We start from the raw sequence: 120,993 nt of genomic DNA, 5'->3' as shown, positions 1-120,993 counted from the left end.
CGTTAGTATGCAAATAAGATATGTATGTATATTTGTCAGTTTCTGCTTTCTTTTGTCTCTTATGTTAAATTGGGTTTGGCTTAGCTGTATAAATAGGTTATCTTGGGCCTCAGAGAGGGGCTCACATCTGGGTGCATTAGCAAGGCGCTTTGCTAATAAACAGAGTGGTCTGACAAATTATGCAGGTCCTGAATCTGACTTTGACACTAACTATTGTATTTGTGGTCTATAGCATACTCCTACTTACAATTTTCAAACCACATATATGGTAGGCCAAATATAAATGGTTTTTAGGGTTCTGTTTCAAGGCTATTTAGTGGTGCCCCCTTCTACTATCGGTCTCACTGAAACACTGATGAAATACTTAACCTAACTTTCAACAACAAAGATGACTGATGCCAAGACAACCACGCATTGAAGGGACAAATATCTAAACATATCTAGGTACATGATTGAGCATTCATGAAAGACTTTGCATATTTGTTTACATATTGTCTGTTTTTCTGAACACAAATCCTAATAGATTCTCAGAGCATAAATACATTTAAAACAGGCTATTTAGAGAAATGTTAAAATGCATAGCAGAAATGATCATGTTCCATACCAGTCACAATTTCCACTGAAAGGTTTTTTCTTTAATACAGGTGGCAAATACTATTTCATGTTTCTGACCAATCTCATTTTTTTTTTTTTTTTTTTTTACCATTTCTGAAGATGATTATAAAACTAACAATTTTCTTCCTTAGCTCTCTAGGAGCATGGTCTTTAAAGAGAGAATTCACAAGAAATTTTACACAATGGTTCTAGGAATATACACATCACATAGCACTCTTACACTTTTTTGAATTCAGAAATAAAGGTGCATAATCAGCCTGGGGGAAGTGCTAAGGCATTTGCATCTGGTTAGCAAACTTCATGGCTGAATTTTATCTGGTAACTCTGGAATATTTTAAATTCTAGTCAAAGTTAGCACAACCTTGACCATATACCTTGACTGTCGTTGCACTCTCAGCTTGAGTGAGAATTAATAGCTTTATGTATTTTTTGTTTGTTTAGTTTACGAAAGAAGGACTTCCCATATTCATATGTGCTGATCATTATGGCACAAGCAGGAGCAACTTTAATCAACCGTGGAACAATACCTGCAGGGAAAAAAAATGTTCACCAATTATCCATAAATATCACTCATTTTCAGAATAAGACAGACCACAGGCTTCTATAACACTGTGTAGTATCACTCACTGCAGCAAGTAAAGTGGTAAAAAGTCCTATTCTTAAGGAAACATATAGGCCACAGTCTTGCAAACACTTAAGTATGTATTAGACCCAAGCAGCCCCAAGGAACCAATCCAGTGGTGCAAACACTGGCAAGTTGCACCCGTGACCATGTGAACAACTACAGGAAGCTTTTTATCTGAGCTGTCTGCAGTTTCCCCCTTTGGCCGCTAGAGCCACTGGTGGCAATGGTGGCATCCTCTGTACACTCAGAGCAGGTACAGCACTATGGACTCACCCAAGCCATCTAACAGTAGCCCCACTTCTACCTTTCTCTGTATAGTACAGTGAGTGGAGATAGGAGCTCAGGGGAAGCTCTTCCTCTGTGGACTGGAGAAGAGGCAGCTGCTAGAACCTGTATGGGGCTGTTTGGCTACTGGAGTCAGTCAGAGGGGAGCAGGTGCACTGGGAGCCAGGAGGATTTAGGACAACGGGAAGGTGGGAGTCATGAAGAAGGTGCAGAAGGAACAGATGCCTGCATTTTTGGGTGTACAATTTATATGCATTTAATATTGAAGGACTCCTTTTCTTTTTGCGAATACAGACTAACACGGCTGTTACTCTGCAACCTGCAATTGTCACACAGGCAATTGGCGTGGGTAGATGGGGTTCAAAAGTGAGAAGATAGAGCCCCTACCTGTTTTTTTTTAATTTTCACATTATTTTCTTACTCATGTGGGCTCTTAAATTGGCAATTCTACTAAGACTACTTGAGTACAAAGGTATACATGTACAGGATCAAGCCCATAGTTAAAATGTGCATTGTTTTGTGGATGATAGTTGTTCATGGGAAGTAAAGCTTCTAATCTGTTTAATCCATTTAACTCTCGTAACAGTAAGTTTAGACTTTATGTCGCTTTAGACAAAAATAACTACTATGCAAATTTTGAAATTCTAAAACCCCTTTATATGTATATATGTTAATTTATGACTTAAAGATTAGGAGAAACATTAAAGTGGTACACTTTCTTTTGGTTTGTGCTCCTGATTTGGACTGCATTTTGGATTACATTTTGATTTTCATTTGAATTGTTTAAAATGTATTGCACTGACTTTCAACATTTTCATAAAGGACACTGTAGTCGTCTTAGAAGAAAAATGTTGGTTTTATAAAACATAGGCTTTAAAAAAAAGGAGTCCAATTAATTTTTTTTTTTTATTTAAACACACTCCTGGAGTGCTTGCCATCCTACTGTGGCTGACGCATGAGAACCAGAAATAAACTTCCTACTTTGTTTACTTTTTAAAATTCATTCAAGCTTATAAAATAAAAATAAACCATATAAATGAGGGGGGAAACTGTTACTAACCTTTGTGTAACTACTGTTCTTCAAGATGCGTTGCTCATGTCAATTCCATGTTAGGTGCAAGCATGCGCCATGTGTAAAGTCGCTGGAGATTTTCCCCTCCGTGGTATCCCTTGGACCGGGTCTAGCACCCTCTGGTGCCATGTGCTCATGCGCCAGTACAAAGGGCTGACCAGCCCCACACCTTCAGTTCCTCTTGCCAGCTAACTGGCCAGGGGCAGGAGGGTGGGTCATGCAATGGACATGAGCAACACATCAAAAGAATAACAGTTATAGAAACAGTTTTTTCTTCGAGTGCTTGCTCATGCCCATTACACGTTAGATGACTCCCAAGCAGTACCTGAGGAAGTGGACTTGGAGCTCATGGACATGAGGATTGCACCACTGATCTACCAAATTTGGTGTCATCCCTAGCTTACTGGGTAATCGGGTAGTGGGAGAAGAATCATAGGACTGGAAGAAACCTTGAAAGGTCACCTAGTCCAGTCCCCTGCACTCAAGGCAGGACACTAAAGTATTATCTAGACCATCCCTGACACATTTTTGTCTAACCTGCTCTTAAAAATCTCCAATTATGGAGATTCCACAACCTCCCCAGGCAATTTATTCCAGTGCTTAACCACCATGACAGAAGTTTTTCCTAATGTCTAACCTAAACCACTGTTGCTGCAATTTAAGACCATTGCTTCTTGTCCTATCCTCGGTGGTTAAGGAGAACAAGTTTTCTCCTTCCTCCTTGTAACAATTTTTTATGTATTTGAAAACTCTTATATCATCCCCCCTCAGTCTTCTCTTCTCTGGACTACCCATACCCAATTTTTTCAATCTTCCCTCATAGGTCACGTTTTCTAGATCTTTAATAATTTTTGTAGCTCTTCTCTGGATTTCCTCCAATTTATCCATATCTTTTCTGAAATTTGGTGTTCAGAATTGGACACAATACTTCAGTTGAGGCCTAATCAGTGTGGAGTACAGCGGAAGAATTACTTCTCGTGTCTTACTTATGACACTCCAGCTAATACATCCCAGAATGATGGGGTGGGTTTTTTTTTTGTTTTTTTTTTGCAATAGTGTTACATTGTTCACTCATATTTAGCCTGTGATCCACTATGACCCCCAGATCCATTTCCACAGTACTCCTTCCTAGGCAGTAGTTTCCCATTTTATATGTGTGAAAACTGATTGTTCTGTCCTAAGTGGAGTACTTTGCACTTGTCTTTATTGAAATTCATCATATTTACTTCAGACCATTTCTCCAGGTTGTCCAGATCAGTTTGAAATTTAATCCTATCCTCCAAAGCACTTGCAACCACTCCCAGCTTGGTAGCGTCCATAAACTTTGTAAGTGTACTCTCTCTATGCCATTATCTAAATCATTGATGAAGATATTGAACAGAACCAGACCCTGAGGGAATCAGTCAATATGCCTTTCCAGCTTGACTGTGAAACACTGATAACTACTCTCTAGGAACGTAATGAGAAAGTATGTACTGACAGATCGCTGCCCTGCAGATGTCTTGGATTGGGACTTGGGCCAGAAACGCTGCTGATGAAGCCTGAGCACTCATCAAATGGGCTGTCAAGGTGGCAGGTGGTAGGACTCCTGTCTGCTTATAAAACGTGCAAATGCAGAAAATAATCTAGTATGAGATTCTCTAGGCCGAAACTGATCAGTCTTTCATTCATCTGCTACTGCCACAAAGAGCTGAGTGGATTTATGGAACAGCTTGCTTCCCTCCATGTAGAAGGCTATGACACATTAACGTCGAGCACATGGATGTGCCACTCCTCTGTATTTTTGTTTGGTTTTGGAAAGAAAACGGGCAGGAAAATAGCCTGATTACTATGAAAACTGCAAGAATGCCTTTGGGAGGAATGCTGGGGTGGGAGGGAGTTGAACCTTGTCCTTAAAGAACACCTTAAATAGGGGTTCTGATATAAAGGCCCTGATTTCTGAGACCCTCCTGGTCGAGGTAATCACTACCAAGAAGGCAACCTTCCAGGAGCTCAACAGAGCTATGCCAGCAGTTAAAAGGGAGGTCCTGAGAGTCTCAACAGGACCAGGTGTAGGTCCCATGGAGGAACAGGCTTGCGAATTTGAGAGTAAAGCCTCTCTAGACCCTTAAGGAATTGAACGGACATTTCATGTGAGAAGACTGACCTACCGCCCACCAGAAGTTGGAAGGCTGAGATTGATGCTAGATGCACCTTGATAGATTAAATGGCTAGGACTTGTTGTTTCAGATGGAGCAGGTATTCCAGCATGGACAGGAGGGGTGACTAAGTTGGTGAAAAGCCTCACTGGGAAGACCACACTGAGAAACGCTTCCCCTTGGCTAGGTAAATTGCTCTAGTAGATGGTTTTCTACTACCTAGCAAGACCTGGCAGACTTGTTCTGAACCAGCCAGGTCCACGGAATTCAACCATGGAGCTTCCACGCAGTCAGGTAGAGGGCTATGAGGTTCAGATGGAACAAACAGCCATGATCTAGCGAATTCATGCCTGGGAGGGGCGAGAGCGGCAGCGGGGTTGCTACTGACAGATCTTGTAGCATGCCAAAGCAGTGTTGGTGCAGTCATGCAGGGGCTATAAATATAACCCTTGCTTTGTCTCGCTTGACATGTAGAAGGACCTTGTGTACCAGAGGAATGGGGAGAAATGTGTAGAACAGGAGCTTTGTCCATGGGAGCAGAAAGGCATCCCAGAGAGAGCCTGGGCTGTGATTGTGCAGCAAGCAGAACTGCTGACATTTCCTGTTCTGCTTGGTTACGAACAGGTCTACATGGGGAAAAAGAAAGACAGTTACCTTTTCCATAACTGGTGTTCTTCGAGATGTGTTGCTCATGTCCATTCCATATTAGGTGTGTGTGCTCGCCACATGCATCGGTGCTGGAAGTTTTTCCAGCAGCAATATCCGTAGGGGACCGGCTCTGGCACCCTCTGGAGCGTGCCTGCATGGCGCGGTATAAAGGGGCACCGCCAGCTCCCCCCACCCTCAGTTCCTTCTTGCTGGAAACTCTAACCGTGGGGAAGGACGATGGGTTGTGAAATGGACATGAGCAACACATCTCAAAGAACACCAGCTCCAGAAAAGGTAACTGTCTTTTCTTCTTCGAGTGCTTGCTCATGTGCATTCCATATTAGGTGACTCCCAAGCAGTGCCCCTGGAAGTGAATAGGAGTTCACGGATATGTAGATTGCAACACCGCTCTGCCGAACCCAGCATCATCCCTGGCCTTCTGAGTGCTGGCATAATGAACGTGTGGACAGAGGACCACATTGCTGCTCTGCCGATGTCCTGAATAAGGATGTGCACCAGGAAGGCCGCCGAAGACGGCTCTAGTTTCATAGATATTGAGGTCAGAAGGGACCATTATGATCATCTAGTCTGACCTCCTGCACAATGCAGGCCACAGAATCTTACCCACCCACTCCTGCGAAAAACCTCTGACCTATGTCTGAGCTACTGAAGTCCTCAAATCATGGTTTAAAGACTTCAAGGTGCAGAGAATCCTCCAGCAAGTGACCTGTGCCCCATGCTACAGAGGAAGGCGAAAACCCCCCAGGGCCTCTTCCAATCTGCCCTGGAGGAAAATTCCTTCCTGACCCCAAATATGGCGATCAACTGAACCCTGAGCATGTGAGCAAGATTCACCAGCCAGATACCCAGGAAAGAATTCTCTGCAGTAACTCAGATCCTACCCCATCTAACATCCTATCACAGGCCATTGGGCCTATTTACCATGAATAGTTAAAGATCAATTAATTGCCAAAATCATGTTATCCCATCATACCATCTCCTCCATAGACATATCGACTTAATCTTGAAATCTAGTTGAGTAGGCTCTGACAATCGGTGGCAGCAGAACCCCCGCCAGGTCGTAACAGGTCCTTATGGATGAGGTGATCCAATTGGAAATCCTCTGCGAGGACACTGGAAGGCCCTTCATCCTATCTGCTGTAACAATGAAGAGCTCAGTTGATTTACGGAAAGGCTTGGTATGTTCTAAGTAAAAACTTAAGGCCCTTCGGACATCCAGCGCGTGAAGACGCCTCTCTTCGCTGGTTTTGTGCAGTTTGGGACAAAACACCAGGAGGAAGATGTCCTGGTTCATATGGAAGGTAGACACCACCTTCAGTAGGAAACTTGTCTTTGTAGAAGACTGTGTACGATGGTTCTGAGGCCCATGCTTTAATTTCAGAGACCCGTCTTGCTGACGTCACCACCAACAGGAATGCGACCTTCCATGACAGGTGGGAAAAGGAGCAGGAACCCAGCGGCTCAAAGGACAGGCCGATAAGCCTAGAGAGGACCAAGTTAAGATCTCCCTGTGGGACAGGAGCCTGTACCTGTGGGAAGAGTCTCTGGAGCCCTCTCAAGAATCTGACGGTCAAGTCATGGGAAAACACCGTCTGCCCTTGGATTGGCAGGTGAAAAGCGGACATGGCCGTGAGATGCACTGTCATGGAATACCCAACGGCTGAAGTGAAAAAACAGATTGACAGAGCCAGAAGAGTACCCAGAAGTCACCTACTACAGGATAGGCCCAACAAAGAAAATAACAGAATGCCACTAGCTGTCACCTTCAGCCCCCAACTAAAACCTCTCCAGTGCATCATCAAAGATTTACAACCTATCCTGAAAAATGATCCCTCACTCTCACAGATCTTGGGAGACAGACCAGTCCTTGCTTACAGACAGCTCCAAACCTGAAGCAAATACTCACCAGCAACCACACACCACACAACAAAAACACTCACCCAGGAACCTATCTTTGCAACAAAACCCGATGCCAACTCTGTCCACATATTTATTCAAGTGACACCATCATAGGACCTAATCACACTAGCCACGCCATCAGGGGCTCGTTCACCTGCACATCTACCAGTGGGATATGCCATCATGTGCCAGCAATGCCCCTCTGCCATGTACATTGGCCAAACCTGACAGTCTCTATGCAAAAGAATAAATGGACACAAATCTGACATCAGGAATCATAACATTCAAAAACCGGTAGGAGAACACTTCAACCTCTCTGGCCACTCAGTAAAAGATTTAAGGCTGGCAATTTTGCAACAGAAAAGCTTCAAAAACAGACTCCAAGGAGAAACTGCTGAGCTTGAATTAATATGCAAACTAGATACCATTAACTTGGGTTTGAATAGGGACTGGGAGTGGCTGAGTCATTACACATATTGAATCTATTTCCTTAAGTTAAGTATCCTCACACCTTCTTGTCAACTGTCTAAATGGGCCATCTTGATTATCACTACAAAAGTTTTTTTCTCCTGCTGATAATAGCTCATCTTAACTAATTAGCCTCTCACAGTTTGTATGGTAACTTCCAACTTATCTGTATGTGTATCTATATCTATATCTTACTATATGTTCCATTCTATGCATCCAATGAAGTGGGCTGTAGCCCACAAAAGCTTATGCTCTAATAAATTTGTTAGTCTCTAAGGTGCCACAAGTACTCCTGTTCTTTCTTCTCATGGAAGAGTCAGCCAGGCCCTGATTCCTCAAATGGAGCAGGTAGTCCAGGACAGCCTGAATGGAAGAACGCAAGGGAGAAATGCCACGTTCGGATGCCCAGTGGGAAAACCTTGTCCACTTGACCAGGTAATTTAGTCTAGCTGAGGGCTTCCTACTCCCCAGGAGGATCTGCTGGACTCCTTCCAATCAGGTCCGCTCCTGAGGTGGAGGGACTCAAGGTTGGGGTGTAGGAGCCGACTGTGGTCCTACAATAGCAGGTCCGGTCAGTTGGGCATGGACTTGGAAGTTCATAAGCATGCCAAACCAATGCTGGCGAGGCCACACCAGGGCGATCACTACAACCTGCACTTTGTCTCTCTTGATCTTTGCCAGGACCCTGCTGATGAGTGGAATCGGAGGGAATGTGTACATCAGACTCTCTGACCACGACAGGAGGAAGGCATCGAAGAGGGAGTCCTTGCTCAGACCTTGCCGAGACCAAAACCAGTGGCCTGGTAGCAAACAGGTCCACTTGGGGAGTTCCCCACTTTCTGAAGATCATGCAGGCTACCTCTGGATGGAGCAGCCACTCGTGGTAAGAGGAGAAGTCCCTGCTGAGCTGGTCCGCCAGCGTATCCTTGACACCGGGAAGGTGACAAGCTTCCAGGCGGATTTCATGGCCGATGCAGAAGTCCTATAAACGGAGTGCCTCTTGCCAGAGAGCCGATGAGCATGCTCCTCCTTGCCTGTTGATGAAGAACACTGAAGCTGTGTTGTTCGTCGGGACTCATACCACCTTGCTTGACAGGTGGAGCAGGAAGACTCCGCATGCCAGCCGGACTGCTCAGAGCTCTCTGACATTTATGTGCAACTTCGCCTCTTCTGAGGACCACATCCCCTGTGTCTGAAGGTCACTGAGATGCACACCCCAGCTGACATCCAAGGCATCCGACACCAACTCAATGGAGTGAGGGGGGTTATCGAATGAACCCCTTCCAGGACTGTCCTGTGGTCGGTCCACCATTGCAGCAAGGTAAGTATCGTCTGGGGAATGGTAACGATCTTTTCCAGGGGGTCTTGGGACTAGGAATAGACCATCCCCAGCCATTGTTACAGGGGCCGCATCCAGAGCCTGGCATGGTGGACCACATAAGTGCATGTTGCCACGTGACCCAGCAGGCGCAGACCAATCCCGGCTGTAGTCAGAGGGAACAGGGAGACTTCCTCGATGAGGTTCGTCAATGTATGGAACATTTCCAGTTGCAGAAACACCCTGGTGCAGGTCGAGTTGAGGACCGCTCTGATAATTCTATCCTCTGCACCGGCACTAATGTTGATTTTTTTGTCATTTACCAATAGGCTGAGAGTGCAGCATGTGGGTTCCATGGCACCAGCCACTGCGCCTGGGGCCATGGGACAGATTTCGGTGCTAATGATGCAGGCAGCACCACAGGTACCGGGGCCTGTCCCACAGTCAGGGAACTTCGCTCCGTGCTGGAGGTATAAGCGGAGTGGTGGGTACTGGGTGACTAGGATTGGGCGGAGCAGTGGCTCTTGTCCGACCAGTGCCAGTCACTGCATCCCAAAGCTGACCTGTCTGAGTGAGACGGGTGTCTTGGTCGGGATCTTGAGGACTAATGGCGTTTGGTGGATCTGCGTTGGAGACCTGGTGATCCACACCTCACGCTACTCGAACGGTACCGGGACATGGAATGGGACTGGAAGCTAATATGGGCCGGTTGCCGGGGGGATCTTCCTGACAAGGGCAACCTACTGCTTGGAGAGGGGCGATGATGGCCCAGTGATCTGCGATCTCTGAACAGTCCCGTGATCAGTACCAAGCCCTTGGAGACAGTTGGGCCGGGGTCTGGAGTTCTTGCCGGGCAGCACGTGCCTCAGAGGGTCTGTGCCAATCTACTGGCGAGATAGGTCTTCAGTCCCTCAATCGGTGGCCCCTGTACAGAGACCGAAGAGGGCTCCTGTGACATTATCTGATTAAAATATGACCATATAGATCATTGTTGCAACCACTGTTATATATTTGCAGCAAGTCTTGTACAAAGGTTGTCAACTGAGGTGTCTCTGAAAAGGTTATGATTTTCTGGTGATGATTATGCTGTCGGTATGTATGTATCATTTTTGTATTTGAAGTTATAAGTATTGGCTCTATACCTGGATTTCAAATGTTTGCTCCTGGGGTACCGCCCACAAGGTAGCTAGCCAGCACATCTTGAAGGGACTATTCAAATTAAGTGGCTCATTAAGAAACACTTGTTTGACAACAGACCATGGGAGACAGCCATCTACACTGAATGGACTGTCATGTAAACATGCTGTCTGGAGTGTAGGTAATGGCTTCCTGCAATGACTGAGGGAAATTGGGCATGAACATGTGACCTGCCCCTGCACTCCAAACTCCATCTTGTTACTGTAATTTTCCACAGTAAGAACAACGGGATGCCCTCCACATGGCAAAAGCTATAAAAGGCCATGGAAACATCTCCATTTTGTCTTCAATCCTGTTTTTTACCTCTGGAGGAATTTTGCTACAAACTGAAGCTCTGAACAAAGGACATTATCCATCCAAGTTGTGGATGTACTCCAGAGACTTGACTTAACCCAGCAGTTTATTCCATCACTGCTACAAGCCTGAACCAACAACTTTGCCATTACTGTATGTAATTGATTCCTTTAACCAATTTTAACTCTCACCTTTCTTTCTTTCTTTTTTTTTTTTACATGAATAAACCTTTAGATTTTAGATACTGAAGGATTGGCATCGGCGTGATTTTTGGGTAAGATCTAAGTTATATATTGACCTGGGTGTGTGGCTAGTCCTTTGGGATCAGAAGAACCTATTATTTGATGAGACTGGTTGTAAAGAACCACTCATCTTTGAATCAGTGTTTTTGGTGGTGATACAAGAACTGGAATGCCTGAGAAAACTGCCTTTATGTTTTCTTGTCAGTCAGTGTGGTGAAACAGAAGTTTACTTTTGTTGCTGGTTTGGTCTATCCTATGGGGGATTAGCGCCCAATCTTGGGGTGTATCTGCCCTATTTCCCAGCAGTTCATCCTGAATTTGGCATCTTCAGTTGTGAGGCATTGAGGCACGGTTACAGCTCCACTAGGCCTGCCTCTCTAGTCCTGGGGCGTGACGGCTTTGGGTGGGCGAGCAATGGCGGGACGTCCCTCTCGATAGGGAACGGTGCCACTGAGGTGGGGACTCATGCATAGGTCTCACCGCGGATTTTCCCTGAGACTGGAGTAGCACTGGAGTCAGTGTGGGCGGCACTGGGAGCATCAGAATCTCCTGAGCTGTTTGAAGGGCTTCGGGCGTCAACAACACTTGAAGCTGGTAGGGGCCTGCACCGTTATCCGGAGTCACAGGCGAAGTATGGGATGGGCTGCACTGCTCGACTTGAGCTGGGGCCCAACTTCCTGAAGGGTGCATTGAGCTGCACGGGTTGTGGCTCGCTCCCAGCCCTCTCCTTTCCCTTAGTGGAGGTAGGAGATCTTTTTTGGCTTCTTGACCAGAGCAGTGGAGGGGGACCGGTGCCGGCTCATGGATGGTGCCAGCGGAGCACTGTGCATGAAGGCCGCGGTGCTCAGTGTGGAGTTGGACCACTGCTCTGGTGCCAGAGTGAGTGCCTACTCCATTAGGAGTGCTTTCACACATCTATCATGCTCCTTCTTTGTCCTAGGTTTAGAGGACTTGCAGATATGGCACTTGTCATGTATGTGCCCTTCGCCTAAGCACCTTAGGCAGCTGGTATGTGGATCGCTGATGGACATAGTCCATTTGCAGCTACTGCAGGGCTTAAAGCCTGGGGACCAGGACATGCCCCGTCCGCCGACTGAGTCCCACCTGGGACTAATGAAGTGTTTGAGAATGACTACTAAGGATAACTAATAAACTACTAACTATACACAACTATATTACAGGTTTTCAAAGTTCGCAAGAACAGAGAATGAAACAGAAGGAACTGAGGGTGGGGAGAGGTGGCAGTGCCCCTTATACTGCACCATGTGGGCACCACTCCAGAGTGCACCAGAGCCAGTCCCCTACAGATACTGCTGAGGGAAAAAAATTCTGGCACCGGTGCATGTAGTGAGCACACACAGCTAATACAGAATGGACATGAGCGAGCACTCAAAGAACCACCCCCACCTCTGGAAGATGGATCTGTTTGAAGGGACCACTTGTGGTGAGAAGAGAAAGGCTTTCTGAGATGATCTGCCCAGAGTGTTCCGGGCTTCTGGAAGGTGGGAAGCTTCAAAGCGAATGGAATGTTTCACACATAAGTCCCACAGGCGAATGGCCTCTTGACACAGGGTGGAGAAGTGTGCTCTTCCCTGTCTGTTGATGTAAAATATGGCTGGCATGTTGTCCATGAGCACTCAAACGACTTTGCCTGTGATCTGGGGTAGGAACACCTGGCATGCTAAGTGGACTGCTCTGAGCTTTCTGACATTTATGTGCAAGGAGAGCTCTTCCTGAGACCATAGGCCCTGAATCTTGAGGTACTCAAGGTGAGCCCTCCAAAATTAGGGATACTGCTCGTTGTGGGGTGTCAAAGAGAATGCAGGCATGCACCGATTGGGACCTCTCCAGTGGAGGGAAGTGAGGACCAGGGAGAGAACTGTAAACACCAAGTCCAAGTGATGGCAGCTCAGTGAGTACACTGAGGTCAGCCAGCCAAGTTTGAAGAGGGGAAGCGCAGTCTTGCATGCTGTACCATGTAAGTGTACACGGCCATGTGACCTAAAAGTTTGAGGCAAAAATGGGCTGTCGTGACTGGGTGGGCCTCGATCTTGGGTATCAGAGCTGACATTTTCTGGAAGCAAGCCTCTTAGAGGAAGGCTCTGGCTTGAGTAGAATCGAGCACCACCCTCCTAAACTCTATCCTCTGGATAGGGACAAGAGTAGACTTTTGCTCGTTTATCAATAGCCCCAGGGCATGGAAGGTAGCTTGGGCCAGATTGATGCTCACTTTCACCTAGACCTTGGACTGGCCCTTGATCAGCCAGTCATCAAGGTATGAGTAGACTTGAATGCCTTGCCCTCTGAGGAAGACCACCACCACTGCCATCCATTTTGTGAAAACTCGAGGGGCTGCTGACAGGCCGAAGGGGAGTGTTAGGATATAGCTATTCAGGCCTGTCTGTAAAGGCCTATACGCCAAGAATTTAGGTGTATTCTTATCACTTAGCTAGTTATAGAGGTATAAAAGAAAGAATCAAAATCACTGCCTGCCGGTGTAAGGGCCTTCTCTTACTGTCATAGTCTGAGGCCCTGTTCTTAGGCTAAGATCTTTGGCTAAGCAGCAGAGGCAGTCATAAGCTGGGAAGCGAACGGTCACATCCTTACATTCTAAACTAGTCACATTGAAAGAAGGTGCTATTTGGCTGTTAGGAATACAATCCTGTCCTGATAATGCCTATCACCTCCAGAGAAAGGGACGTGCCTTGAAGATGTAAAAGGAAACTTAGTTTGATAGCAATAGCTGGGATGTGAAATCCTCATTTCTGTGTTGTTCTATCATTGTAGTCCCCATTTCCCTATTGTTTGTCTGTATAATCTCTGTCTGGTTCTGTGATTGTTTCTGTCTGCTGTATAATTAATTTTGCCGGGTGTAAACTAATTAAGGTGGAAGGATATAATTGGTTAAATAATCATGCTACAATATGTTAGGATTGGTTAGTTAAATTTCAATAAAATGATTGGTTAAGGTATAGCTAAGCAGACCTCAAGTTTTACTATATAGTCTGCAGTCAATCAGGAAGTAAGGGGGGAATGGGAACAGGGAATGTGGGTGGGAAAATTGGAATCATGTGTTGCTAAGGGGAGGAATGGGACACAGGTAAGGCTCTGTGGTGTCAGAGTTGGGAAGGGGGACACTAAGGAAGGAAACAGGAATCATGCTTGCTGGAAGTTCACCCCAATAAACATCGAATTGTTTGCACCTTTGGACTTTGGGTATTGTTGCTCTCTGTTCATGCGAGAAGGACCAGGGAAGTAAGCGGGTGAAATTGGTCTGGTTTATGATGAACCTGAGGAACTTTCTGTGGCCCTGGAAGATGGAGATGTGGAAATAGGTGTCTTTCAAGTTGAGGGTGGTGTACCAGTCCCCTGGATCCAGGGAGGGAATAATGGAGGCCATGCAGAACCTCAGCTTCTTGAGATAGTTGTTGAAAAGATGCAGGTCTAAGATGGGTTGAAGACCCTCTTTGGCCTTTGGGATTAGGAAATAGTGGGAGTAAAACCCTTTCTCTCTCAAGCTCTGAGGCACCTTCTCCCCAGCCCCTACCCTCAGGAGGGCTTGAACCTCCTGGATTAGAAGAGTGCTTGTGAGAAGGGTCCCTGGGGAGGGACGGGGAGGGAGAGGTGGAAGAAAACTGAAGGGTGTAACCTTCCTCCACCATACTCAGCATCCAATGATCTGAGGTGATGAAGGACCACACCGGGCTGAAGTAGGAGAATCACTTTAAAAACAGGGGGCGGAGAGGCAGGATCCAGAATGGAAATTGATAACACGCTCTTGGGCACCTTTTCAGAAGTTCTGCTTGGGGGTCTCCTGGGTATCTATTTGAGCCCGGTAGCAAGGCTGAGGTGTAAAGGAATGATTGCCTTCATTTATAATCTCTCCATTTTTTCAACAGGTCTTGGTGAGGTGGCAGAGATGAGAAGCGGGCAGGTTGTTGAGGTCTGAAATGCTTCCTCGGAAGTGCCGGGGAGTAGAGGCCCAGCGATCTGAGGGGAGCCATGGAATGTTTCAGGTGAGAGAGTTTCTAATCCATCTTTTCAGAGAAGAGGGAGATTTCCTCAAACAGACGATTCTGAATGGATTGTTGAACCTCCGGTGGCAACCCCCAGGATTGGATCCAGGAGCACCTTCTCATGACCACAGCCGCTGTCACTGTTTTGGCTGCTGTGTCAGCGGCGTCTAGGGCCACCTGGAAGGAGGTCCTGGCTATGGTCTTTCCTTCCCTCATCAGAACAAAGAATACTTGCCTGGACTCCTGGGGCAGCGAGTCCTTAAACTCTGCCATCAAGTCCCAGACATTATAGTCATACCTCCAAAGCAAGATCTGCTGGTTGGAAATGCGGAGCTGTAACCCACCAGTAGAATAAATCTTTCTACTAAACAGGTCCAGCCTCTTTGAGTCCTTTGGCTACGGGGTTGCGCCTTGCAGCCCTTGCCTGTCTCTTTCGTTGGCCGCTGTGATCACAAGGGACCCGAGGTGGGGGTATTCAGACCTCTTGGCAGGAACATACTACTTCTCTGCTCTTTTTGAAATGGGGAGTAGAGAGGAATGGGTCTGCCTCAGGGACCTGACTGGAACCATAAAGGCTTTGTTGAGGGCTAGGGCCACCTTTGATGGGACTGCTGCAGCCAAGATGTTGACCAGGCTGTGTGAGGACTCTTTAAGCACCTCCACCTCTAGCCCCAGGTTAGAAGCCATACTTTTCAATAGCTCCTGATGAGCACTGAAGTCATCCTGCAGCACTAAGCCACTCAGTCCTGACAGCTTCATCTGGGGAAGAGGAGGAGGAGACCTGCTCCAAGAAGGCACCTTCCTCCTCGTCTTCTGCACCAACCCCATCATGCAGGCCTAACTCCCGAGTGTCGGTACTGGAGTCAGGATCAGATGCTGGATAGCATGGCGGAGGGGCCCTTCTCTCAGACACCACTGACTATGAACAATTGGAAGGCAGCCCCAGTACTGGGAGGAACCCCCATGGATTCCAAAATTGCCACTGGACCTGCATAGGCCACTGCCCTCTGGGGCAGGTGCGTGCATGGGAATCCGATGGAATGTATGTTAGGTACGGGTAACAGCCCCTTGATTGGGTGCAGGACTCCACCTCTGACTTCAAGTCAGTTTGGGGAGACCACGAGGGGGTCAAACCTCTTGCTTCCGCTGGTCCGTGCTGAGGATCCAGGGATCGGTGCCAGAGCAGGGAAGTTTCGCTGATGTTGGCAGGGCCAGTTTCCCTTGGACCTGGTGCAGGGTTAGAGCTTGGGACAAAATGCTTCCTTCTACTCAATGATCTCTCCAGTGCCAGAAGTTGTCCCACCTGGGTCAGCAGTATCAGGAGAGTCATCAGGTCCTTGGCCGCTGTGAAGGCCTCCAGGGTGGATAGTACTGTGATCCTGCTTCCTGCTGATGCCACGGTGTCCCCCAGGTTTCAGTGGATGGTCCTGCATCAGCTTCAATGGCACCTGTGAGGAAGGCGGAGTCGACGGTGTCACTTGCTGAGTGGGGGTGGAGGAGTGGCCCAACACAGTTCGCAGTCTGCTGGATTCCCCTTGCTTGTTCTTCCTCGGTTCTGGGGAGCATCCCCTCTTGGACCATTGTTTCTTGTAATTCTTTCTCAGCACCGGTAAAGGAGAACTATGCTGAGAAACCCATGCTGCTGGAGGAGCACTCTGTACTGATGTCAAGGTACTTGGTGCCAAGTCTGACCAGTTTGGCACCGACGCCAATCTGAGTGCACCTTCCATCAAGATGGCCCTTAGCGTAGCCTCCCTGTCCTTTTTTTGTCCGAGGCTTGAACTCATGACAGATCTGGCAATGCTCTCGCACATAGGATTCCCCCAGATGCTTCAGACAGCTGGAGTGTGGGTTGCTCACCGGCATGGGCTTGCTGCAAGAGGCACAGGGTTTGAAGTCCAGAGACCGGGGCATGACCAATCTCAAAGGCAGACGATGCCGCTCTAAGCAAAATGAGGGAGTCTAACTGTACAGACTACTGCTAAAGAATAAAACTGAAGGTAACTAAACTTGAGAAAGAAAGGAGAAAACAACAGAACCCCTGATTGAACGCTATGCTGAGGCAAGAGAAGTTGTTCCAGAGACTGCCACAGGCGACAAGAAGGAATGGAGACAGTGCAGGACCAGCTGGGCCCCTTATATTCGCGCTTGAGCATGCAGCACCAGAGAATGCTGGAGCCAGGCTGATGGATACTATTGAGGGAAAAATCTCTGTGCACACGGCACACATGCACCTAACAGAATGGACATGAGCAAGCACTCGAAGAAGAAACATGTTTTCAGTTTTAGTAATTTCATGTGATAAAGATGAGGACTTTTAGAATTATTTTTTTATTCTGATAGCGTGCCTTTTTAAACAAACTGAAGCCAGTGGCGCTGTGAAAACTGATGTTCCAGAGTTATATGGAACATCCAATACCACCACTCCTGTCTTGTGGATTTAGTAATACAAGCCCATAATATGACTAGCCCTCCCTCAGAGCATCATGACACAAAAGCCCAACTTTCAATGATGTTATGTAATCTTCCTGATTCTGTTTTGGGCCTTCTGGCATTCATTAGCCCACGGTATTCTACAAGCCAGCAACTGTCCAGAGTGATTTACCATAGTAAACGCTATTCCCAGCTACCACCCCTCTACTCAGATGCAAACCAAGATCTCAGCAAAACTTCCTTAAACACTTATGACTGCAGACAAAAAAGGCTGTTGAAGCTGCAGCTTTGTTTCTGAAGACAGAGAATACCAAAAAGGATTAGTGAGAAAAAGCAGAACCAAAAAAAGGGGATGTTCCTAAGCATTGATGTGGAAGTAGTAGTGACTGGTAGGAGATAAATCACACTCAACCCACAATAAAATTAGGCCCCCACTGAGCCCCTAAAGAGAGTTGGATCTCCCTTGCCCCCAAGAACAGAGTTCTTAAGTGTCGCCAGGTTCCGGTCTGTCTTAGTTCTGTGTTTGCTTTACAAATTGTATTTCTCACCTGCTGGAAAAGCTATTTTCACCTGCAAAAACTACCTTTCATCCCTATCAACTGGACGTAAAACACCTTTTTGTTTTGTTTTTCACAATTCTTTAGTTGCAAAACTTGTCACGCTACTTTGCTGTCAGTGACAATTTGGGAAAATAATTACAACTACATTAATTGACATAACTGATACATGTGGTACATACTAATTGTCAGATGCTTGAAAAATAAACCACCTCTGTTCTTAGACACTGTTAGACATGTTAATTGATAATCTCTCAATTAAGAGTTGACTAGAATTGCATATTTTTATATATTTTTATTTTCATGACTGCTCCACAGCTAACAACATTCATGTGGAAGGACATGAGTATTTTTTATCTTGCCCATGACAGATTCTATAAAAACCTAGTTAATGATTAAGTCCGCTTAATTTCCTTTTTTCTTGGAAATATATGAAAGCAGTTACCAGCAAATAATCCAGTAAACCCATGCTCAGCAACAATTTTCTTCATTATTGTCCATGTTGAGGTGGACCTCTTCTGTGATACTAGATAGAGTACAACAAAATAAAGTGTTAATTAAACAGAATACAAATTAATACCACAATAGAAAAGCAATAAATACTCTTGAAAATTATAGGGATCACATCAATGAAATGCACTAGCTGTTTTTATTTTAGTCACATTTTAAATTTGTTTTACATTAATTTTGGCCATACTGATGGAGAATGAAGGAGTTGTTTTATTATTTAATAAATATCGCATGCACCTCAATTTATCTGTTAAATATTATCCTGCCTGACTGCAATGAGTTAAATCCAAGGAGGCTGCTAAGGGAGAAGCAAACCAGAAAAAAAAGTGGCAGTCGCTCCTCTGCAGATTTCCTGAGTAGGGATCTGAGCCAGAAATGCTGTTGACGAAGCCCGCACCCTGGTGGAGTGTGCAGTGATTGGGGGTGTGGGAACTGCTGCCAGGTTGTAGCACTCGTGTATGCAGGATGTGACCCATGACAAAATGTGTTGTGAGGACAAGGGTAGGCCCTTCATTCTGTCTGCTATCGCCATGAACAGCTGGACCGATTTTCTCAACGGCTTTGTTCTTTCAATGTAGAAAGCTAGCACCCTGAGAACATCTAGTGAGTGGAGTCTCTGCTCCCTGCCACTAGAATGCGGTTTAGGGTAGAATACCAGGAGAAAGATGTGTTGGTTGATGTGAAACTGTGACACAACCTTAAGAAGGAAAGCAGGATGGGGCCTGAGCAGAACCTTGTCCTTACAGAACACGATGTAGGGAGGCTCTGATGTTAGGGCTATGAGCTCCAACACCTTCCTGGTCAAGGTTATTGCTACTAGGAACGCCACCTTGTAAGAGAAGTAGAGCAGGTAGCATGTTGCTAATGGTTCAAAGGGGGGTCCCATGAGCCTAGCGAGGACCAGGTTGAGGTCCCAGACAGGGACAGGCTGACTGACGTTAGGGTATAGCCTGTCAAGCCCTTTTAAGAACCGGCTAACCATCAGGTTAGCAAACACAGAGCGGCCTTCCATGCCTGGGTGAAAGGCCGAGATAGCGGCTAGGTGCACCCTTATTGACGATAACGAAAGCCCCTGCTGCTTCAGATGTAGGCGATAGCCCAGACTGAGCGGCACTAAGGCTAGCGTCGGGGCGAATGGTGCTGCGCTGACCAGACTGAAAATCTCTTCCACTTAGCAAGATATGTGGCTCTCGTAGAGAGTTTTCTGCTGCCACGAAGGGCTTGTCTAACCTGGCCTGAACAGGAAAGTTCCACCAGGTTCAACCATGGAGCTTCCATGCTGTGAGGTGAAGCGACCCAAGGTTCAGATGTTGAAGATGTTGAAGACTACCATGATCTTGTGACAGAAGGTCCGGGCAGAGTGGCAGGGGCTTCTATGGACATGTCTAGGAGAAATGTGTACCAGTGCTGATGGGGCCAGGCTGTTGCTATCAATATGACCTGAGCTCGTTCCCTCCGGATCTTGAGGAGTACCCTGTGAACTAGCGCTCTGGGCGAAAAGGCGTATAGGAGGCAATCTCCCCAATGGAGGAGGAACACATCTGCACTGGAGCCTGGGGTACGATTTTGGAAGGAACAGAACTGCTGGCACTTCCTGTTATATCAAATGGCAAATATGTCTATCTGGGGAAAGCCCACCTCTGGAAGATTGAAATTGTAATGTCTGGGCGAAGGGACCACTTGTGGCCATGAAATGACATGCTGAGGTGGTCCGCCAGCTCGTTCTGTACTCCAAGGAGGTATGATGCCTGGAGGTGTATTGAATGTTCTACACAGAAGTCCCACAACATGAGGGCTTCCTGGCACAGGGGAGAGGAGCATGCACCCCCGTTTGTTTATATAGAACATTGCCGTGGTGTTATCCATCATGACTGATCACTCTGTTCCGTTAAGTATGCCCAGAAGGTCTGGCATGCCAGGCACACTGCTCTCAGCAATCTGACGTTGATGTGGAGAGCCAGATCCGCCTGAGACCAGAGACCTTTAGTCCTGCAGTCTCCTACCCGTGCTCCCCAGCCCAAGTCTGATGCATCCGTCACTAGCAACTGAGACAGCTGCAGACTGGCAAAGGGGATCCTTGAGCATACCTCCTGAGGGTCGAGCCACCACAGGAGGGAATAGAGGATGGGGCAAGGCAGGGCCATTATCCTGTCCAAGCTGTTCCTGGATGGGCGGTACACTGACACAAGCCACGACTGAAGAGGTCGAAGCCTGAGTCTGGCATGCTGCATCAGGTAGGTACAGGCAGCCAATATTGTCCCTATAAATTCTATCCTCTGGACAGGGGACAGAGTCGATTTCACTTTGTTTAAAAGGAGACCCAGGCTGTCAAAGGTGGCTCTAATGAATCTGACCTGAGCTTCCCCTTGGGTCTCGGAGCAGCTCTTGATCAGCCAGTCGTCAAGGTAAGGAAACACCTGTACCCGGTGCCTGCACAGAAACACAGCAACAACTGCCATGTACTTGGTGAAAACACAAGGTGCTGATGACAGGCCAGCTGGGAGGACTGTAAATTGGTAATTGGTGTTGTTCACCATGAACCTGAGGTACTTCCTGAGGGGCTGGGTGATCACGATATAAAAGTATGCATCTTTCAAGTCGAGGGCAGCATACCAGTCTGCTGGATCCAGTGAGGGAATAATGTGGAACTTGAGTTTCTTCACCAACTTGTTGAGTTCTCTGAGGTCCAGGATGGGCCTGAGGCCGCCTTGGCTTTCTGTATTAGGAAATACCAGGAGTAAAAGCCCTCGCCCCTGTGCTCCTGAGGAACTTCCTCCACCACCCCTAAAAATAGGAGCAACTACACCTCCTGGATAAGGAGCTGCTTGTGAGAAGGGTCCCTGAAGAGGGATGGGGAAAGGGGCGGAAAGGGCGGGAGGGCACAGAATTGGATAGAGTATCCCCACTCTACCGTGTGGAGCACCCATTGGTCCGAGGTGAGGGACCATGCACAGTAGAAAGGGGATAGTCAGGATGAGAAGATAAGGCGGGGTGGATCCACTGTTAGGTATGGTACACCATCCTTGACTGTGCCAGTCAAAAGGCCGGCTTGGACCCTGAAGATGGCTTGGGTTGTCCCGAGCTCTGGCCAGAAGGTTGGCGCGGCCTTCTCCTGCCGTTCTGATTTCTCCTGCTGGACCTGTCTTGGTGATTCTGCTGACCAAACTGCTGGGGCTACAGGCGGAAATGTCTCCGCTGGGTCAAAGGAGTATAGAGGCCCAGGGACCTGAGGGTGGCTCTAGAATGTTTAAGGCTGTTCAGCCTTTTGTCCATCTTCTCTAAGTCTCTCACCCTCAAAGGGCAGGTCTTGACTAGTTTGCTGTACCTCGTAGGGGAGGACAGAAACCTGGAGCCATGAGCCCCTTCTCATGACCACACCAGTAGCCATAACCCTGGTTGCCACATCAGCCCCGTCCAGTGCCGCCTGAAGGGAGGCCCTGGAGATCAGTCTCCTTTCCTCAACCAAAGTTGAAAATTCAGAGCAGGTGTCTGAGGGGAGCAACTCCATAAATTCTGCCATCGCCAAGCAGGCATTGTAGGAGTATCTGCTGACGATGACCTGTTGGTTGGATATACGGAGTTGCAGTCCCCCTGTGGAGTAAACTTTTTGCCCAAAAAGGTCTAATTTTTTGGCAGCCCTATTCTTGGGCGAAGGGCCTTGAAATCCTTGTCTTTCCTGCTGGTTAGCAGCATCCACCACCAGGGAATCAGGCTGGGGAGTTGGAATAGAGGTGCTTATTGTGCTTGGCCATAGGTGGCAGAGAGGTCGGAGTCTGCCAAAGGGTCTTGGTCATGTCCGTTTTTTATTAGTGGTAAGGTGATACGGACGGGGCCATAGGGAGCCAGGATGTCCACCATAGGGTCTGCATCATCCACAGCTTCCTCCGCCTTAATGCCCAGACCCTGGCGACCCGGCGTAGCAACTGCTGCAACACTCTGGAGTCTTCCAGAGCTGGGGCTACTGAAGTGCCCGCTAGTGCCTCATCTGGTGAGGAGGAGGAGGAGACCACCAGGGTAGGTGGTTGCTCCCTACCATCCCCACCTGAGAAATCTCTTGACCCCATGGAAAAAGCGGTAGGTTGGTCTGGTCCTGCAGGTGTGACAGGCACAGGTGTATCAGTGCCGACCTCGGGCCCCCCGTGGGTGCTGGCACCTGGTGCAGCATGAATGCCGGGGTTCCTGTGGGTGCCGTGGCAGCTGGTGTTAATGACGGAGGTGGTGCCAGTGCCATCATTGGTGCCAAGAGTGTCTTGCACCGAAGCTGCAATTGGGGCCGCTGATACCTCCGGTGCCAAAGCGGTCGGTGCCTACAATGGCACCACAAGTGCCAGTGTTAATGCCTGATGCACTGGCTCCGGTGCCAATCATGGTAGAACAACTGTTGCGGAGGCCACTGATGCTGCACCCGAGCAGGACCCCTGGCTGTGACCCTGGGCTTGATGGGAAGCCCACAGAGATCAAAAGGGTCACTGCTATGGATTTTGCCACTGAGGGGCCCACTGCATCGGGTGGGACCGCCTATGATGCTGTGAGGAGGATCTTCTGCTCCTGCTATAATTGGAGTGGTATGAGTCCAACTCCGAGTAGGATGGCCAGGGAGGCGCTGCTCCTCTTGAGTTAGAGCATAGAGAAGCAGGGGATTGACTGCACTCTCTGGATGGCGGAGCTGGAGCAGATGGGTGCTGAATGTGATGGGGTTCAGCGTGCCATTATCGCTGGCTTGCCCTTAGAATGCATGGGGGGAGGGGGTCCAGATGGAACCTGCAGTGCTGAGACACTGTCCTGTCTTGGTGGTGAGAACAGCACTGTGAGCTTCAATAGGTTCTGTGCTGCCTCAGAAGCCTCTGGGGTGGAAGGGAGTGGTAGATGCTCTGATGGGTGCGGTGAGCGAGACAGGCCTGGACTCGACTGCCTCGCTTGGGCAGGAGTCAACGTGGCCCCACTCTGAGTTCCGGAGCCATGACCCGACTGAGGTGCCACTGGTGCCTGGTCTCTGGGTTTTACCGAGTAAGATCGACCACTCTCCAACCTCTTTTTCTTCTGCGCCAGCAGTTGGGACTGGTGCCGAAGGCTGGAATGACCCTGAGAGGTTCCATGACAGTGCCTAGCTTCCTTGCCGGCATTTTTCTTTAGCGCCGGATGCTGGGTGCTACATGCTGGGATCCCCGGTGCCTGGATCCGAGTGAGATCAGACAGCTGCTGCCATAAGGAGGATTTTTGAGATGCTGCTCCCTCTCTTTAATGGTTCTCGGTTGGAACTCCTGACAGATCTTGCATCTGGTGACTCTCACCAACACACCTTAAGCAGGATGTGTGGGGGGAGGGTCACTTTTTGGCACGTGCTTCGTGCAGATCTGGCAAGTCTTAAAGCCCAGGGATTGCAGCATTCCCCAGTAACAAATGGGGAAGGAAACAGAGGTGGGACCCCCCGTAACTAAAACTTATAAAGAAACTACTAAACTAAATTAAACAAGTTAGTGGAAGCTAACTATGTACAGCGTATAAAGTACTGCTACTCCACTTGCCGAAGCAAGAGAAGAGCAAGGGGAAGTTCCAGCTATCGTCACTGGCGGTAAGAAGGAACTGAGGGGGTGCAGGGTTCTATATTGGATGCCACGAAGACATGACTCCAGGGGGAGCCCAGGCCAACCCTATGGTTGCTGCTAGGGGAAAAATCTTCTGGCTACTGTGCACGTGCACGCACACACACACACACCTGACTGGAATTGACATAAACAAGCACTCGAAGAACAACATCATCCTAGCATTTAAATGAACTGTAAACACAGGATATCTCTGTGTTCATCTCTCTTTGAAATGTATACCAAATAATCTGTGAATGGAGGAAGAACAGGCAATTGTCTTATGTTAATTTGTATTGCTAAGTACTGGTGATTGACCCACTTCAAAGACACCCTGATTACTACTGTTCCGTGAGGGACTCCGACTTGTTAAAGAAGTCCTGAAATTGTATAAAAGATCCTTGGGTCCCAATCCTTCTTATCTCAGATCTGCTTAAGCTTCATCGGGGAAGCCTGAGTCACAATATTGAGGTCCCAGTTATGCTGGTACTCCCTGAAGGTGATATCAGACATTGGACTATAACCTATGAACTAAATTCTAAAGGAACTCTTTGAAACTACAAAGGTCACAATTTTTGCTATGAATATGAACCTAAAAAATTGAACTCATGTCTGTATGTATATTGATTTAACTATACTCACTCTCTCTCTTTTTTAAAATAAATTTTAGTTTAGTTAATAAGAATTGGCTGTATGTGCGTATTTGGGAAAGATCTGAAATATTCAATAACCTGGGAGGTAACGTATCCAATCCTTTGCGATTGGTAGAACCTTTTCTTTTATTTGATGAAATAAAATTTTCAGAAATCTTGTTGTACTTAAAGTACTGCACAGGATCTTTTTAGGGGGATACGGCAAAGCGCCACATTTACTGGTAATACATGTATCAATCAATACTCTATCATATGCATATGATATATATTACACTCATGCAATCACCTACACACACAAACACACTCTGTCTTCTTGTTGTTACCAACTAGTTGCTCCCCTTAATTTCACTGGTCAGATGAGTTGGATGGGGGAGGGGTGGAACTGGGCTTCTGTCGATCCGGATCGATGCTCTGATGTTGACAAGATGAGACCCGGGGTCCTCTGCAAGACACCTCACATTTATAGCAGCTTCCCTCTCATGCAAATCTATACCAGATACAAAATCTGTGTCTGTGTCAGTAGGTCATCTGTGGCGCTTCCTTCAGGGTGTTGTCTTAATGCTGCCACATTTATTTTCAAAGAGGGTGTTTTCAAAAGAAGGTGCTCGCTTCTAACTCCCAAGGCCGTCTATATGTCTGATCTTCTTTAATGAGCCCACTTGACAGGTTCTATTGTTCTTGCATCCGGCTTCTATCCCCTCTCCAACTGTTGCAGCTGTCTGGAGGTGCTTGCCTTCCACGCCTTACTCATTCATACCTCATTCATTCAACAGGGGAATTGATTAAAAGGGGAGAGATCATGTTCTACTCCTAGCGAAAAGACATTTTTCTTCTACCTTAACTATCCTTAGGGACTATAACATTATACCAAGGCTCAATACAAAGTTTCTATATAAGGATTTGATACAAAGTTCCTATATCAAAGGACTTGATACAAAGTTATATGAAAACAGAGGTTATATATGGAAAGACTTAATACAAGGTTATATGAAGAGGCATAATACAAAGTCATATGAAAATGATACACAGTTATGCAAAGATGCTTAATGCAGAGATTTACCTACAATCTTCACCATATTGGACTTGAGTACCTGGATGGAGGCCTAAGGCTGGGTTACTTCAAGGGAACTGTATTGTTGGTTTCTGGGCAACCAGGGAGGTAATAAAGAAGCTGTTTTATACTGGTTTGGTAAATCTAAGTATTGAAAATATCCACCAGCTTTGGGAATTATCTGCCCCATTCTTTGCAATTCACCCTAATCGAGTTACCTCAGCTGGCCCCCACTGGGACCCCGGTCACAAACCCATTTTCCTAGACCCTGTATTCCTTTTGACAAACAGATATACTTTGAAGAAACAGTTTTTGTGTCACTTGAATCAGCTGCTGTCACAGGGCCCAGAGAGGAAAAAGGCTTGCAGATGACAAACAAACTTAATCAAAACAAACCAACACCCATATATGCAGCAAAAGTGCTCTTCAGAATTGAAGGAAATATGAGGCTCAGCTGAAGGTGCTTTCCAGCCCTGACTCGAAAGGGGACACGGAACACAACACACTTCTGGATGTAGTCACAGAGAACATTCAACTGCAACAGCAACCAGTCCTAGTGAAAGACTAAACTAGTGCTATTCTAGATGAGCAAAGCTAAATTTCAAACTAGATGTTAATCTAACTAGACTACTTACATGAATTTCAAAATAAGTTATTACATTCTCACTTCTGACTCAAAGTGGTGGTTGCAGTGACATTTTAATGTATACTAAATTTATAAAACATATGACCAACAAAGAAAGACACACACTGGAAAAGAATTAAAATTAAAAACCTTGGCACAATTGTCCAAAATGGAACAAGCAACCTGAAGAGAAATGCCTTAGGACAATCAAACCAACAACAAAAGTTAGTTTACTTGAGGTAATGACACCCCAGCCTAAACATTAGGACAGCCATATTTTCTGGCTTTTCTGACATTTTAAGTCTTAGCTTTGCAAGAACAAGTTAAAAATTAGTTAGACAAGTTAGATATGTTCCATTCACAAGGGCCTGATGAAATACATCCTAGAATACTCAAGGAGCTGACTGAGGAGGTATCTGAGCCACTAGTGATTATCTTTGAAAAGTCATGGAAGAGATTCCAGAGGACTGGAAAGGGGCAAATATAATGCCCACCTAAAAAAGAAAAATAAGGACAGCTCAGGGAATTACACCAGTCAGCTTAACTTCAGTACCGGGAAATATAATGGAGCAAATAATTAAGCAATCAATTTACAAACACCTAGAAAATAATAAGGTAAGTAACAGCATGGATTTGTCAAGAACAAATTGTGTCAAACCAACATAATAGCTTTCTTTGACAAGGTAACAAGCCTTGTGGATGGGGGCGGAAGTGGTAGATGTGCTATATCTTGACTTTAGTAAGACTTTTGATACGGTCTTGCATGACTTTCTCATAAATAAACTATGGAAATACAACCTAGATGGAGCTACCATAAGGTGGGTGCATAACTGGTTGGAAAACCATTCCCAGAGAGTTATGAGTGGTTCACAGTCAAGCTGGAAAGGCATATTGATTGGGGTCCCTCAGGTATCAGTTTTGGATCCAGTGCTGTTCAGTATTTTCCATCAATGATTTAGATAATGTCATAGAGAATACACTTATAAAGTTTGTGGACGATACCAAGCTGGGAGGGGTTGCAAGTGCTTTGGAGGATATGATTAAAATTCAAAATGATCTGGACAAACTGGAGAAATGGTCTGAAGTAAATAGGATGAAATTCAATAAAGACAAATGCAAAGTACTCCACTTAGGTAGAAACAACTAGTTGTACACATTCAATATGGGAAATGACTGCCTAGGAGTAGGTACTGCAGAAAGGGATCTGGGGTCATAGTGAATCACAAGCTAAATATGAGTGAACAGGGTAACTGTAATGCAAAAAAAGCAAACATCATTCTGGGATATATTAGCAGGAGTGTCATAAGCAAGACAGGAGAAGTAATTCTTCTGCACTACTCCGTGACGATTAGGCCTCTGCTGGAGTATTGTGTCCAGTTCTGGGTGTCACATTTCAGGAAAGATGTGGTTAAACTGGAGAAAGTCCAGAGAAGAGCCACAAAAATGATTAAAGATCTAGAAAACATGACCTATGAGGGAAGATTGAAAACACTGGGTTTGTTTAGTCTGAAGACAAGACAGGGGACATAACGGTTTTCAAATACATAAAAGATTGTTAGAAGGAGGAGAGAGAAAAATTATTCTCCTTAACCTCTGAGGTTAGGACAAGAGGCAATGGGCTTAAACTGCAGCAAGGGTGGTTTAGGTTGGATATTAGGAAAAACCTCCTGTTAGAGCAGCTAAGCACTGGAATAAATTGCCAAAGGAGGTTGTGGACTCTCCATCATTGGAGATTTTTAAGAGCAGGTTAGAAAGAACCTGTCAGGGATTGTCTAGAATGATAATCCTTAGTCCTACCCTGAGTGCTGGAGACTGGACTAGATGACCCCTTGAGGTCCCTTCCAGCCCTATGATTCTATAGGCAAAGTAATCAGAATTCTTTTTTTACTAGCTTGAAATTAAGAATATCCTCTCCCACAGTTTTAAAAGAAACGTCTACCATTTCCACTTTATTTTCTAGAGGAGAGAGCTTCTGTGTAACTATATGATTCTGAATTAGGCTGCTCAAATCTGTTTCATAACAGATGGATTCCTAACAAAGTAAATTCAGTCTTTGATTATCTCACAGTAAAGGCCTGATTCAGTAGCCATTAAAGTTAATGGGAGTCTTTCACTGATGATCCAGACCCCAGATGATTGACAAAAACAGATATTTATACGCTGAATGCACTGCCTTAAGTGTAACGGTGACCAAGAGTTAAAATGGGGATGGGAAAAAAGGCTTTTTGTCTTACCCATCCCTTTAAGTTATTGGAATATGCACTACTACATATTTCACCATTATGCTCCCATTTCTCATTTGTCTTTTCTTTGTAGACCCCAATAAAAAGTAAGATTTAAAAAAACCACTTGAGAACAATGTAGACTTTTTTGGATAAGTCTTTATCCAAAAAATATTTAAGGAGAGCTAGTGTTGACATTCCTATTTTCTAACAGGGTGGGTGGGGTTAGATATGCAAACAATTTTATCATATTATTCCTGTCAACTCCAAAGACTTTTTCCACAGAACATTGTTCAAGTTCAGTTTATAGAAGAAACTTAAAAAATTTTGCCTCATAAGAGTTGCATTTAATTTGGATAAATATTAGGATCCCCTGAAACCCTCTTCCACTCAGTTTGACTCCAGAATTCAGCACTCAGATACCTTTATTTAGCATTCAGCAACACTAGGCCCAACCTGGCCAGGCTCAATCATAGGGGGTGGATGCAGGGTACATCACAAAACCAAGTTACACAACCAAACTTATATACATATTTACTAAACACCTGCATTTCTTACTACATGTTATATCACGTACTTCATGCTTGGCTTGGTTGCTTTTCAGGAACTAATCCCTGTACAGCATGCTCTCTCCATATGCAGTTCACTATAACCTGACGTCTACATTCCAGGCTTATCTTGTCCATTGTCCCTAGTACCAGGGTGTTCCTGCTTAACTTAGCTAGAGTACTTGTGGCACCTTGGAGACTACCAAATTTATTTGAGCATAAGCTTTCGTGGGCTAAAGCTCTATCCCACGAAAGCTTACGCTCAAATAAATTTGTTAGTCTCTAAGGTGCCACAAGTACTCCTCGTTCTTTTTGCTGATACAGACTAGCACAGCTACCACTCTGAAACCTATCTTCGCTAGAATGACTCCAGCCTAATGCTTATTACATCCTTATCGACAACTTAATCTTCCATTCACACCCTCTGAGAAATGAAGGCTTACTCATGTCAAGTTAGACATACAACAATGTTCTACAGTTTTTATTAACTGAAACAGTATTGCCAGTAAACATCACCAGCTCATCTTTTCCCTCCTCCAAGTCATTAAAAATACATAAAATAGAACAGTTCCCATGAAGTATTCCAGAAAATATTACAGCACATGGAAAACAGAACAGGGGAAATTACAGTTTTGAAATACATCATAGGAGAAAGGATATGGGGAAGATTTAAAATCCACACAAGAAATCTATGTAACTAAACAGAATTATGTTTTAAGATTTCCCATCTTTATTACTTCCAATTAGCAAGTGCACAAGGCCAACAATGGCTCTTCTTCCCATTTAAGCCCCCCAATAAGACATAAGTGGTGCAGTCAACTTTATTTGAGCCCTCTGTGCTGGGGAGAATTTCACCTTTGAACAGTGGAATGATAGATAAAGATAGCTCTTGAGGTAATTTAAAATGTAAAGAATGTGCAGTAATCTAATTCCAAAGAACTTACAGTTTAAGGTCTCATATTCCCAAATTTCAGTTTGTTTGTGTGTTTTCACCACATCAAATGGCAAAGTTACTGTAGCTGCAATCTATTAAAGAGTAAACAGACTTTATTAATATTTCACGTAAAATGTGATAGCATCATCAAGCTTACGCCATAAAGTAAGTTGGTTATAATTTAAACATAGATTTACTATGGTCATATATATCACTTTATTTAACAAGTCCGTGAAGCAAGCCAAAATTAAATCTCATTAAATACACAAAATAGAATAGCTGCTTAGAAAACTTAGATTGTATACATTACTGACATGATATAAATTTATGCATAATGCACAAAGAGCCCAATCCCTCTCATAAAGACTTCCAGTGGAAGCAGGGATGGGAACCAAAGTGGTTTCTTCTTTTGTACTGAACCGGACAGTTGTAAAAGTTTCCTCTGCAAAACTAACATGTGGATTGCTTACTTAGGCCAGGTCTACACTACAAAGTTTTACACTACGAAGTCAGTCAGGAGTGTGATGAGACGGATCCTTGTCTGACGGAACTGTGCCAGCAAGAGCCCTTAGTATAGAGGCAGTTAACATAACAAAACTTCACTTTTGCTGGTATAGCTTATTTTGTTCAGGGGAGTTGGAATAAAAGCTATAACAAAGAACACAGTATTGCAGCAGAAGGTGCATCCACACTAGGAGTGTTTTGCTGGAATAGTATACTGGCACAGCTATATTGGCAAAGTGCTCCTAATGTAGGCCTGTTCTTAAATTCTGGTATAAGCTCTGGAAGATGCTGCTTATCTGTATATATAGCTTGCAGCAATAACAAACACAAGAAAAGTAATAGGTCTTCTATTTGTGCAAGATACACAAACAGAAGGTTAAACCACAGTATGACACTGCACCCCATATTCTTCATAGTGATATTATAATGGTATTATAGCATAATTATGATGCATTTTATGCAAGACGGGTCATGTGAGGTGTCATTAGAAAAGTTATGATTTGCTGAATAGGATTATCCTAATTGTATGAATGTATCATTTTTGTCTCTAAAGTTAGGAAATTGACTATGTATCCGTATTTCAAATCGTGCTTACTCTGGGTGACACCCACAGTTAGCTTTTCTGGTACAACAATGAAGAAGCCAGACAGTGCTGATGGCCCATCAGCAAAGGCAATGGACCCTGGAAGAACTTAACCTTCCTGTGAACATTCCAGACAACCTGTAAGCAATGGCTGCTATGACTCTACATGTAACCAGGCCAAATGATTCTGGACTCCATCTTGTGAATGCTGGTGAAAGTGCAGGCTGGAGGGCTTTGCAGCTTGTCACAGCAGCACAGTGTGAGAGGGAGCCCAGGCTAGTGGGTCAGAGGGCTCAGTGGCACCCCAGTTCCAGTATATCCTTCTTCTAGATTCCTGGTGTTTCTTGTCATTTGTTTGTCTTTCAAGCCCTAATCCTGAAACTGGATCCACTAACTTCTATTCCAGTGCATCACCGGGGGATCTGGACTTTAGATTGTAAAACCTCAGGGAAAAAGTGACTATACTGAGGTGTGTGCTTTGTCCATGATCAAACACTTTCGATTTTGCTTTACAGTACTCTATACACTACAGTTTATTTTGCAATTTCAACTATGAGGTCTCTCCACCAAAACAAAGTCTGCTATTGTACGTACCCACAGGTGGTTTGGTATTCCCTCACTTGATTATATATATTTAAAAGAGTTTTTAAACATTAGATAGCTACTAAAAGGTATTCATTTTAAAAATCCTGAACTGTTTTTCTTTTCGTTGAGTATGAACATACAGTACACATATATGCTACAGAAAATACTTCATGGCTATACTAATCACAATGCTGTGTTTATCATCTGTAAAAAAAATACTTGTGAAACAGAATTATTTTTAAAGTATGATTAAAACCCCAAGACAACAGTATTTTCACATGATTGCTGGTTACTGTAAATTGTCCAAATAAACTGAAGTCAACCATGTAACAATCAGCTGAGTTTCCTGAGAGGTTGTGATTCCACCATCTCATTATGTTGATAATGATCTTGAAATGAAGTTGTGAGTTTAAAAACAAATTAGGTCTAATAGCCACATATCTTAAAAATGTAAACACGCAGGAAAGGATGAGAATACTTTGAATATCATTAACTCCCCCTCCCCGCCAGGCACACATCATGTTGTCTTTGTTAGAAACAGTGAAAAGGCAGCATTTATACTATGTATATGTTAAAATAGATCTAAAAGCTTATCAAGTATCTGAAAACAGCATATTCTAGCTTTGCTGTTGTGGTTATTTTGAGGCCTAACTGTTGCCCATATAGTGCTTCTTTTCAAACAAATCATTTTCACCAAGTTAACATGACTGAAGTAATGTGGAAATAATAGCCAGCTTTGGCAAAGTTCCGGCTAACTGTAGACTTCAGCTGTGATTGTTGCCTGAACTCTGCCAATACTTTATTTTATTTTTGTAAACTGCAGCTACAGGCTCCATGACTTAACAGGCTGCTAAAATTTGTAGTAACAGAAAAAAAGTTTTAATAAGATTTCCAATCAAAACTACCTAGATATCTTTTACACTTGTATTTTACTTTAACATTTTATTACATATTTTCCAATTTGCTTCACTTACAAATAAAAGCAATAAGAATTCAAATGTTTTAATCATCAGATAACTGCATTTTATGTATAGCTAAAGACACGATTCTAGCCTTGTGTTCAACAACATATTCACAATTTGTGGGAGAATCTCATGTAATTTCACTCCTTGTGCTTTATTAATTACGTATACAAACTCCCAATGAATTGAACAGTTTATTTATTAGAAACATCCTAAATGAAGACATGTTAGCATGTGGTGTGATAGAGGATATGCCATTGAGCAGAGTACTTTGGAGAGAAAGGACTCATAGAGAGAACCCCATCTGATGGGATTAAGTTTGCTTAGAAATATCAGCAATAGAAACAGACTTACAGAGCCAGCTGCTGCCCCTGAAGTAAAGCTGATCATAAACGTTGGTTCATGTGCATCAAATGTCTTGCACAACTGCTTCTTCATGAGTTCATAGTGATACCAGTACATTGCTATGGAGATAGAACAAAAAAAAAACAACCAAAACAAATCTCTGAAACCAGAAACTTGCAACAAGCAACATAAATCTGTGTACCAAACACAGAAGAACTAATTCATTCCCTTTCTTTATCTCTTACTCGTCTAAAAATGTTACTGTTTGCATGCTCTTACCCTCAGAATGCCAGAGCAAAGAAAGGGAAGAAAAATCCAAACAAAAACAAAAAAGGGGAGAGAGAAAGAGAAAGAAATACAGAAAAGGATGCAAATTTAAAAAGAGAAGGAGGGAGACAGAAGAGACTGGGAAAGAGAAAGGAAGAAGAGTACTGGCACAAATCAAAAGAAGGGTACGAAGGAAAGTGGTAGCCCTCATATTTATGAAAGAACTGAATGAGTAGGACACACAACCAACAGCTGTGCTGTTTTTTTGTTTGTTTTTTTTAAAAGCGACAGATCAAGACATTGAAAACAGTGTGTATTTACTTGAATGTGTACTATTAGTCATAAATGGCTGAATAAGTATATACAGCTAGGTTTATTTCAATGTGCATAATTGCACACCCATACATACTTGTCACACATTATCTAGAGGAAACCATAATTCAATATACTGTTAAAATTAATAGAAAATTGCATACTTCACTTTCACCAAATGTGGTTGTAAAGTTTTATTTCTAAACCAAATTCCTACAAAGTGCAAAGGCATTTGCACTTATTGAAAACTAAGTCTACAACAAATTTTCAATTTTAAAAATAATCCATTTTCTGTTAGAGTGAAAAAAAAATCTGAATATTTTGTAAAAGGCTGTACACATTCTGCTCTTCCTCACATCCATACTCATAATTCAAAACACAGCCAAAGGGATATTCACTATTACAAATCACTGGAGGATTCTCTGCTCCTTGAAGTCTTTAAACTACGATTTGAGGACTTCAATAGCACAGATATAGGTGTGAGGTTTTTTGCAGGAGTGGTGGGTAAAATTCTGTGGCCCGCGTTGTGCAGGAGGTCAGACTAGATGATCATAATGGTCCCTTCTGACCTAAATATCTAAGAATCTATGAATTCTGAACGATAGTCTCAATAAAGGTGGTCTCTAAAGTGCCTATTATTCTGTGGGAAACAAAAAAATGTTGATGCTACTTGAACTTGAGGTTTACAGTGACACTGAGTTCATCTTGGAACATTGCTACACAGATAACTAGACAATCTTTCAAATACTTTGGAAAGGCAGCCCAAGATTTCAGCATAATAGTTCTAAAACTGTTTGAGGAAAACAGGTTTCCTTCAAGTGGGTCACGAGATTATTACGAGGGGGTCGTTATCTGTCGGCCTCCACCCCAAACCTCGCTTTGCCTCCAGCATTTATAATAGTGTTAAATATATTAAAAAGTGTTTTTAACCTATAAGGTCGCACTCGGAGGCTTGCTGTGTGAAAGGTGTCATCAGTACAAAACTTTGAGAACCACTGAAGTAGATAAAGCAAATTAACACTAGCAGCTCAAAAATCACATATACACCTAACATCTGTGTTGATGGCAGGATTTCCTGTAGGGAATTTCCAAAAAGCTATTTCAAACTTCCATGTCTATAGTTAAAAGGATGTGTTATATACAGTTCCAAGACAGATTAATTCTGAAAAATAAAATTAAAATTCTTCCATGCTTGCATGAGGTGATTTACTGGCTCTGAGGTATGCAAATTGAGCGTTGCAAGGAATAGAGACTGAATAACGAAACTATCTGTTGGTTTTGTGGTTTGAGAGTTTTATCCCTATGAAATGCGATAAAACAAGTTTCCTCAGCCCAGTAGAGAACAACAAGAAGTAGGGATGTGGGAGCAAAAGTGTATTCTGTGACCCTCTCTAGGCAACTTGGCATTTTCTTCCCCTTCTCTCCCTTAGCATATTGTAAATATTTTCATATGAAAAGTGCTCTGCACTAGGTAATCATTACTCTGTTCCAGTATAGCAATTCCCATGTAAGTAAAAAGTAAGAACCTACAGATTATAAAATTAAGACATAACAGGATTTTTTTTAAAATTATTTTCCCTTCATGAATTAACTGAAAAAGATGGTTACATTTCTATGTATTTTCAGTGTTATTTCCCATTCACATTTTATAAACAAAAACTTTTACAACACAGAGCAAAGGTTGTCCAGTGCTGCTTTGTGCTGTTCCATGATGCAGAGAGTGTGTTAAGCTTAACTTAACCCTCTGAAAAACAGGAAATACAAAATTAAGGTACATGCTACCCCTTCAACATGACCTTAACTCTTCCCCCTGAAGATGGCAAAATAGCCACTGGGAATGCTTCAGTTAGTTTAGGTTCCATAATAAAGAGACCTGAGAAACAACTACAATACTGTGCAATTGTTTTGTGTTCCACACATTTCAACTGTAGCATTTTTTGCCTCCAATTCCAACTACCGTTCACTGAGTTGGGTGCAGCTGTAGTGAATGGAGGTGGGATAAACTGGAGCAGGCTGGCAGAATTGCTGCTGTGAATGATGAGAGGTGCATGTGTACCCTGAAAGATCAACTATGCCTGATTTCAGCACTAAATTCTGTAGCAGTAGAGGAACATAAAAGCATTTTCTTGTCATGGGGATTGTCATCTGTTTGGTGGCACATATGACAGTGGTCTTTAGGGGCTAGTGAGGAATCAGTGAAGGCAATGTCTCAGAAAAAATCCGCAGGACAAGAGTGAAGGGGAACTAAAATGGAACCAGATTGCTGGCACTTAAAATTAAAAAGGTTGTAGAGCAGTTTTTAAACTAAGTGCTGCGGGAAAGCCGACAAGTGCGGAGGACCACGTGTTTCGGACAGAGACATTCTTTAGGGGAGGATCTATTAATGCAGATTCTCTATGTTCCTGTAAGGAGGAGAGGATGGATAATGATAAAATACAGGTAGGATCTGATGAGAAACAGTCAAATGAAAAAAAGTCCCATTCAATTATATCATGTAATGATAGACAGCTGAAAAGTTTTTAAAGTGCTTATATATCAATTCTAGAAGTCTAAATAAGAAGATGGGCGAACTAGAGGATATTGATATAACAGGCATCAAAGAAACTTTGTGGAATGAGAATAATGAAAGGGTCACAGTAATACTAAGGTACAAAATATATTGGAAGGACAGAACAGGTCATGCTGGTGCGGGAGTGAAACTATATGTGAAAGAAAGAGTAGAATCAAATGAAGTAAAAATCTTAAATGAACCAAACTGTACCACAGAACCTCTATGGATAACAATTCCATGCTCTAATAATAAGAATATAGCAGTAGAGATATATTACCAACCACCTGACCAGGATGGTGATAGTGACTGTGAAATGCTCAGGGAGATCAGAGAGGCCATTAAAATAAAAAACTCAATAATATTGGGGGATTTCAACTATCCCCATATTGACTGGATACATGTCACCTCAGGACAGGATGCAGAGATAAAGTTTCTTGACATCTTAAATGACTGCTTCTTGGAGCAGCTAGTCCTGGAATCCACAAGGGGAGAGGCAATTCTTGATTTAGTCCTAAATGGAGCACAGGATCTGGTCCAAGAGGTGAATATAGCTGGACCGCTTGGTAATAGTGACCATAATATAATTAAATTTAACATCCCTGGAAAACACCACAGCAGCCCAACACTGTAGCATTTAGTTTCAGAAAGGGGGACTACACAAAAATGAGAAAGTTAGTTAAACAGAAATTAAAAGGTACAGCGCAAAAAGTGAAAACCCTGCAAGCTGCATGGAAACTTTTAAAGACACCATAATAGAAGCTCAACTTAAATGTATATCCTAAATTAAAAAACATAGTAAGAGAACCAAAAAAGTGCCACCATGGCTAAACAACCAAGTTAAAGAAGCAGTGAGAGGCAAAAGGTATCCTTTAAAAAGTGGAAGTTAAATCCTAGTGAGGAAAATAGAAAGGAGCATAAAATCTGGCAAATGAAGTGTAAAAATATAGTTAGGAAGTCCAGAAAAGAATTTGAAGAACAACTAGCCAAAGACTCAAAAAATAGCAAAAAATTTTTTTTAAGTACATCAGAAGCTGGAAGCCTTCTAAACAACCAGTGAGGCCACTGGATGATCGAAGTGCTAAAGGAGCACTCAAGGACAATAAGGCCATTGCAGAGACACTAAATGAATTCTTTGCATCGGCCTTCACAGCTGAGGATCTGAGGGAGATTCCCAAACCTGAGCCATTCTTTTTAGGTGACAAATCTGAAAAACTGTCCCAGATTGAGATGCCCTTAGAGGAAGTTTTGGAACAAATTGATAAACTTAATAGTAATAACTCACCAGGACCAGATGGCATTGACCCGAGAGTTCTGAAGGAACTCAAATGTGAAATTGCAAAACTACTAACTGTATTCTGTAACCTATCATTTAAATTAGCTTCTGTATCAATGACTTGAGGACAGCTAATGTGACACCAATTTTTAAAAAGGGCTCCAAAGGTGATCCCAGCAATTACAGGCCGGTAAGCCTGACTTCAGTACTGGGTAAACTGGTTGAAACTACAGTAAAGAACAAAATTGTCAGACATATAGATGAACATAATTTGTTGGAGAAGAGTCAACATGTTTTTTGTAAAGTGAAATCATGCCTCATCAATCTACTAGAACTCTTTGAGGAGGTCAACAAGCATGTGGACGAGAGGGATCCAGTGGATATAGTGTACTTAGATTTTCAAAAAGCCTTTGACAAGGTCCCTCACCAAAGGCCTCCAAAAGGTAAGCTGTCATGGGACAACAGGGAAGGTCCTCTTATGGATTGGTAACTGGTTAAAAGATAGGAAACAAAGGATAGGAATAGATGGTCAGTTTTCAGAATGGAGAGAGATAAATAGTGGTGTCCTCCAGGCATCTGTACTAGGACCAGTCTTATTCAAAATATTCATAAATGATCTGGAAAAAGGGGTAAACAGTGAGGTGGCAAAATTTGCGGATGATAGAAAACTACTTAAGTTAGTTAAGTCCAAAGCAGACTGTTAAGGATTAAAAAGGGATCTCACAAAACTGGGTGACTGGGTAACAAAATGGTAGATGAAATTCAATGTTGATAAATGCAAAGTAATGCACATTGGAAAACACAATCCAACTGTACGTATAAAATGATGGACTCTAAATTAGCTGTTGCCACTCAAAGAGATCTTGGGAGTCATTGTGGATCATTCTCTGAAAACATCCACCCAATGTGCAGCAGCAGCCAAAAAAGCAAACAGAATGCTGGGAATCATTAAGAAAGGGATAGATAATAGGACAGAAAATATCATATTGCCTCTATATAAATCCATGATACACCCCCATCTTGAATACTGCATGTAGATGTGGTCGCTCCATCTCAAAAAAGATATACTGGAATTGGAAAAGGTTCAGAAAAGGGCAACAAAAATGATTAGGGGTATAGAATGGCTGCCATATGAGGAGAGATTCACAAGACTGGGACTTTCCAGCTTGGAAAAGTGACACCTAAGGGAGAATATGATAGAGGTTTATAAAATCATGACTGGTGTGGAGAAAGTAAATAGGAACCGTTATTTACTCCCCCTCATAATACAAGAACTAGGGGTCACCAAATGAAATTAATAGGAAGCAGGTTTAAAACAAAGAAAAGGAAGTATTTTTCCACACAACTCACAGTCAACCTGTAGAATTCCTTGCCAGAGGATGTTGTGAAGGCCAAGACTATAACAGGGTTCAAAAAAGAACTAGATAAGTTCATGGAGGATACGTCCATCAATGGGCATGCTTCAGAGATGTCTGCAAAGAAGCTGCCACAACTTCACCAGAACCAAGAAGATCAAGGAAAAGGGAATGGATACAGCTACGTGAATGGACATTGACTGAGGAAAGAAAAGCCCCCCCAAAAAAGAGGCAAGTACAGGTGACCCAAGAAGAACACCCCCTATTGCAATGGCAGTATATAGAGAAAGACAAAGTAGTAAAGAAGTTATGTTGGAAAGACAAAAGAGAATGGCATGATTAAAAAAGTTTCAGAAGCCAAAGAAGCGTCAGTGAGAGTTGACTAAGTAACTGTTTCAGGTATGTAAGCAATTTTTATCCCGGTTCCAGAGTCAGAATTATATCGTAAAAGTGAAAGATGGAAGATTGTTAACAAAAGAAGCAGAACAAAAGGAGCGATAGCAAGAACATCGGACAGGTTTCAGAGTGGTAGCCATGTTAGTCTGTATCAGCAAAAAGAATAAGGAGTACCTGTGGCACCTTAGAGACTAACAAATTTATATGAGCATAAGCTTTCGTGGCTTAAAATCCACTTCATCAGATGTATGCAGTAGAAAAAACATTAGATAGACAGACAGACAGACAGACACAGAGATCATGAAACAATGGGTGTTGCCATACCCACTATAACGAGAGTGATCAGTTAAGGTGAGCTATTATCAGCAGGAGGGGAAAAAAAGCTTTTGTAGTGATAATCAGGATGGCCCATTTCCAACAGTTGACAAGAAGGTGTGAGTAACAGTAGGGGGAAAAATAAGCATGGGGAAATAGTTTTACTTTATGTAATGACACATCCACTCCCAGTCTTTATTCAAGCCAAAGTTAATGGTATCCAGTTTGCAAATTAATTCCAATTCAGCAGTTTCTCGTTGGAATCTGTTTTTAAAGTTTTTTTGTTGTAGTATTACGACTTTTAGGACTGTAATCGAGTGACCAGGGAGACTGAAGTGTTCTCCGACTGGTTTTTGAATGTTATAATTGTTGACATCTGATTTGTGTCCATTTAATCTTTTAGGTAGAGACTGGCCAAACTGGACAATGTACATTGCTGGCACAATGCCCCTCTGCCATGTACATATATATATATCTTCCTACTGTATTTTCCACTGCATGCATCCGATGAAGTGGGTTTTAGCCCACGAAAGCTTATGCTCAAATAAATTTGTAAGTCTCTAAGGTGCCACAAGAACATCTGAAGTACTCGACCAACAATTCCAGTTGGTGGATGCAAAGAAGGTGAAGAATTAAACATTTCACTGCTACAAATTCAGAAGCAGAAACAGAGAAAGAAATTAAGCAGCTCAAAAACAGCAAAGCATCTTGTCAAGATAAGATTACTGCTGAAGAGCTTTAAGTTGGAGAGAATGTGGCAGTACATGAACTTTGTAATATAGCATTTGAGAGAAAGAACATTGCCTAGTGGGCTGGAAGAAATGTATCATCTATAAGTTATCAAAGAAAGGCAACCAACTCATGTGTGACAACTGGTGAGGAATAATATTACTTCTAGAACCTGGAAAACTGTTCTCCAGTATACTATTGAACAGAATCAAAAGTAGTCATAAATGAAAAACTGCATAATGAGCAAGCAGGCTTTAAACTGAAAAGACTGTGTGAAGATCACATCATTGCCCTGAGACAATTGATTGCAAAGGGCTTGCCTACCAGAGAGGATTATTCTTAAACGTCATAGATTTAATCAAGACTTTTGAGTGAATTCATAGAGAGTCACCATGGAGAAACAACCTGCGCTTCCTAGAAAAACAGAATCACTAGTCAAGAAGCTGTATGAAGGTTCAAAATGATATGTAAGGACAGAGAGTGGAGAGACCAATTGGTTCGATATCATCACTGGAACGGCAGCAGAGATTGCATCTTACAACCCCTTCTTTTCTGTATTGACAGATCATGAGATGCGAGGAGCAACATCAAAGGAAGATACAGAAGTTATGTGGAGTAGAGGAAAACTTTAAAATCTTGACTTCGCAGATGGCAGTGTTCTGTTGGACACAAATGATGATGCCATGAAAAACACCACTATCAATGTCAAATGTGAGGCTGCCAAAACAGAATTAAGAATCAACCAAAAGAAAATTAAATTCATGATCATTGAAAGAGGAGTCAGCAATGATGGTAACTATGTGATTGATAGTGATAAATATGGTATGGTTAACAAGGTGTATATTTTGGAAGCACAATCAGTGCTTCTGGCCAACTCAATTAGGAGTTGGAAACAAGAATTGGGAATGCAAGTGGAGTTTTGTTGAGATTGGCAAATATTTGGAAAACTGCAGAGATTCACACAGGAACCAAGAAATACTGATAAAGTTCTATAATGTCAAGATAAAGTTCTATAATGTCACTGAGTTATATGCTTTGGAAACTTGGCAAATGCTACAAGCCAACAACAGAAAACTTAACGCATTGCATCACAGATACTTGTGGAGAATACTTGGTGTTCATTGGTAGGATAAAGTAACTATCATGTGTTGGATCGGCCAACAGACTGCAGAGAGACAATAATTCAAGAGAGAAGGCTAAAGCAGTTTGGGAATGTTGTACAGATGCCAAAAAACCATATTCCTAGACAAGCCCTTGACTGGACACCACTTGGTAGAAGATGGGAAAAAGCTCAACAGATAACATATAAGAAAATAATTGAAAAACATGTCTCTGTCATGGAAGTAGACTACAATTAAACAACAAACATTGCACTAGACAGGTGGAAACACTGGGGTGTCTTATTGGGTTGCACAAGAGCCTCTAATAATAATAAATATAATCAGTGTTTCATTCACAGAAGTATTTCTGAGTAAGCTATAGCTCGCACAGATGTCTTACTGTCTATAAACAGAGGTACAAAAGCTTTTGTAGTGCAATAACTTGAAATATTTCTGAATTGATTCTTGGTCCTGTTCAGTAGCTGGTCTCAGTGGCAGTCCATGCTGTACATTTAAGGAAGGAATTCTTAGATCTTCCATTGCTTTGCATCAGAAAAGCTATCAGATTCCAAAAATGTTATTAGCAGCTTATTTCAGGGGGGCTGAATATTAGTAATCCCCTGACTAAATGACTCAGTGACTTGCTTTTCTTTTATCACATTCAGTCCCATTGTTCATGAAATCATTGACAAGCATGAGTTGATTACATTATCCTAATTGCTTATGATAGTCTTTCACCTTCTCTCTCTTTAATTCTACTTTCCTTTGCAAGATTTCTAAAAGTAAAATCAGATGCTGCATGTAGCTCTTAGAGCACTTTGAAATATTGGTTCTTAAATCAGAAATATTGATCTCTGGACAAAACTTCCAATAAGGCTCCAAAAGGGCAGAATGTAGACAGAAAGTAACACCCACAACACACATGCTTTGAAAGTTGCCACGGATAGGACTCAAACTCACAGTACTTTGCGTGCTGGTCAGGTTCAATGGCCATAGCATATCACAGTGAGCCCACTCAGTTACTGGCATCAGGCTGTCTGCAAAGTCTCTAATTTGCAACAGAGACCCAGTCTTGCTGCACATGCACGTTTCACTCTCATTGGCAGATCAGTTTACCTTAAGCAGAGCTGGAGTTACAAACTTAACCCTCAATGGCTTTTGAAATATTGCTTCCCCAAAAGGTCAGCAGGTGTCATGCATTAGCTAAATAGATAAATCGTGAGTGAGTGAAATTAGTTTGGGGAGGATCAGAAGTACAGTTTGAACCATAGCTACGTGCAAAAAAAAGTTAGAAAAAGCAGGTTATACTGTAAACATTTTTTTTTTTTAGGAGGACTATATCTGGGAAACTCCTTGCTCAAGTTACCCCAAATTTGAACCTTTCATCTTACCCCACATCCCCATGAGACACAGCAAATTTCAAGACAGTCCAATTAAGCACATGGATTTTAAAGCACTTAGAATAGTAAAGCACTCTCAACCTTACTTAGAGCCACATGCTATAATGTTATCAAAGCATAAGGAAAAAATGTAAAGGAATTGACAAGCAAGTATTCTCCATAATGCAAACTTTGATGCGAGATAAACCCTTACCTGAGAAAGGTACATCTCTCAGAACAGTGGGGCTCCACCCCCTCCAGAGCGAACGCCAACCATCTTTGGCCACTGTATTATTGATGTATATACGCAGTTGCTTGTAAGATAATTGGCGAGACTGCATTTTAGTTCTGATCAACTCCAGTGGACTTATTACAGTTAATGAACCGACTGAAAATGAGAAAAGATTAGGGTTCATTAGTAAGACTTAAAAACAGTCAATTATGTTAATAGAACAATTTCCCAAACACTAAAAATAACCCAACTTTTCTCCCACCCTATATTTTTCGCTCCTTTCAGCCAAAAGATCAGAGGCTATGTCTTCATAGAGACCTAGGCCGGGTCTACACATAAAACTTAGGTTGACCTAACTGTATTGCTCAGGGCTGTGAAAAATTTTGTGCTCTGTACAATATAGTTAGGTCCACCCAAATCCAGAGTAGACATAGCAGCTCTGCCGATGGAGGAATTCTTCTATCAACTTCTATCACCATCTCTTAGAGAGGTGGATTATCTGTAAAGTCAGAAAAACCCCTTCCATCAATCTAGGAAGCATTAACGCTACAGTGCTACAGCAGCAAAGTTGCAGCACCATATCTGTGTCACTAGGGTGTAGAAATACCCCCAGTGTGTGACAAACTGTACTAGTTTGCCGCACACCAGCTGGCTATGTGGACAATGCTACCACATACTAAAAGTTCCAGAATGCACACTATAAAACTTTTAGTGCATGGTAGCAGAGTCCACAGAGCCAGTTAGCGTGTGACTAACTAGTGAGCTGTACATTCAACCATGGCTTGCTGCATGCTAGTACCTGGTCTACACTACAAACTTAGGTTGACGTAAGTTGCCTTTGGTCGTCCTGTTAGTGCATGTATCTACACTGAAATTTGTCTCTGGCCAACGTATGCGCCCTGTTATAGTGACTTAGTAAAACCATGTCCCAGAACTGCCTTGAGTGATGGTAGACCTACTGAGATCAACACAGTGAGAGTGTAGACACTATGTGACCTATGTCAACCCTAACAGTTCTCCAGCAGTTAGCCTGCAATGCCCAACAGTGACCACTCTGGTCACAATTATGAATTGCACTGCCACGGAAACCACAAGCCACCACCATCCTTTAAAACACCCCCATATTTTTGAAATGCCTTTTCCTGATTGCCCAAATTTACAAGCACGCCTAGCAGCTCTCCCTCGTTGTGTGCAATTGCCCATCCAACCATAACAGCTCTACACACTAGACACGCTTTTGCTGGGAGTAGACAGCAGGTACTGGGCCCCCTGGGCCTGTGGGGAGAAAAGGCTGTGCAAGCACAGCTACAGACCAGCCATAGAAGCGTGGACATCTCTGAAAGATTGCACAGCGGTTGCAAGCAAAGGGGTATGAGAGGGATCAGCAGCAATGACACATGAAAGAGAAAGAACTGCTGTAGAAGTACCACAAGGCCAGGGAGGCCAACCATCAATCTGGTGTGGAGCTGCAGACCGGTCTCTTTTACAATGAGCTGCATACCATGAGTGGCAGAGACTGCACCAGTACCTTGCAGACTACCGTAGATACCCTGCTGGAGCCAGAGCGCCCTACATGAACAGTGAGAAGGAGGAGAAAAAGGAGGAGGAGCGGGAAATCGTGGGGAGAGGTGTGTCTAGCCATGCCAGGACCTGTTCGAGACTCGACCATAGTCTAGCCAGTCCCACCAGCCGAGTATGGATGAGTCTGATGAAGGGGAAGGAACCTTGGGTATGTGTGTGCATGCATTTTTTCTTACAGTGTTTAAATGTAAAGATGGTGCCCAGCTCAGCCCCAAGTTAACAAGACACAGGTATCGACTTTTCATTATTTTACTCCTATGAGAAAAGGTAGTGGTATAACAAACAGAGGTAGAGCTGGCATCTGCTTTTCATTCCCCTGTTGAGTTAGATGGGGGAGGGCAAGCACATCTTTTTTTTTATACACATAAGGATGCCCCTTGTATCCTCCTAAGAGATCTTAATGAAATTTTAATAGAGTTACTCTGCAATCCTCTCCAGAAGGTCTCTAGGGATGGCAACCTTTTTTCTTCCTCTGCAGCTGTCAAGGTTCCTTCCCCACTCTGAACTCTAGGGTACAGATGTGGGAACCTGCATGAAAACCCCCTAAGCTTATTTTTACCAGCTTAGGTTAAAACTTCCCCAAGGTACAACTATTTTACCTTTTGCCCTTGGACTTTATTGCTGCCACCACCAAACATCTAACAGATATATAACCAGGAAAGAGCTGCTTGGAAACGTCTTTCCCCCCAAAATCCTCCCAAAACCTATACCCCCTTTCCTGGGGAAGGTTTGATAAAAATCCTCACCAATTTGCATAGATGCAAACCCTTGGATCTTAAGAACAATAAAAAAGCAATCAGGTTCTTAAAAGAAGAATTTTAATTGAAGAAAAAGTAAAAGAATCACCTCTGTAAAATCAGGATGGTAAATACCTTACAGGGTAATTATATTCAAAACATAGAGAACCCCTCTAGGCAAAACCTTAAGTTACAAAAAGACACAAAAACAGGAATATACATTCCATTCAGCACAGTTTATTTTCTCAGCCATTTAAAGAAAACAGAATCTAACACATATCTAGCTAGATTACTTATTAAGTTCTAAGACTCCATTCCTCTTCTGTCCCCGGCAAAAGCATCACACAGACAGAGAGAGCCTCTGTTTCTCCCTCCCTCCAGCTTTTGAAAGTATCTTGTCTCCTCATTGGTCATTTTGGTCAGGTGCCAGCGAGGTTATCCTAGCTTATTAACCCTTTACAGGTGAAAGGGTTTTTCCTCTGTCCAGGAGGGATTTTAAAGGTGTTTACCCTTCCCTTTATATTTATGACAGCAGTAGAACACTTCCCCACACTACTCTGTGATTACTACAGCAGGCACCACTGCAGTAAATAAGCTAGCACAGTGATACATAGATCTCAGTGTTCAGGAGCCAAATTAGCAATCAACATTACCCAAAAGAACCACAGTAGTGTGAATTTGTTGTTTCATTTACCCTAGTACTATATATTCATGTTTTAACTGTATGACAAGGAGAAATATTTAGTTTATATTAATCAGGAGGATTAACTTTCAGCAGAGAATTAAACTGATTATTTCAGGTCATCCTAGGAAATTTTTCAAATACTCCTAAGTAAAAGTGCCTGGAGGATAAGTTTTTGCTCACATAAGTCTCTTAAAAAATGAGACACTCTCCTAAATGACTTAGGCTGACTTATTGTGCCATATTTATAAAGCTTGACCTGGTAAGAAGTGGCCGCCACTACCAGCCCATACATCGCTGCCCCTTTCCCCCCACCACAGCAGCAGCTAGAGCCCCGGGCCCTTTTAAATCGCCACCGGAGCCTAAGGCAGTGTGAGCCCTCAGCCCGCCCCCTTTCTACCCAAGGCCCCGCACCTTCTGCCCGAGGCCCTGCATCTTCTGGGGCCCAAAGCCAGGTTCCCATACCGGTAAATCTTCTGTGTTACTTTCACCCCTGGCCTGACCTCAAAGTTAAATATTTTCCCCCTGATTCTTTCTTTATATAGAAAAGCAGCCTTTAACACAAAGATTTTGATAGAGGCTCATGGATTCCGCATATTTATTTTTTATGCAAATGTTTTAAGAGATAATAATAAATTTAGGCCTTAACAATTCAGATTTCATTTTAAACAAGTTTATTTTTAAAAAGAAAAAATTATAATTTAAACAACAAAAGGAAAAAAATCTCGATTTAAATAAAAAAATTCAATTTTTTTGATACTTTCAAAAAGAATCATTCATTTGTATTCACCCTGCTGAAAAGTGCCACACAGGTTGGCAGGTTTTTAAAAAATGCACACACAAAAATATGGGATATGGATGGACCAAGTTGCTCGATGGGAACTTGATCCTTAGCTCCCAGAGGTCTCTAACACTCATTTCTTCCCCATAATACATTGCTAAAATTTTCCAAAAGGCACTGAGCCAGATGGTGGCGTATGGCAGGCTGGGATAACTACCTGTGGTGCACTGCACTTTGCATAAACACGACCACCTCTGGTCAGTACGTGTAGCACTGCAAGAAACCAAGTATGCAGGAGCATGAAGGATATACTAATTTTGGTGATTGCATGCCTTTGTAACTTGTGTCAACCAAAGATTGAACTGTAAACATGGCCTAAGTCTTCACAAAGACAAGCCCTAACTCTCCCACAATTGTTGCCTAACACCTTGTCTATGCTAGAAAAGGTTTACTGATATATTTAATAATGGCACACAGTCCTAGTAAAGAATAGCTTATACCAACAGAATAATTCTTTTGCCAGTATAACTTATACCAGTTCCCCGAACAAAAGTATGTTGGGGGGGGTGGGGGGGAATCACATTCGACTGACATAGATATGCTGGCACAAGTTTTACGTGCGGACCAGGCCTAAATAATTTCTGTTGTACAACCTTCCTTCCTGGTGAGAATAACTTGATCATACACTTGATCCAAAGGCCTAATTCAAGGTCCAAATGGATTTAAATGTATTTCTATAAATAAACCTGATTTTTAAAATATCAATTCTTTCATTAATCTTAAATCTTACTTAAAGGTGACTTGCAATAGGGAAAACATGGGCCTGCCTTTTTTCCCCCTTTTTGCTTCTTTGTGGTGTATAAAAGACAGCTTAATTTTAAATACCTTTTCTATTTGTTTTGTTGACTTTAGAAATATAAGGAATATCAAGTCTGGCGTTCCATTTGTTGGAAGACTCAGATCTCAGATATGTACACTGAGAGTTCTCTCACCCCTTAACTGAAAGAGCACAGAGTGGAGACTCATTAACAAACAAACCATTTCACTATCATCCAAGCTGATAAGGATATTTCACAGACTTAAGGCTAGAAGGGACCACCAGATCATCTAGTCTGACCTCTTGTACATCACAGGCCACCAACAACCTAACATCTGCACACTAAACCCAACCACTGAAATTAGACCAAAATATTACAGCCCACAGGAAACTAGCTTATGTGCCACAGGCAGAGAACAGTAAGGACCAAGATGCACCGATGCCTGAGGCCCCCGCAGGGACAGGGAAATTATTAAGTGAGATACACCCAAACAATCCTGGCATGTGATCCACACTGACATGCTGCAAAGGAAAAAACAAACAAAAACATTCCAAGGTCACTGCCAATCTGACATGGGAGAAATTCCTTTCTAACCCCACACATTGTGATCAGTTACCCTGAGCACGTGAGCAAGAACTAGCCAGCCATGCACCTGAGAGACAGAATGCTCATTACCACCTCACAGCACTGGCTGTCCCTATCCAATGTCCAGACATAGCCATCCCAGATGCTTCAGAGGAAAGAAATTAAAAAACAAAAGAAACCCTCCCAGACTACATGGGTGAACCATGGACTAAAGAAATCCCTTCCTGACCCCTGCAGATTCCTGGCTGAAACCTTGAAGCATGATCTTTTAAGAACATAAGACACATAATCCGGAAGCGAGCCCCAGGGCTGTTGAGCCCTCCTCCCTATCACCACAAGCAACCCCGTCATAGAATTACAGTCATAAATTGGACCAGCTCTCTCTTAAAACTAATTGAGTTGTTCATTCCCACAAATCTTATTGGGAAGCGGTTTCAAAACCTTACCCTACTGTCATGGTTACAAACCTTCTTCTAATTTCCAGACTGAATTTGTTCCTGGCCAGTTTATACCATTTGTTCTTGTGTAAACATTGTCCTTTAGCTTAAATAATTCTTCACTCTTCCTGATCTTTACCTCCCTAATGAATTTATAGACAGCAATCATACCCTCTATCACAGTGACTCTCAACCAGGGAATGCGTACCTCTGGGGGTACGCAGAGGTTTTCCAGGAAGTACATCAACTCATCTAGATATTTACCTAGTTTTACAACAGGGTACATAAAAAGCTCTAGAGAAGTCAATATAACTAACATTTCATTCAGATAATGACTTGTTTATACTGCTCTATATACTTTATACTGAAATATAAGTACAATATTTATATTCCAATTGATTTATTTTATAATCATATGGTAAAAATGAGAAACTAAGCAATTTTTCAGTAATAGTGTGCTGTGACATTTTTATGTCTGATTTTGTAAGCAAGCAGATTTTAAGTGAGGTGTAACTTGGGGATCCGCGAGACAATTCAGATTCCTGAAAGGGGTACAGTAGTCTGGAAAGCTCATCCAGTATCCTCTCATAATATAAGCCCTCCATTCCCCTGATTATCCTAGTAGCTCTTCTCTGCACCTGTTCCAGTTTAAATTCATCTTTCTTGAACATGGGTGACCAGAACTGTACACAGTATTCCAAATGAGGTCTTATCAGTGCCCTTTACAATGGCATTAATACTTCTCTACATCTACTGGAAATGCCTTGCCTAACATATCCTAGGATTGTATTTGCCTTTTTCATAGCCACATCACATTGGTGGCTTACAGTCATCTTGTGATCAAACCCACACACCCAGGTCTCCCTCCTGTTTTGTCACTTCCAACTAATGAGCACCCAGCGGTAGCAGAAATTCTTATTATTAGCCCTTAAGTGCATGACCTAGCACTGTGTATTATTGAATTTCATTTCATTTCTGTCACTCCAGTCTTCATGGTCATCCAAAAGTTCCTCTATTTCGATTCTCCTCTGTATCTCCTCCCAGTTTTGTATCATCAGCAAATTTCATTAGTACACTAGTACTCTTTGTGCCAAAGTCATTAATAAAAATATTTTAGAAGATCGGTCCCAAGACTGACCTTGAGGAACTCTGCTAGTAAATATAGGGAGAGGTTAACTCACTGACTCCAACTACTGCGACGATCAAGTCCAATATGTTGTCTCCCAATTGTTCACAGGATGTTTGTTTGACAATCAAAGATCTTTAAACAATTTTAATAAAAATTCAGTACCCTCTCAATCAGCTACCATGTTCTATATCTGTCACAGCCCAATCGTACCAGTTCTCCAGTGTCCCTAAGGACTCCTAGGAAAACAAAAAGAGAGCATTTCTTGTGTAGAAATATGCAGAAAAAAAGTTTAAAAAAAAATCTAGCTCTTTATATATCATAAAGAAGCAAAAAGGTGCATAAGTTCAAATTATTTTTCCTTTGCTAGTAATCTTTAAAGTAGAGTGTGATCAGTGTTATTTATTGTTTATTAGACAACGAATGAGAATGAAATTAATTTGTCTTTAGCAGCATATGATGGGGTAGCACCATAGCCAGGTAATGAAACAGTTAACTAGAGACAGAGAGTAATTAGTAAATCTGGTTGCACCTGGAGGGTGGGCCAGGTCCAACTAAAGGTGAAACCCAGCTGGCGAAGGAGTTGGGTGGTGTGCATAAAGGGAGAAAGCCCAGCTAAGAAGAGGGTGGCCACGAAAAGACTGTAGTCCCTCTCTGCTTACTAAAATGGATGAAAGGCCTAGAAAGAGGTAGAGCTACAGTCAGCCCAGGGAGGCACTGTGGGAAAAAGCCTAACAGAAATCCACAAAAGTAACAAGAAGCCTGAAGCAGCAGACCTTAGCTGCTCACAACAGGGTCCCTAGACTGGAACCCAGAAGAGATGGAGAGCCTTGGTTCCCTTCTGGTCCACTTAAGTAGGTGATGGTGAAACATTCTGACACAAGGGGAGAAGGACTATTGAGTTTGGAATGATAGCAAATTTGGCTTAATATATAAAATAGCTGGAAAAGGAATACTAAAGAAAATGCCATAACATGCAGATAATTTATGACTCACATCTGCTTATGGAGCCTGCAAGAACTGGAATGTGGTCATTGTCTTTTCCTAGTTTAGATATCAAAACTTCACTCAGTTGATCGTAGCTGGTAAAATAAATTACTGTACTTGGAACTGCCATTATTCTAAAATACAAAAACAAAGGAAGTCTATCAATTGTCACAAAGAAAACCAGATGCCTCCAACATAATTTAGATCAGTTATCAAGTATAGATTTTGGGGGGGGGGGGAGTAAATAAAAAAGGATAAGCATTTCAACTGTGTTATGGATGAAGGAAAAAACTCATCATGTCCATCTCTTGCAATTCACAAATGTCTACCAAATCTCCATTAACCAACTGTGTGGTAAACATACATGCATACTGGGTTCTTCTTGAACTCAATTATTTTCATAATCTGCCTTGATAGGTTACTCAGAGGTCTTATCAATGCATACAATTTCTTTCAAGTCTGATAGTTTGGGCCACCCTTATTCATGCTGTAAAGGTACTACTCAATACGGACAAGGGTGGCACAATCTGGCCTTTAATGATTATGACAAACAAAATTTATCTAATAATCAATTTCTTACCAAACCGAATCTTATGTTGATGCATGTTAGGGTGAAAAACATAACCCCAATTAGTTTTTCCTCCCAAATAGTAAATATACTACTGCCTAGGTTAAAGGTAAGCACTATCTGCTGCAACAAGGACATTTGAAATTCAGAAGAAAATTCTAAAGCACTGGGACTCTAAAGGTATATCTACATTGCAATAAAACACCCACAGCTGGCTGGTGTCAGTTGGCTCAGGCTCACATGGCTTGGGCTTCAGGGCTATAAGACAGCAGTGTAGACGTTCGGAGTTGGGCTCGGGCTCCCAAACCAGATCGTCTACACCAGTGCTTCTCAAGCTATCTGATGTGGGGGACCAGCAATGTTTTTTTTTTTTCAATGTGTGTGCAGCTGACCGGTCCGCGGACCACCACTTTGAGTAGCACTGGTCTACACTGCAATTTTATAGACCTTAGCCCAAGCCACCTAACACAGGCCAGCTGTGGGTATTTTACTACAGTGTAGATATACCGTAAGATCCCCTCTGCTGGACGGTATGGAAGGGGGCAAGATCATGCTATATAGGCAGGTTTATTTATGCCTGGACTTAAGCACTATCTCCATGACAGGTTTGGGGATAAGCACATGTCCCTCTCCTTTGCATCTCCCATTGGCTAGCTTAGGCAACTCCCCTGCCTATCAAGCTAGCTTTATGGATCACTATCTGTCCCCATTCATTGTAGAGGGAGCCAAGGTGCCTAACTCAGACTTTGTGGATCACAGTGTTGCTCAGATTTTCTAACTTTTAGGTGCCACAACTCTCAGTGTCACAATGACTAAGTCCCTTTGTGGATCTGGGCTCTATTTACTAAACTGAGATTTGTCACTCACTTAGCTACTGGACAGTGATTCTTTTATCTTATCCAGCATGGGTCACATTTGTGGATCCTACTTCTTGAAGAATGAAAATGTTGGGGTAAGCGCATCTAAATTTTCCTATTCTTTAGCATAATAAGGACCACAGATCCTACAGTTGGATTTTATCATCAGTGTGTAAGTAGGTAAAACAACTTAGGCTAACATAAAACAGAATTTGAAATAAATACGCATAGAGTCTTTTTCCTGAGTTACTATATCATGCAACACCATTGTCCCTAAAACAACACTGGATGAGGCTTACAAATCAGCTTTGATATATTTACTGAAGAAATGCATGGAGAACAATTAGGCAACAGTGCAGATTCCTTCCTAAGCAATGTATGCCTCCACCCAAGAGGCCATTTTTATTCCTAGAAAGTGTAGCCTGAGTGCCGAAGAATAACTTTTTGTCTTGCCTGGCTCAGGTATATACTACCTGATCTACTTACGGTATGTCTACACTACGAAATTAGGTTGAATTTATAGAAGCCGGTTTTTTAGAAATCGGTTTTATATATTCGAGTGTGTGTGTCCCCACAGAAAATGCTCTAAGTGCATTAAGTGCATTAACTCGGCGGAGCGCTTCCACAGTACCGAGGCTAGAGTCGACTTCTGGAGCGTTGCACTGTGGGTAGCTACCCCACAGTTCCCGCAGTCTCTGCTGCCCATTGGAATTCTGGGTTGAGATCCCAATGCCTGATGGGGCTAAAACATTGTCGCGGGTGGTTCTGGGTACATACTGTCAGGCCCGCATTCCCTCCCTCCCTCTGTGAAAGCAAGGGCAGACAATCGTTTCACGCCTTTTTTCCTGAGTTACCTGTGCAGACGCCATACCACGGCAAGTATGGAGCCCGCTCAGCTCACTGTCCCCGTATGTCTCCTGGGTGCTGGCAGATGTGGTACTGCATTGCTACACAGCAGCAGCAACCCATTGCCTTGTGGCAGCAGACGGTGCAATAGGACTGGTAGCCGTCATCGTCATGTCCAAGGTGCTCCTGGTCGCCTTTGTGAGGACGATCAGGAGCGCCTGGGCAGACATGGGCGCAGGGACTAAATTTGGAGTGACTTGATCAAGTCATTCTCTTTAGTCCTACAATCAGTCCTATTGAACCATCTTATGGAGCAGGCAGGTGATACGGATTGCTAGCAGTCCTATTGCACCATCTTCTGCCGGGCAAGCAAGAGATGAGGATGGCTAGCAGTCCTATTGTACCATCTTCTGCTGAACAGCCATGAGATGTGGATGGCATGCAGTCCTTCTGCACCGTCTGCTGCCAGCCAAAGATGTAAAAGATAGATGGAGTGGATCAAAACAAGAAATAGACCAGATTTGTTTTGTATTTATTTGCAACCCCCTCCACCCCGCCCCCCCGTCTAGGGGACTCATTCCTCTAGGTCACACTGCAGTCACTCACAGAGAAGGTGCAGCGAGGTAAATCTAGCCATGTATGAATCAGAGGCCAGACTAACCTCCTTGTTCCAATAAGAACAATAACTTAGGTGCACCATTTCTTATTGGAACCCTCCGTGAAGTCCTGCCTGAAATACTCCTTGATGTAAAGCCATCCCCTTTGTTGATTTTAGCTCCCTGTAAGCCAACCCTGTAAGCTGTGTCGTCAGTCGCCCCTCCCTGCGTCAGAGCAACGGCAAACAATCGTGCATCTGAGTTGAGAGTGCTGTCCAGAGCAGTCACAATGGAGCACTCTGGGATAGCTCACGGAGGCCAATACCGTCGAATTGTGTCCACAGTACCCCAAATTCGACCTGGCAAGGCCGATTTAAGCGCTAATCCACTTATCAGGGGTGGAGTAAGGAAATCGATTTTAAGAGCCCTTTAAGTCGAAATAAAGGGCTTCATCGTGTGGACAGGTGCAGGTTTACATCGATTTAACGCTGCTAAATTCGACCTAAAGTCCTAGTGTAGACCAGGGCTCAGATACTTATGACCTTAAAGCCTTGAAATAGCCAGGTGCTAGACCACAAGTAACAAGCTTTATCTCATCAGAGCTTCACTTTTGTCTTTATATAGTTATAGTGCTGGATGGGCACTGAAGGCATACTTAGTGCTTTTGCTTGGGTCAAGAAGATTGTAGCACTATGTTCTGTGATTTATGGGTTATGGAGTTTGCTTTAAGGAATAATGATAGGTTTGCCTTGATAGCCACTTTCTTGGCATGAAAAATGCAGTATTGGTACTCTGCAGATAGAGCTCTTGAGCCCAGATCCCAAAAGATATTTGAGCCCTTAAATTCCACTGATTTCAATGGAAGTTAGGAACTTTAAATACCTTTATGGATCTGGGCCTTAATTCCTGTTCTTGCCAGGATGATATGATGCTCTCAAAAAACCACCTGACAAAGAGGGAACAATGATATTGCACTTGGAAGTATGAAAGGTATTAGCATAAGACTGGTAGTCAAAGGTTTGATGTCTCTGCACAGCTACTGAGGATGCATCAAAGAGGCTGGATGGAGAAATCTCATTGTCTGGCTGAAGTTATAGTCTTGCCTCTGAAGGTTTCCAGATGTAACTGATAAGTTAGCTTGGGAAACTTGTAAATTGTCTAAAATTAAACACTTAGGAATAAGCATACTCACTGGTCAAAATAATGAAGTATAACCACCCTTTAAAACATGTTATGGAATATATGAAATTGTAACTTACAGTGTTGGAGGAAGTCCACTCCATAGTGATTTAATACCCTCTATTTTAATAATTTTCACAAACGCATCCTAAAATAATAACCAAATGCAGATCATTAGTTAGTTATTTAACTCTCCAATTCATGTAACAATTATGTTGGTGGGAAGGAGATGGAATTAAAAACACACTGCAGGAGAAAGTAGTACACTAAAAATGGTTTGTCACACTAACACCCCAATCCTGTAAATACTTACACACATAATTAACTTTAAGTACTAGTTCCTCCATTGCTATCAATCAGAATATTCACATGTATAAAGTTAAGCATTGTACATAAATATTTGCAGGATCAGGACCTTAGTTTATAACATCAGTAGCCATCAAAGAAGCTTGATGGATATGACTGGGAACAAATTACTTTCAAAACAGGTACAGCACAGGCAGCAACTGTGAAAGCTTCCCCAAACTATCCCACCCACACACCTCTACTGTCACCTGAAAGAACTACCTCCAAGTATAAGAAGATAATTCACTCTCCATGCTTAGTTAGTACTTGACCTCTAACAGCAAAAATGAATATTATGCTTGGCCAATTAGGATGGGGTTTTATGGTGATGTAGACACCATCGATAGAAACTATGTGGACTACTATCTACTTTCAGATTGGTCACCAATCATTATAGGATGATGATTTTCTGTCACTACCTACCTGTACTGCATTTGAATATATGCCCTTTGTTTGTTATACCATTAAATATAAAGAACCACTTCCTCAAGGGAGCAAAATTGGCACAGTTCCATTAGCTGATTTACCCTAGCTGAGGATCTAGCCAAACGTTTGTTCCCCTAATTAATATACTTTTTGTTGTGATGTGATTCCAGCAAGATAATTAATGTTTACACAGGGCCCAAAGTGTGCTGGACACTTTACAAACTTGCTCCAAAGAATTTGCAGTCTAAAACAGTACAGAGGAAGGACGCGAGAAGGGATGCAACAAAAAGTAATGACTGAGCAGGGAAAACATGCATCTTATTAGTTACATGCTATGTTAACACAATTTGATGTTAGTTCATGCAAGAGGCTTTCAAGGGCAAAAATATTAAAATATTTTTTTAAAAACTGCAATTTCTTGAAAATTAGACACCCAATTATATGGTAATAAAGGACAGTTTAATTAGCCTCAATTGTCCATAACTACTTTCCAAAAGTAAAAGAAACTCCAGAATCTGGTAAAATTAATCCTCCTCTTGTATTCCCCACCAAAATGCCAATGGAGAAATGTGCATAAGATCATTTACCAAACAAATGGAATTTAAGTGACTTACTAAAGATTATACAGTGGAGTTGATTGAAAAATGCAGACAAATATTTGTGGAAAAAAAATCTATTTTGTGAACATTCATTGAAATTTTCAAAAAACTTCAATCACATGAAAAGCTCGTAAAAAAATCCCCCAATACTTTTCATGAATAATTTTTAAAAATTGCAAAAAAGCTCACTGAAATTTAGAAAATTCTTGAATACCTCTATTATGTAGTAAGTTTACACAAAAGAGTTAAGAAAAGAAATCTGATGGCTGAAGTGGAGTCCTGTGGTTTAATTTCTAGATTCTAGTGTCTCTTCCACAAAATTGCTTCAAATCACCTGGTGAAATCCTGGTCCCATTGACTTCAATCGAGCCAGGATTTCACCCCTGTACTTAACTAGGACAACCTTTAAATTGGGCTAATAATGCATATATAACTCAGTAAAATTCTGAAAGATCTGCAGATAGAATAGTACAGGAAGTACAGATAATTATTATTATGCATTATTTCAGACTGGGGAGGGAAGATCAGTGGGTCAGTATCTTGGCAGGAAGAAGTTGTGGCTTCCCTTTCCATCTCTCCTTTGTCTTAATTAGTCTATGATTGTTCTAGGTGAATGTGTGTGAGAGAGAAAAAAGGACAGATCGCTTCTCAAACACTTTGGATAACTATTAATAATTGTATGTTTTATAAACAGATAAAAGTAACTAAAATAAAATGGAACTCAGAATAGTGGTTTAGGAATTGTGGGTGGAACCAACAGACCTGGTTCTAGTTTTGGTGCAGACACTTATGATTTTTAGAACTTTTTACCATAATTTAAAGTGAAGGAATGGTATTCTGCATATGCACATATGCGCAGTATACCATTAGCTACCCAGAAGATCTTGTCAGATGTGCATTGACTGGATAAGTCAAGGCCCTGCAGGAGCCATTATGCTTGGAAATCAGCACAAAACTGGACACACAAAAATAATAAGCTCAGCATTCATCCATTCTTCCTAGAGTTGAAGTTCCAATTTAAAAAAAAGGAAAAGGAATAATATGGGAGCTACTAAGTACTGTTTTGTGTCTACATTTAAGGTTTTAGCTTAGGTCCTGCATGCTGATTAACGAAAGTGCAAAAACCAACCCTGCAATCTGATCTGCATGGATCTGAACCTTACTCTTTTACAGTAAGTAGTGTGTCAGAAAGAAAAACAAATCTTATGAGATACTTGCTATATTTAAACATGTTGATAAATCTTCTATAAAATCTGCACTGTCAAAGTATGTACACTCCTAGTGATATTGTCTTGCAATATGAAATCCCTCTCAAACAACACTGGATAGTACATGAACTCCTTAAGAGGTTTAATTGGTAGAATATCAGTGTTTATCTTTAACACATTCCCAATATACTTAGTATTATAAATATAACTTCCTTACCAACATCCCTCTGAAATGGCCAGGTTTCTTATACCAGGGTTTGCTGTTCTGATCCTCACAGACATATACATGATCCATAAGGCCATTGGAGTATACAAAACATTTTCCTAATAAAAAGTTACATAAAAGGAAACAGTTAACTCCTGCAATATCTTTACCATTCAATAGCATTTCTAAATCAATCATATAGGAAACAAATATGCTGGTCTGACAACTGGGGCAGAATAAACTTGGAAAGCCAATAAAGGCTGGTATTAAAAAGGGAAAGGGAGGAGAGCAGCAAAAACACCTACCAAACACATCTCAGCTAGACTAAATGAAATTGCTTACCCAGACTCCAAAACCTAGAGTTAAGAATTAATGGAGCTGGTGCTACATTAGTGGCTGTTGAAGGAACAAGAAAACAGGAAAGGATTTGGATATAATTAAATCAGATTTCATTTATACCATCTACCCTCTGATGTAGGTACTATTATCCCCATTTTACCAATGGGCAAACTGAGGCACAGGGAATTTAAATGACTTTGCCCAAGGTGACACAGGAAGTCTGTGGCAGAGCAGGGACTTACGTATTTTGATCACCATCTCATTTCTTTTCTTGCTCTCTCTCTCCTTTGTTAATTATATATATAAATAAATAGCAAGAATAAATTGGTACATCTTTGACAGAAGTGTAAGACCACAACATATCCTTTTAGCTTTCTGTTCACACAAGTGACCAAATAAGAATTATTGCTCCTTTTCAAAATTCTCCTCAAACTCTGGAGATGGGCTTTACTATTGAATTAGGATTTCAGTAATCATGGTTTTATAATAATAAATCTCTTGTAGGAATATTTAACTGAAATATATTGATGTCTATTTCTCCTTACTCGACTGTATATAGTTTTGCAATGCTCCTGTGCTCTTCATAGTCAAAATACTGATGCGGTCAGAAGAGTGACTATGTAAAAACAGCACCTTCTTACATAAGAGATCTTCCTGGGTGTACTGAGTTATATCTAATTCAGAGTGGTAGCCATGTTAGTCTGTATCAGCAAAAAGAACGAGGAGTACTTGTGACACCTTAGAGACTAACAAATTTAATTGGGCATAAGCTTTCATGGGCTAAAACCCACTTCATCAGATGCATGCAGTGGAAAATACAGTGGGAAGATAATCTATACAGAGAACATGAAAAAAATGGGGTTCCCATACCAACTCTAACGAGACTAATCAATTAAGGTGGGCTATTATCAGCAGGAGAAAAAAACTTTTGTAGTGATAATCAGGATGGCCCATTTCAAACAGTTGACAAGAAGGTGTGAATAACAGTAGGGGAAAAATTAGCATGGGGAAATAGTTTTTACTATGTGTAATGACCAATCCACTCCCAGTCTTTATTCAAGCCTAATTTAATGGTGTCCAGTTTGCAAATTAATTCCACTTCTGCAGTTAATCATTGGAGTCTGTTTTTGAAGCTTTTTAATTGAAGTATTGCGACTTTTAGGTCTGAAATTAAGTAAGAACACTTCAACCTCCCTGGACACTCAATTGACTAAAATAAGTTTTTGCTACTTTTTTTACTCCTATTGACATCATAGAGTCAACACAGCTATAAAAGAGAGAACTAGAATTTTCTCTGGCTCAGCATCAACATAATTGTCAAGTAAATTCAAACTAGGGTTGCCAATCACACACTAACCACACAAACAACCTTGCCCCGCCCCTGAGGCCCCACCCACTCTCCCCTACCCTCACTCACTTTCACCAGGCTGGGGCAGGGGGTTGAGGTGTGGGAGGGGGCTTCAGGCAGAGCCTGGGGCACGATGTTGGGGTGCAGGACGGGGTGCAAGTTCTGGCAGGGAGTTTGGATGCTGGAGGAGGCTCAGGGCTGGGGCAGCGGGTTGAGGTGTGGGAGGGGGCTTCAGGCTGAGCCTGGGGCAGGATGTTGGGGTGCAGGATGGGGTGCAAGTTCTGGGAGGGAGTTTGGGTGCTGGAGGAGGCTCAGGGCTGGGGCAGGGGGTTGAGGTGGGGGAGGGGAGGCAGGGTGAAGGCTCTGGGAGGGAGCTCAGGGCTGGGACAGCGGATTGGGGTGTGGCAGGGCTGCTGGCTCTGGGAAGGAGTTTGGGTGCAGGAGGGGGTTCAGGGCTGGGGTGCGGGAGAGGGTGAGTGGTTCAGACTCTGGCCAGGCGGCGCTTACCTCGGGTAGCTCCTGGTCAGCAGCACAGCAGGGCTAAGGCAGGCTTCTTGCTGCCCTGGGCCAGCATTGCTCCTGGAAGCAGCCAGCACGTCCCTGTGGCCCCTGGAGAGGGGGGCAGGAGGCTCCGCGCGCTGCCCCTGCCTCCAGGCATTGCCCCACAGCTCCCATTGACCACTGTTCCCAGCCAATAGGAGCTGCGGAGTCAGCACTCGGGGCAGGAGCAGCATGCAGAGACCCCCGCTGCCTCAGGGGCCGCAGTGATGTGCCAGCCACTTCTGGGAGTGGCGTGGGGCCAGGGCAGGTAAGGAGCCTGCCTTAGCCCTGCTGCGCCGCCAGACTTTTAGAGGCCTAAAATCTCCCAGTTTGGCTTCAGTAACCTCCAGGAGATAGAGCCTGATTCCGGGAGACTTCCTGGCAAAACTGGGAGGGTTGTTAACCCTAGTTCAAACTGCAAGATCAAGTTTTGCTTTCAGTTACATCTGTACAACCCAAATAACAATACTGGAGTTGCAGAGTTGTACCTGAGGGCAGAATTTGGACCTCAAAAACATTACTACTAGAGATGACATGCAAGTCAGAAAGAACACACAGTTGGACTTTCTGGTCCTAGTTGAGTCTGCAGGGCTGAAAGTTGGGGCAGGAAGGGATGGGAATCTTTTCTTTAAAAAAAAATAAGCAAATTCGAACTAAAGCCATTGAGACAAACACAGAAGCTTACATCATCATTTTTCAGAGTAGAAGTACACTTAAAATAGATTTGGAGAAAATTATTAAGATGGAAAGTATTTATAAAGATATCAGATTACTTTAATTATTTAAAAACCTGTATATTTACCATTAGCAAATGAATTGCTTTGGGCTTGCAGTCGAATTTTGACAACATCAAAAGGTGTCACTAAAACAAACCAAAAAAGAATCACATGACTTTTTGATGTATACATTTTAGATGTATTATTTCCTCCTTAGGAACACACTGCAAGCCCTGGAAGAGTAGCAGCACATCAATTCTGATGCAATGTCATGAGCTTCCACAACTACTACAATAATTATTTCTCAGAAAAAGAAAATAATCATTTTGCAAGGTGTGACTGGATCCCTGGGGTGCAGCCTGGGACTGTGGAACCGCTGTGCCCCCTTAACTCTCAAGCCTAGGTGGTCTCTCACAATGCTTTGCTAGTGACAAGCAGCAAGTCCCTCCAGGTGCTGCTATCACTCAGCACAACCGCATGTGGAGCCCCACACCCAGGTAGATTGCATGAATGTATCCAGAGCCACTCATGAATCACACAGAGAAAGGCACCAGCCAAATCCCCCACAGTTCCGAGCCTTGTACCTCAGGAATATACCATCTTGCACTGCTCAAGACAAACCGTGCAAATGTATTAATTGGTTCACTACTTCATTGATGGAAAGTGGATATAGACCAGCCTTTCTAAACCTGAGCAACCACCCGTATCAAACACTTCAGGCAAACTCACTGGTAAAAATAAACAGTTAAACAAATTTATTGACTACAAAAGATAGATTGTAAGTGAAAAGTTAGAGTTAGTTACCAAAATAAAAGCAGAGTCTAAACTCTCAACCCTATTAGACTGGGCAACATTTAGATGAAACAGTTTTTCCTCACCCCACTGAATATTGCACTCCATAATACACCCTTGAAACCTGTGTCAATCCCCTCTATGGGAGTCTTCAGTCTTCTGAGTGTCCTGGTTGCTTGCAGCATAGGTGAGGGAATGAGAAAGGCCACGCAGTAGGCTCCTGTGTTCTGTTTTATACCCTTAGTCCTTAGTGCTTGGAGAACACAAGTCCAGGCATGTCTAGTGGGTATTGCTGAGTCCCAAGGTGAAGCAATACCCTGGTAGAAAGAAAAGGAGTACTTGTGGCACCTTAGAGACTAACTCTAAGGTGCCACAAGTACTCCTTTTCTTTCTGCGAATACAGACTAACACGGCTGTTACTCTGAAACCTGTCAATACCCTGGTGTGTCTCCTGTGAGTGAGTCGTTGAATTGTAACTCCTCTGCTGGTAAGTGGGTGATAATGTCTGTTCACAATCCACCAGGGCCTTGGTTACCTGTTCCCTTGTCATTATCTCTGGAAAGCTAGTATCTGAGCACTCCCCAAACCCACAGCACATTTTAGTGACAACCATACAGCACATTCTCATAACTTCATATGCATTAATGATATCCATATTTAGAACAGTGGGTTTCAGCAAATCATAAGCCTTCCACTGATACCTTACATGGCATGCTTTATACGCAAGATCACAAATATATCTAAATGAAGAACATGGGGTTTACAGGTGCTCCTCCAAGGTACAGAATGTCACACAAGGTATCAGCTAGAGAAAACAGAGAGGCTGTTTAACAGATGTTTTGCTGGACTAAGAATAGCTAATATCCTATGTGGCTTGTAGGTGACCAGCTATCCCTTTGTCTTTTAATTTCCTCCAGACAGACTGACATAAAATGTTTAGAAGAGCACGGGGATTATTCAAAACCTAATCAAAGAGGTGTGTGCCATTAAGCTGTACTGTTGAATTTGTATAAAACTGCACAGCAGAATCATTTAAATGGCATACCACAGTAGACACAGTGCATGCCAATTAAGCAATTGTCCATATTATCAGAGCAACATAGTACCCACAGTGTGCTAGTGTATACGTATCTATTTCCTTAATTGATTTTAATGGCAATCTGCAAAGTAAAAAAAGTTGACTTGTGCTCTCCTCTGCTTCTTTACATGCATGGGGGACTGGCTTTTTTGTTAAAAATCAGCTCTCTTTTCACTTTAGAAATTAAAGTTTGTCTATGCTAAAAGCTACAGTGACTGGAGGAGTAGTCAAATATGACATCTGAGGAGACCCAGGTCACATCTATGTTGAGAAATTTACAAAAAAAAAAAAAAAAAAAAGATCCCCGTTGGTTAACAGTTCCCCAATGTAGACAAGGCCTGAAAGCAGAACAACTAAGAGGTAAGGGATCTTTAGTGAGACTATTTGCTAAACAAGAAATGTAACACCTAATATAATTACAATTCTTAATGTACATGGAAGGTTGCGGGGAGAGGAGGATGGTTTTATTAAAGATCCAGACACATCCACCCTGTCAGCTAAGGTGTAAGAGTTCAAATACACATGGTTGGAGACTCCTAAAAGGTCCTCTGGCAAATCCAAGGAAGATCATACATCATCTTATTTTGGCCTTCTTTATATATCATAATATAGCAGAAAAAGGGCAAAAACACAATTAATAAAAAAATCCTCTGCAGCTCAACTAAAATATTTTCCACAGCATGTCAATAAGTAAAAAAACAATACTAAAGTTGAAGCAATTCATTTAGCAACAATATAGCATGGAAGTTTATACTTGCAAACTACAACATCTGCTAATTATTTCAGGCTCTATTTGAAAAAAAACTATAGTATGTCACATGTGATCTCTGCACAACAACAAAGTGATGGATGCTCATATGTTTTCTTTATCTGTTTTCCACTAACCAACAAAATTAAGATAAATCAATACTAGGCACTTTAATACAATAGATTAAAGAGTGTCCACATAAGGAGTCTGCAATTAAAATGAACTAGAAACTGATTTAGTTATACTGATACACAAGCCCAAATATGTGTACACAAGCCCAAATATGCTACGGAATTACGCACTTTTGCTTCAAGTTTGTCTTTTTTGCTGCAGAAACCCCAACATTTTGTTTTCCATCTTCCCTCCTGGTTGGGACCTGCCAGCAGCTGGCTCTTGCTCTCCAGATTTCTCCATTATGCAGTAGCAGTTGGATTACAGTGAACGTGATCAGCACTGCTCCATGTAGTCACACAGAGTTGAAATCTATCTTACAGCCAGGGAGAGGGGGAACCAGAAGCATAAACTAATGAGCTGGGCAGTGTGGAGAACATTGCAGCTTGTAAGGTCCAGGGAAATGAGCTGCTAAAGGAGGCCATAAGATGGTCCCTTCTCTTACAAAAACATGGAAGGAGTTTCCGATCTGGGTTCTTTGCAGCAGACTGCAGGAGCCAAGGACTGTGCAGTGTTCAGGGAGAGCATAGTGAAAAACTCATCCTTTAAAATAATCAAATAACATATGTCAATTAGTATTTTAAACTATCAGATGCAGCTGCATGTATTGGAGGAAAGGGAATAGAATAAATTGATATTGCCATGTAATTCAGCAGTGGTTGCTGAGGAACTTTAGGCATTGCTGTCGCAGAATCAGGTCCCACTGAATATAGGGAGCCCTAGTTATAGCTGAGGTCAGCATTCCATCTCCGCTGCAAAATGATAGAAGCTGACTCCTGCTGGCAAATCCCATCTGTCCCTTGACTGTCAATCAAGGGCAGTCCTGATAGTCTCTCTTGAGCAGTTCTTATACAGGAATGCCCAGGCTATCAGAGCACACACACACACACACACACGCGCGCGCGCGCTCCTTTACCAAGCTTCAGAATCATGGCCTCTCCCACATAAGCCAATCAATCCATGCCTCCAAACAGGAAGTGAAGCAGTAGTCAGCAAAAAATAAGAAGTATCTCAAAATAAAAATAATCCCAAATCTTGCAATTTACTCTAAAGAAGCTACATGTATTTGAAAACGGACACTGAAGAAATAGCTGACTTTTTGTCAGTAGCTGTGCCATTAATTGTCAGGGGTGGACCCAGTAGCAAAGGATTAACAAGAAGAGTGCTCTAAGTATCTTCAGTATCTCAAAGAGATCTCAAAGAGTCAGAAAGTACACCTCTGATTCTGTAAATTTTTAAATAAATGCATAACTTTACAAAAATTTTCACATGTGCTTAACTGTTTGCAGGACTGGGTCTAAGTACCCCTCACTTCTGGATGCCATTAAAAACACACAGGGCTTGTCTACACTGGCACTTTACAGTGCTGCAACTTTCTCGCTCAGGGGGGTGAAAAAACACCTCCCTAGGCGCTGCAAGTTTCAGCACTGTAAAGTGGTAGTGTAGACAGCGCACTAGCACTGGGAGCTGCACTCCCAGCGCTATTAGCTACTTCCCTCTTGGAGGTGGTTTTTTTAATAGCGCTAGGAGAGCTCTCTCCCAGTGCTGGTGCCGTGACTACACGGCCATGTTAAAGCGCTGCTGCGGCAGTACTTTTATGTTGCTAGTGAAGACGTACCCACACAAAAGTGCACATAAGCCACATCAGAGGGGGAAACAAAGGAAACTTTCCACATAGTATTCTCCCTCCAGCCAACTCAACCGAAAATTCCTCTAACTAAACACCACTGTTAGCTTTTATAATATTTTTCAGCTTTGAAGCACTTTATAGTAATGAATCAATCTCCACAACTCTCCTACAAGACAGGTGTTAGCCTCATTATACAGCTGGAACATGCTCAAGTCTATGCAGCAAGTCAGAATTGGGACAGTTTGAAAGTTGTTGGCTTCCTGTCTTTTTTTTCCAGCCTTGTGGTCTGTCCACTAACTCATGCTGCTGCTAAAAAATTATAATTATTTCTTTTTCTCAATGAAGAAATTCTCCAAAAATTATAATTATTTCTTTTTCTCAATGAAGAAATTCTCCAATACATTTTCAAGTTCATTATAGCTGAATTCCCGATCCTGCGAACACTTGTGCAGGTGAATAGCCCCACTGAACTGAGTGGGATGACTCGTGTGTAAAATTACTCACATGCATAGTGCTTTCAGGATTGAAGACTAGCATAGTAAACAGACCACTTACAACACAGACCTTTATCTGTCATCCATGATTCAGAAGTAGGAATTACTGAATCAAAACTTGTTTAGCCTCATTATGATTATAGATAGAATAATTTACCTTTCTGTGACACTACAGAGTAAGGGAGGGGAAACAATGATAAAAGTTAATAAAAATTGTTCCCATTTTTGGAAGTGACTACATTTTGTCAAGAGACTGGAAAGATTCCAAAGTATTCGTGCGTTCAAAATACTTAAATGGTAATGCTGAAAAAGAACACATCAAAAGGCTTTATTGTGCTATAGCACAGCAGAACAAACATATGTAAAATAAATGTTTAAAGATCTTTTAAAATTGTCTAAACAAAAGATAGAGTTATGATTTACTTTATGCTAAATTTGATCAATATTTTGTCTTACCCAAGAGTGATGTAACAATAGCTCCACAACAAGAGGCAATTGCTTGCTGAGTAGGGGTTATTTTATACAATTCTTTGGTATTCTCTTCAGAACCCATAATTTTCCTCTCATAGAAAAGCACCCTATTAATAAACAGAAACGAGATTGTTTTAAAAAAACTTATGGAAAAATCATTAGAAAAAATAAAAGACTAAATAAAGCAATAGTAGTATAGTGTAAAGTCTTCTGTTTGCATACCAATATTATCAAGTTATCGATTGTAAAAGTTAGAAAATGTTTTTGTTCTACAGATTGTTCTGAAAAAAAATTAGATCTATGTTTACTTAAATAAAAATTAAAACAAAAAACTCTGATACATATTTAACTTTAGCTTTTTAATACCTTTTAAACATTAAAAATAAAGAGGCTCTAATCCATGTCCACATCTTCCCAAGCTAGGAAGCTCAACAGCATTTGCTAGTTCAAGTGAAATGGCTGGATGTTGTCAGCACTCTGAAAGCACTGCAGGCCATACCTCTTCGCTAACCATCCTAGCAACACCACACTCATGCTGAACAGGAGAAGATATATGTTTTACTCCTGAAGGCCTTCTGCGGCCAAAAACTTACTAATTCTGAGCCAAAAAATTAAAAATGCTGCGCACAATATTTTAAAATTCTGCAAGTTTTACTTGTCAATAAATAAATGCAGAGGCTCCAGCATGGCAGTACACGAAGGTGAGAGATCACCCTGCAGCCTCCCCATCCCAGGGACACAAACTCAGCGGTGCAGCTGCACCCAACCCTGACACAGCACAAGGCCTGGGCCTGCTGCAGAAACACCGTGGGGCCCTGCCCCTTTGCGCTAGGGGCACCAGGTGTGGGGCAGGCAGGATCCAAGTGTGGAGGGGCTCAGCGTGGGGGGATCCAGGTGTGGGGTCAGAGGATTCTGTGTAGGACAATCTGAGTGCAGGCAGCTCAGTAGAGGGTCTAGGTGTGGGGGCTTCTGGATGCACAGAGGCTCGTGGGGAGTGGGGGTGTTCCAGATGCAATGGGACTCTACAGGGGCTTCCAGGTGAAAGTGGCTGGGGCTCAGTGAAAAGGTCTGGTGCTGGGGGAGTGGGGAGTGGTGGGGGTCTGGGTGCAGCTAATTGCGGGTCAGTGGTGTTAGGGCTCAGGGTGGTGCAGGGATGTGGTGCTCATCAGAGTGGGGGGTTGAGTGAAGGGAGCTAACTGGCGGGTGAGCTGCGTGCAGGGGTGGGGGTCTGGAGGCAGGCAGTCTAGGTGCAGAGGGCTCCAGGTGCAGGGATTGAGGTTCCATGGGGTAGGGTTCGGGTATGGAGGGCTAGGGGAGTTCTGAGTGTACGGGGTGAGGCTTGGCAGGGGTGTCTGGGTATGGGGAGTCCGGATGTGTGGGGGTTGGGCAGATGGGTGAGCAGCTCCCCGTACAGTGACCCGTCCCCCCGCAGCTGAGGAGCGATGGGGACAGGAAGCGTGGAGGATGCTGAGTTTCCTACAGCTAGGGGAGGTTTCTGAGGGTGGGTCTGACATAGCCCCAGCCACTCCTTGAAGGGAAGAGGAAGTTCCATCCTCTACTGCCTCCAGCCCAGCTGGGATTAGCAGCTGATCCCGGCTCAGCGTAGGAGCCACTGGCTGGGGTGTGCCCAGCTCTGTGGTGATTTACCTCTCCGCTGGCTGCTCTGGGTGCCTGAAATGATGTGCCTGCACCGCTAGGGAGTGGTGCGTGACTGCTCTTGCATCTTCCCTTTGCTTCCCTGTCAGAAAATCATTTTTCCGCGGGGAAGCAAAGAAAATCTATGGGGGACATGAATTCTGCACATGGACAGTGGCGCAGAATTCCCCGAGGAGTAATGTTTCCCTGCAGAATTTTACAACGTTGTCTTTAAGGAGGAAGAGCACTTGCCCAACACCATTCTCTGGGTGTGCTCTGTAAGGAAAGGGTGGAACCATTAAAGAGCAGCACATGCTCCCTACTGCCTCCCTACCATCCCTACTGCAATCCAAGAGCAAGTCAATAATACCTCATGGTTAGCACTCCCAAAGGCTAACAGATCTATCAATATCAGCATGAACATTTGATCTTCCTCATCACCAGGAAGAGATCATCTACCAATGCTATTAGGGCTGTTTTTGCCCCTTATACAGGTCTGTACCCAGACTGAAAAGACTCAAGAAGAACAGACATCTGGATACTCAGGCTTATCTCATAAAAAAAGTCTCTATAATCTTACCCAGAAATAGAACATGCAGTATTGACCAATAGTTAATGAGATTATAGACATCAAGTTTTCATTTCTTGAACAAAGGCCAGGAGAAGCCAGCAGCCTGTCCTCACCAGCCAGGAAAGCCACAAGTCCAAAGAATAGTATGTGGGACAAGTATGATCTAAAAGTCAAGGCATGTCTTACTAAATGTACATATAACTAGTGCAGCTGTTATTTTATTGATGTTGCAAAGTTCTTGTAAATTTTAAAGGCTTCTATATAAATGCTGTGCTCTATTATTTGTCTTTACAACCTAATGACTTTAATTTCCCCATTATAAAGGCTAATCTTAACTGGCTACATGATGCAGACAAATCTCTTTAAAACTCTTCTAGAGCAGTGGTTTTCAAACTGTGGGTTGTGACCCAGTACTAGGTCACAGAATGTAAGGCACTGGGTTGCAGTGGCTCTGGTCAGCACCGCCAACTGGGCCATTAAAAGTCCCATCAGCGGTGCTGCCCAGCTAAGGCAGGCAGGCTAGTCCCTATCTGTTCTGAAAACATGCTGCATCCTGGAAGTGGCCAGCAGCATATCCAGCTCCTAGGCTGGGGGGGGGCCCACGGGGCTCCGCGCGCTGCCCCTGCCCTGCGCATCAGCTCCACACTCCCATTGGCTGGTTCCTGGCCATTGGGAGCTGTGGGGGGCAATGCCTGCAGGTGAGAGCCATGCGCCTCCACCTAGGAGCCAGACTTGCTGCTGGCCACTTCTGGGGCGCAACGCAGTCCATGGTGCCAGAACAGGTAGGAAGTCTGTCTTAACACCCCCGCTGCGCTGCTGACCGGGAGCTGCCCGTGCCCCAGCCCTGAGCCCCCCCGAAACCCAGAGCTCCCTCCTGAACCCCAAACTCTTCATCCCCGGCCCCAACCTAGAGCCTGCACCCCCAACCCAGAGCCAACTCCCCGCCCCCCGCACTCCAACCCCCTTCTCCAGCCCAGAGCCCCCTCCCACACCTCAAACCCCTCATCCCCATCTCCGTTGGGTCAAGGGCATCAACAATTTTCTTCAACTGGGTCACCAGAAAAAAAGTTTGAAAACCACCATTCTAGAGCATGTTTTTGATTTGACTGTTAGTGAAACAAATAAGGAACTTGTTTGCCAACCACTCCACATTGTCTCTTTAGCATTTTTTAAAAATTATTTTGTATTAAAACTACTGTCAAAACATAGACCACACACATTTCCCCAATAGGTAGTAATCCTATTCAAAAGGAGAATCCTTCATATAGCAAACTCACAAGTTCCCAAACCCTTGGTCACAGTAGGAAGGAAGATATACTACATCTGTAACGTGGTTTATAAACTTGGGTACAGAAAAGGATTCCACACTCCCAGTGATGGAACCTAGCTGATTTCTTTGAAGATCTCCCCTCACACACTCTTCTATGAAGCAAAATAAGCCATATAGGACCAAAAGTCAAAATATTTTGGGAACTTACATTTTCACCCAACAAAAATTTGGTTAAAAGTTAAGGTTATTTGCATGCAAAACCCACCAGATATTCTTAAAAGCAAAGAAATGCCTTCACATCCAGACATCACATTAACTATTCACAATCACTGCACCTTCATAAGGAAATCACTTGCAACTCCAATATATAAAGAAACACATTGTGCAAGCATGTTAAGCTGGAGAAGTGTTGGAGAGCCTCATCAGCAGAACGGGTACTACAACCGGGGAGAGAATAAAGGGTGGATCCCAGGCAGTGGGTGGAAACTGCAGATAGAACCTCAACCCATCAAAGCTGGATTCAACCAAGACACAGTGGCTATTTTTTATATTGGATTTGTATTGTTTTCTCTTGCATTCATACTGTAAGTCCCAGGCCAGAAGACAGAGGGCTTCAACTCTCTGCTCCCTCTATAGGGAAGAAAGGAAAAAGCCACCTATGACCAGCTTCATTTACAAAAACAATATTGTTTATCTATAATTCCATCTTCTGAGTTTTGCTGCTTTAGTTGGAATTTGTTTTCAAGGTATAAATAATAATAGATTATTATTACTGTACTCATGAAAGGACATAGGAATTGTGCAGGGTATGCCCTGGAATGAATAGATCACCCTGAGCAGTGGTTCTCAACCAGGGATAAACAGAGGCCTTTTCAGTAATAGTGTGCAGTGACACTTTTGTATTTTTAGGTCTGATTCTGTAAGCAAGTAGCTTTTAAGTGAGGTGAAATTTGAGATACACAGGACGAATCAGCCTCCTGAAAGGGGTACAGTAGTCTGGAAAGGTTGAGAACCACTGACCCTGATTATATAGGGACTTTGGTTTTGTAACAAAACTCAAGTCCAGCACAAACAAGGGGAAAACAGCTTTATCCTAAGGACTAAGAGTTCAGTTGCAAGGGTCTTGTCTTCATTTTCCATCTGAAGATGCTTTGCCCTGTGTGGAGTAAATCTGCAGGACTGGAACAACGGCTGTAGTCACGCAGAGCCGATTGTACAGATGGCAACAGCACTAAGCTGACTTTGCTATGCCGTGGCTCACAACGCCAGCAAAAACACAAGTAATATCACAGAATTGGATCAGGTAGCTACATCTCAGAGTGGGACATGGAGGAGTAGTTCTCTCTGGACCGGTGCAGTCAGACAGAGCAGAGCAACTTCTCAGCTTCCACTGCAGCTAATTGGACCAGTGAGTGGGGTTTGGGGTAAGTGTGGTTTGTATTGACACTGTTAGGGAAAAGAATCTTTTCCCCAAGAATCAGACAAGCACAGACAATACTGAAGGGGGTTTATTCACGGTACTGGGAAGACTGACAAGCAGCTTCGAAGATATGGTACCAGAGTGGCCAGTTATATACATTCTCTTAACAATTAATGTGCATTTATTTGTTCATAAAGAGACAGACATTGTTACGAGTCAAGAGAACCCTGAACAAAGATAAAAATAAGAACAGTACGTACATATAGAGGTCATCCTAATTGCATCAAACCTCTATGACCACCTTGTGGGGAAAGAAAGTGAGGTGGGTGGAGGATAGGGATGAGTGCTTAGATATCTGGTGGGTTGTGAAGGGAGGGTTTGTTCTGCTCTAAGAACTGAGTTACTGGGCGGGCACTGACCATATATGCTGAGCTAAGGTATCATGTATTGACAGAAACTATGTCCTTGCGTCTCAGCAGTTTCTGTTTTTTCTGCTAGCTGAATTTTAACTCCTTCCTGACAATAGTAAGAGTTCTGGGTCAAGGAGCAAGACAATTACCATTTGGAACTGTATGCCTGATCAGACTCCTGGTGCACTGATTTTGGGCTGTTCATTTTCTTGTATGTTAATATGAACATGATTTTCATGTTTTTATTGTTTTTCCCTAAATAAAAAGATACTTATGACTTCATGCTTCTCCAGGGCTCTGAGTGGGGAAAACCCACCCTCAGAAGTGACCAGGAAGGTTTTATTTTGATTTCCCAGAGCCAGAGGTAGGAGTACAGATGTGGGTGGTGGTTCAAGCCATAGTTTTATTGAATGTTGTCCTTGTTGCTGCCATTGGTACCTGGCAGAAGGGTTACAATACCAACATAAATATCAGTTAGAGGTTTAAAAAAAAAAAAGTTGACCAGTCTCACACACAAAGGAACAGTAAATGAAGATCAGTCTCGTAGAAGTCCTGAGCATCACACCTATATTAAAGGGAGGTTTCAGCTCCACATTCATTCCTAATTTTAGTGCTTTATTCAAGATGAATAGCAAAGAGGCTTTAAAAGGCATTTTAAAGAAGTTACTACTTGAGAATAAGAAATTTTAAAGACTGAGAAGGGCATTGTAATGGAGAAGTGGACATTATGACGTGTAGTAACTACTTCAAATTGTTTTCTTTTAATAAGCCTGTAGTTCAGCTCCATTAAAATCCTGTAAAGACCTGTAAATATCAAAAACACAGATTTGTTACTGTAATGCCAACCCATACATGGGCACTGGCAGTGGGGATCAAACCTGAGACCCTCTGGAGCTAAATGCAAGAGCTTCTACTGAATGAGCTAAAATACATCTCTGTTTACTCCTGGGGGAATTCTGCACCACCACGCATGTGCAGAATTCATGTTCCCCACATATTTATTTGCTTCCCTGCAGAAAAATGACTTTCTGACAGGAAGCAAAGGGAAAATGCAAGAGCAGTCACACACCACTCACTAGCTGCACAGGTACATTGTTTCAGGCACCCGGAGCAGCCGGTGAAGAGGTAAATCACCACAGGGCTGGGCATACCGCAGCCAGTGGCTCCTACCCTGAGCTGAGATCAGCTGCTAATCCCAGCTGGGCTATAGGCAGGAGAGGACAGGACTTCCTCTTCCCCTGCAAGGAGTGGCTGCGGCTATGTCAGACCCACCCTCAGAAACCTCCCCCAGCTGAAGGGTCACTGTACAGGGAGCTGCTCCCCCATCCGCCCAACCCCCATGCGTCCAGACCTCCTATACCCAGACACCACCACCAAGCCTCACTCCGAACACCCAGAACATTCCTAGCCCTCCATACCCAAACCCCACTGAACCTCAACCCCGCATCTGGAGCCCTCTGCACCCCGACTCCCTGCCTCTGTACCCCCACCTCTGCACCCAGTCTACCCCCCACTGAGCTCCCTGCACTCAAACCCCAATTCTGATGAGCACCATACCCCTGCACCACCCTGAGCCCTCACATCCAGACCCCCACACCACTGACCCCCAATTAGCTGTACCTAGACCTGCACCTCACCAAGCCCCACTCCAGCACGCTGACTCCCCTGCTGAGACCCCACATCCAGACCCCCTCCCCTGAGCCCCAACCACTTTCACCTGGAAGTCCCTGCAAAGTCCCACTGCCCCTGCATCTGGAACCCCCCCGCAGAGAAGCCTCTGTGCATCCAGATCCCCCAACAGCTACACCACCCACTGAGCTGCCTGCACCCAGATTGTCCCACACATAATCCTCTGACCTCACACCTGGATCCCCCCCACACTGAGCCCCTCCACACTTGGCTACTGCCTGATTGAGGCAGCCTGCCTGCCCCACACCTCATGCACCTAGCGCAGAGGGGCAGGGCCCCAGAGTGTTTCTGGGGCAAGCCCAGGCCTTGTGCTATGTCAGGGTTGGGTGCAGCCTCATCACTGAGTTCATGTCCCCAAGATAGGAAGGCTGCAGGGTGATTTCCCACCTTCATGCACTGCTATGCTGGAGCCTCTGCATTTATTTATTGACAAATAAAACGTGCAGAATTTTAAAATATTGTGCTCAGAATTTTTAATTTTTTGGTGCAGAATGCCCTCAGAAATATCTGTTAGCCAAGGATGAAGCAGACTCATCATTCTTTTGAGTGCCTAGCCACCACTAGAGGGGGACATAGCGCCATTTTGAGCAAACGGGGGTTACCTTACAAATACCCAGTTTCTGGCAAATTCAGATTTCTTAAAAAAATTCTCAGCTGTTTTGCAATAAAGCAGGATTCATTAGGAAAAATACGTTTGAACTGATGGAACATTCTAACAAACCCATGGTCCAATTCATGAATTACAAGATATATTTCATGACATGATAAGAATTCTGTTGCAACTTGAAATATAATTGCATAGAAAGCTATAACTGAAAACTGCAAAACAGTAGTAGATTTACCGTTGTTGGCAATTATTTTCTTGCATCTGCAAGTTCCTGTTCTTTGTTTTCCTTATTGAAAAATAAATATTATAGTATTGTTTTCTTCGAAGGTTATGTCAATGCAGTGAGTCTACTAATTATAAGCAACTCTTCAAAAACAAACAAACGAAAAACCACATCTTAAGCAGCCATGCATGCACAATGGTGAAGGATAGAAAAAGGTTTGAGTATAATAAGATTATAAAAATGGGGCATGGGATGCCATAAAATCATATACATCAGGAATAGACAGGAACTCTTAAATCATAAAATTTTATATAACCGCTGTTATAACATTTTCACCAATGGTGTCTCAGCAATCTTTCTACTTAGGCCTCACCTAAACTAGAAAAGTTAAACCCCTAAAACTATGTCTGTGTCACGACTGGACAACGGTGGTCAGACCTAGTGGTCGGAACAGGAGTTGGGCCAAGTCAAGTAGCAGGAGGTCAGAGTACAAGACAGACCAGAGGACAAACTAAGAGTCAGGATGTAGGCAGGTTACCAGAAGATGAGGGTCAGACGCCAGGTTACAAACAGCAATAGAAGAGCAAAGCCAAGGACAAATTAGGGTCAGAAGCTGGAATCTACGGTCTAGTGCAAGCAGAATTTAGAGTGGCCGAAAGCAGGCAGTCCATTTTGTTGCTCAGACACCTTCCCCTCTTAGCTTCCTGGGTTAAGTACTGGTACCAGCCAATCAGTGGGCTCCGAAGGACCACCACTCAAGTCCTGCTGGGCAGTACCTCCTGTTAAGCCCAGCCTCACAAAGCCCTCCACTAGCTATACAGCAGCACAGAATCCCTTTGGTCCCAGCACTGCTGGTTCTTACAAGTATTTTTTTGCCTTGACCAATATAGTTACACCAGTATAAGCCCTAGTCTGGGCACAATTATATCAATATTGCTTACCTTGCTTCCTGAAACGTATATGCATTTTTATATCAATATAGTTAAAGCTGCAAAAGTTTCTAGTATAAACAAACCTGACCTCTAATGGTTCAGGGCTTTTCTTTATGTCTAAACAGATCTTCTCACAAGCTCATATACCTCCAGAGAGTCCATGTATCACCGCCAAAAAGGCTGCTTTCATTCATGCCCCCATAGGCTTTCACTGGGAAAAAGGTGTGCTCTTAGCTTGGGTGAGCTAACTCAAGTTCACTGGGATTTTCCCTTGAATTAGCTAACTCTAGTTAAGAACACACTTCCCCACACCCCCAGTAAAGATAAGGCCTCAGAAACTTCAGTCCTCGAAACTGAAGGGACATAATCAACCCTTCCTCAAGATCATGTCCTCCTACAGATTTCTGCCCACACCCCAGGCTGAAGGGAATTTGCTCTCCTCATGGAAAAGCTCCTTCGCCGCCGCCCCCCCAGACACAGTCCCCTTTAGGAACATCAGCCTCTACTACATGCACACACCCCTCTCACATCCCCACACTAGTGACTACAACCCACACGCCTTCCCCCCATATCCTTCCCCCACTAGTGACTACAGCTCCCCTTCTTCCCCCCACACCCTTCCCCACTAGTGACAACTGCCCCCATTCCTTCCCCAAGCACCATCGCCTCAGGATTGCGACCACTGATGTCGCTCCCCCACTTAGGGACCTGTGCCCCCTACCGCAGCGTTCCCACCCCGAGAGCTCGTCCCCCGAGGCCGCCCGCGCGCTGTCCCGTACCGGGTTGTTAGGAGGCAGGAGCCCACTCCGAGTCACTGCTCCCAGCGCTGGAGGAAAGGGCAGCCCCGGCACCGACACTAGCCTTGCGCCAGCATCCCCCTCTACCGGGCAGCGTCGGCCGTGCCGCCTCCTCAGGGGGTGGTGCTAGTCAGCCCCGCCCGCCGGCGGGACGCGCAGGGAAGGAAGGAGGCCGGGCGAGTAGGCCCTTGTTGAGGTCGGACGCGTGAGGCGGGAAAGCGCCTAGGACACTGCGGGGACGGGGCTCGGCCTTGGTTACCGGCCTTAGAGCCTACGGTGAGCGAGCAACAGCAGGGCCCTCCTCATCCGCGATCAGGGCGCAAGGGCAGCGGGAGTGGTGGCTGGGACGGGGGTGACGGTTGGGAGAGGGGCAGGGGGAGCGGTGGTGGGGGTGACGGTTGGAAAAGGGCTGGGGGAGCGGTGGCTGGGGCGGGGGTGACGGTTGGGAGAGGGGCAGGGGGAGCGGTGGCTGGGGCGGGGGTGACGGTTGGGAGAGGGGCAGGAGGAGCGGTGGCTTGGGCGGGGATGACGGTTGGGAGAGGGGCTGGGGGAGCGGTGACTGGGGCGGGGGTGACGGTTGGGAGAGGGGCAGGGGGAGCTGGGGTGGGGGTGACGGTTGGGAGAGGGATGGGGGAGCGGTGGCTGGGGCGTGGGGAGCGAGGGACGGAGAAGCAGAGGCGTGGTGGCTGGGGTCGAGGTGACTGGGACTTGGAAGCAGCAGTGTGTTGGGGATGGGAGCCAGGGAGCAGTAACTCGGTGTGGGGAGTGTGCATGGGCTGCCTCTGTCCCTCTCTTGGGCGTTTAAATTCTCTGTTGAACTATTTCTCCTGCAGGTCATAACCCTCGGAAGGAAGGTGGACAGAAAAATGTGACTCACCAGGAAAATGAAACCAAATGCTATGAGGATTAGCAACAAAAGACAAGTTACAAGTAGGTGATGGTCTTTCCCCATGTGATTTTAAGCTATAATGGAAAGCAGTTCAAAGTGATTGTAAATCTCATTCAGTTGCTGGAATGGATTTTTTTAACAAGTTAATTTGGGTAAATTGTTAACAGGGAACTGCTTTTCTCAAGCCCTTCAAATAACAATGGGGCGACATTTAATTAGTACCTATGATGGGGCCTCAATCCAGCATTTTGTTTCCTGGTGGGCTCAAGGGTCTAGGAGCATGGCACTGGTTTTAGGACTGAAGCCTGATGTACCATTTCCTACAAATGCATAAACATATTTAATTTTATTTGTTCAGATAGTCCCATTGAAGCAGTGTTATTAACAACAACTCAAACACAAAATGGATAAATGAATATCTCTGCTGTATTTGTAAATACCACCACCTTCCGCTAATTGAAAATTCAAAAGAAAGCTGAAATGGTTAGGTTTTTAAAACCTCTCTCTCTAGTGTTGGAAGCTCAATACTGCTTTATGCTGTATTGAGAACAAAAAGTGAAACTGACTAGAAATAAGTGAAACTGGTTAGCCTGTTCATTGTACAAGCTGTCTGAAGTGCTGAAAATAAGTAATTAGTAGATATATGGAAGATTAGATTAGGCCTAGGCCCTATAAACTGCTCCATGCAGGCAGAGACCCCTTCCCCCACCCTTCCCGCATTGACATCATTTTCGTCCTCGCAGCAGGTCCATCCTCACAGAATGTATCCGATGAAGTGAACTGTAGCTCACAAAAGCTTATGCTCAAATAAATTTGTTAGTCTCTAAGGTGCCACAAGTGCCTTTTCTTTTTGCGGATACAGACTAACACGGCTGCTACTCTGAAACCCATTCTCACAGAGCAGCTTGCAGGAATGAGGCTTTTGGTATTAAAAATGTATTTGTCTTGTTAATTTCTGGTATTAAAGTAACCTAGATAAGATAATTGATATATAAATTATTTTAGTTACCTTTCTTTTTCCGTTTAAGGTCCCACTCTTGCAAGTTGATTCACCCAGGATGAGAGTTTCCTGTAGGTCTAGTACCATACTACTATTGTAACTTTATTTAATCATATTATGGCAGCACCTAGAGGCCTCCATCCAGTATGGAATCCCATTGTGTTAGGCAGTGTACATACACATAACAAGGGAAAATCCATGTCACAAAGGTTTTACAATCTAAATAAAATGACTGATAGAGCAGAAGAAAAGACAGTATTAATTTTTAAAACGTACTTAGTTTTTTTTTAATCTAGTATGTTTGCAAAATTTTAATCTGAAGTCCCGTGGAAATAGTTCTTCCATGAATGATTGCAGTGAGATATTACCCTAACGTTCTTTTGCTGTTTAGAAAAATTGAATTATTGAGTGGTTATTGGTTGTTTAGATCCAAATTCTGCCCTCATTTAGGACTCTATCCAGTTCTCAATGATTTAAATGGGAGTTGGATTGAGTTCTTCTACCTGTTTAACAAATCTGAAGTCAAGTGACAGAGGAGAAACTAGTCGTTAATCTTCTTTTTTGATATTTTGTTTGTCTTTAAATATTTGTTTTGTAGATAGCATACCCAAACATAGTATTGCTACTTTAAGAGACTAGTAAAGAGAGGTACTTTCAGTTCCCAGAACATTGTGTGTCCTTGATGATACCAGTACATTTTCTAGTGGTGCATCATTACAAACACAACATAATATTTGGCAAATCAGGTGGAAAGAAAAGCAGACATTATACTGCTAATGGTAAAAAAGAAAATCAACTGTAAAAGAGGATTTTAACAGTAGAATTGTAAGGCCTTGGTAACAATATCCACTGAATTCACTGGAAATCTTTCTACTGCCTTCAGTGGGTTTTGGATCATGCCCTAAGAGAACAATTTGAATGAATTAGGCCCCACATTTGCAAATACTTATACACATGCTTAACTTTAAGCTGTGAGTAATCCAGCTGGAGTCATTGAGTAAATTTGCATGCTTAAAGTTAAGGATATACATAACTGTTTGTTTGCAGGATTGGGGCCTTTGGTGGTTGCTCTCCTTTAATATTCGTGTCATTGTTTTTAAATTATTTTGGATAGGCATCAAAATGTCTTCTGAAAAATGAAATAATGAACAAAACTTTAATATTGTATAATTTTAAAGCTAGGTGCTCTATTATTTTTAAGGTACTTTTTTTTCTTGTGTGCTTTAGGGTCACAGTTAATCAAAAATGTATCCTGCTCATGCAGCACCTTGGCTTATCCTTCCCCTACTCTTCCTGCTTGAATTTGGCCTTAAACAGGGAAATGTATTTTTGTAAACACAAAAGTACATAAAATATAATCCTATTTAAATTATCTACCCTTTTGACAGCAGGTGGAACACAAGGAAAAACAGAAAAAAATAAACCTTCTCTGAAAACTTTGAGAAAAGATACCACAAAGACAGAGAAATCAAAATATAAGCCACTTACTGGGAAGGTGTTTTATCTTGATATTCCCTCTAATGTGATCTCTGAAAAATTAGAGAAGGATCTTAAGGAACTAGGAGGGGTAAGTTAAAAATCATATGTGTTTACAAAGTGGGAAAAATAATATGCAAGTCCTGGATATTTTTCCAGTACATTATGTTCTGTATATACATGGCTAAAAAGGAATAATTTAAAAAATGTTGTCAAATAATTTCATTTTCTGTATGTTTTTCTCATTATTTATAATGAACCCTTAGCTTAACTAAAAATAATTTTTTTATTCAATGTTTTTTTTCTATTTTAAATGGAGCTGGTAGCATTGCCTATAAGATTAAGGTCATCCAATACTTTCCATTTTGAGACCTTGTTTTCAGTTATTTGTAGCTTTGCCTAACTCTAACCGTTTTGGCTGAAATTTTCTGTGCTGGGTGTTTGTCTCAGGCTAAATTTTTATTTCAAAGTTTGTCTAATTGGGTTAGTTGTTTCCAAAAATGAGATTAGGGGAAAATATGTTGTTTTGCCCATGTTTAAAACATTTTTACAACAGTTCCATTGAGAACCTCCGGTGCCTCCATGCTTCAGACTTTGGCAAGAAGTTCATACTGGTGCCAGGGATGTGCCTTTTGCTGTCCACATGAAATTTTGCTTAAATTTGGCCAAGTAATGAGCCTCAAAAGAATCTCATTTCAAAAATACTCAGAAGAGATTTATTGGCGTTTGATAGCTAAATTCTCCAAATATTTCATCTGAGCATGCTTCAGCCCAGAGCTGCAAGGGCTGAATAGTTCTTTCCCTGCAATTGCTCCTCCATGCTGTCAGGGACAGTATCTCTTGTGCAGCACTCTTTGCTCCCAAGGCAAATTTGGATTCAGAGGGTTGGGGCTGTCGTGATAAAAGTGTGGGGTGTTGCAGCAGCCAGAAAGTGGCTGGGGAGGTAGGTGCTGGGGGGTGGAGTGTTTGGATATGAGCAAACGGGAAGGGGGGGCAAGAGGAGGGGGTGTGTTGGATAGGATCAAGGATGGAAGTGGACTGGAGCTGGGAAGTGAGGGATTTGGATAGGACCAGAGAGGGTGGGGGCCAAGAACAGCACTATTGGGGTGAGGGGTTGGATAGGAACAGAGGAGGAGGGGGCAGGAGCCCAGGGGTGGATGGATGGGAAAAGGGGGGAAAGGACAGGATGGGGGCACAGGGACAGAATGACTATTAGCCACCACAGCATACTCCCCTTCAGAACCCAGGAGTTCTGTGTCTCTGCATTCCTCTGCTGTGAAAGAGCTGTGAAACCCACTGGCAAAGTGTATGTCTCAGCCCATTCTAATGGCTGGTTTACATAGAGGATAACAGCCTTCTACTGCTACCAGTTATTCTGCTATCTTAAGAGGTAGTCTTCGCTATGAATCTAAAGGTCCAGATTCTGCTGATGACCCAAGGTGGGGGTCATTATGCTTCCACTGGACAGAATTTCTTTTTAGTTTTTCCCCCGAAAGAACTACATTAAAAGAACATTAAGGTTGTAAAGTCAAGCATTCAGAAGTTAGGAAATGCCAGAATGAACATTACTCCTGCAACCTTAAATACAGACCTTTGTACATATGCATTATTAGATAGCCTTTAATTACTCAATCATGCAGAACCAGATTAATGCATAGGCAAAGTTGGTACATGCCTAGGGCCCAAATTTGTGGGGTAGGGACCAAATGGATTGTGGTTGTGTTTTTGTTTTTTAACTAGTGATGCTGATTTGCATACACACTTAAAAAACTTCACTCACTTGAGTGAATGGCATTGCAACCTGGCTCACGGGATTACAGCACCACTCGGGTTTGCCCCAGCTGCTCCTTTGTTATGGTGAGCAGCACCCCGAGTGGCTGTTCATAGCAGATCCACAACATGGCCAGTTCAATCGCAATGAGTGTACTCTATGGTCATGTGTTGTTTATATTAGAAGGTAGGGACCCGGAAGTGTATGTTTGCCTAGGTCCCAGTGATGGGTTAATCCAGCCCTGCAACCATGCACTTTTTTTTTTAAATCACAGGAGCCCATTTCATACAGTGCTCAGGTTGGACAGTGATCTGGGAATGAATCAAGGTTGTATAATAAATGACGTCTGTAGGATGCCAGCCTCATTTGTAAGAGAGTTGAAATGTGCGTAGAAGGAAGCAGGGGATTGTGGAAAGTGACGGAATGGTTTTATGCTGTAATGGAATTCTGGAGACCTGGATTCTATCCCTGCCTCTGTCAGAGAGTTCCTTTTTGATTTGAGGCAAGTCATTTTCACCAGAATTTTCACAATTGGCCGCTAATTTTCTGAGTTCCCATAGTGAAACACCTTGGGCCAGATTTGCAGAAATGCTGAATGCTTACAACTGAAGTCAATTGGAACTATGTTTTCAGCATAGTATTATAATGTTGAGTTTTATAATGTTAAGTTTTCAACATAGTGTTATAAAAATGTTAAGTAAAAATCAGGCCCAAGGTGTCTCAAATTGGGCAATTACAGTTAATGCACACTTCTGACATTTTGGACCTTAATCTGTCTGTACCTTAGTTCCCCATCTGTAAAGTGAGGGTAGCAATAGAACCTAATTACACAAGTATGTTGTGAAGATAAATTCATTAATATCCGTGAAATACTCAGATCCTATGGTTAGAGCACAACAGAAAAGTCGAAGAGGAAATGAATAATTTTGTATTTGGTGCAACTTTTGGATGATGTACATTAAATAAGGCCCATGGCAACACATTGAATGAAAAGGATAAAATAGAAATATTGAATAACTACTCATTCAGTAATAGGGCAGGGTCCCGTGGAAAAGTGATATGTGATAACGTAATTAAACAATACTGGGAGCGGATTAAATGATCATTGAATCTCACAAATAAATTTATGTACTTTCCAAAAAAAACAAACAAAAAACCCAACCTTACCAACTGCCAACAAGAGGAGTTGGGGAAAGGTGAGTGTGAATTTACCAAGCCTGAAAGTGTCTTAAATTTTTGACTGTCTCAGAACATAACATTTTAGGGTCTAGTAATTCACTCTGAACGCCACAAAATATTGTTTAAAATGTAGTCTAACATCTCCTTGTTACCTTAATAAACAGACAAAAGAATTGTAGTTTTAAGAAGGACCATGGTGGATACAAATAATGTATTTTTTAATTAAAAATACAATTTTAAAGAATGGAAATTGTATATCTTCTTACAAGTTGCTAATTCTTTGCTTCCTGTTTTACAGTTTTAGATGGCTAAAGTGGATATTTAGTACTTGTTTCTTTAATTGGTTTTCTAATTGTTAGTAGAACTTCTGATTTTACATTAAAGAATGCCACTAAGAAATTTCACACTTAAAATGTTAATCTGCTGCAAAGGACACATACGTCTAGGACCTCATTAGCATCCTTGCTAGAAGAACAATAAAAACTCTGACACAAAATGGATAAACAAATATCCCTGCTATATTTGCAAACCCAATCACCCTCCAATGTATTGAAAATCCACAAGTCAAGACAGCTGAAATGCTTTGTTCAGGTTACATTCCTCCATATTTGAAGTCATTTGGACTTGTGCTCCTAAATCACGGAGATCTTTTGAAAATCCCACCCATAGGTATCTAAAGAGTGGGCTTCTTAAGCTCCTGTTTTTCAAAATGTTGTCCTGTGTGTAAAAAAAAAAGTTCACAATAACTTTAATGTATTGAAAGTCTGAGTAGTTTTTCATTTTTAAAACTGAAGTAATTTTATTTTGAAGTGAGAGAGATTTTTAAACTGAGAAAAAACTTTCTAATAAAAATACAATTTTAGCTGCTGATGCATGTTTTTTAACTCTTAGAAATACTTTAATTTTATAATATTGTGGAGATTACTATGCTCTGCAATGTCAATGGTAATTTTTAATGATTATATTTTTATTATAAGTGCTCAAACTGTTTTCATAGTTAGGGTTTAAGTTTAGTCTGAAGAGTTGTTCCTTTTCGATTCTTTCAAATTGAAGGATGTCAGAATTTTTTTACTCTGCTACTCTCTAGTCCTCTTGCCATCCTTTCCTTATTTGTCAATTCTTCTGGGGGATCTGATTAGAAAGTAAAAATCAGCACAATTGTACTTAAGCATCTGTGAAACTGAGACCATGGCTACACTTGCAAATGTAGAGCGCTTTGAGTTAAACCAGCCTTTGTAGAGCGCAGTAGGGAAAGCGCTGCAGTCTGTCCACACTGACAGCTGCAAGCGCACTAGCATTTACGACACTTGTAGCGGCATTGGGAGCGGTGCATTGTGAGCAGCTATCCCACAGAGCACCTCTTCCAATTCTGGCACTGTGGCTTGTGGGAAGGGGACGTGGGGGGCGGGGCATTCTGGGTCCTGTCCCAACACCCCGTGATGTATCAGTTCGCATCCCAGCGATCTCTCTGCTTCTGTCCACAATTGGCGCCATCTTTCAACATGTTTTGTACTGCGCTCTCTGGCTTCCCTTTCGGTCTGTGGGAATGGAGCCCGAACTGCTGAGGAATATGCTGATGAGTCTCGCCAGCGCATCACGTTTGGCAGTCGAGTTACTCCTTAAGATCCAAAGTGACAGTGAGGACTCCAACAATGATATCAATGCGAGTAATACATATGAAACAAGGTTGCTTGTGGCATTCGCAGACATGCTCACCACTGTGGAACGGCACTTTTGGGCTTAGGAAACAAGCACTGAGTGGTGGGATCATATCGTCATGCAAGTCTGGGATGATGAGCAGTGGCTGCAGAACTTTCAGATGAGAAAAGCCATTTTCATGGGACTGTGTGAGGAGCTGGCCCCCACCCTGTGGCGCACAAGATTGAGGACACAAGATTGAGAGCTGCCCTGACGGTGGAGAAGCGGGTGGCTATTGCAGTCTGGAAGCTGACAACTCCAGACAGCTACCGATCGGTCGCTAACCAGTTTGGAGTGGGGAAGTCGACCGTTGGAATCGTGCTGATGCAGTTTGTAGGGCCATTAATCGCGTCCTGCTCAGAAGATCCATGACTCCAGGTAACGTGCATGACATTGTGGCTGGTTTTACACAAATGGGTTTCCCTAACTGCGGAGGGGCGATAGATGGGACGCATATTCCAATTCTGGCACCAGCCTACCTAGCCTCCGAGTACGTTAATCGGAAGGGCTATTTCTCTACGGTTCTCCAGGCGCTTGTGGATCACCATGGGCGTTTCATTGACATTAACGCAGGCTGGCCCGAAAAGGTGCATGACACACACATCTTTCGAAACACTGGCCTGTTCAGGAAGCTGCAAGCCGGGACTGTTTTCCCAGAGCGGAAGATCACAGTAGGGGAAGTTGAAATGCCCATTGTGATCCTTGAAGACCCCACTGACCCTTTAATGCCGTGACTCATGAAACCCGACACAGGGAGCCTTGACAGCAGCAAGGAGCAATTCACCAACAGGCTGAGCCGGTGCACAATGACTGTGGAGTGTGCTTTTGGCCATTTAAAGGGCCGCTGGCACTCTCTGTATGGGAAGCTGGACCTGGCCGATAACAACATCCCCGTGGTTATATCCGCGTGCTGTACCCTCCATAACATTTATGAAAGTAAAGGTGAAAGATTCACTCAGGCATGGAACTCGGAGGTTCAACACCTGGAGGCTGAATTTGAACAACCAGAGAGCAGAGCTATTAGAAGGGCCCAGCACGGGGCTGCAAGGATTAGGGATCCCATGAGGGAGCAATTTGAGACAGAAAGCCACCAGTAATGTCTGTTGCCCAGCACGGGAGTGAAGTGCAGTGATTCCAATGTTAGTAGGAATCTGTGTTTGCTATGTATGATACACTGACTTGCAGTTCCTGTTGCTTTCCTGGGCTAAGATATCTTTTACGTTATGCAATAATAAAGAATGTTTTCAAAGAAAAAAAGTCCATTTAATGAAAAGAAAATGCATTTATTGAAAAGAAACACAACTGCTTGAAAAACACAAAGGGCAAGGGGGTGGGGTGGGGAATGGTACAATCACAGGTTTGCGTATGTCCTGTTATACTCAGCCTTCCTGTTTGGAGTGCTGTGCAATGAGTGCTGCACTTCAGGATGGCTATATTGCACGGTGATGGGGGTTGAGTGCAGTGGGTAAGGGTTGTAGTTTTCAGGGCTAGATGGTGAAGCTACAGGTGTTGGACGCAGCTGGTGGCGATAAGAACCCGGATGTTGGGGAAAGTGGGTTGGAGGTGACATGGGGGAACAAGGGAAAGAGTTTTGGGACAAGGGCTCCAGGTGGGGGTAGGCACGGTAGTGCTCCGCCTGCATGGCTACCAGTGCCTGGATCAGGTCGGCTTGGCGCTCAATGATGCTTATCAGCCATTCTGTGCTTTGGTGCCGGCGATCCGCATTCTGCTGGAGGACCCTCCTTTCACTCGCCCGCCACTCCTGCACTTTTTGATTTTCATTAAGGGAGTGCTGCATAATTTCATGCAGCATGTCCTCTTTGCTTCTACGTGGCCTCTTCCTGATTCTTTGCAGCCTCTCGGCCAGCGATAACAAGGATGGCTGAGATCTCAAGGTTGCTTCTGTAAAGGCAAAATGCAACACTTAACAGAGTGGCTAGAACAGGCATTGTGGGACGCTTCTGGAGGACGATCAGAGCGCATTAACAGACCAGGGCATCCACACTGGCACAGTGGCGCTCCAGCGGGGGCACATCAAACATTATTCCACTCGCCGAGGTGGAGTACCAGGAGCGCTCTAGTCGCAGAGTCAGAGTGCTCTGCATGCCTTGCCAGTGTGGACGGGTAATGAGATAGGGTGCCCGGGGTGCTCTTAAAGCGCTCTAACTTGCAAGTATAGCCATGCCCTGAGTAGGTTTGTGCGATCGCTTACACTGCTCTTTCTGCCAAAAAAGCACAACTGTGCAATAGCACAGATGCAGTCGTGATACAGTGGACGAGAAGCTGGATATGAGGCAACAAGGGCACAGTGTTGACAAGAAGGACAATGGCATTTTGGGATGTATAAGTAGGGGCATTGCCAGCAGATCGAGGGACGTGATCGTTCCCCTCTATTTGACACTGGTGAGGCCTCATCTGGAGTACTATGTCCAGTTTTGGGCCCCACACTACAAGAAGAATGTGGAAAAATTGGAAAGAGTCCAGCGGAGGGCAACAAAAATGTTAAGGGGACTGGAACACATGACTTATGAGGAGAGGCTGAGGGAACTGGGGATGTTTAGTCTACGGAAGAGAAGAATGAGGGGGGATTTGATAGCTGCTTTCAACTACCTGAAAGGGGGTTCCAAAGAGGATGGATCTAGACTGTTCTCAGTGGTAGCAGATGACAAAACGAGGAATAATGGTCTCAAGTTGCAGTGGGGGAGATTTAGGTTGGATATTAGGAAAAACTTTTTCACTAGGAGGGTGGTGAAACACTGGAATGCATTACGTAGGGAGGTGGTGGAATCTCCTTCCTCAGAAGTTTTTAAGGTCTGGCTTGACAAAGCCCTGGCTGGGATGATTTAATTGGGGATTGGTCCTGCTTTGAGCAGGGGGTTGGACTAGATGACCTCCTGAGGTCCCTTCCAACCCTGATATTCTATGATTCTATGATAACTTTTGCAAGATTCTTCTGATTTTGTAAGTTGTGTTCCCAAACCCCTGGAAAAGAAAAAATGTGGGATTCATGCAACCCCTGTGTAAAAAAAACAAAACAAAAAACCACCCTGCTGTGTCCAGCTGAATTTCTTCCAGCTCTTCTCTGCAGTTATCAGTATTTATCTTATATCTTTTCCCTTCAGTTTAGTTCAGTGGGCCACCCAAAATTCCCATTTCTTCAGCTGGCTTTGTGCAACTGTAGTTGGTTCCAAATTGCTACAGCAGCAAGGCAAGATCATTCTACCTGTAAATTCTGCAGGTTTCTGCAGCTGGGTGGGGAGGGATGAGTAACTTTTGTATCAAGTTAGAAAGTGCACTATGACATCCTTGCTGTCTTTTGCTGTCTCCATTCCCTGTCTCTTCGTGTCCTGTTTTTACTCCTCTGAGCCATACTTCTTCTTTGCCTCCCTCTCTTCAACCCCTCTGCCCCTGTAAGCTTGCACCAAAACACACAGGACTTTGTTAGTTTAGGCCCCAGTCCTGGAAAGGTTTATGTGTGTGCTTAACTTTATGCACATGAATAGTCATTAACTTCAGTGGAACTACTCGTATGTGAAGTTAAGCATATTTGCAGGATTTGGGCCATAACTTACAATCTAAGAAAAACAACAGCAACATGGAATCGTTATGACATTCAAATAATCACATTAACTTTTACTCTAATACTGTTGTCCATCATCCCCCCCCCCCATCCTCTTATTGTTGCTATTTCATTCTTAGTGTCATTTAAAGAATGGGGCCAAATTCTGCTCTCTATTATTACACTTGTAAGAATTTGGATTGACTTAATGACATCAGTGGAATTGCTTCTGATTTACAACAGTGTATCTGAGAGCAGAATTGGCCATCAGATCATAAACCGTTCAGGTCAGGGGCTGGCTTCTTTCTGACTGAGAAGCACCGTGCACACCTATAGCACTGGAAAAAATGATTACATTTTTATCTAATCCAATGCATTATGCCTCCTTTACTATTTGGAAAGTCAAAGTTGGTTAGCACTTTTTGGAAATTAACCTAGCAATTATTTGATCATGCAACTGCATTGTTGTGGGATCCAGATATCAACCTTTTAGAATATGATTGAAATCTAAATTTAAATAAATGTCATTTCCAAAGAATACATTAATTAAATATTAACAATACTCTATTGAACTCTCAGTTAATTATTATAAATTCTGTGAAATCCTACTAAATCTTTTTTAATCCTCTTACATTTTTGGTCTGAAGAAACAATTTGCTCCAAGCTCAACACAGGACATAGCTTTGACACAGAAAGCTGTGGAACTCCATGTAAAAGTTGGATTAGTTGAATTTGTATAAAAGAGCGTTGGCAGTAAAAATGCTTCCATTCCCTATAATTGCAACAGTTGATATGAGTTGCTTACCATGTCTGCTTTTCAGAAAGTTATAATGGCTACTGTTGTGTGAACTAATAGGAGCCTACTGGGGAACTGTCAACTTGAATTATGTTATATTCAAGTTGACAGTTCAACTATTGCAAGTTTAAGTGTTGTATGAAATTATTAGGGATGAAATTTCACAGCAATGTGATTTCAGCTTGAAGGTGTCCCTTTGAATTTAACAGTAGAATCTTTTTCTCTTCTTTCTTGTCCTCCTCCTCTCCAGCTCAGAACTTTTAAAATTATTTTTGGGGAAGGATAAGTGCACAAGCTAGAGAAATGAAATGGGTATTATTTCTGTACTGCTATTCGTGGGGAAGCAGCATGGTCCCAATTTTGTGAGATGCTTCGTGCTCTCAACTCCAGTTTACAAGTGTGATTTTTTGCTATTGTCTGTGGGTGTGCACTTGAAAGTAAGTAAGTAGCTCTTCGCAGTCTGCTTGAGACTTAACTATCTCAAGCAGTTCAGTAACATCTGCAATTTTTGCCACCTCACTGCCCCTTTTTCCAGATCATGTATGAATATGTTGAATAGGACTGATCCCAGCACAGACCCCTGGGGGACACCACTATTTACCTCTCTCCAGTCTAAAACTGACCATTTATACCTATCCTTTGTTTCCTATCTTTTAACCAGTTACCAGTCCATGAGAGGACCTTCCCTCTTATCCCATGACAGCTTACTTTGCTTAAGAGCCTTTGGTGAGGGACCTTGTCAAAGGTTTTCTGAAAATCTAAGTATACTATATCCACTGGATCCCCCTTGTCCACATGCTTGTTGACCCCCTCAAAGAATTCTAGTAGATTGGTGAAACATGATTTCCCTTTACAAAAAGCATGTTGACTCTTCCCCAACAAATTATGTTAATCTGTGTGTCTGACAGTTTTCTTCTTTACTAATCTATGTATTATTTATACTCATTACTTTCTTGAAACTTCTCAAATCGCAATACTTTAATCTCTGTATGAAATACTGTAATTTGTAGCAGTTTGAATTCTTCTGTTCAGAAAGAATTACAGGTAGACCATTATAAATTGTACTAGTTTTATTTTACAATCATGCACAAAAACCTTACATTGGAAGAACATTATTAAGGTTAGAAAGTCAAGCACTCAAGATAGGAAATGCAAGAAGTAATGTTGCCTGTGCAAACTTAATTTAGCCTGTTTGCACATATGCATTATGATAGTCTTTAATTATGTGATCATAATTTTTGTATAGGGCCACTGCATCATAGATGAACGGTTCTCACTTAAGATGAACGGTTCTCACTTAATGAGTAGTTACTCAATAATTTGTTTTATCCTCATTGTTCAATGTGAGGCCATCCTTATTTACTGCACAGTATTCAAATCCTGCTTTGAAGACCGTTATTAATTTCCTCATGGGCTTTTGAATGATTCCTATCACTGAGGGTATCTGACGGCTTCATACTTAAGGCTAAGATTTTCTCATGGAAGTAATGGAATCTGTAACTTCCAGAGACCTCTGTGACATTTTCCGCTTCATCCCTGGGTTGACAGTGCCCGGTGCAGCTCCCAGCTGCCGCTGGTGGCAGAGGGGACCCTGGAGCCCCAGCAGCTCTGTGTACTGGACCCTCCTCCCTACCCACTTTGTCACAGTTTTTTTTAGTAAAAGTCAGGGACAGGTCAAGGGCTTCTGTGAATTTTTGTTTATTGCCCTCCTTCTATATCCTTTCCCATCCCCACTGGTTCCCAGTCCTCTTGCCCAGACAGTCCCACCACCCAGACTCCTGGACAATCTCATTCTACTTCCCAGTCCATTTTTTCCTGGCTCCCAGTCCCAGTCTCCCCAGCTTGGCTCCTACTTTCCTTGCCCAGCTGGTCTCCATCTCCTCCAACCCAACTCCTAGGCCCAGTTTCCCAATCCCCTCCTGCCAGCCTCCAATCCCAATCTCTCCAAAACCCTTCAAGCTATTTGTCCAATCTCCAGTTAGACACACCCCAATCTGACTCTTGCATTCAAATCGGACAGCGTATTTCCTCCATGCTGCCTGGCTGTTAGCAGAGAGAGTATTTTAGGGTGCAGGAAAGGCAGGGTCCATCATTTAAGTTTTGGGGACCATCCCCCGGGCCGTAGTTAGCACAGGGCTGCAACTGCAGGGATATTCCTACTCCAGCCCCCTGCAGCACTGGACTGCAGTATGTTTATTGTGGACAAAATCTTCAGGGAATTTAGTCCCAAAGTTTGGTAAGTTTCTACTTAGCATGTGTGAACGGCAATTGTTCAAAGTCTTAGAATTTAGCTAATTTGGGCAGATTTTCATGGGGATGGCAAAATGCACATACCAGACACAAAGGTCACCCTGGCTAACTTTCAAGTCCCTGCTCCAAAGCAAGAGGGCGCTGAACTAATCAAAGAAGTTGCATGGGCAAAACTTATTTTTCTTTAACCTCATTCTTTGAAATTGTTCAATTGTTTTGAGAAAATTCAGCCTGAGGCAAGCAATTTTGGAAATTTTCAGCCTGAATGGTTAAAGTTTGTCAAAGTTATAAGCAACTGAAAACAGTGTTTTATAATTGGAAGGGTCCTCACCTTTAATTATAGGCAGTACTACCCGCTGATTTCACTATTGTTAATGCAGCATTTTTTAAACTGCGGTTAAGAAATGTAAGGATATTTTATTGCTTCTTGGTTGGTTAAATAAATTAAAGAGCATATGATTGAGATAATTACTCACTTTTTTTCTTTTAAATTCAGAGAGTGGAGGGATTTCTTAGCAAAGATATCAGCTATCTGATTTCTAATAAAAAGGAAGCAAAATTTGCTCAAGTTCTTGGACAAATTTCTCCGGTCCCAAGCCCAGGCTCTGCACATACGGGCGGAAATAGTTCACCTCATCCCAGTAGCAGAAGAGATCGACATGATGGAAATTCATTTAAGATGGTGGATACAGTAAGTTTCTTGGGAAAAATTCTGCAAATCAAGTGCATCCAACCCCACCTGCTCAACTGATCGTCCCTTATTTTGTTTTCTAAAGGTTGTGTAAACTGTGGAGCTGAGATTGACTTGGTTCAACATAACAAATGTAGTTTGAACCAGTTTAAAACTAACTCTGATAGTTAAGTATGGCTTAACCTGCCTAAGCTAGAGTTTCCCAAAAACAAAGTTCAAATATTGGCTCTTTCCATACTGAAGCCAACTATGTTTAAACCACATTTTTGAAAACTGTTTCCTAGCATAGGATGGCCAAACTGCTTAAACAGCAATATCATTAACAACTTTGAAACAGTGTAATTTAAAATGGTTCAGAACACAGTGTGATCCCTAATGTAAACAAGACCTGCAATGGCATTTGCCATTGCCAACATTCTTTAGAAACCTAGGAATTGCAGCTGCATATGTAGAGCCTTTTTAACATCATTCTACAAGATTTTGTGTGATACAGTCAACCCACTTCCACTATCTTATCAACACTAGCAGGCAGAAGATTTGTGTAGCTGTATTGGCATCTAGGAAATAAGCACACAAATCAAATATTTTAAACCTGTTTTCAATGGTCAAATTTTTTTTGCTATATTTGACTTTAATAGTCCTCATTCCCTTTCCCTGAGCATTGCACTGATGTCCACCAAGTTTGTAACATGGTTAACTGAGCAAGTTTTATGTCCACATATGACACAGTTAGAAACTATGTGGGTATACCATGTCTGATCCCTGTTTAGGAATACGATTATCACCATAGGTGGTGAAAATCAAGTGTTCTGGCTGCTGGCAGCTGTGAAAAATCTGAAAAAGAAATTAGCTTGAACCAATCCTAAAATTCCAGAAAATATCACTGAATTGAAAGAAGTTGACAAAATTTCATTTAAAATTGAACAAAATGTTTTGTGTGGCCCAAAACTAACCATTTTGTTTCTGGGCACATTTTCACATATAAGTAAATAAAATGTAGGTCTAGATTAACAATATGGAGGGGCCCACCTTGCAATGTTTAGTCCAGTGGTTAGTGCACTTATCTGGGATGGGAGAGACTTGGGTTCACTTCCCCACAGGTGAGGTGGAGAAGGGATTTGAACTTGGGTCTGTCATGTTGCGGGAGAGTGCGCTAACCCCTGTGCTATCAGGTAGTCTACAGGGGTTCTTTCTTAGTGTCTCCTGTTGGCATTATTCCACTTTGTAAAAAATACTTGAATAGTCACAAATAGTTTTGGATCAACCGAAACTGCATTTTTCAACAAATAAACTATTAATCCAGAAAAGTTCACCCTGCACTAGTTAAGATACATAAGCCAGGGTGCAGTACTTTCTAATATGGTCATTCTCTGTAGAAGGGGACACTTAATCTTGTGTGTGTAATAGGTTACCCAGCATCCCTACCTTCCTAAGTCTCTGTTCATTACTAAGAAATGTGGTCATACAGTAGGGGAGTCGGAGGTCTTGCAGTGGGAGAGGTCAGGGTAGGAGTGGGACTTGACAGCTAAGGAGAATTCTGACATGAAAAGCTCTGGAAAAAAGCAGCAGCAGAGCTGGTCATCCTACAGGTGCCTGGGGGAGCACTTTCTCTCTGGTGTTTAGCTTCTAATAAGTATTTGAAATGCCTTATTCCCATAGCTAAATATCATAATTTCCTTGAATATCTATTCAAGCATATCCCTTATCAGGCAGTTGCACATTGATACGCATTGTGAAACCTGTCTTTTCAGTAAACAATACTGGAAGCTTAGGCAAAGACTATATTGTTAAACTTTGCTGGCTCTAATAGAGGACATGAAAACTGGTAACACCAATTTACCACATCTTTGTGTTTTCCATATTTGTTGATTATTTTCTGTAATCGATAGTCCCGAAATAATCACTGAAAAAAAATCCAGAAATCAAAGACATTTTACAGTCCTAACACTGAGCAACTGTGGCCATGAAAACATTCATAAATTCAGGCTTTTCAAAATCATATTTGACCTCTAGGATGAGGTTAATTCTTTGCTGTGTGTCCCTCCTGCTTGGAGATGACTTAGAATGTTTGGAATCTGAAATATATGGGTGTTCATAAAGCGATATAAATCCTTGCCAGCAGAGGGCTAATATGGCACTACCTTCTCTACAGTTTCACCCAGGCTGTTGAGATGGTACTGTGCTAAAATGTTGTTCCTTAGAAACATATTGCTAGTAACTCTCATGGAAGTTGCAAACTATTAACAGTGAGAATACTAAGCTTTTAGCTATATAGATCCCAACAGCACGCTGCAAAAAGGGTGCTGATTTTCAGCATCTGATTGATGAATGAAAATTGATAAAAAGTGGTAGTATGTTAAATAATGTAGATTTATGGTTATAATATATAGTATTTTGTTGGTTTAATAGAGGTATTTGACACACAACCTTTAACTTCAATTTGTACAAAAAGCTAATTTTTTAACATAAAAAGATAACTCACTTTGTTTCACTGTCTGAAATGAGCACTAATGTGTTGCATACAATAAGCAAAGTTTCTTTTAATTTAGGTACGTTTGAGTAGAGGAAAATCTTTAGTTGAAAAAGCTATCAAAGAACAGGTAAGCTGAGCAGTCCATAAATTTGGATTTAGTAAAGAATATTACTCTCGCTATTCTGCATAGTAGTGAACATCAGCAGTAGAGTAGTGATCTAAGGGAAAATACACCGATGGGAAGTACAGCCAGATGTGCTGTGCTGTTTCTCACCAGCACACGCTACCTTCAGGACTGGTTGCAAGACTCACCTGTTTTTCCATTTATTTCCTGGAAACTTCGGGAAGAAGAGAAAAGATCTGTTTTTAAAGATTTATGTCTAATAATTGATATTTTATCAAGGTCTATGCATTTCTGGTAGTTAATACACATAGAATTTGAGACATGTACATGAAACCAGAATTACATATTATATATATGAATAAATTCAGCAGTTGCAGGATTCCCAGCTGATAAATCATATAACAATGTGAGCAACATGGGCTTTCTGGAAGCCAACTATCTTCTGGATGGAAAGATCTGTGACATAAAGATTGTGAAGGCAGCTGAGGCAAGTGAAAGCCATCCTTATCTTTTGGCAGGAAGCTGTGTGGGAAAATACCATGTCTTCACCTCAACTTTTCTTATGTCTTGCTTTACATCAAACCTTTAAATGTATTGCTTTTATTAAATATTAATAACACTTTCTGTTTGCAGGAATTAATCCCTTCAGGCACTATACTATCCAATGCCTTGAGTTGGGGAGTGAAAATACTTCATGTTGATGGTAAATATATTTGTTTTATAAACTTTTAGTCAAACCATGTGAAAGTCATTTTAATTAAATCACTGACAAGATTTGTTATTTTTCGAAAGTATTATTAAAAACAACAAATAACTTCAAGCATACAAAAAAGAAGTTTGGCTAAAAATAAATTCTCTCCTTTTTTGAAAGATATTAAAAATTACCTTGAGCAAAAGAAAAAGGAGCTCTACCTGATCAAGAAAGCAAGCATTTCAGTCAAAGATGTGGTAAGTGAGTCCTTTCTAACTTAATGAAATAATTATTAGCAATGACAAATATTGTAGGCAAGTTAAATAGTTCCTTCCAAGATGCTGGTTGATTTTATTTAAATAAACTCTTAATGGTGAGTTTATGTATTAATTTTCTGATAACTGGTATGTCTTGTGGGCCCTCAGTAATTTTTTAAACCAAATCCATTTAAAAATCAGAAGGGAAATGCTTGCTATATGTTTGACGAGCATCATTTTTTTAAAAAGATAAATTTGTAATATCCGTAATCTCTTTAATGATATCCTTAGTCTCTCTAGTTCACCGCTCTGAAAAAAGTATGTCTAGGAGCCAGTAGCAGTAAAGTTTCTGAAAGGGCCATTCCCTCTGCACCAAGCTAGAGTAAACAGGGGACTGCTTTAACTTACTCTGTTTACTAAGGGCCCCACAAGCCAGACAATTGGGATATTGTCATGCCTTAAGGGTATCCCAACCATAGCCATCTTTTCCCTGCTATGGAGGTGTGAGACACTTGACTTTTATGCCACTGAAGGATCCCAGTTGCACTGGTGTGATCTTTCCGGAGCTAGATAAGCAATGCAGATCAAAGTGACAACACTACATAGAAACATTTGTTCTACAGAGTGTGACTCTTCCCAGCTTGCACAGAAAAAGTCTCCTGGTTTCCAGTCTTCTCACTGGAGTACAGTGTCTTCAGGCTACTCCAAGTATGGTGTAGAGCCAGCATATAACTTTTGATTGGTCCCCCCAGTTCCTGGTTTATGATCTGCCTAACTCTATTCAGGCTACTGTTGTTTGGCTGGTAGCTTTATCTTTTTAATTAAGGCAGCGAATTTTTATGGGTGCCCAGTCCACCTGATCTGTAGTATGTAAATAGCAGACAATACTGTACATGCTGCCCTGAAATTCAGTACAAATTAACTTTTTGGAGCCATTTGGAAGCCTTTGCTGAATCTCATGAGTGTATCAGTTTTCCTTTCCGGGTCTTGTAATGGCCTGATTTCTTTCAGTAATACAAAATGTAGTGCTGAGTCAGTATCTTGCCACATTTCAGGTTGTCTTAAGTAGAGTTACAACTTGAGGAGGTTAAGGAATCTGAGTATTTGGTTTTTAACCAATAAATGTAAGGATGTAATATTTTGAAATTTGAAAATATTTCCTGTAGTACAGCCTTAGTTATTCCATGTTATTTTAGCAAACAGTCACTTTTAATCACGTAAATTAGTAACATTTTTATGCAAAGAGCTATAAATGTTATGAAACCAATAAAGTTGCCTCCTACAATTTTTAACAGCATTTATACCTGTTATCTTCATTTATAATAAAACAGTATTGCAAAAATACCATGAATCAGCCAGTTTTTCATGAGTCTTTACCATGATGGTTCTGAGGAAAAAGACTGAAAATTTATTCATTTGTTAAAAAATTACTCTTGAATTGCAGAATTTTGCAAAGCTGCAATATTTCTTTGAGAAATAGACATGACAGATTTTCAGAATATTCATGTGCCTAATTTGCATTTCAGTTAATCATGATTTCACGCAAAGATGCACACACAGTTTTAGAAATCTTTCACTAAGGTGCCACAAGTACTCCTTTTCATTTAGAGACTAACAAATTTATTTGAGCATAAGCTTTCGTGAGCTACAGCTCACTTCATCGGATTCACGAGAGCTTATGCTCAAATAAATTTGTTAGTCTCTAAGGTGCCACAAGTACTCCTTTTCTTTTTGCGAATACAGACTAACACGGCTGCTACTCTGAAACCTTTCACTAAATGTTGAAGTTAAATATAAACAATATTCAAACATTTTTTTCTTTTAACTAGGGGAAACGATGTGGTGGTCAGAAATCAAAAAGTAAGTATTTTGACACTTGTTAAGGTTTCTATGTTGTCTTGTTTTCTGAATGCTGAAAAATACATCTTTTGTCTAAGGGAGCATCCTTGGCATATTCTTAATCCAGTTGGCCTGAGAAAAGTGTACAAAAATATCTCATGGTAATGATAAGTTTATGGGCAGATATTTTTTAAAAATCACCTGGATGTCTGTCTATACATGTAGTTTATTGTTATAATAAACAAAGTTTATTGTTGGGTGGGGGAAAAGATTTTGATTTTTTTTTTCTGTTGAGCAGGTCGACTGAAAAATCCATTTGTGAAAGTGGAAGACAGAAGCTGGTAAGTGCTATTTCTGGATGGGAGGGGTTGCTGTTTTACTCTCTAATATGCTCAACAAACTGAATCATTTGAAAACATGTGATAATCTTTCTGGACAACTGATTGGATTACTGCTCCTTGGACTTGCTGACTTCAGATAAGAGGCTGTGGCGGTATAATCAACCTCCAAGAGAACCCAAAGTCTTTGATTGGAAGTGCATGTTTATTCACTGAACTAGTTATAATGCATCACAGGCTGTATCTACACTACAAAATTTGGTCAACATTTGTTACATCATCTTACTTCCACCAACTTTTGTATATCGCTCGGCTGTGCATGCCTGGCTGTTTGTGTCAGCACTGCACATCCTCACCACAAGTGGTTGCATCAGTAGTAAATGTGGTTTACCTGGGGCAGGTTATCCCATTGTCCTGCGCCATCATCCAGCTCACTGTTTTGTTGGATACCAGCAATTTGCCCTGGGATTCCTGGGAACTAGGGGTCAGGTTTCCCCAGTGCAACTTTCTCCATCCCCTAATTTTTGCACTGTTTTTAAAATTCCCAAAATCCTGCTTGTCCTTTTCAATCTCTACCATCTCTCTGTTAGAAGCCTGGACTCTGCACAGCTCAGCACAATTTTAATAACCATTGCTAATTAGAGGATCCACAATTCTTTTGTATTTGTGGAACTTCAATGAATATTACTATAACTGGTGGTATTGTGAGGAAGAGGAAATGTTCAAGGATGATGAATGGGTGATGATGGACACAGAATAAAAATGTCAGGTTGTTTGTGGCATTCATGGAGCAACTCCACCTGGTAGATGGTGCTTCTGGGCCTGAGAAACGAGCACTGAGTGGTGGGATCATATCAAAATGCAGATTTGGGATAATGAACAGTAGCTGCAGAACTTTAGAATTCAGTAGGTTGTGTTCATGGATCTGTGTGCTGAGCTTGCCCCAGCCCTCCAGTGCAGAGACACCAGAATGAGAGCTGTATTGACAGTGGAAAAGCAAGTGGCAGTTTCACTTGGAAAGTTTGCACCATCAGATTGCGTTGATCAGTGGCGGGTCAGTGCAGAGTTGGTAAATCCAGTGGGGTCCATTGTCATCCAAGAGTGCAAGGCCAATAAGTGTCTCTCACTGCACAGGACTGGGATTCTTGACAATGTGCAGGAAGTAGTAGCTGGATTTGAAGAAATGGAATTTCTGAACTACGGTGCTTCCATAGATGGGGTGCATATCCCTTTTCTGGCACCACCCTACCTTACCAATGAATACATAAACTAAAAGAGGTACTTTTCCATGATTATGCCAGCCTGGTGGAGTAGATTATCTGGAAACCTTCAATGACATTGGTGTGGGCTGGACAGGAAAAGTATATGGCGTGCATATCTTAACACTACAGGACTTTTCTAAAAGCTGCAACCTGACTGGCACATTCCCACTGGTGATATTGAAATGCCAATAGTGATTTTGGGGGACCCAGCCTATCCCTTGCTCCCTGGCTCATGAAGCTGTACGCTGGCCACCTCAAGAGCACTGAAGAAAGTTTCAACCACCGATTCAGCAAGTGCAGGATGACTTTGAATGTGCTTTTGGTAGTTTAAAAGTTTGCTGGCATAGTTTACTGACTTGAATGGATCTCAGTGAGGCAAAGATTTCTGTTGTTGCTGCATGTTGTATATCACATAATATTGGTGAGACGATTGAGAGAGGCAATTGGCTGGTGGGAGTGGGAGTTGGTGAGATGGACCAGCTGGCTGCTGAATTTGAACAGCTAGACGCAAGTGCTGTTAGAAGAGCCATCTGTGGGGCTATGCTGCTGAGGGGAACCTTAAAAGAATATTTTAAGTCAGCCATAATAGTGTTGTGTGATGCTTTTGTGAGCTACTGCACTTAAATATTGGCTGATTATTGGCTCCCGGTAAATAATATTGTAATATGGCATTTATGCTTGTTGCAAACTAATAGATATATTCTTAAGTTTCAAAAAATTAATTTTATTGCAGGCAAATAAACAGGAAACAAAGTTAAAATGCAAATAAACAAGCATTTTAGCTGCATTGTATCAAGGTGATCATCACCTTTGTGTAGCTTGTCCTCGTCTATCCCTCCACCAAGACAAGTCTATGCCACACCATTCTATTGCGAGCACGTTCTTCCCATTTCTGGCCAAAGAGTTTTTGTCCAGCACATTTTCGGTCTGCCTAGCGGTTGCTTGTGGTCTCTCGGGATCCAGTCAGTGATGCGAGCTGTCCACCTATTGTCTTTCCTGCAGACTACATGACCCACCCGTCTTCACTTTGCATCATACGTTGCCTGCACTACATCAGTCACCTCTGTACGCCTTTCTAATCTCCTCATTCGGTATATGATCACAGAACGATATCTTACACATTCGCCTTTCCATTGCTCTCTGGGTGACAGGGAGCTTTTCTTTCTCCACTTTCGTTGTTGACTTGCTTTTTGGTCCGTATATCATTGCTAGCTGAGCAGTGGAGTTAAACAGTTCTTTGCTTTTCTTCATGGGCAATTCATTGTCCATTAGAGACGTCTTTATTTTGTTGAAATTTGCCCACTGTGCCTTTCGTCTCCTACTGCATTCCCCTCCCTGTCTCTGCTCATTTGCTGACCCAGGTAAATATATTTGTCAACCTCCTAAATTTCTTTCCCATTTACAGTGATGATTTCTTCTGCACAATGCTCATTCCGCATTCACTTCGTCTTTGACGTGTTCGCTTTCAATCCAATATCATGCAAAAGTGTTTGCAGTTACTGCAATTTGTTCTCCAGTTCTGCTGTGTCCTTTGCCAGTATTACGCAGTCATCAGCAAAGAGAAGATGTGTTAACTGTTCTCCGTCAATTCTGATTCCTTCTTCCCAGTTCAATTTCTTGAACAGCGACTCCAGTACTGCTGCAAACAGCTTTGGTGAGATTGTGTCGCCTTGTCTGACTCCTCTATGTATGGTAATAATGCAGAGTACATTGAATAATGTTATCTCTGTCAAGCAATTGTGATTAATTTCTTCCAGTAGGTCAATGTACCTCGGATCGATTCCAATTTCATTGAGCGCATTGAGTACAGTGTTAATCTCCACCGAGTTGAATGTCTTTTTTGTAGTCGACAAATAAAGTACACAATGGTACTTCGTATTCCTTGCATTTTTTGATGAGCTGCCAAACTGAGCGGATGTGATCAATTGTCGAATACTCTGAGCAGAAACCAGCTTGTTCTCTGCTTTCGTGCATTTCAAGATCCTTCTTAATCCGATTTGAGTATGACGCGGGTGAAGACTTTATACCAGGGGTGGGCAAACTTTTTGGGCCGAGGGCCACATCTGGGGAGGGGGAAATTGTATGCGGGGTTGGGGTGCGGGAGGAGGTGCGGGGTGTGGGAGGGGATGCAGTGTGCAGGAACGGGCTCAGGGCAAGGGATTGGGACAGAGGAGGGGTGCAGAGTGTATGAGGGGGCTCAGGGCAGGGGGTTAGGATGCAGGAGGGGGCTCAGGGCAGGGGTGCAGGAGGTGTGCGGACTGTGGGAGGGAGCTTAGGGCAGGGAGTTAGGGTGTGCGGGGTGCGGGAGGGAGCTCAGGGCAGGGGGTTGGGGTGTGCGGGGTGCGGGAGGGAGCTCAGGGCAGGGGGTCGGGGTTTGCGGGGTACAGCAGGGGGCTCAGGGCAGGGAGTTGGGGTGCAGGGTGCAACAGGGGGTGGGGATGCAGGAGGGGTTCGGGCTTCGGCCTGGCACCACTTACCTAAAGCGGCTCCGGGGTGGCAACAGCGCGCACGGGGGCCAGGGCACTGTGGCGCTCCGGGAAGCGGCTGGAACCCCCTCCCTGCGCAGCCCCTGAGTGGGGGGGCACAGGGCTCCGTGTGTTGCCCTTACCACGCCTACAGGTACCTCCCCCGAAGTTCCCATTGGCTGCGGTTCCCAATGGGAGCTGTGGGGGCCAGTGCCTGGAGGCAAGGGCAACGCACAGAGCCCTCTGGCACCCTCTCCCCCTGGGCCGCAGGAACATGGTGCCGGCCTCTTCCCTGATTGGAGCGGGACCCATGGCGCCATGCAGGGCAGTCCTGCAGGCTGGATCCAAAGCCCTGAGGGGCCGGATCCGGCCCGCAGGCCGTAGTTTGCCCACCCCTGCTTTATACACTGGTGAGAGGAGTGTGATTACATGGTAGTTACTCAGTTCTTCTGGATCACCTTTCTTCATCAATAGTATTGTTTTTGATTTCTTCCATGCATCTGGAACATGCTTACTATTGATGTGGATTGCACCAAAGCTTTGAAGAGAGTATCTTCCCCCGCTTTCAGATATTCTGGCCGAATATTGTCCACTCCCGGACTCTTCCCTTTCTTTATGTTACGAACTGTGTGTTCAATTTCTTCCCACCTAGCGTCTGGAACTTCTTCTGTAACCTGCTGCCTTGACGGTGTACGCTGGACGTTGACATGTGAGGAGTAGAGATCATTGTAGAATTTTGTACATATTTCGTTCATCTTGCTCCTTTCCAGTGTCCTTTCACCATTTTCATCTTTCAGCGCTGCCGGAATAATCTGTTTCAGTCTAACATCCCTTTCTACCTTCTTCAGACTCTCGTTCTTTTCGGCTGCCTCTCTCAATTTCTTTTTTCTAAACTCTTCGTAATCTTCTTTGATCTTCACACGAATTTCTTTGCACAGTGTTCTGTATTCTTCGTCCATTTTTCCTTCTAATTTCATGCATGCCCTCGCCATCAGATTTACAGTTTCCTCACTGGTCCTTGCTTGCATCCCAGTGTTTTCAATGCCTTTGCCTTCTTAGCTGCTGAGATTATCTGGAAGATAAACTCTTTGTAGTCCTCATCAGTGTCCTTGTTGACCATATACTCGAGGTCCATTTCACTTACTTCCTGTGCAAATATCTCTTCACTGAAGTGCCATTTTTGCTTCGGTTTCTAGCTTCTCTTGACTCAGTCTTTGTAGGCATTGTCAACGCATAGTTTTGAGCACAACGTATGATGGTCTGAGCCTGTGCAAATGATTCATTCTCCTATTATCACTACATTGTTGAAGATTCTTCTGCTATCCGTCATTACATAATCAATGTGCTTCAGTGTGACTCCATCCGGGCTTTTCCATGTCCACTGCCACACTGTTCTTTTTGAAAAGACGCTGTTCTTTTTGAAATATCGTGTTCATTATGTGGAGATGGTTTGCCTCTGCGAATGCAACCAGACATGCTCCGTGATAATTTCTTACATCTTTACCAAATTTTTCCACATACTTTTCTTTCTCACTCTCCTTTCCACCTACTATTGCACTGAAGTCCCCTTTGATAATTGTGTAGGTGGATCTTTTCTGCATTGCTCCCTCCAGCTCTTTGTAGAAATGTTCCATTTCTTCGTCTTCCAATTGCTGCGTGGGAGCATACAGCTGAATAATTTTAATCGTTCTCCTTCGTTTTATCTGAAGCGTGAGAACTGCTATCCGGGGTGATATGATGTCACAGTTGACCATCCTTGGAACTGTTTCTTTCCTGACAATGAATCCAATGCTTCCAGTCTTTGCTCTATTGTCTAATGATCTTCCTAGGAATACTTGCTCTCTGCTTTTCCATTGTGCAATGACTTCTTTGGTTCTTCTGGTTTTGCATATCCCGATGTCCGCTTTTATTGATTTTGTGACTTTGGTGTAAGTATTGATGTACAGATCAGATGATAGTATTCTCGTGTTGTGACTTGTAACAAATAGTTGGACTATTCCTTTAGCTATTTTCCATTTTTTATCCTGTGCTACCCTGGGTTGTGAGCGTTGGTCAGGCTGACAAATGAGTCTGTGCTCAGTTTCTTGGTTTATTCTGCTTTGTGTGGCTTGTTTGGGAGGAAAATTTTGAAGCAGTGCATTCGGGGTGCCAGCCCTTGTGTCCTGTAGCTGCGGTACCCCCTCAACTTTGGCCAGGTTTCCCTAGAGTAATAGAGGTACAGTTGGACTCCCTACTACCCTGGATGCTTGCTTGACATCATCTTGGCTTGGTAAGACATACACTCTGCCATACTTCGCTGTCGAATCCCCTTCACCCCCATACCAACACTGAAGTATGGAGGTAGGATTTTGTGGATTCCAACAGGGTGGTCATATTTAATAAAAACCAAGAAAATAATTAGCATACATGTTTACATATTAAAGACTTATTACAATGTTTCATTCGTGTTAAAAACATGTAGTGCATTATGATTGGTGGCTGATCCTGTAGTTATCAGATTAGTGTAGGTGCAGTCATAATTCTCCTTGTTTTCCCTGGCATGGAGTGGTAGTAAGGGTTCGTGCCGTGCTGCCACCTGTTATGCTGGGAGGCATAGGGAGCAGTGACCATGGAGTTTTCCAGTGATTGGAATGGATGTTGTGTCCAGGTCTTCAGGCATTTAGTTCAGTAATGTTCTGGATCTGCAACAACTGTGTTTGTTACCTGAGCAAAACCATAATATCCCGGTGCACTTCTTGCTGCAACTTTCAATCTCTTTGCCTCTCATGCAGTAGCCACACTCTCCATTCTTGGTTCTTCACACTACTCTTGGTCATTTGGTCCTTCCAGTCATTGTGCTCACAGTCAGTAGCTGTAGAGAATTGGAGGATCTTGCAGATCATATTCCGCCTTGTTTGCCTGATCCAGGTCAGATATTCAGCCGGCATGGAGGGACCACCTCTCAAGCACACCACGCCGGAGGTTGCTGATTAAAACAGATAGATACATAATTCTCTTTCCCTTTGTTATGTCTGTAAAGCTAAGTCTCAAAACTCCCTTATGTTATTTCCATAAATGCCTTTTAAATAAGAAATAATAATAATAATAATTCTTTAATAAAAAATGTTAGCTTTGGAGCACCTCATTGCAGCACTGCTTTGCAGCTCAAGACAAGGTGAGTATGGACTAGTGGGAGGAGGAAACTGTTGCATGGAAGATTTAGACCAAGGTGGGGAATCTTTTTTTTCCTATCAGGGGCCATTGACCCACAGGAAAAATCAGTCGGGGGCAACACAAAGCCCCGTGCGGGGTGGCGTGCGTGTGAAGGCTCAGGGCTTTCCCCCGCAGCGGGGCAAGCTGGCGCTTGTGCCTGCAGCCCCATGGGGAAGGGGGGCAGAGATTTAGGGCTTCCCCAGGCTCTGGGGTGGGGCCAGAAATGAGGGGTTCAGGGTATGGGAGGGGGGTTGGGGTTGGGGTAGGGGATGGGCTCTGGAGTGGGGCTGTGGATGAGTGTTTCGGGTGAAAGAGGAGGCTCTGTGCAGGAGATGGGGTGCGGACTCCAGCTGGGGGTGTGGGCTCTGGAGTGGGGCTGAGGCAGGGGGTTGGGGTGCAGGAGAGGTTCGGGGTGCAGACTCCGGCCTTGTAGCGCTTACCTCACTGTTCCCGGAAGCAGCCGGCATGTCCAGCGATCAGCCCCTAGGCAGAGGGGCCAGGTGGCTCTGCACTGTGTGCACCGCCCACTCCCGCAGGCACCACTCCTGCAGCTCTCATTGGCCAGTGGGAGCTATGGAGCTGGCGGCGGGAGCAGCACGTGGAGCTTCCCTGATCGTCTCTCCACCTAGAGGCGCAGGGACATGCTGCTGGCAAGCCGGTGCTCACAGCTCCAGCCCCGGAGGTGGGTGCCAAGGCTCAGGGCTTCCAGCCCTCGGCGCGGAGACTTGCCACAGGCCAAATGAATTGAAGCAGTGGGCCAGATCTGGCCTGCGGGCCATAGGTTCCCGATCCCTGGTTTAGATGCTCGGCAGTCTTGGGCCTGAGTATAGGGAAAGTGAATCTTGCCAATATTTTCACAGGCAGTGGTGATTTTGACTGATATCTCATGCTCTAGGGTGACAAAGGCACAGAGAACCCAGCTGCTGCTGGTGCCTGAGGCCACCTGGGTCTATAGGCTGGTAGCCTGTTTGCTGCAATGGTGCCAGCAGAACTCATCACAGAGTGGATTGGGAATGTCTCCTATTGCAGTAGAAGAAACAAGGCCACCAGCCCTATAAATGTTTCAGAGAGGATTGCAGAGTATCTCCATGAAAGTTTCATCAAGCTTATTCAAGAGGATAAAATGGATGTTCCTGTTCAGATAAACAAAGTACTCTGCATGGGGAGAATTTTGGACCCCTTGCCTAGCCTAATAAGCCACCTTTACCTCCTTTCTTCTAACTCTATCTGAGCACAGGACAGTGATGTGGATTGTGTAATTTAGACTGCCATATTTTTCTGAGTTTATTTTCTAACATTTTACAAGTAAAGTGAATAATAAAAAGTCGGTGCTTTTTTCTCTAAACACGTGAATCTCTTGGGCACCATTTTCAAATAGGGAGAAAGGGGAGGTTGTTGTTGCCCTCCATCGCCTTCTGATATGTCTGCCAGAGTTCCTTGGCTTTCACCCAGCATTGCTGCTCATCCCTGTCCTGCCCTAGGTTTAGCGTCGCCTGCACTCCATTGACAGAAGTAGGTTGATTGTGGCTATGCATTGTTTCGGGAGGTGGTGTTATTGCGTCAATGGAACGGGATGTTTACATTGGTGGGAGACAAATTAAGGTGTGTATGCATGTAAAACTATGCTGAAACAAGTCAACTTAGGTCGACCTAACTTTGTAGCGTACCAGACCACAGAGTAGGGATGGCAGCAGAACAGGGAGAAATTAGGTGACTCCAAATATGTGGAGGCCAGCGGGACGTGGTATGAGACCCCTTAGATGACAGCACGTAACAACTAGCTCAATGGCCTGAGCATGTCAGCGTTTTTTCTGGTTGTTTCAGTAACTAAAAAGGACTCTTGGAAAATCTGTCTTGTTTTTCTTAAACAACTGAAAGCCTGACACTGATGCTTTTTCTACCATAACTATTCTAAATAACAGTTGAAATTGTCAAGAGGAGATAAGTTCCTTGGGATAGTTCCTGAGTTCTGGCTTTGCACTGCCTCAGGAGCCAGATGTAGCCAGAAAGTGATCTTAAAGAGGCAGTGTCGGATTTTCTCTCCATCAACATAGGGGTAGTGCCAGAGCACGTGGCATGCTTCCTGGTCCTTGGCTGGCACAGAAATCTTATAGGGACTGCTGCAGCAGGTATAACTTTAAAGAAGTCATTACATTGCTCTAAGTTATGCTGGTAGCTGTTATGACCCCTAGCCAGCTCTGCACCAGGAAAATGGAAAGGTGACTTGGAACCAACTTTCCTTCCTTTCCTCAGCTATGGCAAATATAAGCTTGGCACATCGGAGGATTTGGCCCCCATCCTTCATGCAGCTGAAATATTAAAATGTACCAAACTCCAATTTTAAAAGAAAAGCTATATATTTTTCGAAATGTGAATATTGTGGACCAGATTGTCTCCGAGAGCTGATTTAGGTTCAAATCCTGCAGCTGCAGCGCATGTGGTGAAGACGCTCTATGTTGACAGGAGAGAGCTCTCCTGTCAGCATAAAAATATCACCTCTGTGAGTGGCATAAGCTATGTCGGCTGGAGAAACTCTCCTGCTCTCAGAGCACTGTGCATACGAACGCTTATGTTGGTGTGACTTATGTCGTTCGGGGGGAGGAATATTCACACCCCTGAGCGACATAAGTTTTGCCAACATAGGCTGCAGTGTAGACATAGTCTTAGTCTCAGTCATAAATGTGAGAGATGTCAAGAAACAAGAAAGCTCAACAAGAAAATGTGAGCTTAGTCAAGTCTGAAAACATAAATGCAGTTGTGCTATAATTTATTTCCCATCTCAATTTGTAATTAGCTTCCATTTTATGCTGGTCCTTGCCTACTCCAGGCTCACTGGCCAGTCACACATCTGAAGACTTTTTCTGAGCCCTCATAATCTTATAGTGTGCATCAGAAGGCTCCATAGTTGTGGTAGGGTTTTAGCACTAGTGAAAGGGGGCAGGAGGTTGACATGAATTAGGCAAATAAACATGGCAGGGATTGGCAAATAGACAAGGTTGCAGCATAAGAACCTGAATAGAAGAGGAAAGGAAAAGCACAAATAAGCACGGATTTGCCCTTTAGACTGCTATTTTTGAGGCATTGACCTCACAATGTATGTAAAGCACCTAAACACGCTTCTGGCTGTTTACGTAATTTACAAATATCTGTTCATAAAGAGAAAGGGAGACCAAGCAGCTGAGCTGGGCATGCTGCAGGTAGCTGGGTGGGGGCAACAGCTTTCTTCAGACCATTTGGCTTTTATTTGAGATTTGAAAAATTTGAGCTAAAGCCTAATACCAGAATTCCTATTTAATGAAGAACTTCACTACTCACATATTTTCAGTAAAATTGAATGTACTTTCAGATTAGGCAACCTTTCTAGATCCAGTAGCTTCAGGCACAGTTCTGTGCAGCAATAATTCCCTTAAATTGTTTATAAAAGTATTTTGCATACGTACACGTTCACTGATCTTTCTCCCTCCTTGGAGTTGATTTTTTTTAAGTTAATAAACTGTAAAATGTGCAAAAGATATAAGATTGATAGGTTTATGTTCGGAAGTGCTATCTGTATTCCTCAAGGACATGAATACACTATTTACCTGAGCAGTTCTTAACTTTGCAATCTACTCTAGCCAGCTCCCAGATTGCATGCAGAGGAGGGACAAAAGCCATCAATGTGATGTTATGCATAATGCAGCTATAGCCACCAGAGGCAAATCTTACGATTTGAAAAAAGCAGCAAGTTGAGGGAAGGAAGGAAAAAAAATATTTCATAATCTTGTCTGATAGCTAACTGCTTGATATTCATAGGAGGCAATAATAAATTACATGTATATAAGCTGCCAGAAAGAAAAAAAATTATTAGTATTTTTTGGTTCTGAATACAAGGGTGTATTTAATTTGCTCTAAATAGATGTTTTATTGTCTGTACATCAGGTTTGATTATCCTAATAAAACTATTTTCTTGTCTATTACAGCCGTTACAGACCATTTTATCTACAATTATCCAGCTTTCCTGTTCTCAACTATTCTGCTCCAAAACCTTATAGTCCATTTGATATAGATAAGAAGAATGCTAGTGGCCAAAAGCAAACTCAGTCTAAACAAAGGTTTGTTGAGAAAAAATATGGAAATTCCTTCTTCAGTCTCTAAGAAATTGATCCTTTTATTATTAGTTTACATGGGGCTCTATACCAATACCAGTGTCTCATTTGTTGAATCTACTGGTAATTTTGTCAGTTTTTCTCTCTCCCTCCTTTGTCCTTTTTTGGACGTACAGATGCAGGCATCATAAACATATTGCTGTGGGTCAGTGCAGGCTATGACACTTCTTCTTTCCTTCTTTCCACTGCTGATACCTTGCCTCTAAGTACAGCAAGAAATGAATTATCTTGGCTCCGGAGCTGGTCATTTTAACTTGTCACTTGCCAATAAAGAGCTAAAGGTTAACTAAATTTGTTTAAAACTATCATCCTAAGTCATGACTGCCCAAACTATGTGATTTTGAAGAATGCACTTAATTTACATGTAGACTTAATTTTCTCTAAATAAAACAAAATGTTCCATACCCTAATATTGCTTATACTTGTATCTTCCTTGAGAGGTGAACAGTGAATACTTCCTGTATGAGTATACAGGCAATAAGAATATGCATGAAAAGTTGATGAGCTTTGTTCTTACCCTGCACTTAAATGGTCACATGCTGTATTTGGCACTCAGGCTGCATGTTGAGTGCTGCAGTTCAAAGTTATGCTTTTTGGCAAATTACATAGGTGATTTTTATCTAATTAAGTGTCTAATGGGGTGCTTTCTGAAGTATCAGGCTCTGATTCTGACCCTGAACTCCTTCCAACCAGTCATTTACTCCGCTGGAACTACTTTATGGCATTGACTTCTAAAATTGATGTTATAGCATTCACTGTAGTGAATTCTAGAGATAGTGGGCTGAGATGATAACTTCATTCTAAAATTCTCTTTTCTGTTTCTCATAACTTTCTCACTTTGTCCTTTTGGGTTGAAATTTAAATAGTGCACGTATCACTACCTGCTCTAAAATTAAGAGCACAGTCAAAAATCATCTAAATTGACAGTTATATTTATTATCTTAATACAAAATAGCTTCTGCATTGCCCCAGTCCTTTTTCACAACTCTTGATTGTACACTGCTAGTGGTTCTCTCTGTTGATGCTGCCATGGTCAATCTCCTGGTTCCCATCTGCTTTGATTGCAGTGCATATGGCTTTGTGAAAAGTGAGGCAAATGCAACACAGCAGAAACATTAGGAGCACTACCAGTAATCCCTACAATGCCCTGATCACCAAAGTTAGCACTAAGAATATAGAGGTGAGATGGTTGGAAGGCACCCTCCTGGACTTTAATACAGGGGTAGGCAACCTATGGCATGTGCGCCAAAGGCGGCACGTGAGCTGATTTTCAGTGTCACTCACACTGCCTGGGTCCTGGCCACCAGTCCAGGGGGCTCTGCATTTTAATTTAATTTTAAGTGAAGCTTCTTAAACATTTTAAAAACCTTATTTACTTTACATACAACAATAGTTTAGTTATATACTATAGACTTATAGAAAGAGACCTTCTAAAAACGTTAAATGTATTACTGGCATGCAAAACCTTAAATTAGAGCAAATAAATGAAGACTCGACACACCACTTCTGAAAGGTTGCCGACCCCTAACTTAATATTTCTCCTTTTTTAAAAAAAAGGGAGAGAAGTAGTATGCTTTTTTTTTTTTTTTTGGGTCAGGAATTAGGGTGGGCAAGGAAGGTATCCTCTGATAGTTATAAACCTCTGGAATTATGCTCTTCTGCTTAATTATGACTTAGTCTACACTAGGAACTTATGTCCATATAACTACGTTGCTCAGAGGTGTGGAAAATCCACACCCCTGAGCAGTGTAGTTATACCAACCTAACCCCTGGTGTAGACAGCGCTATGTCGACGTAGCTACTGCCTGCTGGGGAGGTGGAGTACCTATGCCAATGAGAGAAGCTCTCCCCGAATGTAAGTAATGTCTTCACTAAGTGCTACAGCGACACAGCTGTAGCACTATAAGTGTAGATAAGCCCTTAATCTATCTATTTGGTCCTTGTCCCATCTGAGTTCCTAACTTATAATTAGAAATAATGATCTCTCTCCCTTCCCAGCCTGAAGGAGAAATAGTTTGATGGGTTGGGTGTTTGTTATTAAATCTGAAAGAGAAGAATTTGTTGCAGGAAAGTTGTCAGAAACACTTAGTTCTGAATGCAGTAAGGCCTGTGGTCATTCTTCTTTTTTCAAATATTGAGTTCCACAGTCTTGTTCCTGGTCATATGAAAGTTCTGTTTACCATGCTCACAAACTTTTTCCCCAGTTGTTCGACAATTCCATGCTTCCAGTGGAACAGATATATGGTAAAAAAAAAAAATGATTTTAGAGAAAATACCTCGAGTAGCTAGATCCAGTCCTGTGGAATTTGAACATCAGGAAGAGACATTGAATTGCACTTTGTATTCAGTGGAGAACCAATGCAGAAAGTAGAGTTCTGAGGTTATATACTCAAGGCAACCTGTTGTGCTAAGCAGACGTATTGCTACGTTTTGTACCAGTAGAAGCTTTTTCAGGGCATGTGGCTTTATTCTTTCATATAATGAATTTCAGTAATCAAGCCTAGAGGTCACATGTGTGGATTACTGTGGCCAAGTCTGAGTCAATAGGAAGATGCTGATTTTGGCTAGATGGGGAGATGGTACTGCTCATTTGATAAAAAGAAGACAGGACTGGTCTTACCATGAGGCGAACTGAGGTGGCTGCCTCAGGTGCCAGGCTGGGGGGAGGTGCCACTAGGATCCAGAATGTAGAAAATTGTGTCTGCTGCTGGTGCATATGTATTCTCTCTGCTCTAGATGCACAGAGATGGTGGAGTGCTGTGCTGGAGAAAGGAGGGCACAAGAGACATAACAGGGAGGCAGGATAAAAGGTGAGAGGGAATAACAAAGTAGAAAGAGCTGCAGGGAGGGAGAGGAAGAGGTACTCTTATGAACCTCTCTAGCACCCCCATGAGCCTGGATTGATTTAACACCAGCTTCTCAGGAAGCTTCCTGTTTCCTGCTGCTTCCCTGAACCCACTTGAGGAGAACAGGCAGTCAACTGAAGTAGTAGGAGCCAGTTAGGCCCTCAAGATGCTGATATCTTCCCTCACTCAGGACCTGCTATCAGCCTGCTTATTTGTCCTCTTCAATTCAGTGTGGAGAGCCACTATAGCTGGCACAGAACAGCAATCATGAGTGAAAGAAGAAAATGCCCCTCTGGGGCAGCATTCAGAAAAAGAAAAGGAAGCTTTTCTATCTAAGCAGGAAGGAGCTCTCCTGAGATACATAGACACAAATGTTCATAGTGAGCCTTCCAGCCCCAGTGAGGATGTGAGTGGTGAGGAGATGCTTGATCTTCCAGTTAGTCAGAGTGCAGGTGACTTGGCAGCTACTGCAGCATCCATATCTCCATCTCAAATGGATGTAACCATGCACATTCCTGAAGAAAAGTGTAGATCACAAAAGAGTGTGGTGGAGGCGCAAGAAACAGCTGCTGCTGAGTTTAGTTCCTTAAGTTTAGATGATCCAGGACTGTGGACTCACTTGAGCAGTAGCCTGAGGGACTTCCTTGTGCTGCATGGGCCACAGCAAGTGAAAAACTTCATGTCCTCCAACAGACAATGAAAATAGAAGTTTCCACCCAACACATTACTGGCATGAAATCCCCAGTGGTGACAAAGTGGAGAGGCCATGGCTTATGTACTCAAAAACTCAGAATGCTACATACTGTTTTTATTGCAAACTCTTCCACTCTAAGCTTCCAGCCACATTGGGTTCTAAAGGAACAAAGGACTGGAAAAATCTGGCTAGAAATCTGGCATGCCATGAGAAGGCAGCAAATCACCAGAGAGCATTCCATAGGTGGAAAGAACTTGAGATGAGACTAAGGTTAAAGGCCACCATAGATGATCAGCATCAAGAGAAGATTGCATCAGAGTCTCTTTACTGGCAAAATGTTCTGAAAAGGCTCATTGCCATTGTGAGAGTGCTTGCTACCCAAAACCTAGTACTGTGTGGCACTTCAGATCAGCTGTATGTGCCAAACAATGGAAACTTCTTTAAAATTGTGGAGCTGATGGCTGAGTTTGATGCTGTACTCCAGGAGCATCTAAGAAGAGTCACCACCCAAGAAATGTACACACACCACTACCTTGGAAAAACAATTCAAAATGAGATCATACAGTTACTGGCAACAAAAGTCAAACAGAAGATTGTGGCAGATCTGAAATCAGCAAGATATTACTCTGTTATTCTGGACTGCACACCTGGCATCAGCCATACGGAACAAATTACTTTAATGGTGCGTATTGTAACAACAATGGAACCTAGTGAAAATGTCCCTGCAATGGTGACTGTCAGAGAGCATTTTCTAGAATTTATTGATGTTGATGATACTACAGGAGCTGGTATGACAAATGTGCTTCTTAAAAAGCTGGAAGATACGGGAATTGCAATAGCTGACATGAGGTCAGGGCTACGATAATGGTGCCAACATGAGAGGAAAGAGCAGAGGAGTGCAGACACGGATCCGAGAGTTAAACCCTGGATCTTTTTTTGTCCCATGCAGTTCTCATTCATTGAACTTGATGGTAAGTGATGCAGCGTCAGCTTCTGGTGAGACTGCTGAATTTTTTAATGTAATTCGAAGCATCTATGTATTTTTCTCTGCATCAACTCATAGATGGCAAATTTTGAAGCAATGTCTGGGAACATCCTCTCTGACACTGAAACCACTGAGTGCCACACTATGGGAAAGTCGAGTGGAGGCGATAAAGCCTATCAAACACCAAATTGGGAAGACAGATGATGCCATTATGGAGGATAATGCTATGACAGGAACTGTTCATGAAAGAACAGTGGCAGGAGTTAATGGAATAACCAAAAACATACATAACTTCAAATTTCTGTGTGGCTTAGTGTTGTGGCATGACATACTGTTTGAAATAAACGTTGTAAGCAAGAGACTCCAAGGTGTTGACCCTGATATATCTGGAGCAATGAAACAACTGGACAAAGCAAAGTCATGCGTACAGTCTTACCGGTCAGATGAGAGATTTCAAAATGTTCTGAAGTGTGCACGGAATTTGGCAGAGGAACTTCACACTGAAGCTATTTTCCCACCCATTCAAGTCACCGAAGAAGAAGACATTTTAATTACAAGGCACGGGATAATCCCATAAGAGGCTCCAAACAACAATTCAAAGTTGAATTCTTTAATCAGATGCTAGATGGTGCAATACAGTCAACTGAAGAACGTTTCATGCAGCTCAAGGAACACAGCAGTATATTTGGGATATTGTATGATATTCCCAAACTCCTCACTATACCTGAAGAAGACCTACACCAGCAATGCAGGGCACTAGAGACAGCACTGACACATGATGACATGCGTGATATTGATATAAGTGATTTAGGTGATGAACTGAAAGCCCTTTCAAGATACATTTCAGCAGGATCAACTCCAAAGGCTGTTCTGGAATATATGTGTACAAATAAGATGACCACCCTCTTTCCAAATGCTTTTGTTGCTCTGCGCATACTTCTAACACTTCCTGTAACAGTTGTCAGTAGAGAATGCAGCTTCTCCAAGCTGAAGTTAATAAAAACACATCTACGCTCCACAATGACACAGGAGAGACTGGCTGGCCTTGCAACCATCTCATTAGAGTATGAGCTGGCCCAGACTGTGGACCTTCAGGAAGCAGTTCAAATCTTTGCAACCAAGAAGGCACGGAAAGCACCACTTTGATTATTCAAACAGATGATAATGCCAGTGTTTGTTGTGCAAACAAGAAAAGTTATATTTGCTGTTCAGGCATTTGAAAGTTAAGTGTTACTTAAAATTTTTGAACAAGGCATTTTAAGTTGTTAGTTCTCCTTTATTGGGGTAGGTAGCAGAGCAGTACCATGAGAGGAGTAGAGCAGGAAGAAGGCAGAATTGAGACCTTTCAAACTTTTGGCCCAAGTGAGGGGACATGGAGGGCATCATTTGAGCTCCCCACCTCAGGTGCCAAAATGTTGTGGGCTGGCCCTGAAAGAAGATGTGGGGCTGGGTGCCATTGGCCTACTGCTAGTACAGCATTCTTGTCACATCTGCTTCCCAACATGTCCATGTAGCTATTGAAGAATGTGGAGTAGAGAACTGTGCCTTGTAGGACTCCACAGGTGAGGGCTCTGGAAGTAGAGGAACAGTTGCTGAAAACAACCCTCTGGGGTTTAATATGAGAAGGATCAGGGGCATTTTACACCTTCAGCCATTAATACCTAACTCATATAGCACTCTTCATCAATAGATTTCAAAATGCTTTACAAAAGGAGGTAACTATCATTGTCCCCACTTTACAGATGGGGGAACTGAGGCATAGGGAAGCAAAGGGACTTGTCCAAGGTCACCTAGCAGGCCATTGCCAGAGCCTGGAAGAGAAGCCAGGTTTCCTGAGTCCTAATCCAGTATTCTGTCCTCTGAAATGAATCTTTGTTCACTCTGATTTGATTGATCTAAAATGTTTGATTCTCTTAACATTTTTACCATTTTGTAGTTAGCAAGTTTAAAGGCCCAACTTCATATGGACAGATAACTGACTCTTTACATACAACTTTTGTGCTAACAGAAACAAAACAAATAGTGACCAAGACTGTGGTGGTCCAGTTCAACTTCCTCTAAAGGATAAGAAAAAGAAAGGGTATTGTGAATGTTGTATGAGGAAATATGAAGATCTGCAAACTGTAAGTGTAACATAGATTGTACGCTCAACCCCGTCTGTTATACGGTGCTTAGAAATGTGGCATCAACAAATATTTTTCTGCTTAATGGATATTAATTGACTTAATGATATACTCAAAAGTTCTTTTTTTAAAAAAACAAAAACAGAAATCTTCTCTTGAGTGGAATTTAGTGCTAGCTTGCTGACTACATGAAGGGCCGCTAAGGTTACTTATAGTTACATCTCAGAAACATGGTCAATAAGAGTTTAGCAACCCTTGCTCTTTTGAATTGCCCATTTATGCACATTGAGTATTTGAAACAACTTTATTTTATTTTAGCCATTATGGGAGTGAATGAATGCCTTTGCACCAAATGTTAGTATATTAATATCTAGACTGACCTTCAAAATTAATTGTAAAAAAAGTATCAGATACTTTTTTGAAAGTTGCTATTCTGTATAATTGTTAACTTTTGCTGCTCTCGAATAGCAGTCAAAGGACCCAAATCCATATGACCATGTATTTTCATCTTGCTCCTCCTGTAATGCTAAACTCTGTTTGCATGTGCTGTATACATTATTAATATTAGAGTATTTTCCTATAGCGGTATACTTCTTGTTTCAGAAAGAAGCTACTGTTTTATTTTTTAGTGGAGGCATTTTATTTGTATACGGATGTCTGCAGTACAGGATGTCTCACGATTTATTTTTTTTTTTTTTTATTTCAGCATCTTGAAAGTGAACCACACCAAAACTTTGCACAGAGCACCCAATATCAAGTTGTGGATGATATAATATCCAAGTTTGTTTATGACTTTGTAGACTACAGAGATGATACACAAAAAATGAAAAGGTAATTCACATTTACTAACTTTAAAAATCACCATAAATGAGTTAGCCAGTCAGAGATTTCAAGATGGTGTAGCTTTGGGAGTATAAATCTGGTAAAGATCTAATTAATAGTTTTCAGTTTTAGATAGGTTTCAGGGTAGCAGCCATGTTAGTCTGTATCTGCAAAAAGAACAGGAGTGCTTGTGGCACCTTAGAGACTAACAAATTTATTAGAGCATTCACTGAAACTTATTGCTGTTACACATAAGAGACCTGGTTTTAAAAGAAAAAGTAAGTCTGGTCTACTTCATCTGTCTTATTTTATGGGGTATATTTGCCAAGTATTCTAGAAAAAAAGAGAATTGTTACAGTGGTACATGTTAATAGATTATAATTAAGGTTTGTTAACAGTTTATCCATCATATTTATTTATTTTATTTAGATTTATAATTATACAAAAAAGGCACCTATCTGTTACTCTATTTCCTTTGGCAGATATGTAGAAAAATACAACTAAAATCAGCAGCTAACCTATAACAACACCAAGAAAGCTCAGCACTCAAATCAAAATCCTCTTCTCTCCATTCCCAGCCCCCCATCACCAAAATCACCCCCATCACAACCTCCCTTTGCCAAAGTCTGAGTGAAAAGACAGGATGTACAGTGTGTATTGAACCAAGAATTGGAATAGGTTCCATATCTGAGAATCTTTCAGAAAATGTTCGTCCGTGAATACACACACTTAAAATAAAAGGACTCCAGCTCAAATCCCTTCACTGATTGCAACTGTGGCAATAATAGAGATTGCTTTGTTGTGTTCCCTCAAGGATTCAGGAGATGTGCAAACCCTCTTGTCTTTTTTCTGTCTTTCCTAAAAGTATAATAGAGAAGAATGACATGGGGACATCAGATTTTCCCAGTTGAAGTCAATGGCAAAAGTCTCATTGACTTCAACAAGAGCAGGATCAATCCATTAGTGTCTCCCCGTCTCCTGTTCCTTTTGTGGTTTGGAAATGCTTATTAAGGGTGAAAAGCTAAATCTGATGAAACTGAAAAATTATACAATATTTTAGTGCTTTGAGCGTGTTGTCATTTTATATCACATTTTTTAACATGGTCATGCCGATTACCATGTGTGAATTTAACATGCCGATTACCATGTGTGAATTTGGTTTTGTTTAAACGCAAAGCCATTTTCTTTGAATATTTTAAAAATGATTTAAGAATCTGCAGAAATCATTCTTAATATTGAAGTTTGTATATGGTACATTCTGATCTTGTGGTAATATAAGCATTTACGAGAGGAAATAAGTTTGTTATAAGAATAAAGACAGTTTTGACAATCTTAATACTCGTTTCGATACATTTAACAGATTAAGTTTTGTTAAAGTAATCTGATATCTTTTGTTTCCTTCAAATATTTCTTTTGGATTCTAATGTTGTAAACTGTTTAATTTTAGGACAAAATGTATTATGGGATACTTTTCTCCTGTTATTGGAAACATAACTAAAACGGATGAGCTGAAAGAACAACTAAAAAGACAACACATTTCATTCAAGTGTTATTCTTGGAAAGATTCTAAAGTGCAGGAACTAAAACAGGACCATCAACACACAAAAGTATCCCAGAGTTCGGTACAAAAACTTAACTCCATTTCTGAACCTGTATGTTCTATTCTTCCTTGTCATCCATCATTTCTTTCCAAAGTAGTAAGTAAATTCAAAAGTAATGCTGAAAATGGTAAAATAGAAGATTCCTGTGCTTTAAATCTAAAAGAGACTGGTTTATCACCAAACTTCATACAGCTACCTCCCCAGAAAGACAACAAAACATACCTTGAGAACTTATCTGAATTTTATGGGCATTCTAGTAATGAAGTATTTGAACCTGAAGTAACTTTAAATAGAAAGAATTTGCAAGGAGTGCAAACAAAGTTATATACTCATGGTCTAGTCACTGATAGTAGTGAAAAAGACAAAAATACCTCACAGCCAAAACGAAAATTAAATAATCCATTTGTTCTACCAGCAAAATATTTGAAGAAAACAGATGCCAATTCAGCATTTACCAAAAAACAGTTAGATTTTGGTGTGGATAATGATCCACAGAGAGAGCATCATATAGTTCTGAAGACTGAGACGCTATCACATTGTCTTTCTACAAGCAAAGCAACTAGTGAATGTGCTATCGATAGTGGACCCAGCTCACCTTCTAGAAAGCTGCACAGAAAAGTAAAACTTTCCTCAGGAAAAAATAAAAGAGGAAACCGGAAACAGAATATGGAGTTATGTGTAAAGCAAACTGATGATTTATCTGTTACTGAAGAAAAGAAAAATGCATGTTGCTCCCCAATGCAGACTCTGGTGGAATTATTTCAGACAAGTGAAGTAAATTCAGATTTTGGGGGTTTTACAAGTTATCCTGAGAAAAAAGATTCAAGTTGCCTGAAAGATATTTGGGAAGGACAAAATGCAAATTCTCTGTGGTCATTATTTTCTTCTTCCTCTTCAACTCCATTTATCGGATTTTAATGCTGCTTTATTTAAAACAATGACTTCTGAATAAATTTGCAAACTGATGAGGATTTTATTCATGGAAATGAATTCTTGTATTGTAAATTATGTGTTCAAGTTTTGGTATATCAAATATACATGCAAGAACGTGTAAATCTGAAGAATAAAGATAATCCTGGTGTGCTTTTCTTTAAAAAAAAACACTTTTTATCACAGCTGATAAATAGGTTATGGCCTAAAATACAATGTGTTTAACTCCAGCTTCTAGCCAAGATATATATACGTCATGTAGCTTATTGTGAATTTCAGACAATAAAAAAACCAATTTATTTGTGTATATACACACAGTATATTTTATTTTTAACAAAGTAGTTGGTTTCTGATTGACTGAAGTTCTTGTTAAGTTGGAGTTGGTTTTTCTCTCCTCAGTAAATAGTCATCCATCAGTCTTACTAGCTGGCATAGATTAGAAGGAGTATGGTTCTAGGGTTGAAGTACAGAATTGGCAGTCAGAAGGTCTGTTTTTAATTCTTGACTCCGCTACGGACTTTGACCTTGCACAAGCTCTGTCTGTTTTTATATCTATAAAATGGATATAATGCAGCAGTGCTTATTTACAGCTTCAACAGGGATTATTGCAAGGATTAATTAATTAATATGTCTGCCTCTTGAGCCTTCATGCATGTGCCTATGCTATGTTTTTCTTAGCCTTTTAGCTTGCCATCATTTAAGATTCCGGGAATGGAACTGTAAAGAGAAATTTACTTCGACACATATATTTGTTTTATTCCTATTGTGGTACATGTTTTGCTTCAGTCTTCACTAAAAATGTTAACAGTGACCAGATACCCAACACAACTAATATAAACAACAACTGGGAAGAAATGCAAGCCAAAATAGGGAAGAAACAGGTTAAAGAATATTTAGATAAGTTGGATATATTTAAGGCAGCAGGGCCTCATGAAATTTATCCCAGATATGTAAGTACTAGCTAAAGCAATCACAGAATCTTTAGCAATTATCTTCGAGAACTCATGGGGGACAGGTGTGGTCCCAGAGGACTGGAGAAGGGCAAACATAGTACTTACCATTAAAAAGGGGAACAAAGAGGACCGGGAAATTCAGCCTAACTTGGATATCCGAAAAGATACTGGAACAAATTATTCTTTTTCTGTGGTGTCCCTATGCATGCTCCACTTCACATATGCATGCATTTCTTGAGCCTTTGATCAGATATTTTCCATTAGCAGTTTCTGTTAGGCCTGCACACATGCTCTACACAACTTCATCCCTTGCTCTGAGGGTATACAGGGCTGTACAGGCGAACCAGTCTCTGTTCCTTCTCTTCTGCCTTGTCCTGAGACAGACCTCTAGCATGTCTGCCTCAGCATGTTTTGTAATTGTTTATTAGTTAGTATAGTGCTGTGTTGTTTGGTGTTAGTATAGAATTAGATAGTTGTCAGAGATTTCAGTTTTTTTCTTCCCCATTTTTCTGGGGAGCTTATTTGGCCTTCTGATGGGGTGGACTAGGCCATGAGGCTCACTGCTGGGGGCCTCAAGGCCCTGCCTCACTTTGCCCCAGAAAAGGGCAGTAGAGAGGTCCTCCAACCTGCCTAAAGTGACTGTGTGTGGGAAGCAGCCAATCAGGGCCCAGCGGGGCAGTATAAAAAGAGCTGCAGAGCCAGAGCGATTGCAGTTCCTTGCAAGAGCTGGAGGAGAGTGGATGGTGCTCCAGGCTAGCTGCTGGGACTCCACAAGGACAAGACCCTGAGGTAAGGGTGAAGAATGTGTGGGAGCCACGAGGAAGTGGCCCAGGGAATTAGAGCAGCAGCGCAACTTAGTAGCTGTCACTGTGTCTCTTTATCTATCTACAGGGTCCCTGGTCTGGGAGTAGTGGGCGGGCCTGGATCCTCCCCAATCCCCAATTAGTCACTAGGGGAAGCGTCCTGGACTTTGAGGCACCCCAGAAGGGGGACTGAACTGTAGTGGCCCAACTGAAGAGCTGGGGCCTGAGAGGGTGAAGACATTGCCTCCAGGGAAGGAGCCCTGGGGCATTCCTCTATTCCAGAGCAGGGACATACTGAGAGAGGCCCCTGTTGGAGTTGTACCCCGGAAGGGGTTTGCTTTGCTTTTAACAGACACAGTGTGTGACTTGGCCAGAGGGCTGAGTCAGCGAAGACTACCACAGACAGGTAGAGAGAGAGTGCAGGTACACGCACTCGGCCAGAGGGTGCTCGTGAGAGGTGAGTATGACCCGATTACACTGATACCAGAAGCGGGAATTGTTCGGACTGTCCCCTGCAAGCAAGGGGACCGTGGAAGAGCTATTATCAGCTCTAGGCCAGCGGAACGTGCAAAACCCCAGAAAGCTGCCCAGCAACAACACGGAAAAACCCTGGAGCAGCTTCAACAGCAACTCCAGGATCACCAGTCTCTTGGTTGGCAGGGAACTTGGCATCCACGACAGCGTCCACCCAGATGCCTCAAAGGAAAGAGTCAGCAGACCCCACCATAGAGCGGCAGGTATTATAGGCAAGTGGGGCAGGCGAGATGGGTTTACCCTGAGACAAGCCATGGTTGTAAGGCCAGACCCGGTTGCCTTGAGCGCCACCAAGACCAGTGATGGCCAGGCTGACCAAGACACCTGGCCCGAATTGTTGAGGCCCAGCCTATAGTAAAGGCAGAACAGAAGACTGTTGGGACTCAGTTTAGGGCTTGGAAGGCTGCCCCAGGAACAATTTGTTTCCATTGCAGGGAAATGGGCCACATGAGAAGGTATTGCCCTGAAAAAAACTCACTCGTGAAGGCAGTACTGGTATTATCATAGACCCAGGCCTCACCCTAATTGGCAAACCTGGGTTAGACAAGAAAGCAGAACTGGGGCCCATATGATAGAAATGGGAAAGCAGTTTTGGGGCTTGAACAACCCATTTCCTGAAGGCAAGACTCAGCCTCCGGTCTCTGTCCTAAAGGAAGAGAACATGGGCAATATACCTAATGTGTCACAGGAACTGTGGCAGAGCTCCAGCAGGGGTCCTCAGGGCCTAGTCCACCCCGTCGCACACCTTCCCCCCCCCCCCCCCCCAAGATTGAGGTCGTTTCAAGCAGTGAAAGATATGTCCAAGCAGCTGGGACAGACCAAGCAAGACATAGCTGACCTTGAGAAGGCGAAGCTGTTGCTGGTGGCTGAATGCAAAGAGTTGGCCAAGGAAAAAAAAATATGTCCGCCTAGGGAGAGAAACACTGGGTACGCAAGAGACGATGGGCAGGAACCCTGTGAAGGAGATGAGCTGAACCTAAACCTGGAGAAAGAAGTCTCCAATATAAAAGACAGAAGGAGTTGGAGCATCTGCTTGTTCTGGAGATGGAATGCTCTGCCTACCATCAAGACCAGTGGGCCTGTACAGAAATAGAGGTGCAGGAGAGAGAGATCCTCTCATTGAGCAGAATGCTGAAGGACAGCCGGCAACAGAAGCTGGATCTAGAAGAAGCATGGCAGGCCTCAGGGGGGCAGCCTACCACACTAAGAAAGTTGCTAGAGATTAAGACCAGAGAAGTGATCCACACCTCTGTAGGTGTGGAGGTCTGAAGCACTGAGGCATGTCTGGAAACCCATGATAAGATGGTGAGCACAGAAAGGGA

At 42.7% G+C, this 120,993-nt stretch overlaps 2 protein-coding genes across 5 annotated transcripts; one reads left to right on the top strand and one right to left on the bottom strand.

Annotated features, from left to right (window-relative positions):
* Positions 1-655: 655 nt before the first annotated feature.
* SLC25A40 (solute carrier family 25 member 40) lies at positions 656-73,614 on the bottom strand. The gene is made up of 11 exons (XM_077808146.1): positions 73,569-73,614; positions 65,717-65,838; positions 60,434-60,493; positions 57,417-57,523; positions 54,702-54,769; positions 50,585-50,709; positions 42,824-42,997; positions 32,942-33,051; positions 29,964-30,045; positions 18,274-18,354; positions 656-1,142 (listed from the first exon to the last, which is right to left on the bottom strand). The coding sequence occupies exons 1-11, from the start codon at positions 73,592-73,594 to the stop codon at positions 1,009-1,011; spliced, it is 1,089 nt and encodes a 362-aa protein (XP_077664272.1). The 5' UTR covers positions 73,595-73,614; the 3' UTR covers positions 656-1,008.
* A 1,817-nt stretch (positions 73,615-75,431) lies between these two features.
* DBF4 (DBF4-CDC7 kinase regulatory subunit) lies at positions 75,432-117,524 on the top strand. Of its 4 annotated transcripts, XM_077808144.1 has the most exons (14): positions 75,459-75,561; positions 76,119-76,215; positions 77,203-77,245; positions 78,566-78,741; positions 90,400-90,594; positions 93,144-93,194; positions 93,825-93,894; positions 94,063-94,139; positions 95,969-95,999; positions 96,277-96,319; positions 107,195-107,326; positions 113,914-114,028; positions 114,735-114,859; positions 116,298-117,524. In XM_077808144.1, the coding sequence occupies exons 3-14, from the start codon at positions 77,233-77,235 to the stop codon at positions 117,367-117,369; spliced, it is 2,100 nt and encodes a 699-aa protein (XP_077664270.1). In that variant the 5' UTR covers positions 75,459-75,561; positions 76,119-76,215; positions 77,203-77,232; the 3' UTR covers positions 117,370-117,524. The 4 variants fall into 4 exon arrangements, with proteins under 4 accessions (XP_077664271.1, XP_077664269.1, XP_077664268.1 ...); XM_077808145.1 differs by lacking the exons at positions 77,203-77,245; positions 116,298-117,524 and adding an exon at positions 115,333-115,668 and having other exon boundaries at positions 75,432-75,561; positions 78,563-78,741; XM_077808143.1 differs by lacking the exon at positions 77,203-77,245 and having other exon boundaries at positions 75,439-75,561.
* The last annotated feature ends 3,469 nt before the right edge of the window (positions 117,525-120,993 follow it).

Source organism: Eretmochelys imbricata, chromosome 2 (assembly GCF_965152235.1).
Source record: "Eretmochelys imbricata isolate rEreImb1 chromosome 2, rEreImb1.hap1, whole genome shotgun sequence".
In the NCBI taxonomy this organism is placed as follows: Eukaryota; Metazoa; Chordata; order Testudines; family Cheloniidae; genus Eretmochelys; species Eretmochelys imbricata.
Note: the sequence above shows the minus strand (reverse complement) of the source record. Positions and strands in the feature narration are given on the sequence as shown.

Bases quoted from the DNA above. Each gene is read 5' to 3' on its own strand.
- SLC25A40 (XM_077808146.1), bottom strand. From the start codon at position 73,594: ATGCAAGAAAATAATTGCCAACAACG. The intron at 60,494-65,716 runs GTAAGACAAAAT...GGTTTGTTTTAG, and splicing joins TATTGTTACATCACTCTTGG to TGACACCTTTTGATGTTGTC. The intron at 33,052-42,823 runs GTAAGGGTTTAT...CTATCTCCATAG, and splicing joins GAGAGATGTACCTTTCTCAG to CAATGTACTGGTATCACTAT.
- DBF4 (XM_077808142.1), top strand. From the start codon at position 76,170: ATGAAACCAAATGCTATGAGGATTAGCAACAAAAGACAAGTTACAA. The intron at 78,742-90,399 runs GTAAGTTAAAAA...TTTTAAATTCAG, and splicing joins ATCTTAAGGAACTAGGAGGG to AGAGTGGAGGGATTTCTTAG. The intron at 94,140-95,968 runs GTAAGTGAGTCC...TCTTTTAACTAG, and splicing joins GCATTTCAGTCAAAGATGTG to GGGAAACGATGTGGTGGTCA.